General features: G+C 35.4%; 4 protein-coding genes and 2 long non-coding RNA genes across 8 annotated transcripts; 1 reads left to right on the plus strand and 5 right to left on the minus strand.

The window, feature by feature from the left end:
• Positions 1-4,366: 4,366 nt before the first annotated feature.
• LOC127845568 (uncharacterized) lies at positions 4,367-14,948 on the minus strand. The gene is made up of 5 exons (XM_052376590.1): positions 14,384-14,948; positions 9,513-9,758; positions 7,430-7,621; positions 6,732-7,045; positions 4,367-5,816 (listed from the first exon to the last, which is right to left on the minus strand). The coding sequence occupies exons 1-5, from the start codon at positions 14,475-14,477 to the stop codon at positions 5,745-5,747; spliced, it is 918 nt and encodes a 305-aa protein (XP_052232550.1). The 5' UTR covers positions 14,478-14,948; the 3' UTR covers positions 4,367-5,744.
• A 5,926-nt stretch (positions 14,949-20,874) lies between these two features.
• LOC127844703 (AF4/FMR2 family member 1-like) lies at positions 20,875-34,658 on the minus strand. Its single transcript, XM_052375131.1, has 4 exons — positions 34,641-34,658; positions 34,408-34,508; positions 23,704-23,965; positions 20,875-22,977 (listed from the first exon to the last, which is right to left on the minus strand). The coding sequence occupies exons 1-4, from the start codon at positions 34,656-34,658 to the stop codon at positions 20,947-20,949; spliced, it is 2,412 nt and encodes an 803-aa protein (XP_052231091.1). The 3' UTR covers positions 20,875-20,946.
• Positions 34,659-48,134: 13,476 nt separating this feature from the next.
• On the minus strand, positions 48,135-95,353 carry LOC127845565 (uncharacterized). 2 transcript variants are annotated; one of them, XM_052376586.1, is made up of 12 exons: positions 95,008-95,353; positions 94,119-94,287; positions 90,049-90,201; positions 88,885-89,023; positions 88,071-88,269; positions 85,692-85,788; positions 83,856-83,933; positions 81,288-81,379; positions 57,297-57,396; positions 56,504-56,572; positions 53,278-53,372; positions 48,135-52,558 (listed from the first exon to the last, which is right to left on the minus strand). In XM_052376586.1, exons 1-12 carry the CDS (start codon positions 95,160-95,162, stop codon positions 52,474-52,476), a joined length of 1,431 nt encoding a protein of 476 aa, XP_052232546.1. In that variant the 5' UTR covers positions 95,163-95,353; the 3' UTR covers positions 48,135-52,473. The 2 variants fall into 2 exon arrangements, with proteins under 2 accessions (XP_052232546.1, XP_052232547.1); XM_052376587.1 differs by lacking the exons at positions 94,119-94,287; positions 95,008-95,353 and adding an exon at positions 91,752-92,674.
• On the minus strand, positions 60,430-62,330 carry LOC127845573 (uncharacterized). 2 transcript variants are annotated; one of them, XR_008033267.1, is made up of 4 exons: positions 61,909-62,330; positions 61,449-61,607; positions 61,114-61,288; positions 60,430-60,723 (listed from the first exon to the last, which is right to left on the minus strand). It is a non-coding gene; the product is annotated as an uncharacterized LOC127845573 (long non-coding RNA). The 2 variants fall into 2 exon arrangements; XR_008033265.1 differs by lacking the exon at positions 61,909-62,330 and having other exon boundaries at positions 61,449-61,674.
• LOC127845572 (uncharacterized) lies at positions 73,169-77,617 on the plus strand. The gene is made up of 3 exons (XR_008033264.1): positions 73,169-73,286; positions 75,828-75,945; positions 76,879-77,617. It is a non-coding gene; the product is annotated as an uncharacterized LOC127845572 (long non-coding RNA).
• A 3,179-nt stretch (positions 95,354-98,532) lies between the features above and the next one.
• On the minus strand, positions 98,533-101,454 carry LOC127845387 (cilia- and flagella-associated protein 20). The gene is made up of 5 exons (XM_052376266.1): positions 101,231-101,454; positions 100,277-100,356; positions 99,685-99,796; positions 99,021-99,209; positions 98,533-98,773 (listed from the first exon to the last, which is right to left on the minus strand). Exons 1-5 carry the CDS (start codon positions 101,312-101,314, stop codon positions 98,663-98,665), a joined length of 576 nt encoding a protein of 191 aa, XP_052232226.1. The 5' UTR covers positions 101,315-101,454; the 3' UTR covers positions 98,533-98,662.
• Between the last annotated feature and the right edge of the window lie 333 nt (positions 101,455-101,787).

Raw genomic sequence — 101,787 nt, forward strand, 5'->3', positions numbered from 1 at the left:
CACCTACAACTTTGAAACTTCATATGTAGATGCACCTTGATGAACATTTGCTCTGAAATCAAAGTGCTTCCACCTACAACTTTGAAACTTCATATGTAGATGCACCTTGATGAGTTGACACGCAACACCCATTTTTGGGTGGCTAGGTCAAAGGTCACTGTTACCTCTAATATAAAACTTTTTACATAGGCTCTAAAATCAAAATGCTTCCATTTACATCTCTGAATCTTCATTTGTAGATGCACCTTGATGAGTTCTACACGTCACTCCCATTTTTGGGTCACTAGGTCAAAGGTCAAGGTCACTGTTACCTCTAATATAAAACTTTAGTATAGGCTCTAAAATCAATGTACTTCCACCTACAACTTTGAAACTTCATATGTAGATGTACCTTAATGAGTTCTTCACGTCACACCCATTTTTGGGTCACTAGGTCAAAGATGAAGGTCACAGTGACCTAAAAAAAAAAATCTGACAAACTTTCATTTATTCTAAACAGCACCTGCAGCCGAGCGTTGGCGCCTGTTATTCGGTGCTCTTGTTCAAAACTGCACCAGCAGCAGAGCGTTGGCACCCGCTATGCGGTGCTCTTGTTACACAATGTCACAACTGTTTCATAGGTCATTTAGTTTCATGTTAGCCAATAACCACTTACTGTTAAACCTCAAAAATGTGAACAGTTTATTAATGATAATTATTGTTAATCAAAGCGTTCTCCAAATGAAACACAGGTTTATGTTACAAGATCCTATGCTAGACAGGCTATTTAGCTTTGCTTTAATTACATGCAGAGTTTAATGAATGTCTGGTCCTCATGTGGTCTTCCTCTCAGTTTATTGGTCTTCATTACCATTGAGCTCTGTGGTATGGGGGTTTATGCATGTGTATAAAGTGTCATCCCAGATTAGCCTGTGCAGTCTGCCCAGGCTAATTAGAGACAACACTTCCCAGAAGAGACTTTCTTTAAACGAAAACTATCATGAAAGCTTAAAGTGTGATCACTAATTAGCCTGTAAGGACTACACAGGCTAAACTGGGACGACACTTTACGCACATGCATTTAACCCCTTTTCACAGAGCACAGTCCTTTTTTTTCTCAGCTGACTTAACCATGGATGACTCACTGTTTCCTCTCCATCTGTGTATTGAACATTGCTATTTTGTAAAGATATTAATGAGAAAAATTGCCATGTTTAAGAACCATAACCCAGCACTTTCTTAAATGAAAGTTATTGTCCTTTTTTGTATGATGTAACCTCTCAAGGCTTTATCTCAGATACTTCATGTATACAATGTACAATTTTTCAACATTAACCTTCATGGGTATATAGATGTCAATGTGGAGAAGTGTCATGCAGAAGAACCATAACCCTTCACTTTCTGAAGTAATAGTTATTTCCCTTTGTTAGGATTCTACCATACATCAAAGAATTTGAACCCATCTATAAAAAAAATATTTTGGCAGGTTGTATCAATTCAATGAATGTTTATGTTTACTACATGTGGTATATAGTAAACATTAACATTCATCGAATTGATACAACCTGCCAAAATAATTTTTTTATAGATGGGTTCAAATTCTTCAGCAAAAAAAGGTTGAAGCATACAAAATAAAGTTGTTAAAATTTAAAATCAAATCATTGTAATTTGTAATCTAATGGTTATGAACAAAATACAACATGTAATAAGGCGAGAGAGTAGGTAACAGTATTTTGGAATGTAACTTAAATAAAGTGCTTGAAGTACTTTACTTTTAAATCTCTGTTATATCTCAGAAGAGCTGGAAAATGTACAAGTTAAGTTACAGATGTACAGGTTAATGGAAAAACCAGACTTATTACATAACATGCAGAAAATATCTTTTGCGATTTAAGGAAATCAATTAAGACAGGATTATGGATTAAACAAAACAGTAGATAGCTATTTTTTTATAAAAAAATTAATTTACTAAATTAATGAAAGTACTTCATTTGTACAAATAATAGCCCAGTAAACACCGTTGAAAGACTTTACAATACCGGTACATGTACCCTATAGAAAAACTAAATCCACAGTGAGTACCAGAATCAATGATACAAATTCAAAATATTAACAACATGTCTTTAGTTTAAAGTGATTAGTAAATAAAAATGTCAACATTAAACTTCAAATTAATGCAGTATGACAACGTCCATAAAAACACATGATTCCATATAAATCATTAATAAGGTAATCACTGAGGGTGAAAATTGTCTTGTGCTTGCACAACTGCATTTCATGATGAGGACAATGCCAATGTTGATTTTTTTGCCAATCCATAAGAAATTTCATCATACATCAATTCGCTATCGGCAATACATAGATTCTTCTGGCACAGTTATATTGATTGATGTCTTTTAACCCTTAAAGCGCTGGAGCTGAATTTTAAAGGCCTTTGCAAACAGTTTGGATCCAGATGAGACGCCACAGAACGTGGCGTCTCATCTGGATCCAAACTGTTTGCTATTCTGATAGTATTCTTTGAAAAAAAATGAAGAAAATGCTTATTTTACAAATTCAGCAGACGACATTTTATCAGACGACAAATTTCCCAGCATGCAAAAGGTTAATATGATCATGTGATAATCCAGCTATACCTTAAAACACTTTGAAATTGGCCCCAACTTGGCAATCACATCAAAAGACTTGACGTTTGATGGGAACTATTGCTATGGGCAACTTATGACTTCAGAATTTTAGGTGTGGGTTAATTAAAGACTTCTTGATTTACTTACCTGAAATGTTACGGTTGTCTTTGGCAATAAATGTGCATTTCAGTGCATGGTTCTATTGTTATATGTTTTATTTGAATATCCTAACTGCACAAGGTATATCAAATGTTTGATTAAAAATGGTCTATTCAGGATTGTCCCAATTCAATTATTTGACTATCTTTTAAAATATTCAGAGGTAAATGTAACTTATAAAAGTTTTAGTGGATTGTGTTTGGTAAGAGTATAGTTTGAAGATTTTGAAACAAAGAGTTCAATACATTGAGAAAATTCCAATTCTGTCTTGCATTTCTTCATATTCAGTGTTTCAAAGGCTGATTTGGTATTTGTTAGTAAAAAGGGGAGACCAATTTTAGAATCACCATGAATATATAGACCTATGTATATATATAAGAATGCATTCTTTGATTCGTTGGCATTGGCTACAACATATTGCCTCAACATAATACTAATAAATCCCGCCTGTGTACGTGATTTGCTTCTAATTGAGATTTGAAACTTTAAACATTACCAATTTGTATCACCGACTCATTTACAATTATATACGGCATTGAATAAACTTCGAAGTCCAGTGCGTAGGGAGGTTAAGGGGTTCCATAATAAACCTTGTTCATTGTAGTCAAAAAATTTACTCAAATATACACGAATACAAAACATAAAGATTGCACAGCATTCGAAGTTCACACAATTCATCGTGACAAAACCGTAAGTTTTGAACACACAAAACTTAGTTTGAAACCTAGGGCGGTTCTATACAAAAAAAACAATGAACAATGAACGTTCTGTACAATCATTGTCCTCCAAAATTTGTAAATTAATATAATAAAGTGTAAAATAAAAATCGTGTTTACAATGATTGACAAACATAAAATCAAGCATAACATTTTACATTAAAGTAAACAATACTGAAATGACAAGCGATGACGAATGAGTCGCAAAAAGCACTTTGAACATCTCAACCAATACACACACAACTCCGCCTTAATGTACGTACTGGAAGCTCGATTGGTCATTGTCGGCTCGGGTACTACTAACATTTACCCCGGGTACTCTTTAAGTATACTTACATGTACCCCAGGTACGGTAAATATACTAAAAAGTACCCGTGAAATTTAACGCTAAATATGTCGTTGGCTAATTTTTTTTAGCTCACCTGTCAGGAAGTGACACAGTGGGCATATGTGATCGTGTGATGTCCGTTGTGCGTGCGTGTATGCGTCTGTCAACAATTTGTTTGCGTAGACAGTAGAGGTCACAGTTTTCATCCAATCTTTATGAAATTTTGTCAGAATGTTTATCTTGAAATCTGGGTTGGGATTGTATTTGGGTCATCTGGGATCAAAAACTAGGTCACTTGGTCAAATAATAGAAAAAACTTTTTTAGACAATAGAGGTCACAGTTTTCATGCAATCATTATGAAATTTGGTCAGAATGTTTATCTTGATGAAATCTGGGATGGGATTGTATTTGGGTCATCTGGGGTCAAAAACTAGGTCATTTGGTCAAATAATAGAAAAACCTTGTGTAGACAAGAGAGGTCACAGTTTTCATCCAATCTTTATGAGAATCGTTCAGAATGTTTATCTTGATGGAATCTGGATTGGGATTGTATTTGGGTCATCGTGGGTCAGAAACTAGGCCACTAGGTCAAATCATAGAAAAACCTTGTGTTGACAAGAGGTCACAGTTTTCATCAGATCTTAATGAAATATGTTAAGAATAATTGTCTTGTTAAAATCTGGGTTGGAATCGAATTTGGGTCTAGGGTCAAAAACTAGGTCACTAGGTCAAAGTTTAAAAAAACCTTGTGCAGACCGTTGAGGTCACAGTTTTCATCCAATCTTCATAAAATTTTGTCAGAATGTTTATCTTGACGAAATCTGGGTTGGGATTGTATTTGGGTCATCTGGGGTCAAAATAGGTAACTAGGTAAAAAAATAGAAAAACCTTGTGTAGACAATAGAGGTCACAGTTTCCATCAGATCTTTATGAAATTTTGTCAGAATGTTTATCTTGATGAAATCTGGATTTGGATTGTATTTGGGTCATCTGGGGTCAGAAACTAAATCACTAGGTCAAATCATAGAAAAACCTTGTGTGGACAATAGAGGTCATAGTTTTCATCTGATCTTAATGAGTCAGTTGAGCGATTCAGGGCAATCATGGCCCTCTTGTTTTAATTAATTATGATCACATTTGTGTCAATTTTCTGTAAAATGGCCTCTATATTATTGAAACTCATGCTCAAAAAGCATGTTGATACGGTTGCTTTTTTAAAGAGAAGTTTGTTTAAGGTAATCGGTATTGCGTTTTACGACATCGGAATTGTGGCGGGAATACAACTCGGGTACAGTTAAATATCGACCGGCTGCGATAAGGTATATTTACCGTACCCGGGGTACATATTAGTATACGAGTACCCGGGGTACATGTTAGTAGTACCCGAGCCGACAATGACCAATCGAGCCTAAATTGGTTCATGCATATATAAAACGGGATTTCTTGATCAGTAACAACGTATGCTATCCTAAGCATTCAATGTTGCTGTATTTTTCGTACGGATAAACGGGTCATTATGTAGATTACCCAATCGCCTTTTTAAATGGAAGCCTTTATTTGCAAACGCACTTAGGTTTTGAGTTGCATGATTAACGGTGTGCTTACTTCAATGTCGAAAAAATGTATGCATTTAATATAAAAGACCCGATCCGTTTCCATCTTTTCGTCCATTAAGTCTCTCCCAATAACAATATGAAGCAATATTAAAGGAATATGACGTGTAAGTTTTAAATGATCGACTTTTGGACTCGAAAAGGCAAGAACGAAATTATGGAGATATACTACTTGAAAATCAATGAGAGAAAATTCACAAACATTATGCACCTATATTTAGGTTTGAATCATGCATTAGATATTGATGTTTTGAACTAACACGTTCATGACTCGCATAAATCACTGAAGAATGAGCATATTATGTGTGGATTTCTGTTATCTCAAGTCTCTATGAATACCACTTGCTCTTCTTCTATCGGCGACGTTTGGTTGGTGGCGGACTTCTGCGGGATCTGGAAGTTACACCATATGAATCAATAACCATAGCTTTGCTCAGCAAATATCTGTATTTGTTTCTATATTAATTTATACAACTTAATGCGCTCCAAATTGTATGTGCATTGTGCGTTTAATTATAACATTATGTAAGTACATTGTATCGTCTATGAATATGTTGTTTACATCATAACCACAACAAAACGGTGTAATATGTGATTTATATGTCTATACCAGATACTGTTACGTGTAGTGTTGATTGATTATAAACAGTATTTATACTTCTTACATGCAGACAATTAATTTTAAATACACTTAGTTTGCACCAGAATAATTGATAACATTTAATCTCGTTCTGAGAAAACCGGACTAAATGTATGTGCGTAAAGTATCATCCCAGATAAGCCTGTGCAGTCCACTTAAGCTTATCATTGACAGGGCCCTCGTTTGGCCGTTTTTGGGGCCGAAATTCGGCCCCATTCCCCCCTTAAAATAGTATACTTTTTTCCCCTATTTCAGCTAAAAATTCCCCCCTTTTTTTACTTTTATACCTATGTTGCCAGCTGGTATTGTGCTATTAACATTTGATTAAATGTATATTTATGTAAATTACATTTAAATATAGCAATTTTAAGTGTTGAATGGTTGGTGAAAATATCTTCTAAAATTCCCCTTTTTCCCCAAAACGACGCGAAATTCCCCCTTCTAAGGGCCAAGGCCCCAATCCCTCAAAGTGTATCAAGGGCCCTGAATCAAGTGCGACACTTTGTGCCTGAACTGTATTTTTACTATGAAGAGACTTTCTTCAAACGAAAAATACCATAAAAGCGTAAAGGGTCGCGGAGTTAACAAGTTATTCTGGGACGGCACTTAAAGCACACGCATTAAGCCTAGTTTTTAACGACCGAGGCTCATTTTACAAAGAAACGTACGAATTCTCCGACTAAGCCACCCTTGTTGTGAATCCAGCCGTTCTTCGAGGACTTCTTTCTGAGAATTAGCGCGATCTGCAGTAGAGCGAACAGCCCGAACACGACCCCCACCACGATTAAGGTCACGGTCAGGAAGCTGGCCCCTGACCTCTCCTCCTTGCCCGCCAGGTTGCTCGGCTCGCCCGAGGAGTCGCCGCAGTCGCCGAAGTCCCCGCACGGGTTGAGGTCATGACACACGAGCGACTCGTGCACGCACCGGCCTGACTTGCATGTCATCATGCCGGTGTCTACTTCCTGGGAACTGCAGCCGGTTCCTGTTTTTGGAAAATTTTCTTGGTAGAAATGGTAAAACTCAATTATGCGAACAGGGCAGACGTTTACAGCATGTGTCTATTCGAAATACGAAAGCAATGACGTCACACCTCTAACCATATTATGACCAAAGAAGTTACCTACATTAGATTTCTGTAATCACCTTTAGTAAGAAATACGACATAGCATCAAAAAGAGCATCACATTTTATAAAAGGAACTTGAGTACATGTAATATTTATCAAAATGCATATGAATTTAAAAATATAAACTGCACATGGACATACATGTAACATTTGCATTACCAGTGTGCGTATGTTGTACATGAGTTAAAAACTCATATAAAAAAGCCGATATAATAAAATGTTACAATTATGCTAATCGTACTTCTAATGACAAATGTGGACAGCTTCATTTGAAACACAATGCGACTGGTGTCCGGCTGATCGTACTGGCGATAGGTTCCCTGCCGACCCGGTGAAACGGGTGTGAATACGACCTGAATGCGGTTACCCAGCGTTGTGAACATCGTGTTGCCGTCAAGTCGGTTGTCATGGGAACAGAAAGTTGCGTACAGACCTGGAATGGAAGATTTTGGTCCATAATGCTAAACTGACAACGGTTTAGAATGCTGATCATTTGTTACATTTCAAGTGATGCATTCGTGCGTGATTCAGATATTGTTGCTTGTTTTACATTTGAACAATATTATCAATTAAATTCGTCATTGTATATATGGTGCACACTTAAAAACTTGCGTTTTAGCTTAATAGTACCTGCACCATTTTTAACTTGATTTAATATTAAATAAGTGTTTGATTGAAACACAAACGATGGTTTTGTAACCGCCCTTAGTCATACATAACATTATATTTTTGTAAACTAAATTTACAGGAGAAAACATAACGTTTTGCTTTGTGTTGCAATTTCAAGGGTTATTTGCTGTAAATTGCTATTGACCTACATACAATAAAGGCTGGTCAACCATGAAACAGTCCGGAACATCGGTCAACGTTCATAGATAAAACTGAGCTGCGTTTTCTCCTATTTCTTTTACCGCATGCTTACATCCTGTTATTTATGCAGACGACACATGTTGTTGAATGTTGAAAATTACAAAGAACGTTTGCTCGCTAGACCATACCATTTTTCATCCCGTTCAAATTTAAGATAATTTGATTTTCAAATGTGCGATAATAGGTTTGGTAAATAACGAAACAATTTAATATTTTGGTTTAAATGGTTAATCTTTTTTATGGATCTGTTTCTTGCAAACAGATAATAATTTAAAAAAACGGCTAAACATCTTACAGCGCGGATTGTTCATACAAAGACCATGATTATATACAAGCAAACATCACTGTATACAACGTTCCGGCATATGCCGCGCTATGCGAAAATAGAGCTTATGCCAAATGCGGCGAGTGCAGCTCCAGATCAGACTGTGCATCCGCGAAGTCTGGACAGGCGCTACCCTGTTAGCTAAATCGTAACGTTTAGCGACTTTTTAGCGGACAGTGTAGCTCCTTACCGGACTGTGATTGTCGTATGATGCATTAGACCCTTTTTCGCATGACGCGGCTATCACAATATATATATATTGAAGATTTCTGGTCAATATTTGACAAAGTGTATATATATATATATATACATATACACTTTGTCAAATATTGACCAGAAATCTTCAATCAAACACTAATATTCGTGTAAATAAAATGTTTCAAAATCGCTGTCGATTAAAACTTTCTGACTTGGTAATGACAAGCACCTATCATTTGTACGTGTATTGATGGCAATTACGGCAATTGCACACATAACATCATATGAGCAAACGCGCATCCACTATATGTTAATATTTTCTTTCTTTACATTTTACTGTAACAAATATTTTGATTGTTAAAACAGTCCCAGATTGCGGCGTGCAGAGCCCGTATTCAACGACCAATTCTTAGAATTAAGAATAAAGAATAGACATAAAACGAAAACAAAAATACCTTCATGTTTTGAATATATGTTACAACAGATGTTGCTTATGTCATATATAAATTGTTCTAAATGACGAATTGTATAGCTAAATGTGTAAAATTGCATGTCCAGATTGAACTGTTTGATACACTGAGAACATAACAATTTTAAGAACATCCTTATTTTTATACTTTTTTACGGGTCAATAGCCCATATTCACGGCACAATTCTCAGACTTAAGACTTGGATTAAAGGATATTCTGTAAATTTTAATATTCAAGATTTACCGTTACTTTAATTTTGAGTATGACTTGATATTAACCTACGGTAATAACATCATTTTTCTTTTAGAACATTTGTTATTGACATAAGCACAAAAAGTAACCTTTATGAATGCTAACCGTGAAGATCTATTTTTCGTTATAAGTCTAATCTTTATTCTTAAGTTTAAGAAAAGTTAGTTGAAAACGGGGCCTGACCGTTATAAGACGACGGTAACGGTCACCTGTTTTGACGCCGAAGATCACCGGGCCTGCCCCCGGCTCCTTTATGGTGACGTTGGCCCTGCAGCCGGTGCCCTGTACTCCCGATACCTCGAACGTCTGGAAGTAGAGGGACCACATGGTGTCCGTCGGCCCGACCCCCACCAGTTCTACCTCGCACGGCTGACCCCCGGGGGCGAGGTCAGAATCGAAGCTCAGCTCGCCGCCAAACGTGGAGATCCGCTGGCTGCAGACGTCCGACAGACGATCTTGAAACCAATCAGCCCAAAATGACTATCAATTCGTCTTTTTTCGGCTCAGGTATTACTTAAACGTACTCCGGGTACTTTAAAGTTTACTACAGTACATCCCGGTTACGGGAAATACGCTTTTAAGACACCTGTACATACTCCTGTGTACATTCTAGTATATTTTCCGTACCCCGTGTACTTTGTAGTTACCTTAAGATAACCCGGAGTACTTTAAGGTAGTACCCGAGGAGACGATAACCGACTGAGCCAAAGTGACCGTAGCTACATCGAGTTGAAATCGATTTACAATAAAATCAGAAGTATATTTTGTTTTCGTTTATACCGTTTGCAAAATAATTATTGTAGTGACCTTTTCACAGATTGTGGCATGCATTGAAGTTTTTCATTAAATGCTTTATATTGATAAATGTAAACATTTAATCTAAAAAGTTCCAGTAAAAAAAAAACAATAATAAATTAAAGAAAGAAAAAAGTAACCCTCAACTGGGCTCGAACCACTGACCCCTGGAGTTAAAGTCTATCGCTAAGACCACTCGGCCCTCCGTGCTTATACAATGAGTGATGTATTTTATACTTACTATAAGCAATCCTCGTAGTTGCACACAATATAACTACAACAACAGACTTCTTTGAATTATTAAATCGTCGCGCGTTGCAACGCGTTATAATTTTTCGTTTTTTAAAATCGTCCAAAGATGCATTTAATGGACATTTTACAGCATTGTAAATGTTCAGTATTACTGTTTCCTCACAAATAGCATAGCTACAACGGAACTTTGCGAACATTTTTTTTCTCTCTAATTTTGTCAATTTACCAAAACGTGAAAAGGCCCATTTAAGAGTCAGATGAACCTATCAGATTTCTTAGCACATATGCTGATAGACTTTCGATGCACGTGTTATTATCATCGAGACTAGGATTCTTTTTTCGGATATTGCCTGTTCTTTCATTAATTTATATGTACTAAAATCGACTGATAATCATGATATTTGCAGTTGATAGCGAAAAAAACAACAACATTCGTTTACTTGATAGATAAAGTGAGATCATATTGTGTTATTTTTTTACGCATTGGTCGTAAATGCGTCACACTCGGACACAGTGTGAAAACTGAGACGAGAAAACTGGGCTTAATTCATATGCGTAAAGTGTCATCCCAGATTAGCCTGTGCAGTCCGCACAGGCTAATCAGGGATGACACTTTCCGCCTCAATTGGATTTTTGCTAAGAAGATACTTCATTTCAAAGAAACATGTCATAATAGCGGAAAGTGTCGTCCCATATTAGCCTGTGCGGATTGCACAAGCTAATATGGGACAACACTTTACGCACATGCATTATGTCCAGTTTTCTCAGAACACGACTCAAATAGTAATGAAATGGAAAAGTCCCTTTAAAGTGAATCTTATTAACAACAACGTTTCATGTGTTATTTTGAAACCCCGTATTTTATTCAAAGGTTTAACCGCAACATCCGCCCTATTCAAAAACTAGGCAACCGTTTTCTAATCAGTTGAGTAAATATTGAGTCTCTCAAGCCGTGTACCACTAGATAACATTCAAACAAAAATTGTTAAAAAAAGGCAAAAATCGAATATACATTTATACCATGAAATACAAATATTCTATGCAAATAAAACCCAATGCATTGTTAAGTCTATATAACTATGTACAACGATATTATAAAAATTGCATGTCACAAAGACTCTCGTCTTAATCTGTAAATTATAGAAAGCATCGTTGTCAAACTTTTTTGAATTACAGTAAAATTAAGTGTTTTTTTTATAAAGTTGACCCTGCTATTACCGTTAGCTGCCGTAAGTGACCCGGTTATTTCAGTGGGGTTTGCTTTGTCCGATTCGATTTCATTACACAAATAAAGTTAACAAAACGACCCTGCGGACAACTTAATCTTTCAAAATATTTGAAGGCTTTAAAGTAATCTTTGAAAGCAGTGTAAAAGTCTGTAAAGCCGCGATAGTAAATGGCTTTCCGATAACATCGATTTTTCAATGGTATCAGCACAATATGTAGTACGGTTGTATTCGTTTTAACCCAAGACCTTTGTTTACGAAAAGTTCAGTTAATCATACGAACAATATTTGCTAAGTGAATCATAGAATTCGAAAAGTCGATCACATGTGATTGGATCAAATTGGGCGTGTACAAAACATCTGTTTGTTGCCAGTGGTGCATTTTTTGTATATTTAAAGGGGCCTTTTCACAGATTTTGGCAAATATTGAAGTTTGTCATTAAATACTTTAGTGATAAATGTAAACATTGAATCTAAAAGTCCAGTCAAAAATAGAATAAAATAAAAGAAAGAAAAAAAAAACATCAACTGGGCTCGAACCACTAACCCCTGTAGTAAATGTCCAACACTTAGCCCACTCGGCCATCCGTGATCATACGATGAATGATGAATGATGAATTTCATACTTTATATAGCAATCCTCGTAGTGTATCAAAATATAACGACAACAACAGAACTCTCCAAATTATTCCATCGCTTCGCGTTGCAACGCTTTATAATTTGCAGCTTGTTAATCGACAAAAGATGCATTGCATATAATGGATATTTTAGATCATGGTAAATGTTCAGTATAACTATTTCCTCACAAATATCATACATACAACGAAAATTTGCGAACCTACAACCATTTTTTTATTTTGTCAATATACCAAAACGTGAAAAGGCCCCTTTAAATATCTATTATTGTATGTTATATCTGTATTTTCTATTAAAAATAATAAATCAAAGTCGTTAGATCTTCTGAAAATTGCCATAATTGGAGAAGTTATTTTTCCTTTAAAAAACATCGTGTACTTATTTCACTACATGTTGATGGACTCTTCATCAAAAGCAAACATTCCGTGTACAAACTATCAAAAGCCCGGGGGTTTACTTAACAATATAATTATTTATTTTTGTAACTCGCCAAGCATGAGAGACATGTAGTTGCCGATTAAGATGCAATAACAATTCTCGATACATACATGTAATATAGTTTTAATTCTCAATAACAATTTAAATGAATGTTCATTTATAATTTTTTAAACTATGCAATGAATCGTTACAAAATTAACTTAAATACGGTTAATGCACGATTATTTAATTCCGTTTTTGTAATTTTTCACGAGCACCTAATCTTCCCAGCTAGTTACATTGATACGTGAAACGGTTAACTAACCGCTGAGACAAAGATCTATAATATAGATAATCTTTGAGACAATTAGTGTTTGTATAGCATTTCCTTACGAAATTAAAACAATACAACTTCAATGCGATTGCGACTGGGTAAATACAATATTAAATTTCACTACACATAAACACCAAATCAATAGTATACGACTTAATGGTTAAAACCTCCATTTGTTCGTTAGCCAACAGCCCAACAGCAATAGTTCTCATTGGCGGGTCCAAGGTTTTCGGTTGGGCGTCGGGGAGGGGACGTGAACTTTGATCATTTTCAATCGGCTATTTATCTTAGATGATTTTATCCCGGTGGCAATATAACAGGTTTAGAAATGAGAAAAGAATATATTGTGCTACTGAGTTCGTTTAGCCCCAGTTTAATAAACCCGCTTTCACCGATTTCACAAACAGTGGGTAGAGTTTATTTGTGTTATCGGTCAGTGGTACAATTAATGTTGAAATTATTGTGTCAGTGTTCTTAAACCAATTTAGCACGTGTGGCTTGAAAATATATATTTATCGTATTTCGACGTAAATTTAAACCTATTTTTTTATAAGCTCGAAACCCTAAGGCTTCTTAAGACGCTATTCGGTTCGCTTCCTGGTTAGATCCAGTAATTCTTGTCTTGGCTAAAACTGAAAAGAAACGCCTCCATAAAGGGGTCGAACCCGTGACCTCCGGTTTCTAGGAATACCATATCCACAACGCTTCGGCGACCATTTTCAAAGCTTCAAAATTTGGATGCCGATCTCGGATTGTTCTACAAATTATCAGCAAACATCGACACGTTATCGAACATATCGATTCTCACTCTGTAACTTCGAACCCCTTTATGCCAAGAAACTTGATGTTTTATCCACCAAGCCGATCGTGCAGTGTGTACATTGACATTAGGCATCTCTAAGGAATACACTGGAACCCGTCGCTAATGACTTGGGATCTTGCGCAAAGGCTACTACCGGGCTTGTTTACATAGCCCTGAACGGAACACAAATCCACCTCTATTCGTTCTCATTGAGCTTTCTACTATCATTCTTCATCATGCAGGATTCGCTCATGGTGGATAAAACACAAGGAGAAGACTGTACGGAATACCATGGCGCTATCGACAGCTTTCATGATATTTCGAACTGTTTCCGTTTTTTCCAAACGTTCCTAACATAAAATGGTATTAAATACGAATAAATGGATCTGCAAGAAGAACATGTACGCGGATGTAATTAATTTTTTGCTAACTATAAGATGCGCGTGAAATCGTTGAAAGCTTTAAGAAGAAACGTAGTTATGAAAACATTATGTGAATGTAAATGTTTGCTTAATGAGTAATCAATAAATGGTTTCATGTATATTAAAAGAATATGAATAATAGTTCATATGATAGTCCATATGTAATTATTATCACATGGGTAACCGCAATACTTACATTGGTCGAAAGCAGCCACAACAAAACATTGGATGAAAATGACAGCCACACCGAATAGACAGCCCGTGTGCATGCTGCTTGCTGCGTTAGCCATACGTAAAATCACCTCTTAGTTACATAAATGGACTAAATAAAACAACACACTCCAAGGCGAATTGAACTCCTCCAGTAATCAAACAACAACGGAAAGTTGGATTTGAATCTTGCAGTTATTTCTCTTCATTAAAAAAATCCCACAGCAGTACCACTAACGAATTCCGACTGGTATATGGCTGTAATGATTTCATCTGTTGTTCAACACACGTAGTATTTACCACCTTTTATTTTTATACTTATTATAAATAAACACAGACACAAACTTTGTTAAATAGAAAAACATTTACTTCTACTATTACTATTACTTCCATACATATTGTGGTTCTTGTTATTACAAGTTAGTGAGGTAAAGTCTTAATTAATTTTCAGTGTCGGTTCTAATCCGTTTAAAACTTATACTGACGCAGGTCTATAATAGCGTAACCCAAACATTTTGGTAGCAATCGCAAACTACACAAATGAACTCAGTGGTTTAAGAAAACTATCGAGGGTAGGCTATTAAAGGTTGCATTACAGCTCTGTACAAATAGTTTAAACCGTATCGGTAGTGGGTTTGTACCAGCTATGCATGTTCAGGCCGATTTCTTTCCTGGATTATTTTACAAATTTAGTCAATTATGTAAATTTATGCGAAAAAGACCTTAGTCGTAAAACAACAAACTTGTTTCTGTTATATGAACTTGTGTCAAATTAATAATCGCATATATACAACAGATTTGAGACCACTCTAGTTTGAATGATATAAGTTAACCCAGCGCATTTAGCTTGAAGTTGAATTCGTTACTAAGATAAATTAGCAGAACAACCCTGTTGCCTGAGTCCCGAATTACAAGCATTGTTAGGAGTTAAGTTTGCACAGTTTCGATTATTAAAAACATTTTTTATACTTGATATTAGGATAAATACGAATGTATTATGTACGGTTAGCAAGATTTATTTTTTAATTAGTTATTGTGCTAACCTCATGACATACATAACATACGTACGGATATACCGGTTATTAACAATCGTTTATGGCATTATAACCTTGATGTTTTGTTTTAGTTTTCATTGGTTTAACATTACACAGTTATTATAAAATTATATTGTTAGTACTGGAGTGTAAAAAAGGTATTGATATATGCATATTTTTTACGTACATAATCATTATTATTTTTTATAAAAACTTCTATTTGAACTCCACGCTGGTAATGCGGATACTTCGATAACAGATGGCACTTCGATAACAGAGAACAACAAAAGCCTCGCGCGAGAGATAAGTTCCTCAGTTTTTACAAATGTCATACAGATTAGTTTTTTGGGATAATCCACATGGACGAGTTGATAAATGGTGTATCCCTTTGTATTGGGAAGAAAAAAAATCACGATAAAATGGTAGATTTTGCCCCAATAATAGTAAGTACGGTCGAAAAACAGCAAAGACGGGGTGAACAGTAAACATTTCAACACAATTAAACTACTTAGAAATATTGCAAGAAATTGTTTGCTATTCCAGCATGTGGAGTAATCAATGTGCTTCAAATACTGAAATTTTGATAGTATTCAATGAAATATAAACGAAGATAGAGCATTTTTAATAGGTGATATTCATGAAGTTGCGGATACTTTGATTCCCGATATAGGACACTTCGGATAACAGAGACTTTCAACAAATTAGGCACTCTGAAAACCGAGTTTTATCTTCTACCTGAAATGCATTTATGTATATTATGGCTATTCTTACTAAACATTTTGAAGTACAAATCATTTTGAATTGTCAACCGCGATACATTGGGAATCTATGCATAACGTAATTACATACATATGTGAAATATAACCAATGGCGATGTTTGTTTTAAAAAATCTCATTACTATTAATTTATACAATTTTTAGTATAAGTGCAATTTTTAAATAAGATTCAAATGCTTATTTCTGAAGTAATATATTTCAAGTGACAACCGGAAATAATTGTCTACATAATGAACTTGTTTTTTGGTGGTTACTTGAGATTCAGTGAGATGAAAATACAACGGATCATGTGGATTAACACAATTGTGTTTAATTTTAATTATAGCAGGCCTCTAGATAACGGGAGCAAAGGGATCCTATGGCGGCAAATACACATCTGTTCTTCATAAAATCCTATTTAAACTAACACTATACTTGGTGAATAAGATGCCAATACAAAACTGTCGCTACTTGCATAAAAACTGCGCATGAATTAATAAAGTAGACTAACAAGTATATACTTGTAAACACTGATGAGAAAAGCGATTGAGAGTTTATAATGCGCTATACATGTGTCTTTATGATTGTCACATCTTGTTTTGAAAATAAAAAACAACATGAAAAAAGCAGAAACAATGCAAACAATCATGCTTAATTCCGTTTCAACCTTATCTCAGTTAAATCGTATTGAACTGACAAAGTGAAACATTAAAAAAAAGTTATTCAAGGGGCCTTTCCACGTTTTGGTTTATTGACAACATTTTAAAAAAATTGTTCAAATTCGCATATTTTCGTTGTAGTTATGATATTTTTTAGGAAACAGTAATACTGAACAGTTACAATGCTCTAAAATATCCATTATATGTATTTTTTTACGATTAAAAAACGCTTAAGATTAAAAAGCGTTGCAACGCGAAACGATTGAATAATTTGGAGAGTTCTGTTGTTGTCGTTATATTTTGTGATACTACGAGGATTGATTAATATAAAGTATACAATACATTACTCATTGTATATGCACGGATGGCCGAGTTGTCTAATCGATAGACTTTTGCTTCAGGGATCAGTTGTTCGAGCCTAGTCGAGGGTAACTTTTTTCTTTCTTTAATTTCATTTGTGTTTTGTTTTTAATGGAGTTTTTAAGATCTATTGTTTACATTTATCAATATAAAGCGGTTAATGACAAACTTCAATACATTGCAAAATCTGTGAAAAGGCCCCTTTAACAAAATTATCAAATATGCAAAACTTTGATACCCCTTTCGTGTGATTTAATCGACCGCCTGTTCCATTATTGCTATTTTTTTGTAATTTACTTACATTGAGCCAAAAAGTTCCACTAGAATTTCGGACCTGCATCGCTGCTGATATTTATCTTAAAGTTGAAGTTTTAGCAGAGTGATGTTTCATGAGATGCTTTCTAGTATATGATAAGTAAATGGCCTTAGTACCTTCATTAGGATATAATTATACATGCTTTAGATCAGCCGTTTCGGTACAAAGAATGTAATTTAAAATTGTTTAAGCTCGTGTACTACGCGAACATCCATCTGTTTGGGGACTCGAAAACTGGAAAATGTATTGTCATATAGACTGTACTCATCAGACATATCAATTATTTTCACATTTATCTTTCCCATTTATACAATAACATAATCATATTCCAAAGGGATAAAAATATTTCGGTAATTCGTTTTTAATTTACGCCAGTACATACATTTTTAGTTATCGCCTGCTCACTATAACAGTATTCCACAGCGAATTCCGCATTTCTGATTGACTAAATAGAGTGTGTTATATCTGGTAAAAAGTGTCGAGTAATCTGGAATAGAAGTGCCATTGTCATTGAGATGATCGGTTAAAGAAGTGTCCATGAAAATTTGGCACCCGACTCTTCAAACATTTGAATTTTCTCAAATACGTTAGTAAACTAAAATGTAACATCTTGTAACATAAATGGACACATTGATCTTTTATTTGGAAAAGTTGGCACGTTCTTGATTTATTTCAAAGTATTTTTATTTTGTTGAAATACGTACTGATCATCTAATGCAAGATGATCATCGATGGAATTTTATCATTTTTGTATTAAAACCACCGTTTTTCCACAATTTCTGTCGTTGCAATTTGATGTACTATACCATTAATTGACCAAACAAAGTTTCGTGTCTGAAAACCAAAGGAACAGAACATAAATGCAAAAAAACTGAAGAACTCGCCGCTCGCGCGTGGCTTTTGTTGTTCTTTGTTATCGAAGTGTCATCTGTTATCAAAGTATCCGCATACCCGGCGTGAACTCACATGGAGGTTTAGCAAAATGGAATTTATCAGAACGTTTACAAGTGAACTACATATTTTTGTTACGGTAAAGTCCAATGGCTTAGCTGCTTTCTTCGATCACGCTGTTCATGGTATATATTGGAAAACGCTCGTAAATGTATTTAACTTTTGTGCAAACTCACAGTGTTAATTGAAAAATACATCGTCATAACGCCCCTTTAAACAGAGAGGAATCTAGCATGGATGTGTTTGAAATCTGACCCTTTCTTTAAAATTTGTACAATACTCACGGTGTATACTGTTTATTTTTGCAAGTATCTGATGAATATCTTTGATGAATATCATCAAAGGTAGACGTCGGTATTGTTTGAAATGTAAACGTCCGCGACACAAGATCGCGAAGTTTAAACCTTAACAATACATAGTTTAACTCCGATGTTCAGATTTCGTAAACCATGAGATCGTTGCATTTAAAAAATATTAAAGTTTCTATTTGCATAATTAATTGGTAATTGATCATTCGCTAATCAATCATTTGACGTTGTCAATCGAGGTTTACAATCGTGAAACGTTTGTGTCTATTTGTCTTTGTGACACATTACAATGTTTTGGCATCTCTCATCAGGGGAATGTTTTTCATGAAAGTATTATTGCAAACGCATCTAAAAACTAGAGTTGCAACCTACCTACTTTATCTCGATACAATATTCGTCCAATGAAAGCAAACGTGCTATCAGCTCTATGTGCCACGGTGGATAAGCCCTTCCGGTTCTTCAGTGAGGACATGTGCTAGTTGTATATCAATAACTCGTATATATAATCGTATATGTGATGGCACATTTTCACTCAAGGTGACCAAACTTGCCAAGTATTAAATTCGAAATCAGTGTTAATATTTACAGAGACGTAGATAACATCTACGTCTCTGATATGTTTTCAAACCTAAACGGATTATCAAACGTGCGTAATGTTATAACGTTATAATAATGATATCTGTGTTGCATTTTTTTTATACCTTATGCGTGTTATTCTAGACGTACATTTCCTGTTAAAATCGAAAATTAAAATTCAATGGTAAAGACAAACAAGTGTTTGGTTTCCGCTTATCCCCCACCACCGAAACACGACTTCGTATTTTGCCTACTTCTTTTCACAGTCCTCGCCCCTCCATATCTCTTATTCGTCGTTACCTGTTTGCATTTAGTTTTCTATACCTTTTAGGAATTAACACGGAGATATAGGAACTTGTATCACTATCTTTTGTTTGCAAGTCTTAAATGGAAGGAAATTGTGCACTTTCAATGCATTTTGCACGAATTTCGTCAATTCAGGGCGCTTATAAACGCACGTCAATTGGTACTATCAACCGACCCCACCTCTTCCGATTTGGGGGCGAAAGAGAGAAAAACGAGGGCTATTTGTGTTCTGATCTGTTGTAAAATTCAAAGCTTAATTGATCAAAATAATTTAATTATAAATAGCGGAGCAACCTTTTCTTATTGAAATAATTACCGCCTGTCTTGTTGGTTTATGTAATTTGAATGTATAATTAATAGTGTATTTGTGTTACATGCTGGTATAAAGTGTACCGTTACGTTTCTGTATTTCATGGCTGAACTTATTGAATCTTGTCTATTATTTCATAGAAAATCTTTCTTTAACACATTTATGCCTAGTGGACTCTCCCATCCTTCTAAATTGGATCAATTTATTTCCAAGATTAGGGATGTCTAGCATATTTTTTATATATTTAGAATACTTATTACAGAAATTCCTTTAAGCAAACAGCGCAGACCCTGATGAGACGCCGCATCATGCGGCGTCTCATCTGAGTCTACGCTTTTTGCCAAGGCTTTTTTTTCTATATGATAGGCATAAATGGGTTAATTGATGCCAATTTTAGACCTCAGACATTAGATCATTATGTTTGTGGTTGATAACCTTTGTTCGATTGAAAACCTTTTCCAAAATAGTTTAACCACTGAACACTTACTGACACTATTTACAATAACAAATGATGATAAATCCAACTCTAGTAAAATACTGTCACAATTAATATGTGCATCTCAATACAAAAAAGTAGTCAAATGTCACGATGAAGAGCATGCCAACAGTGATAATGATGATGTAACAATGTTAACAATCAATAAATACACGACCTACGGCTAATTGTGCATATTTTTTTGTTTCTAAAATATATGCATTTACGTGTTTCCCTCTGTTTACAAATATGTTAAATTAATATGTTAAAATACGTTGCCTGTTTTATTGACGTTATTCAATGTCGTGTTTATTGGAGAGCAATAAACTTATAATAATTAAAGAGCATAAATGCGTGTCATTGACAACTAATTAATACAATGGAGAATTTTCTAAAAATGATATTACAATTTATTTGGTTATATAATATATATACACTACGCGGCCGAATACAAGAGAAATACATTAAAAGAAACGTGCAAGGAACAAAACCCACATATTAAAGGCGAACTGCGTCTGGAGAGAGGCGGACAGGCGGTCCTTCCAGTCGAGGGTTAAAGGTCGGATCGCGCAGCCCCTCGCTATGTTCTCTAGATGCGGACCTTTCTGCATGTGAATTTCTGGTACTGAACGCTCGTGGGTCCCTTAAACGTTCTATCGGGTCGGTTATCCTGTCGGGAGCTGGGTCAAAAAAGACCTCACTAGGACTAGAAAGCGTTGGCGAATGATTGACAGACACGCGTGAATCCGAATCGAGTCTAGATCCCCGGGAATCAAACACCGGATTCATTGTATTTCTGGAAGACGAACTGCGAATTCCCATGGTATCCGTCGCTTGATCTACTGGACCAAGTGGGTCTCGAGGATCAATAGGGCCGCGTATATCACGTGAATCAATGGAAGCTCTAGGATCACGTGTGTCCATAGTACCTCTAAGGTCACGTGAGTCTATAGGAACTCTAGTATCGCGCGGATCAATAGGAACTCTAGAATCACGTGGGTCAATATTTGCTCTGGGACCACGTGAGTCTATAGGAGCTCTCGGATCACGGGGATCAATAGTAGCCCTATGATCACGTGCGACAAAAGAAGATCTAGGGTCACGTGAGTCTATAGAAGCTATAGGATCACGGGAATCAATAGATGCTCTAGTATCACCTGAGCCTATAGGAGCTCTTGGATCACGTGTGCCAATAAGATCTCTTTGATCACGGGGATCAAAAGAAGCTCGAGGATCACGTGTGTCAATAAGAGCTCTAGGATCCCGGGGATCAATAGTGGCTCTTGGATCACGGGGACCCATGGGAGCTCTAGGATTACGTGGATCAATAAGAGGTCTAGGATCACGTGCCGCAATACTTGCTCTAGGATCACGTGTATCAATACTTGCTCTGGGACCACGTGAATCTATAGGAGCTCTAGGACCACGTATATCAAAAGAAGCTCGAGGATCACGTGGGTCAATAGGAGATCTAGAATCACGTGGATCAATAGGAGCTCTAGAATCACGTGGATCAATAGGAGCTCTAGAATCACGTGGATCAATAGGAGCTCTAGAATCACGTGGATCAATAGGAGATCTAGAATCACGTGGGTCTATAGGAGCACTAGAATCACGTGGATCAATAGGAGCTCTAGAATCACGTGGATCAATAGGAGCTCTAGATTCACGTGGGTCAAAATGAGATCTAGAATCACGTGGGTCAATAGGAGCTCTAGAATCACGTGGGTCAATAGGAGCTCTAAAATCACGTGATTCAATTGGAGCTCCAGAATCACGTGGATCACTAGGAGCTCTACGATCGCGTGGATCGATCGCACCTGTGGTATCACGAGAGGTAGCTTGGGCTCTTTGATCACGTGTATCAGAAGGTGATCTATCATTAGACCGACCTTGTTCGCTTGACCGTCGGACTGACTCATACGCATCGGCAATGGCAGTCTGCAATGTCCTTGAATCACTTGGAGGCGCCGGAAACTCCTGACCGCGGTTTCTCGGAGTGGGCTGAAATGTAAGGGTCTCAATTTCTCGAGGATCTAGCTGAGCTTGCGCGATGATATCTTTGATTCGAGTACTCTCACTCCGAGGTCCGAACACGAAATTTCTCCTGGAACGCGCGACGCAGACGTCTCGTCTTCTGTCACACGTGATGGGCGGAGGGAAGCTGCAGCCATCGCAACAGTTTGGACAAGATGGTGGAGACTCATAGTTATACCAATTGTCGATCCAATCGTTCTGCAACCCGTCACTGTTCTTGAACCATTCAAACCCCACCATCGGCGACTCGGCGGCGTGACTGTTCCCTAGAGGAACTTCCGGGTAGTCCTGTGATGGATCCACGCCACACCGCCTGGACTGTCGGCGCCGGAAGACCTCCCATATGTAGTCTACGAAGGCGTGGTGCATATAAAAGACTGGATCAAAGGCGGCGGTCGCGGGGTGCGCCATGTCGCCGCCTACCCAGGTGTGAGGGCCGCCGTGATGGTACTCGAGATCGTTACGGCGACGGGCGAATGGCTGAGAGATGTCCTAAAACAGTAGATGGGTAGTGTACAGTGAAAAAAAAACTTGTCCAATGTATAGATTTTCATATCGGGATATGTTTATCTGTATAAATTTAATGTTTTGGTTTACTCAGCAATCTTTTGACTCGTTCTGTTATTTCTACCAAGTAAGTCAAGCGGACCAACGTGTTAAATTCTTTTTTAACACGGGAAAAGAATGGAAATCATGATCAAACAGAAACATGACTGAGCTGTCGTAATGCTCATTGCTCGCTCTTGCGGTAGCAACTTATGATATGACATTGAACCTAAAATTATACCTCCGTATAATGCAAGTATCACAAACACATTACATCCCCACACAATATCCCGTATCACACGCACACTTACCCGTAAATTACAACCAGCAGAATGTTCTAAATTTAGCCTGCATTTACCCTACAACAAATCCGCTGCAGAATTTATCGTATAACACACAACACACTAATATTTACCCTTAAATAATGCACCGGCAAAATGGTCTATATCATATATGCTAATTCTCAAATTACGCCCATGCAGAATGGTCCATAATACACACACTTAAATTACACCTCCTCAGAATTTTCTATATCACGCATAGTTAACCCGCATAATTGTCTGTATATTACCTTTACTTACCCTTAATTAACACTTCAGCAGAATATTACGAATCACCTACACACCCTTAAAAAAAATCCCGCAGAATATTCTAAATATAATCTTCACCTACCCTTAAATTACACCTCTGCAGTATGTTAGGAATTACTTCCTTGGAGATGAGGCGACCCTGCCGCCCGTAGTTTCGCTCGAGATTGCCCTGGCTGGTCACCCAGCCGGCGGCCGGTCCGTCCATCACCTCGCCGGTGCCAGCGCCGAAGTACTCGGGCGTCCAGAGCACCGAGTTGACTGGGTTATCCATGTCTTGGTCGATGGTGACGTCCCAGTACGGCAGCGAGACGCTGGGGTCGTGACGTCGTAGAGCCTCCTCGAACCTGTCAAACACACGTTGACGGGCTTTGATTGTAACTTCAATTAGATATTGTTTTAATGGTCGAGGACACACAGGTTTAGGCATCACCCACCCCCCCCCCCCCTTACATACTCCAAAGGGCTCTCTAGCAATGTCCCGTTAAAAGCTTGCCCAATAATGTACAACCCCAGACAAAAGTTCTGCATCAACTTAAACCCATGCAGAGAAACTAAACTATATATTAGTATGTTTAGACCTCAACAAAAAACTGACCCGGACAGAAGCTCATGCATCGATGTTTTATGTAAGGAATCGCAAAAGTTCTGGTCGGGAACATTGTACACAGCATGTATAACAACCATGTTTGTTAAGTCATCCAGAACATGAGCCGCTCCGGCCCCTGTCAAGTAAACAACGGTGTGTGGCAAGGCTGCGCACTTCCCCGTTGATTTTCCCAGTTGCCATTCGTTGCCATTCGTTAGGCGTTGAGAACCACAATTGACCACAGGTGGTTAGCGTGTGGCTTTGATATTAATTAGTGAAAACATCATTTTGAATGATACATTATCATATCATAAAGAAAAATCAACTTTTCCGAAAAAAACAATATTTCACTATCACTATATATATATATATATATATATATATATATATATATATATATATATATATATATATATATATATGTGTGTGTGTGTGTGTGTGTTTATGATAGTGAATGTTTTTTTTTGGAAAAGTTGATTTTTCGTTATAATATGATAATTTATCATTCATAATGATGTTTTCACTAATTAATAGCATAGCCACACGCTAACTACCTGTGCAATTGACAAGCCAACGAGGATTCAATGGACCTCCTCACAGCGACTGGAGGACCTCGACTTTGCCGATGACATTGGACTCTTGTCCCATACTAACCAAACTACAGACAGAAGACAGATCTTCTACAAATAATTGCAAGACACAAATAGTTAGAAATTCATGTTCAGAAGATACAAATACAAATATACTCAGAATTAACGCGACACAGGATACACCAATATCTCTATATGGGGTGATTATTGCACATGTATTTAAGTTAACTACTGTACGGAATAATGGGGCGGATTCCGGGCGTAAACGGGGCGGAATTGGCACGTAATGTTGGAATTACGCCCGTACAACTGGCGGAATGAGTTTTACACCCGAAACTAAAATTATTTCTGAGCGTAATTCAACTTTTTTGTCCGGTCGTAAAACAAATCGGGGCGTATTTGTATACATTGAACTTGCGTGGAGAAGACTTTTGGACGAGATTTCGCACTTTTTTACTTTCGCGGGGCGGAAGTTTATACTTATAAATATGTGTGGAGCCACAATACGGAATTTTGAACTGTCATCCGCAATGAGTGTGTTGATTTTATTCGTATTACTCGACAGTAAGACGATGCTGTTAGTGTAACCATCAACATAGAAAGGCGACAGTAGGTCAAATGAAGTTAAATAAATGATCACATGTACATGTTTAAATCACGATTTTTACCCCTGACTGAGATATTCAAGTTTGAAAAGTGTTGCGTTAGAAAAGTCTCCTAATTTGTTTTGGATTAAATCGTCTACAACGACATGTGGAACTAAACATTGTGACGTGAAAAAAACACTTTATATTCCATGACGAATCTTTCTTTTTTTGCCAACTGGTGTTGTTTTTTGCAAAGTGTCCATAATTATGGTTTTGTTAAATGCATTATTATACTAAAGAGCACACATTTACATGCTGAAAGGGGCCTTTTAAGTATCATCCCTCTAGCAAAATTACTTGTTGAGTTCCGTGTTAGACAGTTTCACAGTCCTTAAATGTGTGCCATAACTGTGCATATGTATATATAAATTAACCAAATATCCAGACGAGCAAGTGTACATGCTGGTAAATATATGTTTATACAGTTTCATGGCTCTAGCAGCATTACGTATCGTAATTACGACCGACATAAGTCCAAATTGTTTTTTAACTGAAAATGGGAGGCGGAAACTACAACGGGCGAGGCATGGTCAGGGGTGATAACCCCAATAAAGGGTTAGGGTAAGGGTTAGGGTTAGGGGTCGGGTTAGGGTTAGGGTTGGGTTTAGGCTAATCCAAACCCTAATCCGACCCCTAACACTAACCCAAACCCTAACCCTAACCCTCTAACCCTTGCGCAATACCATACCATGCCTCGCCCGTTGTAGTTTTCCGCCTTCTCTGGTTATGTTGAACAAAAAAAACCTTTAAAAAAGATAGTTTGCGTATTTGATTCCAAAAATTAGAGTTTAAACTGTACGTTTCTAAATAATAAAATTGATTACAAAGATTTAATTGTTGATAAACTGTAAACGGACAAATGTAAACAATCCTGATATGGCTATTGCCTATGAACGGGTTGATCTTAAACGCAATTCTCGATATTACTGCGATGCAAACGCCCAATCACAATAATGGTAGCTCCATTGCCATAACGAAAACGCAAAACTACGACGGAACGATCACGATAATGCGATATAACTTCGTGTTGTCACCATCGTACTGTCGCATTTTCACCATCATAATGTCGTACGCATTTCATTAAATGTACTGTCGTGTTATTATCATCGTATTGCCGTGATATTGCGCTTTCATTATCGTACTTTCGCGTTATTATCATCATTCTGACGTGTAATCGACATCGTACTGTCGCCTTCCGGTGTGGATGGTAACAATAATAACATCGTCACACTATCTAGTATTCCGTATAAAACCAATCCATTCATAGGGGATGAAAATAAGAGGATTCCGTACGAATGTCGGTTGCCTATTCTTGCTTAGACGATTTCCAGAAAGACTGAAATTATCTTTACAAATCCAATAAACTCAAATGTACACATAACGCCGTGGTTTGAATGTCTTCAAAGAAGCCATCACTTTATATAGTACGCACGGCGTATTACGCTGTTTTATGGTTTGTACGCCTTTGAAAATGGCGTGATTACGCCTTTATAACGTGTGTATGTCTTTTTTAGCGTTAGTTCGCCTTGAAGTTTTAAGCGTTTGTACGCCTTTTTTTCTGTGTTATAACGCCTTTAATGGCGTTTCCACGCCTTTTTGTTTGCGTTATAACGCCTTTGTAAGCGTTTGTACGCCTTTTAGTTTGTCGTTATAACACTTTTTTTGTTTGCGTTATGACGTGTTTACTTGCGTAGTAACGCCTTTTTTTTTCGCGTTATTACGACTTCGAACTATTTTTAAAAAATCTATTTTAAGTGGTACTAATAGGCTTTCGTATGAAACTGAGTAATAACTTTAATTTAAAATAAAGTACAGAACAAAATATTACCAGCCACTGATAACTTAATATACGTTTCTATTTTAAAAATATTTAATTGTATTTATAAATGTGTACATTCAATGAACATTCATTATAAACACAACTATTTTGTCACAGTTTCATTTATTTAGCCCAAAGGTTTGAAATAATAGTGTTCATGTTCAGATTCTAAAACATATTTGGGAGTATTTTTAAACTTAATTTGTGAGATGCTGAAAAGGAGACAGACATGTGCACTTAGCATTATCAAGAATTACGCTCTAAGATTGCTTAAAAAATCAAAATTTAGGAGATAACAATAACATATTTTAATTTTAAATATTAATTATCTATTGCTGTCTTTTACACTTACGACTTACTTACTTCCTTTGTCTGATAGCTCTTTTTTGTATGAAAGATTGTGACATAAATTAATTTTTACATACTAGGAAATTAACATTTTACATAATGTAATGTCTCAGGGATGACAAATTGCATTACAAATCTGTTTACATTTGGTGTTTTTTTATTCAGTCCTTTAATGCATCTTATTTTTTGCAAAATTTGCTCCTTTTTATGAGTATTTCATTATCACATTAATGGCTATAAGGTTTGATTAATAACAATTTGGTTGTTCCATCATTTTAAAGGTTACCTTTAATATTACTCATCGCACTATTTAAATATTTTTATTATCAATATGAATCAAGTTTCTCTGCATGCTTAACTTAAATAATAAAGTAATAGCAATTGCCATTTCTGAAACACATATCCCATGAATCAACATCTCAATGAACTTTTACAAGCCAATGTTAAATTTAATTAACCTGATAAACCCTAACTGACCACCGGCTGACCTAATTTTGAGAACAGAACAGAACAGAACAGACAGTTTATTAGACTTATACATAAGTACATCGTCTTTAATGCATATAATCATAAATAAAGTAATGTCACGTGTCATTATACTATAGTAAGTAACTAAATTAATAATACATTATATATTTATAAATATGACAATTCAATGAAATTTCGACACAAAATAAGAACAGAGAACAACAACGATTTCGCAAAGAAAAAACATAATAATTTTAAAGGTAGTAAGGACAAACTACATTTCATTTACTATGGTACACATATATATGATACAAAGGAAAAATAAAGAACAAAACAATAATACACATACTATCATGACTGCAAAGTGATACATAAACTTCGCGCATGCGAAGTAGAGAACATTATTAATTTCAATTAGTGGTATTTAAAATAGTATTTCGTACAATTAGGGCTTCCTTAACATATTTACATACATTAAGTATTTCAATTTTACATGTTGATATTAATAAATTATGAAACTTGACAACAGATGGGTGCATGTAATAAAAACGTTTAATATATTTTTGTCGTAGTAAACGGTAACATGAACAGACACAAATAAAATGGAACTCATCCTCTATGTCCCGTTGATTACAACAAAGGCAATAACGTTCTTCACGGGGAATATTGTTGCGTGTATATCTCCCGGTCTGTATTCTCAAGGGATGGGCAGAAGCCCTTAATTTTACAAAGTATAAACGTAGACTCTTCGGCAATAAATCTAAGTAATGTTCATATTCAAAAGTAGTTTTAAACATTCTATACATATCTAAAATTGAAATTCCGTTCATATTACCAAACCATTCTTGCTTAAAGGTGTCAATAATTCTGCATTTAAGTTCACATACAAAAGCATGGCTATTAGTTATATTCGCAGACTCAAAACAATAGGAAAAACCGTAATCGTTTAACAATTGTTTAACATTTGCAACCCAATTTTTGCATCCTTTATTACAATCATTTAATGCTTGAATATACACAGTTCGTATAATAATATTATTACTGTTAATAATTTTTAACCAATACTTAACAATTCGTACATATCTATTTACATATAAAGGGTATCTGCCTAGCTCACCATAAACTGTAGCATTACATGTGTTTATTTTCACATTTAACAATCTTTTGCAAAATTTTAAATGAATGCGTTCGATCTCTTTTGATTTATTAAAACCCCATATTTCAGAGGCATAGCAACAAATAGACCCAACAAAAGAATCAAACAACTGACAAAATAATTTCGGCTTAAGATCATACTGCTTACATTTATAAAGTAAAATATTCATAGCCTTAAGGGCTTTTCCAACAAGGTGTTCTTGATTAAGGTTGAAACTACCAGTGTAATTAAAAACAGTGCCGAGATAATTAAAATTGTCGACGATTTCTATAGTTTGGCCATTATATGTCCATTTTTCATCTTGTCGAATTTTACCCCTTTTGCGAAAAACCATTATTTTTGTTTTTGAAGTGTTCACATTTAGCCCCCAAGAATTACAATACAGATAAAGGTTATTTAAATGGTTCTGTAGTTCTTCTGGTGATTTACCTACAATAGCCATGTCATCCGCAAATAACAATAAAATTAAAGTTATGTCGTTTATATTTAAGCCAGACAAGGTGCTATCTTGTAAAAAAAGTTCCAAATCTTCTACAAACAGTGAAAAAAGAATCGGGGACATTACCTCCCCTTGTCTGAGACCGACAGCATAACTAAAGTAGTCAGAATATGATGTACACGACTTAACACAAGACTTAACATTTTCATACATATTTTTAATTATTCTCAATAATTTGCCTTTTACACCAGATTTATACATTTTTAACCATAATGCGTTACGATATATACTATCAAAACATTTAAGCAAATCAACGTATACAACATACAAACGTTTGTTTTCATTTAAAAAATTCTGCACAACAGACATCAATATATACATAGCATCAACAGTTGAACATCTTTTTCTAAAACCAAATTGAGCATCTGAAATTTTAGCATTATCTTCACAAAACAATTCGATACGTTTGTTTAAAATGGTAGTAAACAACTTAGAAAAACAACTAACGAGTGTTATCCCTCTATAATTACTAATATCATCAACAGAGCCTTTTTTATGCAGAGGAATGATAATTCCTTCCGTCCACTGGTCGGGAAAATAGCCAGAAACTAAAATGTTATTAAACATAACACACAAATGATTGGATAAAATATCCATGCTTTCAAGAAAATATTCATTCAAAATAAAATCGCTACCAGGCGCTTTATTACATTTTAAGCGTTTAACTGCATTCCTAACTTCATCTACCGTTATCGGCTGATCTAGTTCTGGAAATGTACAATTTTCTTCGTTAAAATCATTATTTAAACAAAATTCTTCAGCTACTGGATTATTACTATTAGAAGTAGTATTACTCAAATTTTCAAAATAATCCTTAAATGCATTTATTGAAATTGTATTTCCATTTAATTTGTTTTTAGATTTAAAATATTTCCAAAATTCCTTAGGTTTTTTACTCTTTAAACTTTCAATTTCTATCATTTTTTGTTTAAATGCATCCCTTTTCTTTTTGTTAATCAACTGCTTATACTGACTTTTCTTTCCACACAGCGTTATTCTATTTAAATCAGACTTAATCAAATTAAAACATCGTAAAGCGTCATGGTATTGATTTCGAGCAATTACACAGTCGTTATCAAACCACTCAGCGTGTTTTATACAACTGTCAACATAGAACGTGGGTTTATTACTGTAAACACGAGATTTTGAGAACAATGGGTCCGCAACGTTTCGGATTGTATTAGTGAATTTTTCTACCGCCACGTTAATGGACAGTTTATTAGAACAATCAATGTTGTCAACAATATCCGTCAATACGGGAAGTCGAGAAATAAGTCCTGAACGAAATTCATCTCGAAACGAGTGGTCCCATTTATATTTAACATCAGTGAAAGAATCGTAGCTAGGCGAAAAATTATTACAATACAATGAAAACTGCAACGGTGCGTGATCGCTCCATTCATTAAAATTACAAACAGTAAAGTTAGATAATAATTGGAAATTGCTTTCTTTAGTCAACAGGTAATCAATTACGGAAGAACCGTTATTTGAGAAAAATGTGTGTTTACAGCTATCGCCTATTCTACCATTGGTAATGCGTAATGTAGAGGATTTACACAGATCAAGCAATTTTATACCATGGCTATTGTGTATTTTGTCGATTGAGGCCCTGACAAAGGTTTGATCTGGTGAATAATCGACATCATCATTTTCGGAATTAATTGTATCATGTACGATAAATCAAATTTATTACTGGTTCTACTATTTAAATCCCCGGTTATAAAAACACTTCCAATTTCGGAAAAATATGTTATGTCATTTTCTAAAATATCAAAAAGATCCACATTAATTGTATTGTAAACTGGTGAGTCCTCTCCCCATATATAGCTTCCACATATGTAAATATCACGGGTCGTATTAAAAAACGCATGATTTAATTTTATCCAAATAATAGTGTCATGATGATTTCGTACAATTTCAATTCCATTTTTTAGATGATCTTTTATATAAATAGCAATACCACCACTGCATCTTCGGGCGTTTCTATGCTGAAATTTTCTAAAGAAATTAAAACATTGATAACCGTCAATCGAAATATTACTAGATACTTTTGTCCATGTTTCAAACAAAAAACAGATATCAAATGAACTTAAAATATTAGTAAACTCGGTACTAGACCTTTTCACATCAGTTAAACCATGAACGTTCCACGATAATATCGACACCTCACCACCATCGTGCCCCTATGCTTTAACTGCGGTTCCATCGATGTACAGAGTACATTGAGGTATTCTATAGCAACATCCCTTCATCATGATCATCATGATCATCATGATCATCATGATCATCATGATCATCATCTTCATCATCATCATCATCATCATCATCACCGCCATCATATCAGAAATTTATTTACAGGTCGTCGCTGTGTCTTCACGACATCTTTATGTACCGACTTGGTGGCAACATCCTTGGGAATGTACCTTATAAACCATCTGCGTATCAGACTTTCAATTGGTAAATGCAAAGGAAGTTATCTGTTCGAAAACAAGCGGCTTTAGGCAACTGATTCTGAGCTAAATTTTAGGCATAATTGAGCAACATGAGAACTTGAAATATTGACATCATGAAGTATTGTGTGATGAAAATGATTTGTATTTACTATAATGTGGAAATCACAAATTTGTAACTATAAAAAACAATTTTAAACAAGGGCTGTTTGTAAAACATGCATGCCTCCCATATGGGCTGTCAGTTGTAGTGGCAGCCATTGTGTGAATACGTTTTTTGTTACTGTGACCTTGACCTTTGACCTAGTGACCTGAAAATTAATAGGGGTCATCTGCCAGTCATGATCAATGTACATATAAAGTTTTATGATCCTAGGCTTAATTATTCTTGAGTTATTATCCGGAAACCATTTTACTATTTCGAGTCACTGTGACATTGACCTTTGACCTAGTGACATGAAAATCAATAGGGGTCATCTGCCAGTCATGATCAATGTTCTTATGAAGTTTCATGATCCTAGGCGTAAGCATTCTTGAGTTATCATCCTGAAACCATTTTACTATTTCGAGTCACTGTAACCTTGACCTTTGACCTAGTGACCTGACAATCAATAGGGGTCATCTGCCAGTCATGATCAATGTACCTATGAAGTTTCATGATCCTAGGCCAAAGCGTTTTTGAGTTATCATCCGGAAACCATCTGGTGGACGGACCGACCGACCGACCGACGGACCGACCGACATGTGCAAAACAATATACCCCCTCTTCTTCGAAGGGGGGCATCATGAAAATACGTATTATATGAAATATAAACATATGTAACACGTTATTTTGAAAAACATGCCACAGTTCTAATATCACAACACGTACAAAAGGCCCGTGTGAAAAAAAAAGAGCACCCTGTCCTTTTTAAAGGGGCCGGCCAACAGATTTTGGCATGTATTGAAGCTTGTCATTAAATGCGTTATATTGATAAATGAATTTTGAAATTCCGCCTGTATTCTGAATTCCGCCCATAAACTGTTTTCCGCCCGTAATTTAAAAATTCCGTCCCACCTCATTTACATATTTCGCCTTTGTTTTCCGCCTGGATTGCGCCCGAAATCCGCTTCTTTTCTTAAATTTATTTATAGAAAAATAAGCATGGAAATATTTTTTTTACGCCCGGAATTTAGTTTGCGATTCCGTGCCAATGCCGGGCGTAACAGTTCGTACAAGTTAACTTGGCAGCTTCTTAAGTAGGAAATGAGAAGCCAAAGAGAGCATTCAAGCCCGATTCGACATAGCCAAACACGCTTTTGCTATGCTGAATTTCGATTTGGAACAGCAGGACCATCCGGCTTCAACCTTATATCTATCTATTTTTATGCAAAAGTAAAGGCCATTCTTTTGTGTGGATCTGAAACCTGGCGGCATACAAAGAACCTAGATAGAAATCTACAGGCCTTCATCAACACCTGCTTAACACATATATTTAAGATGGCACAAAACACACAAAACAAGCACAAATCACAATTGCAATAAGGTAGAGGAAATTGAAGTGGATTGGACATACGCTGAGAAGAAAACGGCCCAATATTGCGTGGAATGCCCTGGATTCGAACCCTCAATGAACACGGTCAAGAGGTCTTCCGGTTCTCACGTGGAGACGAAACTTCCACGCAGAACTCAAAAGGCTAGAATGTTATAAGGAGAAGCCAACCATGTGGCCCAAGATCGGGACCGATGGTTGCTGTTTTGGAGGCCCTATGGTGGGGTGAAAAAGGTTGAGTAAGTAACTAACTATCGTCGGGAACCAACTTTTAAAAAAGGAATATAGGTTAATTATGGTTCTTAATTCTTAAAATAATCATTTATGTAATGTACCGGTAATTGATTTTGAACAAATCAGAACGCTTCTGAACAGCATGTGAGGCTTCATTCGCACCTAATTTTATAGAGCGTTAATGTCCGGATGAGCTTTGGTCCAGATCTGAATACTGATTGGTGAGGTTTTGTCAGAGGTTATACATTAACGAGAGAAATTTTGAATTATGTATAACTGGTAAGATACTTTTTGTCGCCCAAACCCAATAAAAAGTAATTGTTGAGATTTAGCGTTTGAAACTCGCCCATGATGACGGATGTTTTATGTTCAAAATGTTTAATTCACGTGTAAGATAAAAAAAAAGCAAATGTAGCAAATCTGCCCTCCCCTGGTGAAACTAGATTAAAGGACTCACATTACAAGCATGACCCTGTTCCACGGCAGGAAGGACGCGCCGCCAAGGTGACTCTCCGATGCACGTGCGTAGAGGCGCGCAAACGCCGCGATGGCGCCGTCCTAACAATGATATAATGTGTATGCATTTATTATTTGCTCTAGCGTTTTAGAGATACTGTTTTAAAGTTATATTTCTATAAAAAGCATACATCATATCAAATAGAAGTTGGTTTGCCTTTATGAAATGCAAACGTTTGGTAAATAATACATTCCGATATTTTCTTTACAGCTAAACGCACTTCTTGTACCTCGTATAATTTATTGAGCGCCGCGTGGAACCTCTGTCGCTCCGGCACACTAAGGAGGCGGTACTCTTTCCTTTCACGGCGTCCGCTAGGTGGCAGGCCGATGAGGGACCCGCCGGGGCCTCCCGCCGCCATCGCGCTAGCTTGGTTACCTAGCAACGAGTGGAAGTACGTCAGCTCGGACCTAGTGAGGGAATTATCTGGCGTGACGTTCCATAAAAGTTTCTAAAAGGAAGTAAATAATTTCGTTTGTATTTCGTTTCAGTAATGCGGTACTTATTAATTAGTAAATGTTTAAAAAAAGAAGCAAATCAACGTTTCTCTTGAAGTGTTGTCTTAACGATTCAGTTTTCAAGTTGCATAACTGATTAAGTATTTAAGACAGAGTGTGTATTTAATTTCTATTCAAGTAATGAAAAAAATGTATGTATAGAGATAAAAGAAACGACACCAAAAGAAACGATATTGCTATATGATGTATATTCCACTTTTTAGCTTTAGATCCGCTTATGTCGCGCAGTTCGATAATATGAAAAAGCTCATTTACAAACTATGAAATCCGAAACAATTATACTAGACAAGGACTCTATATATAAACTAAAAATAAGAAGACCGTTTTTGCTTGAAGCATACATTTTGTAAACAGCAACATTAATTTTTTTTAATGCACAAGATATGATTCGTACCTGCAAACAATTGACCTGTGCCGCTTTCTCACCGAGTTGCTTCCCGTGAAAGTTTCGGTAGCATTGCTCAACTTCCGGTGGGACAATCAAGCACACCTGGTTATTTCCCGGATACGAATCGGTTCCATTTTGTGCTTGGATTAACAAAACAAGCGGCGCCAGGAGGCAGACGGCTTTTATGATCTGCATAATAGAAAATTAAAAAGTATTTTCTTGATATTTTACATTTCATGTCAAAATTATAACTTTATTAGAAATAGGAGTATTAGAAGTAGGAGTTGTAAAAGTAGTAGTGTTGTTGTTGTTGGTGGTGGTGTTGGTGGTGGTAGTTATAGTAGCAGTAGAAGTAGTAGTAGTGGTGGTAGTGGTGGTAGTAGTAGTAGTAGTAGAAGTAGTAGTAGTAGAAGTAGTAGTAGTAGTAGTAGAAGTAGAAGTAGTAGTAGTAGAAGTAGTAGTTGTTGTTGTAGTTGTAGTAGCAGTAGTAGTAGCAGTACTAGTAGTAGTAGTTGATGTAGTAGTAGTAGTAGTAGTAGTAGTGGTAGTAGTAGTAGTAGTAGTAGTAGTAGTAGTAGTAGAAGTAGTAGTAGTAGTAGTAGTAGTAGTAGTAGTAGTAGTAGTAGTAGTAGTTGTTGTAGAAGTAGCAGTAGTAGTAGTCGTCGTCGTAGCAGTAACAGCAGCAGTAGTAGACGTAGTAGTAGTGGTAGTGGTAGTGGTAGTAGTAGTAGTAGAAGTAGTAGTAGTAGTAGTAATAGTAGTAGAAGAAGTAGAAGTTGTTTTTGTTGTAGTAGTTGTAGCAGTTGTAGAAGTAATAGTGGTAGTAGTAGTAGTAGTTGTAGTAGAGGTAGTAGTAGTAGTAGTAGTAGTAGTAGTAGTAGTAGTAGTAGTGGTGGTGGTGGTAGTAGTAGTTTTAGTAGATGGTGTTGTTTTATTTTTAAACTTAAGTTTAAATCTGACAACGGAATGAATAATGCTAAGTTCAATGAGTTTAAATTACAAACTTACCTTACTAAACTTTAATAAATAGGCTGTCTACATCACATGCCCATCAATCATATATTACTATTAAGCGGTTTGACAGTTTTAGCTAATGACGCGCAAAAATAGCTCTTTGAAGTGCTGAGCGTCATTGAATATGTAAAGGTCTTACATTTATAATTTATGTACTTCGGTTCCGTTAACAGTACGTGACTCGTTTTTAGTCAAATTGTTTTGTATTATGTATTTCAGAGTCGTGGAAAAGTGCGCGCAATGTTCTGCTTTCATTAGTAATATGAATAGATAAATGAGCAAATGCTAAGTACTTTCGACATGGCGTTAAGGACCGATTTTTTTAATGTCACGGATAATTCTACCGATTAAGTAGTTTTTTTTTAATGTTTTGTCCAACATCTTTCGCATTGTTTTTAAAATCGGGCAATTGTGTGCGATTCAGCGAAGATTTATTCATCCACACATGTACAGAAACATATAATAACAACTTATTTAGAAACGTCATAACCTTTATATGTTCTAACATGGGAAAGTTTTTAACAGAAAATCGATGTATTTTTCCTGTGTGACGAGCAACTTTTTTACCCATTGAAATCGCTAATGCACAATTTTAGCTATTTTAATTTTCGGTGTTGACTATACATTTTGTTGTCGTATTCCAGGGTGAGTGTTCTATGTCTTGTTCTTAATTCGATCATAATGAAATATAATAACATAGTAAAGTCTACATACTCATGAAGTAACATGTGCTGCAAAGAGATTGTGAAGATTTATGTCATTGAATGTACTTCACAACTCGAAAGAAAATTAACCATAATAAGTATAAAATGTTCACGATTAAAGCCGGATTAAAGCCGTTATCCTTATATTTGCGGATGTTAGTATGAACAAACGACATATTTTAGCCTAATTAAGATGCGTTGACCTTTGTCTTTGAGTGAATTAAGCGATTGGAATTGGGGACAACACTAATCGTTTCAAGCAGACGTAACATATTTTAATTATTTCGTGAATTATGTTCCTGTATAAACACACGTGTTGTTGAAAACATAATTTAATACGGTTTATAATTCAGTTATTTGATTTATTGAATATAATATATTTTTGGTTTATATCGTACAGTATGTTTTAGGTTATTGACATAAGTGAGTAGGTTATTTATATATTAACATATTTACATCTTGTTAGTTTTTAAGAATGTGTATATTTTCTGTAAAGATTTCGTTTGAAGTATTTACGTTGAACAATAAAAGTAAATATTAAAAAGGAACATTATCTATCAATTGTAAGTCATGTGAGGATACATATATCGTGCATTAGCTCAACCATATATCCCCAGCGTCACCTCCTTTGCATTGGCTTTAGTCCAACTTGTTGACGCTCTCAAATATTAAGCTACTTTTTATATTGGTAATATTAAGAATTTAGCCCATAAAAAAGTATCTCTAAATTCTTTGCGCGTCTTATAAATGAGACTACATTGGCTCCATCTCTCTTTTAAAAATGAAAGATGAATTGTCTAATAGATTTGCCATAAGCTTATGCGTTTTTGCATGCAACATCTTGTTTATGTCGAAAACAATCGTATGATGTCGTTCGCGAATTAATCGGGTGGGAATTTACTCGTCACACAGGCCAAAAACTCCACCATGCCACAACTTATAAAGGTCCTAATTTTGCCAAACGGGTTGTGATTTTATGTTTATGTAGATTTGTGGATTAATTAATCTTTGCTGAATCGCACCACATTTCACAATTGTTAAAACAATGCGAATTATGTTAGAAAACGATATAAAACGTATTTCCCCTGAAGAATTATCCGCGACATTTCAAACTTCATGTGGTAAGCGCCATTTCGGAAGTAGCATTGGCTCATTTATAAATGCATCGCAAAGAAGAGGTGGCGCTCGTTATGATGCCAAACAAGATATATGCTCGTCAGAAACACAATGCCCCTACTGCGCTGCTTTGAAATAAAGTTTCTATTTATCATTTGGCAGGTATAGAAATCATATCCCTTTAAAGCTTATTATTTCCCTTGGATTTTGTCCAATCCAACCGGGGGGGGGGGGGGGGGGGGGGTCTGTAGACAGTCAAAAATGACCACGTCAGACATCACTGACAACCGAGGCCTGTGGTTTATCAAAGAGATCAAAGCCACAGTTCATCATGTATCTATGGACATAAGTCCTCAGGTATGTAATGAACCCTACCATTCACAAGTTAGTACAGGAAAGAAATGATAATTGTATCATAAAAAAAACTTTGACAAATTAATCATTTAAGTTATAAATAATCAAAATAAAAAAATCTGTACAGTAACTGTGAAAAGAACTTAATTTCTTGGTAAGGAAAAATATAATCTAAGATTTATAATTATATAAATTACTCCCTTGAAAATAAGTGTCTCTAACAAATCTCTATTTTAGTAGCAAATTATTAAAAGTCACTACCGTGACTGTAGATTCACCACTCAAAATGTGCAGCTCCATGAGATACACATGCAAGCCAAATATCAAGTTGCTATGTTCAATATTGAATAATTATCTCCCTTTAAAGCTTATGACTTCCCTTGGATTTGTATTTTTTACCTTAGACCCTGAAGGATGACCTTGACCTTTTACCACGATGTGTTTGTCAGAAACACAATGCCGCCTACTGCGCCGCTTTGATTTATTTAACAAACAAGGGCTGTTTGTAAAACATGCATGCCCCCCATATGGGCTGTCCGTTGTAGTGGCAGCCATTGTGTGAATACGATTTTTGTCACTGTGACCTTGACCTTTGACCTAGTGACCTGAAAATCAATAGGGGTCATCTGCGGGTCACGATCAATGTACCTATGAAGTGTCATGATCCTAGGCAAAAGCGTTCTTGAGTTATCATCCGAAAATCATTTTACTATTTCGGGTCACCGTGACCTTGACCTTTGACTTTGTGACCTCAAAATCAATAGGGGTCATCTGCAAGTCATGATCAATCTACCCATGAAGTTTCATGATCCTAGGCGTATGCGTTCTTGAGTTATCATCCAAAAAACCATTTTACTATTTCGGGTCACCGTGACCTTGACCTTTGACCTAGTGACCTCAAAATCAATAGGGGTCATCTGCGAGTCATGATCAATCTACCCATGAAGTTTTATGATCCTGGGCGAATGCGTTCTTGAGTTATCATCCGGAAACCATTTTACTATTTCGGGTCACCGTGACCTTGACCTTTGACCTAGTGACCTCAAAATCAATAGGAGTCATCTGCAAGTCATGATCAATCTACCCATGAAGTTTCATGATCCTAGGCGTATGCCTTCTTGAGTTATCATCCGGAAACCATTTTACTATTTCTGGTCACCGTGACCTTGACCTTTGACCTAGTGACCTCAAAATCTATAGGGGTCATCTTCAAGTCATGATCAATGTACCTATGAAGTTTCATGATCCTAGACCCAAGCGTTCTTGAGTTATCGTCTGACAACCACCTGGTGACGGACCGACAGACCGACCGACATGAGCAAAGCAATATACCCCCTCTTCTTCGAAGGGGGGCATAAAAATAGAATTTGGTAGGTCAGATAATTATGTCCATTTAAAGCTTATTACTTCCCTTGGATTTATTTTTCCGACCCCGTGACCTAGTTTTTGACCCGGCATGACCCATATTCGAACTTGACCTAGATATTGTCTAGATACAATTTCTGACCAAGTTTCGTAAAGATCGGATGAAAAGTATTTGAATTAGAGAGCGGACACGAAAAGTGGGACAGACAGACTGACAGACAGACGGACAGTGCGATAACTATATACCCCCTTTTCTTCGAAAGGGGGCATAAAAACCTAAGATCACGCCAGTACGACGACCATGTCTTAACAGTACGATGGTGATAACAAGAAATAATGTCGCATTATCATCATTGTATTGTTGCAGTATAGTGTCCTCGTAGTCGTGTCTGTGTCGCCGTTCTTTTACGTTAACGTAATAGGACTTACGTGATCTCGCGTTATAACTTCACTCTCGAGAATCGACTTTAATGTCAATCCATGCATAGGCGACGGAATAATTGTAACTCCGTAGTTTGGACGTAATAAAATTGTTTTTTAAAGTTTGAAGAATATTCTACAATATATCAATCATGCATATATTCACAAACTCTTATTCAAAACGTTCGTTTGTAGATTAATTTCTTAACGACGTTAGGACGTGTGTTCGACATGTTACGCAGAGTGAACGCGGTAACAGTGATAAAATGTAATAAAAGATTGTACAAAGAATGCATTTTTACATTACATTTTAAGTTAATGAAATTAACTTAAAATCAACACAAAAATGCAAAATTATAGTCTTGGCTCATCTCGGTCCAGCCCAATAAATACATATATGCCTTAAATGAACTTCTTTCTGACGGCAAACATCTAAACATTTAATTTAGTTTACCACGTGTGCTTAGATCGCCACAAATTATTACTTCTTTTTCATTCTTTATTAAATGAATGGTATTAAAACATTTTGTATAAATAAAATGTTAAATTGCAAACCGCCCCATTTACCACTGTACGTACCATTGTATTACTATATATCTTCTCCGTTCCCTTTGTATACACGAAATAAAACAACATATTTATTCAAATCGCGGAAGCGTACGTTATAATTATCACACTGTTTTGATGGATTACCATAACGCTTGACGCATTATTAACGTCTGATGTTTTAACCAGTGGAATAAGTTATTTATATGTGTCATCATTAAAACAAGAGGGCCTGAAAGGCCCTAGGTCGCTCACCTGAGATAAAAAGATATTATTGGGACAAATCTACTGACCAAGTTTCACGAAGATCGGAAAATAAATGTGGCCTCTAGAGTGTTAACAAGGTTTTACTATAGCCATATAAGGAAAAATGCCCCGCCCCCTGGCAGCCATGTTTTTCAACCAACCAGTATCATCCAAGATATTATCGGGATGAATTTTCTGACCAAGTTTCATGGAGATCGGACAGCAAATGTGGCCTCTAGAGTGTTAACAAGATTTTTCTACAGCCATATAAGGAAAAATGCCCCGCCCCTTAGAAGCCATTTTTTCAAGCAAACATAATTATTTTCGAACTCATCCAAGATATCATTGAGACAAATCTTCTGACCAAATTTCATGAAGACAATAAATGTGCCCTCTAGAGTGTTAACAAGGTTTTACTATAGCCATATATAGCCATACAAGGAAAAATGCCCCGCCCCTGGTGGCCATGTTTTTAAAGCAACCAAAACCATTTTCGAACTAATCCAAGATATCATTGGGAAAAATCTTCTGACCAAGTTTCATGATGATCGGAAAATAAATGTGACCTCTAGAGTGTTAACAAGGTTTTACTATAGCCATATAAGAAAAATAGCCCCGCCCCTGTGGTGGCCATGTTTTTCAACCAACCGGCATCATTTTTGAACTCGTCCAAGATATTATTGAGATGAATTTTCTGACCGAGTTTCATGAAGATCGGACTATAAATGTGGCCTCTAGAGTATTAACAAGATTTTACTATAGCCTTATATAGCCATATAAGGAAAAATGCCCCGCCCCTTGGCGGCCATGTTATTAAAGCAAACGTAACCATTTTCGAACTCGTCCAAGATATAGTTAAGACAAGTCTTCTGACCATATTTCATCAAGATTGGCAATACATGTGGCCTCTAGAGTGTTAACAAGGTTTTACTATAGCCATATAAGGAAAAATGCCCCGCCCCCTGGCGGCCATGTTTTTCAACCAACCGGCATCATTTTCGAACTCGTCCAAGATATGACCAAATTTCATCAAGATTGGACAATACATGTGGCCTCTAGAGTGTTAACAAGGTTTTACTATAACCATATTAGGAAAAATTCCCCGCCCCCTGGCGGCCATGTTTTTCAACCAACCGGCATAATTTTCTAACTCGCCCAAGATATTATTGGGATGAATCTTCTGACCAAGTTTCAGAAAGACCAGACAATAAATGTGGCCTCTAGAGTGTTAACAAGATTTTACAATAGCAATATATAGCCATATAAGGACAAATGCCCCGCCCTTTGGCAGCAATATTTTTTAAGCAAACGTAACCATTTTCGAACTCATCCAAGATATCATTGAATTCAAACTTCTGACCAAATTTCATGAAGATTGGACAATAAATGTGGCCTCTAGAGAGTGAACAAGGCAAATGTTGACGTCGCACAACGGATAACGCACGACGGACAAAAGCCGATCAGAAAAGCTCACCATGAGCACGTTGTGCTCAGGTGAGCTAAAATCACGTCGGCAATCACAGAAGTCAAAGTGACAAAAAGAATTTAAACAAGAGGGTCATGGGCCCTATGGCGCTCACCTGAGACCCAAAGAAACACAACTATTCTGGGAAGGTGGAGTTCAAAATAATAAAAGTACTTCACAACAATAAATATTATCATTATCATAAGGTTCAGAATAAGAAATTCGCTCGCCCCTAGAAACCATGCTATTCAGAGCACCAGAGCCATTTTCAAAGTAAATCAATATATTAAAGGAACATATGTTCTAAGCATGTTTCCTTTAGATTGAACAAAATGTGACTTATACAGAGTTCACAATGTTTCACTATAGCAATAAAAAGAAATCTGCCATCCAACCCAGGGCCTTGCTGTTAAACAATCTGGACTATTTTATGACTCACCTTGCAATGATATGTCCAATTAAAACAACAATCAACCCGATTTAAAACACAAATCTTTGATAATCACACCAAAACTACCGACCCCATCCATAAACTGTGTGCCACAATTTGTGTTCCACTCTTATCAGTCTGAAGGTCTGTGATTTGAGTCCCCAGCTCATCGATTAGCTGGGGCCTATTTTTAGGGACTAATGGGCATTTAAGCTGCAAGCCTGTTACATCACGTTACCATTTCACAAGGCATCAATGAATACTACAGTACCAGAACAATTTAGGCACAGTCAATAGAGAATTAATTAGTTGCTGATTAACAGGTGGATGAATGGGATGGGGATCATTGGAGAAATAAGAGTGCATTCCTGACAAGCCATGCATTAATGATTGGAGGTTAAACATAATTCAAGTTATATACAGTTGTTTCTCCCCTAATTAATTTTTGTGCACTCAGTATTACTACTTGAAATTTTGAGAATATTTAATTAAGGGTTTTCATGTGGAATAAATATGTTTGTTGCACTTCATCCCAAACCAATCATCATCATAATAATCCTCTTCAGAAAGGAACAAAAATTAAAAAAAAAAAATTGGCAATTTAACTGTATATCTAATCGGCAGAATTAATATTCAGATGACTGCATGGAGATCACGATTATCATCATATGCATAAATTTCAGTCAACGTATACATTGGTAATTTCTTAGCAGAGTGTAAACAAGGTTAAGTTATAAAGCCATTTAAAGCAATGTTTTTCAACAGACCGCAACCATAAACGAACTCGGCCTAGATATATTAACATGATATCCACAAAACCAATGTTTTGACCAAGTTTCATGATGATTTGACTTAAAATGTGACTTCTAGAGTGTTCGCAAGCATTTTTACTATTTAAATGTAAGGAAAATGACACCCCCCGGCGGCCATGTTTTTTTACCGATTCGAACCATTTTCGAACTCTTCACATGTTTTCACTATATACACCAATCTCCACGCAGAGTTGTCGTTCCTTGCTCTCACATACAACTCTGCATAAGGCTCAGCACGCCATTTTGTCTACCAAATAGCTAAAACCGAACAAACGCATACAATGTATATTTGAGTGGATATTTAAGATCGCATGCATTTAATTAAGAAATATGACTTTTAAATGTACGATAAATCGTGCAAAAACTTGTGAGTTTTAATGCAACTCTTTGGAACTATTTTATTGCCCATTTACACAGATGTAATCATTCCACGCACTTCACAAATGTAAACAATTGTATTTTTTATTGAGTGACGTTAGGCATTGCTTCGACGTATTTATGTACGTCGGTTTCTTAACATAAAAAAAAACATATCAATTTTATAATAATTAATTAAGACTGATATAAGATATCATGGTATGAGATGGTTTTCTTTAATGCAGTTAATGCAATGTAACCGTCGTGCAAGAGATTGTTTAGTATACTGTAACCTCACTGATGAACGCTTGGAATGATCATGACATGAATGAGACGCTTTCATAACAATAGTCCGTTCTGAACCCAACACAGAGGTGAATGTAATGTGACCGTCGTGCAAGAGATTGTATATACGTATAGAGAAAACTGCCCTACCCCGGCCCTGGCGGCAATGTTTTTCCACTGATAACGACCATTTTTGCTTCGTCTGAGATATTCACATAACCAATCTTTAAGCCAAATTTCATTATGATTAGGCACAAATGTGACTTCTAGAGTGTTCACAACCTTTTTTACTATATAAATATAAGGGAAAAGCCCGCCCCCCCCCCTGGCGGCCATGTATTTTTTACCGATCCGAACCATTTTCGAACTTAACCGTTGTATCCAGGAAACAAATTTTCTGACCAAAGTTAATGAAGATTGGGCAAAAAATGTGTCTTCTAGACTTTTCACATGTTTTCACTATATACATATAGAGAAAACTGCCCCACCACCTGCCGGTCATGTTTTTCAAATGATCACGACCATTTTCGAACTCGTCCGAGATATCCACAAAACCAATGTTTTGAACAAATTTCATGATGATTAGACAAAACATGTGACTTCTAGAGTGTTCACAAGCTTTTTTTACTATGTAAATATAAGGAAAATGACCCCCTCCTCCATGACGGCCATGTTTTTTTACGAACGCGAACCATTTTCGAACTCAACCATCGTATGCAGAGAACAAATGTTCTGACCAAATTTCATGAAGATTGGTAAAAAAATGTGTCATCTAAACTGTTCACATGTTTTCACTATATACATATAAAGATAAATGCCCCACCCCCTGGCGGCCATGTTTTTCCACCGATCATGACCATTTTCGTACTCGTCCGAAATATCTTTAAAATCGATGTTAAAACAATATTTCAAGATGATTCGGCAAAATATGCGACTTCTAGTGTTCACAAGCTGTTTTTTACTGTTTAAATATAAGGAAAATGACACCCTCCCCCGGATTTTACCAATCCTAACCATTTTTAAACTCAACCGTCGTATTCACGCAACAAATATTCTGACCAAATTTCATGAAGATTGGACCAATTATTTCACTTCTAGAGCGTTCACATGTTTTCACTATAAACATATTGAGAAAACTGCCCCGCTCCCTGGCGGCCAGTTTTTTTAACGATCTGGACCATTTTCGGACTCCTCAGAGATATCAATGAAACCAATGTTTTTACCAAGTTTCACGATGATTGGGCAAAAAGTGACTTCTAGAGTGTATACAAGGTTTCTTTATAGTGATATAAGGAATACCGCCCGCCCCCAGGCGGCCATGTTTTTCAACGGACTGGAACCATTTTTGAACTCAACCAACATTATCATTAAGACGAACATTTTGACAAAGTTAAATGAAGATTGGGAATGAAATGTGACTTCAACGGTGTTCAAAATGTCTTTCTTTTTTGACATTGTGACCTAGTTTTTGACCCAGCATGACCCAGTTTCGAACTCGACCAAGATATCATTGGGACAAATCTTCTGGACAAGTTTCATGCAGATCAGACAATAAATGTGGCCACTTGAGTGTTCACAAGGCAAAATGTTGACGAGACGACGGACAAAAGGTGATCCCAAAAGCTCACCATGAGCACGTTGTGCTCATGTGAGCTAAAAATGCGTTGTTAATATCTATTTCACTCTGTATATCAGGTATCAAAATCGGTTCCACCTTTCAGTAAGAATTACATGTTTCACTACTTTGTTTTTAAGCGTGCTGGATATGTCTTCATAGGGCACGGATGTCCTACATTCTATTTCTTTCTGAAGTTTCCTAAAATGTTAAAAAATGCCCTTTAATAGCCAGTTACATTACTCACTTTATGACCAATCACAAAAATTGTATCACAGTAATATGCATATACATGTATTTGCAGTTTCAGCGTGCGGCACATGCAAGTGGAAGTATACGAATGTTATCGATGTTCTTTTGAAGATGATCTATTAACCTCCTTTGTTGTAATATTGGTAAGGTTGCATTTATACTTTGGGTCCGCAAAAAGCCAAATCAATTCGTTTAGTTCATGATCACCAGTTCAAAACACACTGTGTTAAACATGAATTTCACAGCATACTTTAACGTTTGGCATGAAAATTTACAAAACAGCAAGTATCTCTTGCATTAAAAACAACGTACATGCATTCTCTTCGTGGAGACTAAATCAGCGTTCACATTGACATAAAATCAAGAGATAGTATAGGCATTCCAAACACAACCGAAATAGTGGGCAATCCTGAACATTCTAGCCAGTGACATAAAAGAAGTCCATCTGTCAATGACCGGAGAAGTGCTTGGGACAGCTTGGAAAAAGAGCACGCCATTGGTGACAACCAAGATCGCGGGCCCCTGTGTCAAAAGATGAGAGCTTAGGTACGAGAAGCAGACCAGCCAAGACTCTGATATAATACCACAAAGCATACAGGCAGTGAGGGCTAAAGAGACCAAGAGGGGTGGATTGCGGAGCCATCTAACAAAATTGACCAGGATGTGACCACGGCCAGCAGTACAAAGTCCTACAAGTGTTCTAGCAAACGCTAACAGAACCTCCTGACAGAGAGTACCTCGTCCTGCACAGGTGGAATGAATACTACAACAAACTTTACAACTACCCGCCTCGACTAGACGACAAAGACCTTCAGAACAATCACAAACCAGAAGCGAGCGACGAAAGTTCGTTCACACATGACTTCAAAAGGCAGATGTGGATGATGCAGTCCCTTCACAGCTGTTCGGGCACGGAAGAGAGGCAACAACTGCAGCGATGACCGCACTATGCCAAAAGATTTGGGGGAAGAAGTGGCACAAGGAGTGGACCTGATCTAAAGTTATTCCCTACCTAAAAATGGCAACCTCAAGCCGTGCCAGAGTTACCGCTACACATGATCCTCAACCGATTGAAAAGAATATTCCATTTTATGCAAAGAAAATTACAAAAGCGCACAGTCACAATTTTGGTTATGTCGAGATGACTTTCGTGTATCAGTCATTGTAACATGTTATCTACGTCTCTGGTAGTGCAATAAGGTTAAAAATGTACAAATCTGGTATACATGGCAAATTATTAAGAATAATAAAGAATATGTATGAAAATGTTAAATCTTGTGCATGGTCGTGTTCATCATCTTCTAAATACTTTAGTTATGCTGTCCCCTTTTTTTTCACCGTTTGTAGAAGTAGATTTGGATACGGTCTTCAGTGGTTTTATCTGTCGGATTGCAAAGGTGGTAATAAACCGTATTAAATCTATTGTTCAAGATAATTGACAGTGCTATGACGTTAAATTTTATTTACACTTATATGTATCATGAATATCTCTGGGCCAAGTGTGCGGTTGAGCGCTCTAAAACCGGTTTAAACCCACAATGCTTTGCATTGACCGTTCCAAGGCGGTGACCCCAGCTTTATTCTTATATGTATTTATGTTGTTTTGTATTGTGCTGTAATGTACTGTTTTGGCAATTGGTCACTTGCCTTAAATAAAGGACAAACTTATTTTATATAATGAGAATGCAATACTACTCCAGCAGCTGGAGTTTCTTTATATGCTATTCGCAGTGCAGAGTCTCGCAATTAAGACGAAGGAGACAAGCCGACGTGCTTTACCTTCAAATAGCAAATAATTGTATTAGCTTTATCCATATATCAAATCAATGATTTCTTAACAGAATTTCGTTAATTAACCAATAAATTAAATGTGTTTGCCATAAGGTATAATTTTATTTTATTTAGGCTCGAGTGTTCATTTCAAACAATCTATCCTCTAAAATTTAAGTTCTTTCCAATATGAGGTAAAAGAAATTAAAAGTGTCACTTCCTCGTGTTTAAAATTCTTTCACGCGATCAAGACGAAGGACACGTGCAATTTAGTACTGAATGAGGGTTACTGATTAAAAGTTTACCGGAAATAACTTATAACATCCGAAAATACAATTTGTTAAAACAGATGACGAACATTATACTGTTCAATTAAATTTTTCAAAAATGATTACAAGTTTTAAATAAGATGCCTATAAGATTTGTTTCGGAAGGTCTTAAGTTCGGACATTTGAATCTAAGGTTTGAAGTTACAATACCGGTATATTTGAATAACGGAAAACGAACATTTTTATATAATTTCAGTAACCGCTCCAATCCTCAATTAATGCAAATAAAGAAAATATATTTTGAAAGTTTTTACAAATGCATCAATATATTTGTATAAAACTTTAACAGTGCATTACAATTTTTCTACAAAAATTGATTTGCTCATAAAACTAAGATATACATTCTTACAAATAATTGCACAATATACATATGCAGAACGTTATTAAAGAACCGGTACATGTACCATAAATAACAACAATAGAAAGTGATTACCAGCATCCATGATACAGAAGAAATATATATATAAATTCAACAGTAAATACATGTCAATGATGTTTATAATCTTAACATGTTCACTTATAATTCATAATGATGACAGATTTCAGTTTCAGTTTTATTGTTTGAGAAATGTATACTTAGTTTGCTTCAAACATTTATTTTCCATAGCACCCATGGCAAAATTCAAGGAACATAACTAGAAAATAAGTGGGTCACTGAAAATTTAAAGTTTTGATTTAATTGACGAAGAAATGTGCAATAAGTTATCACGACATAATAAGTACATTGTATGCTTCTTCAATAAAAATTGCTAAAACAAGGGGCATAGCACTCATGATTTATTGGTTGACAGCACAGAAATATATTGTATTGCACATCTACACTTGACGGTGATCATTTGAGAAAAGACAAGCATTTTACACCCCCAAAAAAACACCGCCAAATTATATCATTTTGTGCCAACAAACACCAATCAGGCCCCCCTACAAAAATTGTTTGCAGGGTTACAATTACATTCATAGATAACAAGAACAAGAGGGCCAAGATGGCCCTAGTTCGCTCACCTGAGAGGTGTCAGTTCCTTCAATCTTTACCACACGTCAAACTTGAGCTAGATATTGTCCAGACAAACATCCTGGTAAAGTTTCATCATTATTGAACCAAAACTCTGGCATATTGAGTGATTTTGTTTTTGTAAGATTTGACCTGGTGACCTATATTTTGAGTTGACCCCCCCTTACCAAACATCAAACTTTGCTTACAAAAATAAATATTATGACCAAGATTCTTAAAGTCTGAAACAAAATTGTGACCTCTAGAGTGTGTTTACAAAGATTTTGTATAATATAATGAAAATTTGGACAATCTAAAGGCAATAATTATGGCATTAATTATGTGATATATATAAAACCAATCTTTTCACCAAGTTTCATGATGATTGGGCAAAAAATGTGACTTCTAAAGTGTTCACAAGCTTTTTTTACTATATAAATATGAGAAAACTGCCCCCCCAGCAGCCATGTTATTCAACTGACTGGAACCATTTTCAAACTCAACTCTCATATCAAGGAAACAAATGTTCTGACCAAATTTCATGAAAATTGGGCCAAACATGTGACTTTTAGAGTGTTCACATGTTTTCACTAAATACATATAGAGAAAAATGCCCCGCTACTGGCGGCCATGTTTTTTCACCGATCTGGACCATTTTCGAACTCGTCCGAGATATCAATAAAACCAATGTTTTGACAAACTTTCATGATGATTGGGCAAATATTGTGACTTCTAGAGTGTTTACAAGGTTTGTCTATAGCCAAATAAGGAAAACTGTCCCGCCCACTGGCGGCCATGTTTTTCAACGGACCGGAACCACTTTTGAACTCAACCAACATATCATTAAGACAAACATTTTGACAAAGTTACACGAAGATTGGGCATGAAATGTGAATTCTACAGTGTTTACAAGTTTTTTCTGTTTTTTAACCTAGTGACCTAGTTTTTGACCCGGCACGACCCAGTTTTAATCTCGACCGAGATTTCATTGGGACAAAGCTTCTGACCAAGTTTCATGAAGATCGGACAATAAATGTTGCCTCTAGAGTGTTTACGAACAAATAGGGACGGACGACCGACGGACAGACAACGAACAAAGACCGGTCACAAAAGCTCACCTGAGCAATCAGGTGAGCTAAAAAACTTGAAGAATCAAATGCATGTTTAATAACCTGCTAATATATTAAGAGCTTTGTCACAGACGTGACAAAAACCCCCACATGCCGCATTGACACATAATATTTTGCATGTCGACTTCACAGAAAACAGAGGACACCATGCTCAATTTTTAAAACGCACTAAGTGACCCCTTGACCTAGTTTTTGACACAGAAAGGCCCATGTTCTAACTTGGCCTTAAGATCATCTCCATAAAACTTCTGACCAAGTTTGGTGAAGATCGGATGTAAACTACTTGAATTAGAGAGCGGACACCATGCTGAATGTAAAAAAAAGCACTAAGATACCCAGTGACCTAGTTTTAGGCCCGGAATGGCCCATGTTCAAACTTGTCCTAGAGATCATTCAGATAAAACTTTTGACCAAGTTTGGGTGACCAAGTTTGGTGAGGATTGGATGAAAACTACTTGAATTAGAGAGGGGACAACATGGTGAGGTTTAAAACGCACTAAGATACCCCATGACCTAGTTTTTGACCCGGCATGACCCATATTCACACTTGACCTAGACATCATCTAGATACAACTTCTGACCAAGTTTGGTGAAGATTGGATAAAAACTACTTGAATTAGAGAGCGGACAACATTGTGATGTTTAAAACACACTAAGTGACCCCGTGACCTTGTTTTTGACCCGGCATGACACATTCAAACTTGCCCTAGACATTATCAAGATGCATTTCTGACCAATTTTGGTGAAGATTGGATAAAAACTACTTGAATTAGAGAGCGGACAACATGGTGAGGTTTAAAACACACTAAGTGACCCCGTGACCTAGTTTTTTACCTGGCATGGCCCATGTTCGAAGTTGACCTACACATCATCTAGTTACAACTTCTGACCAAGTGTGGTGAAGATGGGATTTAAACTACTTGAAATAGAGAGCGGACACCCTGCTCAATGTGTAAAACGTACTAAGTGACCCTGTGACCTAGATTTTGATCTGGCATGGCCCATGTTTGAACTTGGCCTTCAGATCATCTAGATAAAACTTCTGACCAAGTTTGGTGAAGATTGGATGAAAACTACTTAAATTAGAGAGTGGACAACATGCTGAATGTTTAAAACGCACTAAGTGATCCCGTGACCTAGTTTTTGACCCGGCAAGGCCCATGTTCTAACTTGGCCTAGACATCATGTAGATACAACTTTACCATCTGCAGTGCTTTGAAGTATACTTGATGTAACTAAAGTCTAATAAACAGTATATTCAACTTTTATGTATAGTCACTGTTACATGAACTATAGTCTAAGAAACAGTATTATCAAGTTTTGTATAGTCGATGTAACTATAGTGTAATAAACAGTAATATCAACTTTTAAGTATGTAGTTGAGGTAACTATAGTCTAAGAAACAGTAGTATCAACTTTTAATGACAGTCGATGTAACTATAGTATAATAAAAAGTAAACAAATAAACATTTGATAAGTATAATTGATTTAACTAAAGACTAATAACCAGTATTATAGTCATATGTTTAGTATAATTGATCTAACTAAGGTCTAATAAAGCTCATTGGGGCATTGTTGACCTGAAATGATTCTTTTCCCCCCGGGGTGACTAGAAGCCGATTCTTGTCACCCTAGGGTGACTTCAAGCCGACTCATATCACCCTAGGGTGACTTCAAGCCGATTCATGTCACCCTTGGGTGACTTCAGGCCGATTCTTGTCACCCTAGGGTGACTTCAATCCGATTCATGTCACCCTAGGGTGACTTCAAGCCGATTCATGTCACCCTGGGGTGACTTCAAGCCGACCGGGTGACTAGAATCGGCTAATAGTCACCTCCGGGTCACTTCAAGCCATTTCACGTCGAAAACGACCCAATGAGCTCTAATAAACAGTATTATCAACTTTTGCAGGCACCAACGTCTGTTGAGTTGTCTGTAACATTGACCTTGTCAGAGTTTCCTGTTTCACTTAAAAACCGGTTCCTGAAAAGAACAAGAATAATACTCTCAAAAACATTTGCCAGAGTCTGTTAGCAGTGAACTCATTATATTATATATATATTATATTTACGTATTTCACCTTCCTGAAAAAAGCAATTGTTAAGGTTTACTTGTTATGTAATTCAAGGGCACTGTAAAGTATCAACCGACAAATTTATTGTTGATATCATTTTTAAGAAGACAACACAAGATAAAAGTATGAAGATGTTCTAGATAAGCAGGATTCAAGAGTTTGCAGGTGATCTAGATTAAAATCTCAATGATCCTTTTTAATAACAATCCTCATTTCTTTTGGTACAACCTTGGGTGGTATAGGTTGAGGTTTGGGAACAATATAGAAGGGCCTCAGTAGAAGTTTAGGTAAAACATATGGTGATGTAGGTAGATGTCTGGGACTGTATTATTGAGGATACAACATAGGGCCATATCTATTTGAGCCTTGTTCTGAGAAAACTGGGCTTAATGCATGTGTGTAAAGTGTCGTCCCAGATTAGCCTGTGCAGTCCTAATCAGGGACAACACTTTCCGCTTTTATGGTATTTTTAATTTCAAAGAAGTCTCTTCTTACCAAAAATCAAGTTAAAGTGGAAAGTGTCGTCCTGATTAGCCTGTGCAGACTGCACAGGCTAATCTGGGACGATACTTTACGCACATGCATTAAGCCCAGTTTTCCCAGAACACGACTCATTTTATCATCATACCAGTAGACTGGGAACAAGTCTGCCACTTCCTCCTTGGTCAGTGTTCCTTGCTCCACTTCATGTATCACCCACTTGACACATGCACTGCCTAGTCTCTGTAATAAATGAAGCATGGACACATGATTGTTCGATGCCTAACCATGCATACTCAGTTTGATCACTAGTCAGAATGGAATTTAACCTCTAATAGTATAACAACACACCACAACTTTCTACAAATATGCTTTTTTTATGAAAAACACGAAGCAATTACCAAAATTATTTTCATGTGAGCTTTTGTTTCATACAAACTATTATCAAAAAAAGAACAATTTTGAAACCATTCTGTGCAATACAAATGTACTTTACAAGAAGATCAAACTTTATATCAAACATTCGTATAAAAATATGGAGATCTAGAAGTATTTGACAAACAAAGCCTAAAATCCTCTGGTGTTATGGCTGTGGAATTATTTTCAAACACACCGAGTTGTTACTTGCGGCAAGATTTTGAAAGTGTTCAAATCAACTGGATCATAATCAACCATTTGAGCAACTCTGTAAGTAATCCATGCAAGGAACACTTTTGTGAAATAATTTTAAAAGCCACCCAATCATTTTCAGATTAACAATATTAGAAAATTGTCTGATAATTTAATGAACGTTCCAGAAAACATATTTTGAGAAATGGCGGGACATTTATCATTGTAAACAAAAGTGCATTAGGCCCGTGTGGGGTAGTGGATATGGTGTGGCAACCGGGAGGCAATTTGTTTGATTTGCTTTGTGGGATCATTCTAATCTTAAATGTCACCAAAAGACAATGTACTTTTTCTATCCAAGAAACAAAATAAATTGCATTCTATCCAAGAAACAAAATAGAGTGCGTTTTAATGAGCCTTCGGCTTTTCATATAATCAAGCTAAAATAAGTAGTTGTATAGACAATCCCAGAAATTGATAACTCCCGGATGACCGCCTCTGAATACTTGCGAGCGCCTCAAAAACGGTACTGAAGAAAAAACAGGGACATATATGTTTGTATAGGTCCCTGAACAAAACAGGAAGGCGAAACAATTTTATCAAATATATTTGAAGATTTAAATAGATTCTGTTATAGATCTGATAATCAAATAATAGTTCGTGTTTTTTTAAGATAAGTTATTACGTAACTTATAGTAGAAATAAGGTTCATATCTGCATTCATTTAAGAGTAATAAAACTCAGCATGAAAAGGGACCTATTTGTAAAGGTCCCTGGCAAGAATACGGTCTTGATTGTCATTTAACATGTTATTTAAGGCGACACGTGATATGTTTTCTTAATTACAGTATCTACAAGTGTGCAGACATGTGGTGCCACGGGCATACCCATAAACGGTTTTAATCTACACTTGGGACATCGCCTCCCATTGAACGGATTCGTTCGCTCCTTTATCGCTGATGTTATTATTTCAAGACCTTTCGCAAATAAATATTTCCGGACCTATTTTAGAATCACAAACTTCATTTCGGCTAAAGATTTTTATATAATCTGTAAAATGACACTTACAAAGGAAATATTAATAATGAAATGGAAAATGTTAAGACAAACAAAAATATGTACTATTCAACAAAGAAAGTCGGCCTCGGTCTTTAATCTTACACGGTTTCTTATTGAGTATCTCCGGAATTATAGAAGTACGGCATTTTATAAGAAATAATACAGGCTTAAACAAAGGCAGATATTTACTTTTCAATAAATTCTTCTACCTCGGTCTGAAATCTTTCAAAGTTTCGCCAAATAATATTTTCGGCACTATTTACGCTTATATCACAATGTTAACTTCAGACTTTAAATATTTCTATAAACTTTATAATTGTCATTGAATAATTTTATTCCATAAAGAAATCATTAATTGTTAAACAAAGGCATTACTGAAAGGTATGCTTAAACCTTAAACATTACGTGTTGTCTCTGAACATTGTTGCATAGACACATATATTATAAATCTATCGTGTATATTTCTTATTTAACTTATATTGATTAATGATGTTTAACAAATCGACACTTGGTTTCAATTGTTCATCCTATTGTGCAAAGTCATTAAGTACTGTTTATTGGAATAAAGCGGGTGTACACTATGATTACGCTGTAATTTGCCAAATTCTTCAGTACCATCAGGATCAGCGGGTCACATGATAGCCAATATGGCGGCGGTCAATTTATCGATTCTGAGATTGTCTATTGTAATGGAGCAACCCAATTTGAACTTTGAAAAAGGACTAAGATTTTTCTTTCTTGTGCAGCAACATCAGTACAGGTGATTATCATTTACATATATTTATTTATTATAGCTTTGAAGCACATAACCATTGAGCAACTTGACCCTTTGCATGCTGGGAAATTTGTCGTCTGCTAAAATGTCGTCTGCTGAATTTGTAAAATAAGCATTTTCTTCATTTTTTTCAAAGAATACTATCAGAATAGCAAACAGTTTGGATCCAGATGAGACGCCACGTTTTGTGGCGTCTCATCTGGATCCAAACTGTTTGCAAAGGCCTTTAAAATTCGGTTCCCGCACTGAGAGGGTTAAATACAGTACAAGCCAACCTAATTGTTTCAAAAAAGATCTTGTTAAAGGAAAGTTTAATCATGCTTGCTTGCACAACAGTCAAACTGCTATGACACAAAGTTTTCTTTTAATTGTGTCTTGTTATGAGAAAACTGGGCTTGATTCATGTGCGTAAAGTGTCGTCCCAGATTAGCCTGTGCAGTCCACATAGGCTTATCAGGGACGACACTTTCCGCTTTAATGGTATTTTTAGTTTCAAGGAAGTCCCTCCTTACCGAAAATCAAGTTTAGGCGGAAAGTGTCGTCCCTGATTAGCCTGTGTGGACTGCACAGGCTAATCTGGGACGACACTTTACGCACATGCATCATGACCAGCTTTCTCAGAACAAGACACAATTTGAAAAATTTGAGCTATAAATGAGGCACACTCTGGAAAAACAGGACTTAATGCATGTGCATATGGTATTGCCCCAGAATAGCCTAAAGAGGTTTGGTCAATATTATCTTCTTTTATGGAAATTTAGATTTAAAGGAAAACTCATCTAAATTAAAGTCTACTCAAAGCGAAAAGTCTCATCTCAGATTTGCTTATTCGGACTGCACAGGCTAATTTTGGACCATACTAAACTAACAATGCATTATGACTGGTTTTCCCAGAATGCAGCTCAAGTCTAGTGTAATCTATCGAGTGTACCATCCACTCCCTGGTTGTGGGATCATCAAGACCCAGCCACTGCTGTATCTCTTTAATCCTCTTCTCAGCCTGCAGAAAAAACAAACACACTAAACACCGCTGTTTAAGAGTTATTTTATCTGTTACAACTTTAGTTCACAACAAAGAGAAAAAGAGTGTTCTGTTTTTATAGTATTTACATGTGTAAAACATAAAAAAACAAGAGCTGCGTTCGTGAAACACAATGCCCACTACTGCGACGCTTTGAAGCGATATATTTGAATTTTGACCTTGAAGGATGACCTTGACCTTTCACCACTCAAAATGTGCAGCCCCATGAGATACATGTACACATGCATGCCAAATATCAAGTTGCTATCTTCAATATTGCAAAAGTTATGACCAAGGTTAAAGTTTTGGGACAGACACATACAATGACAAACAGTCCAAAAACAATATACCCCCAATCATTCGATCAGGGGGCATAACAATCTTGTAAAATCTAGGACTTTTAAATATAACAGTCACTGCATTCTGATGTTATCAATAGAGCTCTTTAGGGGAAAAGTTGAGGTTGTTTTTTTTTAATGTATTTTTCAAAGTTAAATCAAATTATTTAATTGTATAAAAATAGGAAAACAAGGGCTAACCAAATTTTATGAACTGAATCGGTTTACTTCAAAGTTATATTTGGACCCTTTTTTACTATAGGTTAAAGGCCTGTGATTGAACACAAAAAGAACACATTTGATGTTTAAGATCTGAGAAAACATCCTTATTTTCACAAGATCGATATTTACATGCAGTACCTCACCTGGTTCAGAGACCGTGATATAGAAAATGTATTAGGATTTCTCTGCATTGAGGACACCGCATTTTTCACTTTCTCTCTTATAGCCCGGCATATAATGTACCTGAAAGATATGGATCACGATGTACAAATATAAATCTACAAACAATTTAACGACACGTCTCTCAAAGAATTTGCTCGTACATAACCATAAATAGTAGGGATGCAAGAGGTTACAGAAATCATTAACCGGTTAACCTAATTTTGCCGTAACCAGTTATTAACTGGTTAACCGAAACACCGTAGGTAGTAAAAAGGTTTAAGTATTTGTTAAAAATATCATACTGTTTGTACATGTACTCTCTATAGAAACAAAAGTAATTTGAGATTGCTTGCGTTGATAACATATAAGTTTCTTAATAAAAATGTATTACAACATTTATTTAAATAAGTTTGTAAATGTATGCTTCATATTGATTTTTCCTGTGTAAAAGCATATGAGTAAAAAAGAACTATACGATGTTCATTTTCACATGTCATGAACTTTTTTTTGGTTGGGCCGCTTATATTATGTTCGTGTCGTACCGCTCACAAAAAAGGTGTGTTTCTTTGTTTTCCCTTTCAGTTCGACGTAAAGAGGGTCATATGTGTCCAACAAAACTGCATCACTTTTTATTCGATAGTTACATATTTTATTGTTTGCATTATAGCATCTTTAGCCTAATTATTATCGATGCAAGTACGACGTTAGTTAACTCAACAAGATTTTAACTATGAATGCACTTCTTCATAAAATTTTTACTTATAAACACTTTATTTTTGCGAGCAATCAGTATTGGAACAGAACAGAACAGAATATTCAGTATTGGATATTATTAACAAAACATCAAAATAAGCCGTCCAATGTCTCATCTGAATTTTATCGCGAATTCGATGAAAGTGTAAATTACGTCTTCGCTAATAGCCCCCACTCCCCGCAGTTCACTAGTTAAATTTTCCCCGAGTTAAACAAAACAACAGTGCCAAGTTTTAGGAACTGATTTATTGTTTTATTACTTTGTTTGTTTACACTTTATTTATTACCGGCGATGAAGCGGCATGTTGTTCTAACTAGTTGCCAGTGCATGTTGGCAGTATGTCGTGCGAAAAACGTAAAAAGTACGAATTTTTCCATGAAAAAACATCATCAATTTTTTTCAGGTTAACCTTTTCCCGAAAATGAAAATTATTTGGTTGTTTCTGTAGGTTCCCTTGTCAAAAAAGTGGGCAAAACCCGGTTTTAATCCGTGTTAAAACCGTGTTAAACCCTGCGGTATTGGCACCGGGTTAAAGCGTGTCTTTTAAACACACTTTTTGCTTACCGACTTGGTTTTTTGTAGGTAAAACCTGGATTTCACTCACATAAACCAACACGCTTATACCTTCTTATACCAACTTAAACCAACTAAAACTAACTTAAACCCACTTAAGTGGGTTAAAAGTGAGTGTGTTTTCCTTCTCTATGTTGGCTTTTAAACCCGCTTCTACACATCAAGTCGGTTTTTCCTGTTCTTAAGCGAGTTAAAAGTGGGTTTTTGTTTGAGTGTTAAGTGAGCTAAATGTGTGCTTAACTCAGATTAAACGCAGTTAAAACACGCTTTAAAACCGAGTTTTACCAACTTAAGTTGGTTAAAAGTTAGTGTGTTCTCCTTCTTTATGTTGGCTTTTACACCCGCTTCTACACATCAAGTCGGTTTTTCCTGTTCTTAAGCGAGTTAAAAGTGGGTTTTTATTTGAGCATTAAGTGAGCTAAATGTGTGCTTTTCACAGATTAAACGCAGTTAAAACTAGCTTTAAAACCTGTTAAATGCTCAGTAAAAACCCACTTTTCACCTACTTGAAAACTGAAAAACTTTTTTATGATAAGAACAAAAATATCATAAATTAAATTCTAATTACTTTTTTTTAAACGATAAAACATAAAACTTTACATATATATCCATAAACACAGCATGATAAAACTATTTTGACAGACATGGCATTGTTATAATAAAATATAATAGTGTTATAACTAGGGCTGTCACGATACGCCGTGAGCGTACCGCGGTATATCGTGGTACGGCAACACTGTATCGCGGTACGTACCGCGATATTTTACAGAATATGTATCTGTGAAGAAAACAGCAGAATAGCAAGTTTTACAAACTTTATTAAACTCAATAACCAGAAAACACTGGTATCATAGTATGACTAGAAACTGTAAAAGAAAATGTAATAAACTTGATAGAAGTAGTCATTGTTATTGTTCGCGTCTTTTTCTAAAATGTCCGCCATGTTGTTTACAATAGCTGTGACTACGATCTGTGAAACATCGAACGCTTCAAGGGCATGTTCAATATGCGGAGTCAGCGGGCCCAGTATTAAAAATCCGTAGCGTTCTGACTCTTCCTCGACTTATTCAGAATCTTAAGATAACATGATTCGGAAGTGCCATGCTTTGAACGATCGATATACTAAAGAAAGAAAATAAGAAATAGAATAAACATCTTTTGGATAATTATGAACTTATTTGCAAAGGAAATCTGTCCCTTATTCCAAAAAAGGTACGGACCCATACATTGCCGTATTTTAAACGTGAAAGTTAAACATCTACAAGTGGAAGCGCTTGCTTGACCTGGATATTAACGGATTATTTATTTAGCCCTTTTGAACCGCTTCTACATTTTTCAAAACGATATCTATATCAAAATAATTATGTAATGTATTTATATCTGTGCAAATATAATAATATTAAAAAAAACGGTGCGGCAACGCCGTACCGCGGTGCGATTTTTTTCACGACATGCACCGCGATATACCGGTATACCGGTGAATCGTGACAGCCCTAGTTATAACATAACATTGAACACAAAGAAAGAACTGAAAAAAGTAAGATTGTATGGAACAAATACAAACAAGAGATGTGGATGTGTTCGTCAGAAACACAATGCCCCCTACTGCACCGCTTTGAAATAGAATTTCTATTTATCATTTGGCAGGTATAGAAATTATCTCTCTTTGCTTATTTCTTCCATTGGATTTTGATCTCTGACCTTGAAGGATGACCTTGACCATGCACCACTCAAAATGTGCAGCTCAATGAGATACACATGCATAATAAATATCAAGTTGCTTTCTTCAATATTGCAAAAGTTATGACCAATGCTAAAGTTTTCGGACGGATAGACAGACAGACGGACAGTTCAACTGCTATATGAGACCCTACTGGGAGCATAAAAATAAGTTAATGTTGTTGAAACAGGTGCAAATCTATATAACAAAGTGAAAACAATGGTTAAATAATCATTTTAACAGCACATTTTATTTACAAAGACTTCAGTCTACTTGTGCATCAGCCGCAGATGCCTTAAACAACCTCTCATCTTTTCTTCAACATCAACCGAAGGCTTGTCAAAGGTTTTGGCTATGACATCTGAAAAAATATGATAGACTATTCATTTTAAAAACATGCAAAAAAACAACAAAATCTGTTCTTAAATAGAAAATACTCTCGCCAGAAAAAGAGGTTAAATATTTGCATATTAAGGAAGTCAACACAAATGAGTTTATTACTGATTGTCCTGGAGACAGTGACTAAAGACACAGACAAAGTTTTTCAATCCCTCTCTTCATGAATGAAAAAAACAACTATTGTTAACTGTCACTTGGATTATAAAAACTCCCCCTTTTCACAAATGATGTAATAAAATGATCATTTATGTGACTGTAAACAGTAAGTGATCTGAAAAATATTTGTAGAATGTGTATTGAATTTCTATATGGATAATTGGTACTTCAAATTTTTATGATGAAGAAAAAGTACCAATGATTGCATTTCTCTCAGCAGCGGGGAGGCTTGGTCTTGGTGACCCCTTTGTAGTTGTTGCTCCCTTCATGGAGCAAGTCACAAGCTGGTGGAAAGTGAATATTCGGCACATGGCCTGTGCGATGGCCATCACCTCTCTGGTTTCATGCTGGATTTCAGCTTAAATGATACTCTGGAACCAAAAAATGAAAAGGAGTTTTGACAAAATATTTACAATTGGTAATTTTCCAAAGCTTGTAATTTACTTTCATCACATTTCACACTCTAAAAATCTTTGTCACATTGGTCAGAATTGTGACGCTTTTAAAATGCAATAACCTGTATAGTTTTACCTCTCAACAAATCCAGCTTTCTTGTTCAACGACAGGGCGAGGTTTGCCCACTTCAGTTCCCCTCAAGTTGGCCAGCTCGTGCAGGGTAAAAGCCTGGTGTAAAAGTCCATACATCAGGTAGTATGATTACCCCTTTTGCTCTTGGGGCAAGAGTTTAACCTTCAAAATTAAAATATGAGGGAAAGAAATCTGTTCAGTAGTAACCAGAAATATCTATAAATAACAATAAAGAGGACAATAATCATAAAACACAACCATAATAATTCACTGTACCCAACATTTACACTTTGTCATGTGTATGTTCATCTATTTTTGCTTCAAATTGTGTTGTTTTTCCTTTAAGTTGCAATACATTAACTTATCAATTTACATTTCCCAGTGACAATACATAAATATAATAATGATCATAATTAATTCAGTAAACTAAATAAAAAAAGGATGAAGAAATGACAATACAAACCTGTTAAAACTGTTCTTCAGTATTCCAAAAAAAAAACAGTTGAACTTCTTTTCCAACAAACTTCTTGTTGATTTCCAAATTGTAGTAAAATACACATTGTTTTCATCACACAATACTTCATGCTGACAGTATTTCAATACATTTTACAGAACAATTATAAGTCTTAATGTTAATTTAATTTAGCTCAATTCAATTGCTGAAACCAGCTTGTTTTTCAAAAGTTGTTGTTTTCAAATAATTTCCTGTGCAAAAAATTGAACCAATCAAAAGTCTTATACCTCATTCCAGCCTTATGTCTGGGCAAACCCTATCAGTAGCCTTATCTGCCCCTGATAATCAGTACCCTGTTAAGCTCTGAATGCCTGACAGATTGTTATCTGTTTATTGTTAGTGGTGTGAAAAGGGGTGTTTTTAGGTATTGTCTTGTTATTTTGTTGACTGTTTATGTAACACAGGTCATGTTTGGCATCTTATTATTTTATTGCAAATTAAGAAAATGGATACAATGGTATCATGTGAAAATATCAAAATCTTGCATAACTTATGTTCACAAATTAATAGATTATTTCCCAAATAATGTTTACAATACCATAATTATTTAAATATGCAGATTTAACAAGTAAATACTGTTTTAAACAAATATAAACAATCATATAAGATTGTTTTAAAATAAAAAAAATAAAAATTATAAGACATAAAACAATCATAAGATATTGTTTATAATAAAAACAAATATAAAGAAAAAAAATCAAAGCGAAACACAAACTCTTTCATTTTCAGGTATAAAACTAAGTTTTATCATTTTTATAGTTTTGGGCAGTGATACTTGTTGTCCATCTGTGAACCTGTGATGTTCTGAAAGAGCCATTTTCATCCAATATTCACTAAAAAATTATGGGGAGCACACACATTTACAATAGGGACAATGGCAAACAAGCTGTAAAAAAGCCCCTTTACAATTGACTTGTATTATATAATGGCTATAAACATGAAACAAAGACCTATTTGAAGAATTCTTGTTTTATTGATGAGTATTATTTATAAACAAAAGACCAACTTATTGAAAAGTGTGTTTAAGTGAGTCTTTTAGCCTGGTTTCAGCTCTCAAATTATTTACAAAAAGACCAATTTAAACTCGCTTAAACCCACTTCTGTTTAAAAAGGATCAACTTCTGTTGTAAAAGACTCGCTTATAAAACAAAAAGACACACTTAAACACACATACACCAACTCATAAATAAAAAGGCTCACTTTTGACACAAAAAAAACTGACTCCTTACAGAAAAAAAACTCGCTTAAACACACATCTTCTTAAAATAACAAACTTTAAACTCAGTTAAGCACAGTTTAGCGCACATAAAACTCGCTTTTAATAGCAAAAACCAACTTCCGCTGAGAAAAACTCAGAAAAAACACAGTTTTATGTTGGTTTAAGTGTGTTTTGGTATGAAAGTGGGTTATTATTTTGACAAGGGTTAGCCGGTTAATCTCTTGCATCCCTAATAAATAGTAAGCATAATTAACTAGAAATGGCGCGGCAGAGGCCGATGCGTATCCCCACGCCGCATGTTTGACCCAGGGTAGCCCCAGGGTTGGTAACGGGGCCATGCATAGTTGAGATTTACTGTATTGTCATAAGAGAAGTTCAGTATCAATTAGAAGTGAATCGGTGTAGAAATTAAGAAATTATAGTAAAGGCAATTTTGGGTGGGTGTGGCCTATGAGGGCGGGGCACCCCAGGGTTGGTAATGGGGCCATGCATAGTTGACATTGACTGTATTGTCATAAGAGAAGTTCAGTATCAATTTGAATTGAATCGGTGTAGAAATGAAGAAATAACAGTAAAAGGCAATTTTGAGTGGGTGTGGTCTATGTGGGCAGGGCACCCCAGGGTGGAAATGGGGCCATGCATAGTTGAGATTGACCGTATTGTCATAAGAGAGGTTCAGTAGCAATTTAAAGTGAATCGATGTAGAAATGAAGAAATTATAGTAAAAGGCAATTTTGGGTGGGTGTGGTCTATGTGGGCGGGGCGCCCCACGGTGGTAATGGGGCCATGCATAGATGAGATTGACTGTATTGTCACAAGATAGGTTCAGTATCAATTTGAAGTAAATTGGTGTAGAAATGAAGAAGTTAATGTAAAATAACCTAAAAAAATGAGTGAAAATCTCTGACCCGACCCCACCCCAACCCCCATAACTTTTGACCCAGGAGTCAGATCAAAATTCGAAATAGTGCAGGGTCGCACATATGCTCATAGCTTCTATGTGTGTAAGTTTCAAGGTTCTAGTGCTAATAGTGTAGGAGGAGATAGTGGCCAGGACGGACGGACGGACAGACAGACGGACGGCAGAGATAGCCACAATATCCCCACGCTTTTCAAAAAGCGTGGGGATAAGGACTATTAAGACATAAATAGTTCATAAAGTTTGATCAACCAGAGGTTGCAGTCTACAGACACCATTTGGATTTTTTAAATATTTTATTTCAAATAGGGTAACCTGCTCTTGATTTGATTTGTCCTTAAGTCGGACATTTTTGTCGTTGCAGTTGGTCAAGATAAGTGATGTATGACATGATTTGAGACTTTGTAATAAAACACTTAATCCTTGGTACTCAAAATTAATCAAATTTCTTAATCAAATGGTATCAAATATTTTCTCATGATAAAATTTATTTTCATATGTAACCATATTAATAGCGTCTGTGAGAGTAATTAAAAAAGTTTCATTTTCCTGTTAGCTCATACCGTTGGCATTCAGGTATGATGCATTTAATAGCATTCAACAATCACTTGATATTGGAAACATTACCTTTTTTATTTAGAAATGGATGGCTTTTTTCAGTGGTTTGTTTTATTTTACAGATTTCACAGTAAAATACGTGATACATCTCAATTAGCCCATGAGACGAACGCAATATCACACAAGTTAACCTTTTGGCACAGCCATACAAATGAGAATTACCAAGAGACAACAAACTTATATACAAAATATCTTTAGATGATATGGCTTAATTTAATGCATTAATAAAATTTGAAAATACAGTATTAAGAAATGTAAGACAATTATCACACTTCTTTTATTCCTTTGTACTAATTATATATTTATAAAGTGATTTACCTTAATTTATGATAAAATTTTGACTTATTAATCTTATAAAAAATCTTATATGGTGATCTGTGATTAAATTTAGATTGAGCCCACATGAATGTTGTGTTTTATTTAAAAACTTGAGAATTCAGTAATTTTTATAACACATTAAAAATATATGATTGTTATGCATAGTTCTTGTGCCACTACATAATGATGCATTCATAAATTGACCATCTTAATTTTCATTGTGACTGCGCCTCCACAAATAAATAATTGTATGGACTAGATCAATTGATTTTGTAATAACATTACCAAATTTACAAATAATAATTCATATTATTTATCTAGCTCCATAAGTATAGTTTTGCATGTTGGCATTAAATTATGAATGAACTCCCCACTTAAAGTAATTGAAACTAAAAATATAAATACAATTATAAACCATGCAGTTTACTTGATTTTTGTGTATTCAAATGTATATTCATCATCATACTGCAAAATGTTAAGCCTGAGTTGCAAATGAAGTTATGTTCTGTCAAATAAAACAATCTCAATGGAAAACTTTTGATCCTCGTATTTGTAAATTAAAGCCCATATTAAACTGTTAAAACTGTTTTGTTAATACATTTGTTTTTATTGTAAATACATAATTTCATAATTTAAGGAATTTTTAAAGCTGTTATACAATGTAACTAGTAATATTGTAGAAAACAAACTTAACATTTACAAAAAATATATATTTTTGCTAAATATTTTATTACTAAAACTGAAACTATTTCTTACAACAATGTCAAACTTTGTAACACCAGATAAATGGTTACAATTATGATGTTTTCACGCTTATAGATATAATAGTAATCATTTATGCCAATTTATGTTTGATCTTGATAATGACATCATCTTTTTAACAATACATTCTCTAAAACACAGTAGATCCACACTTAGGTGCTTTAACTAACACACAAACAAGTAAATTAATCAATTTTAATTATATTTAATTACAGTGTTTGAACATGTTTTGTGCAGTAAACAAATTGAGAAAGCCAAACTAAAATCCCATTGGTTAAAAAAACATATTTAGTCAAAATATATGTCCACTTCAAAATTGCTGCCCAGCATCTCAATTTTAATTAAAAACTTAATAATACTGTATTTCAAACAGCATTACATAGAAGCAAGAATGAACAAGACTGACTTAGAAAGACTTTTCTGTGACTGTGAAACCCTGCTGAAGGAAATGAACACGTATCAAAGAACAGTGGAAAATATGACGGCACTGGGTAAGAACTTAATATTATAACAATGTCATTTTTTATATTTGAAAAATATATCATACAGAAAAACAAGCATTAATTACTTTTATTTGATTATCATTAATTACAGAATTAATATTTTTTTGTTACTTTAAGCATTATTAAAATTACCTGTTTATTTTATTTTAAATTACGTTAATTATGGACATATTTAAAGATTGTGGCAAGTCACAAGTTTTAGTTTCCTTAAGAAACTAAGGCAACACAAAATAAATAAGTTTTGACTGATTTTGAGATCTAAACAATTGGAGAGAGCATAAGTGACATAAAATAAAAATACATGTTTTTTATTTTGGTTTTCATTATAACATTTGGCAAGCCAAAGCCTCAGAATGTAAATACTTATTTTATGGATATTAATTTAACCTTTGCAACCAAAAACATCCAAAGCTTTATTGAAAGAACAACAAATTCTTCATAAAGTCATCTGTTCCAGTGACTGTGTTTTTCCTTGAATTTTGTCTATGATTTTTACAATTATTAAATTATGTAATGGTACTAACTAATTGCATTTGTTGCAGTTGACTTATCCACAGTACTAATCCATAAAACAATACATACATATTGTTTGTGACGTAAATTAACATTTATTTCAGTACATGTTCTCATCTAATTATTTATCCATATGTGACTGCCATGGCAATGACCTATTTTTACTGATGTTGTTGACTACAGTCATAAGCCCCAGAACAAAGATCAAACAAATAGAAGTCTTTTATTTTCACTTGTTATCATTTTTTATTACAGTCAGGGCATGTTATGGTCATGCGTTACGGGCCCACAACAACGATAGCAGATCCAGCATCAGCAGCACGTTTATACATGCAGGAGTTTATGAAATGTTCTACTGGTACAGGTGGCAGAAAAAGGAGGATGTATTAGACATTGCAGCAGCCATAGATTGGATGATCGATGAACTTCAACTGCCTATTGCTTTCGACTACGAGTCCATCTATCAGCAAATGAATGTTGACTTTGAACGTATTGACAATGTCTCCATGAGTTTAGTTTACAGCTCCATGCTAGAGGATGACCTAACAGCTTCGAGAAGTCAGTGACATCGTCCTTTATAAACGAGTCCCTTATGGTGCTGCACACTTGTATGGCTGTTTGAATACAAACAATTAGTAACTGTGTTGCAAAACTGGAGTGTTTTTTTTTTTAAAAACAGTTTTTTATTGTGCTACTGAATTGGAGTTTTGAATTCAAAACCTGTTCAATCATTGTGCTGTTCATTTTTTTTGTTATTTGCATTTAAAACACATACCTACTGATATCATTATGTTGATGTTCTTGAGAAAATGTTAATTTTGTACTATGACAGAATTGGTAACAACATTATGAGCTTCAAATCTATTTTGTTAAGTAATCATTAATAGTTTGCTCAGTGTCTGAATAGTTTTATTTGTCAACTAAAACATTCATTTTGTTTCATGATCGAATTGCACCTGTTTGAATAGTAGAAATTTATTATGCATGTACACATATCAGAGCTATTTTATTATGCCTTTCTCAATAAACCATTAAATGTTGTTGCCTAATTATTACACAATATTTTTTGTATAAGCAAATAGAATGCATCTATGTTTGAAGTTTCATGACAATACCTAAATTCATTATGGAGTTATGAAGTGGAATCCATTTCACCTTTATAAGCAACAATTACGTGGACCTTGACCTCCTGTATGCCTCATGCAACCTGCAGCAAGGACTGGGTCAAAGTATCCATTTAAAATATTTTATTAAAATATCTCTATTTGTTCTATTTGTTGCAGAGTTATTGAGCAGGAAATGAAGATTTTCTATATTTATTGAACATAACCTTGACCTTGTACCCACCCACCCAAAAAACATGCCAAATTAGGTCTGGATATATTATGTGGTCTAAGTTTCATTACAATAAAATATGCAAGTTTGAGCAGCTTTAATCTAGCTATCTATATATATTATATGAAAAAAAGTTTTAATATTCCAGTGGTCAGGGGGGGGGGGGTAACTATTAAAGTCTGTTAAAGATGAGTCTAAAAAAAGTATCATACTCAGACAAGAAACCCATGTCCTTAGCTCTTCTTATCTTTGTTTACCTTAAAGTACAAAAGATTTTAAATTAAATATTAGATTACCAAACTTGGCCGATTTCAAAACAGGGAATGATTATTTGAAAATTTGAATTGAAAATTCTAGCTTAGAAACTAGCTCACCATTACAACTTTAAACTAAATATATTGTTTATAAGCAAGTTTGTTTGTGTATGTGAACAACACCCGTGTTTGTTAAACACAATGCACCCTACTGAGCTTTGAAGCCACACAGCAGCTATTTTAGAGAAAATTGTCCAAGACCAATAACTTAACCACAAATCAATGGACCAGAACAAAACTCACACTTTATCTGTAAGTCATGTAGATAGACTCACATACCAAAAATAAGCTCAATATTTGAAAGTGTAATGTAAAAAAACTGAACACATTAATTAAAGAGAAAATGTCTAAGTCAAAGGCCCATAACTTCGCCAAAAATCAATGGACCGGAAAAAACTCACACTTCATCTGTAGGTAACGTATGTCCACTCACATACAAAAATTAAGCTAAATATCTAAAAGAGTTGCGTAAAAAACATATGGAAACAAGAGATGTGTTCGTCAGAAACACAATGTCCCCTATTGCGCCGCTTTGAAATAAAAAAGATAATTGACCTTTGACCTTGAGGGAAGACCTTGACCTTGAACTTCCACCACTCAAAATGTGCAGCTTCATGAGAACGCCGCTTTGAATTTTTTATCCCCACGCTTTTTGATATTGTGGTTATCTCTGCCGTCCGTCCGTCCGTCTGTCTGTCCTTCTGTCCTGGCCACTATCTCCTCCTACACTAAAAGCACTAGAACCTTGAAACTTACACACATGGTAGCTATGAGCATATGTGCGACCCTGCACTATTTGGAATTTAGATCTGACCCCTGGGTCAAAAGTTATAGCGGTTGGGGTGGGGCCGCGTCAGAAATTATCACTCATTTTTTTAGGTTATTTTACATTTACTTCTTTATTTCTACACCGATTCACTTCAAATTGATACTGGACCTCTCTTATGACAATACGGTCAATCTCAACCATGCATGGCCCCATTCCCAACCCTGGGGCGCCCCGCCCACATAGGCCACACCCACCAAAAATTTCCATTTACTATAATTTTTTCATTTCTACACGGATTCACTTCAAATTGATACTGAACTTTTGTTATGACATTAGGGTCAATCTCAACTATGCATGGCCCCAATCCCAACCCTGGGGCGCCCGCCCACATAGGCCACACCCACCAAAAAATTCCATTTACTATAATTTTTTCATTTCTACACGGATTCACTTCAAAATGATACTGAACTTCTCTTATGACATTAGGGTCAATCTCAACTATGCATGGCCCCATAACCAACCCTGGGGCCCCGCCCACATAGACCACACCCACCCAAAATTGCCTTTACTATAATTTCTTCATTTCTACACCGATTCACTTCAAATTGATATTGAACTTCTCTTATGACAATACGGTCAATCTCAACTATGCATGGCCCCATTACCAACCCTGGGGCCCCGCCCACATAGACCACACCCACCCAAAATTGCCTTTTACTATAATTTCTTCATTTCTACACCGATTTACTTCAAATTGATACTGAACTTCTCTTATGACAATACGGTCAATCTCAACTATGCATGGCACAATTACCAACCCTGGGGCGCCCTGCCCACATATGTCACACCCACCCAAAATTGCCTTTTACTATAACTTCTTCATTTCTACACCAATTCACTTCTAATTGATGATGAACTTCTCTTATGACAATACGGTCAATCTCAGCTATGCATGGCCCCATTACTAACCCTGGGGCACACCTAGGTCAAACATTCGGCGTGGGGATACGCGTCGGCCTCTGCCGCGCCATTTCTAGTTATATATTTTTTTACCTTTGACCTTGAAGGATGACCTTGACCTTGAACTTCTACCACTCAAAATGTGCAGCTTCATGAGATACACATGCATGCCGAATATCAAGTTGCTTTCTTCAATATTGAAAAAGTTATGGCCAATGATAAAGTTTTCGGACAGACAGACACCATATATTTGACATTTGACCTTGAAGGATGACCTTGACCTTCACCTTTCACCACTCAAAATGTTCAGCTCCATGAGATACACATGCATGCCAAATATCAAGTTGCTATCTTAAAAAGTGAAAAAGTTATGGCCAATGTTAAAGTTTTTTTCGAATGGACAGACAGACTGACTGACATACTGACGGACAGTTCAACTCCTTTATGCCACCCTACCAGGGGCATAAAAATTATTCTTTTGGGGTGGGGGTGGGGGGGATATAGTGTGAGGGTGTGGTGTGGTCATTTATTAGATGATCTTTAATAATAATAAAAAAATAATGGGGGGAGGATTGAGGAGAGATTCTGAGGGGGGGGGGGGGGGGATTCGGCGGGGGTGGGGGGGGGGCCTGGTGAATGGTTTGGACGGAGTCAATTGTGGTATGTCAGGTAAGAGTTGTTTTGTCAAAGTAACAATCGAATCTAATCATAAATAAAGAAGTTGTGGCAATTTTAGCAAAATTTAATAATTAAACCTTGAGAATCAAGGTCATTCAAAGGTCAAGGTAAAATTCAACTTGCCAGGTACAGTACCCTCATGATAGCATGAAAGTATTGAAAGTTTAAAAACAATAGTCTTGATACTTTAGAAGTAAAGTGGATCTAAACACATAATGTAACCATATATTCAAAGTTACTAAGTCAAAAATGGGCCATAATTCCGCAAAAATGACAACCAGAGTTATGCAACTTGTACTTTACTGTCCCCTTATGATAGTTTGCGAGTGTTCCAAGTATGAAAGCAATATCTATGATACTTTAGGGGTAAAATGGACCAAAACACAAAACTTAACAAAATTTTCAAGTATAAATGCCCATAATTCCGTCAAAATACCAGTCAGAGTTACATAACTTTGCCTGCACAGTCCCCTTACGATAGTTAGTAAGTGTTGCAAGTGTGAAAGCAATAGCTTTGATACTTTAGGAAAAAAGTGGACCTAAACGCAAAACTTAACCAAATTTTTTATTTTCTAAGTATAAGAAGGGCACATAATTCTGTCAAAATGCCAGTCAGATTTACATAACTTTGCATGCACAGTCCCCTTATGATACTTAGTAAGTGTTGCAAGTATGAAAGCAATAGCTTTGATACTTACGGAATAAAATGGACCTAAACACAAAACTTATCCAAATTTTTTATTTTCTAAGTATAAGAAGGGCACATAATTCTGTCAAAATGCCAGTCAGATTTACATAACTTTGCATGCACAGTCCCCTTATGATAGTTAGTAAGTGTTGCAAGTATGAAAGCAATAGCTTTGATACTTACGGAATAAAATGGACCTAAACACAAAACTTATCCAAATTTTTCAATTTTCTAAGTATAAAAAGGGCACATAATTCTGTCAAAATGCAAGCCAGAGTTATCTAACTGTGCCTTCCCAGTCCCCTCATGATAGTAAGTAAGTGTACCAAGTTTGAATGCAATAGCATTGATACATTATGAGAAAAGTGTACCTTAACGCAAAACTTAACCGGACGCCGACGCTGACGCCAAGGTGATGACAATAGCTCATAATTTAAAAAAAAAAAATAGATGAGCTAAAAATCAATGTACTGGCACGAAACTCACACTCCATCCCTAGGTCATGTATGTAGACTCACATACCAATAATCAGCTCAATATCTTAAACAGTTGTGTAAAAAAACTCCAGAAATAGGGTTATTATAGAGAACATTTCTTAGGCAGAGGTGCATAACCTCCACAAAATCCACTGACTGCAACAAAATTCACACTTCATCTGTAGGTTATGTAGGTAGACTCACATACCAACAATCAACTCAAATATCTGAAAGTGTTGCTTAAAATACCTCTTGAAAAAAGTTATTATAGAGAACATTTCTAAGTCCAAGGCAAATTACTTCCCCAAAAAACAATTGACTGGAACAAAACTCACACTTCATCTGTTGGACATGAAGGTAGACTCACATACCAATAATCAGCACAAGATCTGAGAGCCTTTGGTAAAATACTGTTACGACCCGGATTAATGTGTGGAGAAGTGCTACTCTGACTCACCAAAGTAGATTGTCCTTTTGATATCTTATCCTTGTCTAGGGTTATGTATAGGTTATTATTATATGATTTAGCAAATGACAGCACAATTTTCATATAGCAATACCTGATTTAGCTAAAATTCAAATAACTGTTCGAGTTTCCGGATACAGTGACAGTGTCCATCCTAATATAACTGTCACTTGTAACATTTATTTATGCTTAGTTATTAACTGCTTCTAATCTACTTCATACTTGTGGTTTCATAGTTTTTAACTGGATTGTTTGTAAGTCCATTTTTCCTTAGAAATTCCATTTTTTGGGGTAAATAACGCTTTTAAAGATGTTGCATTTATTTACAGTCATTGTAGCAATGTTTTCTTTGTAAAGAGTTATAAGGGGAGGTAACTAAAGCAAGTACCTGTCTTGTGATGTCATAACTAATATGATGTCATAGTGCTGATTAAACAATTTTTGCTTGTTGAGGTTCCAAAAAGGGAAAGTTTCAGTAATAAATTAATAATGTTTTATCATTTAAACATCTTTAACTTCATGTTTTGAATGCTTTATTCTTGATAGGGGTTATGTATTAATAATAAAACACAATATTAATATGCTTTGACTTTCTGTTGTTGTTAATATTAAAAGTGAACAATTAATTGAAGTTTTGTTGGTTCCTCACAGATTTTGTTGGAAACCCTATTCTGTACCTTTGTGAGACTTGTATTTGTGAGAGAAATTTTAAAAGGTATAAAAATTGATGCATTATATGGGAAAGTCACTCTCGTTTTAGTTTCCCTTAAAGCAACACCAGGTACTGAGGTAATCACTATAATTATAAGAAAATTTAATGGCATTGGTGTATTTTTTATTTATTTGAAAGTTGATAATTTTACTAAAAACATAGAGAGCTCTACATTCCAATTTAAAACTGTAGTGTATGTTGTGTGAATATATTATTTTATGATGTAACTTCAATGTTCATGGATTTTATTTGGTGTTAACATTGAATAAACTTGCTGGAAGTTATCTGGATTTTTTCTTTATATCTTACTGGAATTAAGTTTCAATTTCTAAGTCTTTCAATTGAATGAGAGTCATTTGTGGGTCAAGAGAATATCGATGAATGACGAACTGACCAGTGACGTGCGCAAAACAATACTTATGGAAAATAAAATGCAGGACAAACCTGAGACAGACAGATTGACAGTGCGACTGCTATATGCCACCCTACAGTGGTCATAAAAATGGCCCCTTATTTTGCCATTTCAAGCTTGAGTTACCTGAAATGGCCTAAGGGCCTTTCAATATGGGAAATATAAGTTGAGAGTTTGAATCAAAATCCCTCTAACCATTCCTCAGAAACTTGCTTACCAAAAGACCTAAACTTAGCTTGAGAGCGGATGCCCAGTTGAGTTGAATAGCTTGCCTTGGGAAATACAAGTTGAGAGTTTGAATCAAAATCCTTCAAACCATTCCTCAGAAACTTGCTTTCCAAAAGACCTAAACTTAGCTCGAGAGCAAAAGCCCCATTGCGTTGAATAGCTTGCCTTTAAAACAAAGCAAATAATCCATCTATGCTGGACCAAATTAAAGTTACTAAGTTAGTATGTTTTATTTCTAGGAATTTTTGTCCTTGAATTGTTGTTCCATCCATGCTGGAAAATAATATGCTCTGCAAAAGTATTTCCTGATGTCAAATGCTTTGCTGCTCACTGAGGTGTTCCCCCATAATACGTCTGGGGCATATAACAACAACAGATGTGTTTGTCAGAAACACAATGCCCCTAGTGCGCCGCTTTGAAGCCATATATTTTACCTTTGACCTTGAAGGATGACCTTAACCTTACACCACTCAAAATGTGCAGCTCCATGAGATACTTATGCATGCCAAATATCAAGTTGCTATCTTCAATATAATTATTGCAAATGTTATGACCAAGGCTAAAGTTTTGGAACACACACATACAATAAGTGACTGACTGACAGACCGACCGACTGACAGAAAGACAGGCCAAAAACAATATACCACACATCATTCGATCCGGGGGCATACAAATACAAATAATGTCCCTAAAGTTCTGTATTTTAATTCTGCAGCCACTAAAGAATTTAATATTGTAATACATGTCCTTGAAGTACAAGAAACAAGAACAGTTTTCAAGTATAAGACATGAAACAATAACTCTTTCAAATAAAATATGTTGAAGAATTATATTTGTTTACTAGTATTCTGGAAAACTGCGTGAGGATCACATCGCCACCCATGATTTTCGAAAACATAACATCTCAACTCATGAAATTAAGTAATCATGAAAATACATGTGTAAGAAATGTAAGATACGTACTTCTTGGATCACTATGCACTTGTTGTATATTAATACATCTGTTCAAATCAATTTGAGTTGATTTTCAGTGTTAAAAATCTGAAACAGTGATTATTGAATAAATTTTGATTGTGCTACCATGAAAATTGTGTTGATGTTGATTAAGTTACTTTGATAAGCCATTGTTAAGAAATATAGAATAGTTAGGTATACAATGTATTGCTTATGCCACTACATTATGATACATTCACAATTCAAATGTAAGTATCCTGTGCACCTGTGCATGATGGCATTAAAATTGTGATTGTACTCCCCCCTTATAATTATGCATACCGGTACTTTAAATATAAACAATGTAAAGCTTGTTCAATTATCATCAGTTTCCATGTTTTTGTGTCTTCAAATGTATATTCATCATCATACTGAAAACTTGTATGCCTGAGTGCAAAGTTAAGTTCTGTTTATAATTGAAAAAATGTCAGTGGAAAACTTGTAATCCTTGTATTTGGGAATTGAAGCTAATATTAAACTCTGTAAAACTGTATTGTTAATACATTTGTTTTTATTTAAGGAATTATTAAGGCTGTTATACAAGGTCATTACTTAACTAGTTATATTGTAGCAAAAACAAAAAGCTTTTTTTTAAATATTATATGACAAAAATTGTTACTATATCTTACAATCAATCTAAAAAAAATTAGCTCCAGATTAATGGCACAATTATGATGTTTTCACACCAATTGGAACATTTATGACAATTAATGTTTGATCAACTTTTGAACAACACATTCTTCCTTACACAATAGATCAACACTTAAAAGCTTAAACTCAAACACCAACAAACAAATAAATCTATTTTAATTATATTTAATTAAAGTCTTTGAAACTGTTTTGTGCAGTAAACAAGTTGAGGAAGTCAAACTGAAACCCCATTGGTTAAAAAACATATTTAGTCAAAATAAATGTCCACTTGCATAGAGCTGGCTAACATCTCAATTCTAATGTATTAAACACTTGAAAACTTTATTTCATACAGCATTACAAAGTAACAAGAATGAACAACACTAAGCAAAACAGACTTTTATGGCTAAGTAATGCCCTACTGAAGGACATGAACAGGCATCAAAGAACAGTGGAAACTATGACGGCATTGGGTAAGAACTTCCTATTATTACGATGTCATTTTTTATATTTTAAAAAAGGAAGATACAGAAAACAGCATTTTTTACAAGTAATTGATGAATTGTGAATTATTGAAATAATATTTTTTTGTCATTTCAAAAATTATTGAAATATCATTTTATGATATTTTTAAATACATAATTATATTATGGTAATATTTTAAGAGCGTAGCAGGTCAATTAATTTTCACAAACCAGTTTATGTCAAAATTCAAATCCAAAGTTTGGCAAAGAACCTTGAGCTACACAAAAATGTGTCTTGTTCTGTGAACATTGGGCATAATGCATGTGCGTAAAGTGTCGTCCCAGTCTGCACAGGCTAATCAGGGGCGACACTTTACGCACACGCATCATGCCCAGTTTTCTCAGAACAAGACACAAATAATCAATTGATTGACAGATTTTTACCTGAAATAATTGAAGCAAGAATGTGAAATTAAATTACAATATTGTATTCCATTCTTAGTATAATAAGAGGCTAGCCAAAAGCACAGATTAAAAATACATAGTTTGTCCATATTAATGGAACATTTTTTTCCAAAAAACATGCCAATATTGTACTCTTAATAAAATCATTGGGTCAAGTGTTTGTACTTGAATTTTGTTAGTGATTTTTAAAAAGGATTTTATTTTCATAATACTGACACTGCAAAATCAACAAACATCTATTTATTTATGCACAAAGACATTTGTATGCATATTAAAAATTGTTAATAAACATTAATTTCAGTATACTAGTATATGTTCATCTTATTACTTATCCAGATGTGAACTGGCACAGAACCATTTGAATTCATGTTGATTGTTCAACAATTATAAGCCCCATTTCAAAGATCAAACAAATGCAAGTTGTCCATTTTCACGAGTTCTTTTTTCTATTTCACGAGTTCATTTTTAAAATTACAGCCCAAGTATGTTCTGATGAAGCATTACGGGTCGCAAACAACGGTAGGAAATCCAGCCTTCACAGCATGTTCATACATGCAGGAGTTTTTGGAATGTTCTGGTTGTACAGATGGCATACAAAGGAGTGCATTCTAGACCGTGCAGCAGAAATAGAATGAATAATCGACAAACTTCAACTGCCGACTGCTTTCAATTATGATTCAATCTATGAGCAAATGAGTGTTGAAGTTACTGGTATGGGCGATGCCTCTATGGAAGTGGCTTACAGATTGATGTTAGGGGACGACCATAGAGTTTTCAGAAGTCAGTGATATCTTGTGTCTTGACAAGTTCTATCTCGGCTGCAAACTGTTTGGATGAAACAAGCTAGTTTTTGTGTGGAAAAATTTGAGCAGTGTTTGAATTAAAAGAGCTTTTTAACGTGCTTCAAATATTGAGGTTTTAATTTAAAATGTTTGTGTTTGTGTTGCAAAATCAGTTTGCTATTCATTTTTGTTGCGATTTGCATATAAAATCAAAACCAAATAAGTTAGATAAACTCTAGAAATATGATTATTTTGCATTTTATTGCATAATTATCATGCATAATTTGCTCAGTATCTGAAAAAGCTTTTTTATATCAATTAAATAATTCATAATATTGCATGATACAATTGCACCTTTCTGTACAGATTAAAATTTTCTATAGTTGTAAATACGAGCTCTATATTCTAATTGATCAAATATTTACCAAAAAGCATTTTTTTTAACTTGATTTTAGAAATTTCTTCAATAAAAATTAATAGAAAGCATCTGTGTGTTTTTTGTTTTTTTTTTACAATATTTCAATTCACTAAGAATCTATCAAATGGAATCAATGTATCTATATTAAGAAACATTGATACACTGCAACTCCAATATATCACCTTCCGTTATATCGCGTTGTCCAATATATCGCGTATCGGCTATGGCTCCCAAAAATCTGACGAGCATAATCCCCAAATAAAATGTTTTAATCTGAGAATTTGATGAATTAAAATCCGTTTCAAGCTAGTATTTTTCCCTTTTTTACCAACTTTTTTTCATAATCCAGTTTTGACCAGATTGTTTGCTTACAATGTACATCACTTTAACACCTGTGTACTGCGATAAACAATAGCCCCTCTTGTCAAACATCACAGGTCATTTCGGGTGTTACCATTCTGTATTGAATTTGCTTTGAACTGCCGAAACGCACCAGTGCACACATGAAGGTGTACACAATTATAATTGTAAATGTCACAAGTCAATACTGACCTATCTCAACAATCTGTGTGCGTTAGATACAGTGTAAACTACTTGCTTTTAATTAAGAAGTAAAGATCCCTCAGTTTGTCAAAATGCACTACTATTTAAACCCATGCTTTCCATGCTTTTCATGAGAATGAATGACTTCATTTTGTACATGGGTCTAATTTGTGCATGCTTACTTGAACAATACAACAGCAATGTTTTTCGGATTACAAATTTCATTATATGCATTTAAAAATACTCACAAGGAATAATGTTTTGTGTTATACCAATGAATAACATATGGATAAAACACATAATTGAATAAGGTAGGTAAATAGTGTGTTTGAGATTGCAGAACGATGCTAATGCATACATATACATGCATACATAACCTTACAATTTATATCGCGCGCTGGATATATCACGGAAGCGATCTTTGGACCCCTTTAACCTCGATATATTGGAGTTGCAGTGTATTGACCTTGAACTCGTGTATGCCTCATGCTACTCTATGGAGGTCTGGACATTATGTTTCCATAGTATATAATGTTACATTAGAATAGCTCTTTTTTGTTCTAAATTCATTGAGCAGAAACAAAGTTATTTGTTAAACATAACTATGAAGAAAAGTGTTTCTTTATTTGTTTAGTACAACCATGACCTTGAACAAACCCACACTGAAACAAGGGACAAAATTGTCACAAAACCAGGTTTTCATTGTGAAAAAAAAATCTGATAAAGGGAGAAAACTCAAACTGAACTTTTGAAATGAACAAAAAAAATTAACCCCCTTTGTAAGTTTTTTTTTTTTTTAAATCTATTTTTAGTCGTGGCGACCTTGACATTGGAGACATTGACGTGATTCTTTCGTGGGACACACCGTCCCATGATGGTGAACAAATGTGCCAAATGATTTTAAAATCTCACAATGAATGACATAGTTATGGCCAGGACAAGCTCATTTATGGCCATTTTTGACCTTTGAACTCAAAGTGTGACCTTGACCTTGGAGATATCGACGTAATTATTTCGCGCGACACACCGTCCAATGATGGTGAACAAATGTGCCAAATGATTTTAAAATCTGACGATGAACGACATAGTTATGGCTCGGACAAGCTCATTTATGGCCATTTTTGACCTTTGAACTCAAAGTGTGACCTTGACCTTGGAGATATCGACGTAATTATTTCGCGCGACACACCATCCAATGATGGTGAACAAATGTGCCAAATGATTTTAAAATCTGACAATGAACGACATAGTTATGGCCCGGACAAGCTTATTCCGCCAGCCCGCCAGCCAGCCAGCCAGCCCGCCAGCCAGCCCGCCCGCATTCGCCAATCTAATAACCAGTTTTTTCCTTCGGAAAACCTGGTTAAATATATGTCTGGATATAAGGTATCTTAGTTTTATTTCAAAAACTCGTATTTGTTTCAGAAAAATAAATATAAAACAAGAGATGTCTCCATCAGAAGACATATGGCCACGAAAAACGCTTTTTTCGAAACCTAAGCACAGATTCGAAACTTTAATGACTCTTAAGTTCAAGGTCAAGGTCAAAGGGATCAAAATTTGTATGCGTATGAAAAGGCCTTGTCCATATACACATGCATACCAAATATGAAGGTTACATCTGAAGCGACATAGAAGTTATGAGCATTTTTGGAAACCTAAACGCAAAAGTGTGACGGAAGGACAGACAGACTAACAGTGGGATCACTATATGCCCTCCTTGAGGGGCATAAAAACAACTTTTTATTGTTTTATTTACAGTGAGTGATCATAACCTTGACTTTAACCTTAACCTATCACATTCACAACCCAAAGAAATGTCTTGATAAAATATGCAAGTTTGAACAGCTTTAATCTACCTGTCTATACTGGAAGACCACTGTAGACGACGGCAAAAGAACCACAAAGACGACAACGGCCCATTTAAATATTGAGAAATATAATGCTATTCAACCCATGCTCCTGATCATATAAACGCTTCTTCGATGAAGAGTGCATAATTAAACTTTCCAAAGACTCGGATTTATTGATTGCACAATATAAAAATGGCGGCCATTTCTAATCTGATTTTTAGGTTTTTTGGTCTTAAATACTTTTGTCTCCATTTTGGCATTAAAAAATCATATGCGCGTTATACATGTAAATTTATATGTCAAATTATTTAGTGCAAATAGGCCCACAATTATGACAAATTTCAAACAACTGATTGTCATTTATTTTGAATGAAATCCATCAAGCCATTCTTGTGAAACTAGTTGAACGCACAACTTTATGCTGTCTATATAAACACATGCACATTTCTAAGTATAAAAGATTTCTAGATGTGGTCTGGTAACATTAATTGAACGCAATACAAAATGCTTGTTTTTATTTTTTGTGTCACAAAGCCAGTCTCCCGTTCACTGGTAAATGTTCGGATATCATGGCGGGACATTAACAGGGAATATATTGTCCCACATAAAATAAAAACGAGCACTTTGTATCTCGTTAAATCTATATTACCAGACAACATTAAGCATTGAAATTTAGGCTTTTGCTAAAAGGAACACTGATTTTTTATCGATTAATTTTATTTTATGAAATACTTTGCGAAATATTCGTTGATCTTGAGTATTCACGTAACTTAAAGTTTGAGCTGTTCCTACATTTTTCAGTTGAGAATGACAATCATATGGAATGTTTTGAGTTTTTAGTGTGACTAAACCCTAAATTTGAGAAAGACTATGTGAGTATTCTGATAGCTTAGATTTGTGATTGTTTGTGAGCTGACATTCTCTGTACTCAGATGGTGTAAAATCTTATCTTCTGAGTTGAGCTAAAAAATAGAGAATATCAGTAGTGTTCTGAGAAAACTGGGCTTAATGCATGTGCGTAAAGTGTTGTCCCAGAATAGCCTGTGCAGTCCACACAGGCTAATCAGGGACGACACTTTCCGCTTTTATGACATTTTTTGTTTAAGTGAAGTCTTTCTTAGCAAAAATCCAATTTAGGTGGAAAGTGTCATCCCTGATAAGCCGATGCAGATTTTACAGGCTAATCTGGGATGACACTTTACGCACATGCATTATGCCCAGTTTACTCAGAACGCGACACATATGTATAATACTGGGCCCTGATTTGAAACAATAACAACTATTTCTTACCATGTTGACTTCTTCTTGAGAAGACCTATCACTTGACCCTTGTTGTCATGGAAATAGAGAACTGCTCCCTCTGTGTTGAACCCTTGACGGATCTACAGCGTACAAAAAAGGGCTTTAATGCATGTGCAGGAAGCGTTGTCCCAGTTAAGCCTGTGCAGTCAAGTTAAGGCAGAAAATATCCTCCCTGATTAGCAAGTATCATATATTAATAAAGCAGTAAGAAGGAATATTTGAAAGCAATGTACTGAAGGAAATTACTTTGCATTATGTTTGATAAGTCAATAGAACATTCAGTTTCCACATTATTACAAAGTTCAAGGTTATGTACAGGTATATTATTCATACGGGAACACTTTCAATTTACTTTAACATAATATTTGCTTGAACATGATGAAAAATGTAATTAGATATGCCAGCATAAAGCTGAAAAATAAATTTGCAATCCAAAGTAGGCAAAATAAGCCATTAGCTTTTTAAGAAATAATATTTTTTCTAAGGTAATTTGTTGTTGAACAACCTATGCATCAATATTCCTTAACATGAGTTATTTTAAAACATATAATCATACAAAAAAAAATACTTGGATTCTTTGAAACGTGTATATTTTGTGTTAATGCTAATATAAAATGTTTGATTTACAATAAGTTTTGGTTTCAAAACAATATACCAAAACAATAGTTTAGATTATTTTTAGTGCAAATTTTAAGAATGAGCCTTTAATTAAACCTACAGTTAGCAAGAATTCTCAAGGACTTCTTGCAAAGCAATAACCATAACTTCAAAGCCTTCTTTGTTTATAATAAACAAACTGCATGTCATCTTAGAATACATGTAATAAATAATTCTGAATGGCCCCAACACTTACAGGCATTATTTAAAAATTGAGATTTGTTGTTAAGTTTTACACAAAAATATTTACAGATAGCAGAAATCAAAAGTAGAGCTTTGTCACAGACGTGACGAATACCCCCACATGCCGCATTTACACATAATATTTTGCATGTCGTCTTCACAAAAAACAGCGGACACCATGCTCAATTTTTAAAACGCACTTAGTGACCCCTTGACCTAGTTTTTAACCCAGAAAGGCCCATGTTCTAACTTGGCCTTAAGATCATCTCCATAAAACTTCTGACCAAGTTTGGTGAAGATGGATTGTAAACTACTTGAATTAGAGAGTGGACACCATGCTGAATGTTAAAAAACGCACTAAGTGACGCCGTGACCTTGTTTAAGGCCCGGAATTGCCCATGTGCAAAATTTTCTTAGAGATCATTTAGATAAAACTTGTGACCAAGTTTGGTGAGGATTGGATGAAAACTACTTGAATTAGAGAGCGGACAACATGGTGAGGTTTAAAACGCACTAAGATACCCCATGACCTAGTTTTTGACCCGGAATGACCCATATTCAAACTTGACCTAGTCATCATCTCGATACAACTTCTGACCAAGTTTGGTGAAGATTGGATTAAAACTACTTGAATTAGAGAGTGGACAAAATTGTGATTTTTAAACCCACTAAGTGCCCACTTGTTTTTGACCCGGCATGACCCATATTCAAACTTGCCCTAAACATTATCAAGATACAACTTCTGACCAATTTTGGTGAAGATTGGATAAAAACTACTTGAATTAGAGAGCAGACAACATGGTGAGGTTTAAAACACACTAAGTGACCCCATGACCTAGTTTTTGACCGGGCATGGCCCATGTTCGAACTTGACCTACACATCATCTAGTTACAACTTCTGACCAAGTGTGGTGAAGATCGGATTTAAACTACTTGAAATAGAGAGCGGACACCACGCTCAATGTGTAAAACGTACTAAGTGACCCTGTGACCTAGTTTTTGATCTGGCATGGCCCATGTTCGAACTTGGCCTTCAGATCATCTAGATAAAACTTCTGACCAAGTTTGGTGAAGATCGATGAAAACTACTTGAATAAGAGAGAGGACACCACGCTGAATGTTAAAAAACGCACTAAGTGACCCCGTGACCTAGTTTTTGACCCGGCAAGGCCCATGTTTGAACTTGGCCTTAAGATCATCAAGATACAACTTCTGACCAAGTTTGGTGAAGATCGGATGAAAACTACTTGAATTAGAGAGCGGACAACATGCTGAATGTTTAAAACGTACTTAGTGAACCCGTGACCTAGTTTTTGACCCGGCAAGGCCCATGTTCGAACTTGCCCTAGACATTATCTAGATACAACTTCTGACCAAGTTTGGTGAAGATCGGATGAAAACCACATGAAATAGAGAGCGGACAACATGCTGAATGTTTAAAACGCACTAAGTGACCCCGTGACCTTGTTTTTGACCTGGCAAGGCCCATGTTCAAACTTGGCCTAGACATCATGTAGATACAACTTCTGACCAAGTTTGGTGAAGATCGATGAAAACTAATTGAATTAGAGAGAGGACACCGACCGACCAACCGACCGACAAGTTCACTCCTATATACCCCCCTAAACTTCGTTTGTGGGGGTATAATTAAATCAAAATGCTTTGCCTCCGATTCCCACTTGTTAGTGCCAACCAAGGAATATAAAGACCGGCTACCTGTTTGATGTGAGGTTCCAAGTCTTTCATCTCCATGATCTCATAGTCCACTGGATCAAGTCCTAGACATCGTGCTATCTGAATACACAATAAATGAATCTAAGTAGACTTTCATAAACAAATCCCAATGGGTCTGTGTAATGTGCCTAGATTGCTACATTTTCATCGCTATACGATCATGGAAACACACAGAGTAGTAGTTCACACTGTAGCATAAGTGCCATGTATTTACTGTACAGATAAAAGTCAGAAATTATCTTTGTTTGAAAGTTAAATTTGACACGAAAAAGTGCAATTGTTGTTTTGCATTAAATAAAAGATTTTAAGTTATTTAAACTCCCTTTCTTACTTACAGCATAATACATGTATTACATACATTGAAAATCAATAAAACATCAAGCGTGGATACTGGACTGCCTGGCTAGTGGTTTATACAACAAGAGGGCCAAGATGGCCCTAGTTCGCTCACCTGAGAGGAGTTGGTTCATTCAATCTTTACCAAATGTTAAACATGACTTAGATATTGTCCAGACAAAACATCCTGGTCAAGTTTCATCATTATTGAACCAAAACTCTGGTGTATGGAGTGTTTTTTGTTTTTGTAGGATTTGACCTGGTTAACTATATTTTGAGTTGACCCCCCCTTACCAAACATCAAACTTTGCTTACAAAATAAATATAATGATCAAGATTCATAAAATCTGAAAAAAAATTGTGACCTCTAGAGTGTTTACCAGGATTTTGTATAATATAATGAAAACTTTGACAATCCAAGGGCAATCAGGTGAGCTAAAAGTGTGTTGCACCGATCTGAGCCATTTTCCAACTTGTTTGAGAAATCAATAAAACCAATGTATTGACTGATTTTCACGATGATAAGGCAAAAAATGTGACTTCTATAGTGTTCGATCACAAGGTTTCTCTCTAGTCACATAAGAACAATTGCCCCCCCCCCGGCAGCCATGTTTTTTGACCGATCGGGACGGGACCATTTGCAAACTCATCTGACTTATATATAAAACCAATCTTTTAACCAAGTTTCATGATGATTGGGCAAATAATTTGACTTCTAGAGTGTTCATTTGCTTTTTTTTCTATATAAATATAAGAAAACTGCCCCCCCCCCCGGCAGCCATGTTTTTCAACTGACCGGAACCTTTTTGGAACTCAACTCTCGTATCGAGGAAACAAATGTTCTGACCAAATTTCATGAAAATTGGGCCAAAAATGTGACTTCTAGAGTGTCACATGTCTTCACTATATACATTTAGAGTAAAATGCCTCTCCCACTGCCCACCTGGCGGCCATGTTTTTCAACGGACCGGAACCATTTTGGAACTCAACTCTCGTATTAAGAAAACAAATGTTCTGACCAAATTTCATGAAAATTGGGCCAAAAATGTGACTGCTTGAGTGGTCACATGTTTTCACTATATACAAATAGAGAAAAATGCCCCACCCACTGGCAGCCATGTTTTTTCACTGATCTGGACCATTTTTGAACTCGTCCGAGATATCATTGGGACAAATGTTCTGACCGAATTTCATTAAGATCGGACAAAAAATGTGGCCTCTAGAGTGTCAACGAACAAATGTGAACGGATGGACAGACGACGGACAAAGACCGGTCACCAAAGCTCACCTGAGCAATCAGGTGAGCTAAAAAGGTAAGTTAACATGTTAGGTAAATGATGTCTGACTGATGAATCACTTGTTAGGTAGCAATCAATTGATCTATCTTATAACATGAAGACTGAGTACTGGTTGTACCCTAGAAACAGACTCAACAGTGTCAACTAAGTTCCAATGTTCCAACTCATATAACAGCTGACAAACCTCAATTCCAACATGTGGTGGGACCACATTCAGGTGTTGCAGTTTCTCTGAAGCCTCCAATTCACACTTGGTCCACGTGATAAACTTCAGTTGTGGACTAAAAAAATGGAAATATTGGGATAATGATTATAGCATTTGAGTTTGTTTCATTTGTAGATAATTATTTAACACGAAAATAAAAATCAAATATGGATTTCTTTTGGATGATTTTCACAAATGTCCGAATTCAACAGTATAATATCATTATAAGCATCCCTTCAAGCATTTCTTAAAATGTACCAGTAATCAAAACAATTAATACTTGAGTGGCCTGGAATGGGGTTCATAAAACTAAGCATTTTTCATGTTGACAGTAGTAACTTCACTGTCATAAAAAAGCTAATTCAAATTTACGAAAACCAATAACATTGAATTATTAAATGCATTTTTTTTGTATTTAACTAGGATAAAAAGCAGATACAAAAAACTAATAGTTAACAAGGGCTGTTTGTAAAACATGCATGCCCCCCATATGGGCTGTCAGTTGTGGTGGCAGCCATTGAGTGAATACGTTTTTTGGCACTGTGACCTTGACCTTTGACCTAGTGACCTGAAAATCAATAGGGGTCCATCTGTGAGTCATGATTAATGTACCTATGAAGTTTCATGATCCTAGGCGTAAGCTTTCTTTTGTTATCATCCGGAAACCATTTTATTGTGTGAAGTCACCCTGACCTTGACCTTTGACCTAGTGACCTGAAAGTCAATAGGGGTCATCTGCGAGTCATGATAAATGTACCTAAGAAGTTTCATGATCCTAGGCGTAAGCGTTCTTGAGTTATAATCCGGAAACCATTTTTCTAAGTTGAGTCACCGTGACCTTTGACCTAGTGACCTGAAAATCAATAGGGGTCATCTGCGAGTCATGATCCATGTACCTATGAAGTTTCATGATCCTAGGAATAAGCGTTCTTGAGTTATTATCCAGAAAACATTTTACTATTTCGGGTAACAGTGACCTTGACCTTTCACCTGAGAATCAATAGGGGTCATCTGCGAATCATGATCAATGCACCTATGAAGTTTCATGATCCTAGGCATAAAACGTTCTTGAGTTATCATCCGGAAACCATTTTGCCATTTCCGGTCACCGTGACCTTGACCTTTGACCTAGTGACCTGGAAATCAATAGGGGTCATCTGTGAGTCATGGTCAATCAACCTATCAAGTTTCATGATCCTAGGCATAAGCGTTCTTGAGCTATCATCCGGAAACCATTTAACTATTTCGGGTCATCGTGACCTTGACCTTTGACCTAGTGACCTCAAAATCAATAGGGGTCATCTGCGAGTCATGATCAATCTTCCTATCAAGTTTCATGATCCTAGGCATAAGCGTTCTTGAGTTATCATCCGGAAACCATTTTACTATTTCGGGTCACCGTGACCTTGACCTTTGACCTAGTGACCTCAAAATCAATAGGGGTCATCTGCGAGTCATGATCAATCTTCCTATCAAGTTTCATGATCCTAGGCATAAGCGTTCTTGAGTTATCATCCTGAAACCATTTTACTATTTCGGGTCACCGTGACCTTGACCTTTGACCTAGTGACCTGAAAATCAATAGGGGTCATCTGCGAGTCATGATCAATCTACCCATCAAGTTTCATGATCCTAGGCATAAGCGTTCTTGAATTATCATCCGGAAACCATTTTACTATTTTGGGTCACAGTGACCTTGACCTTTGACCTAGTGACCTCAAAATCAATAGGGGTCATCTGCGAGTCATGATCAATGTACCAATGAAGTTTCATGATCCTAGGCCTAAGCGTTCTTGAGTTATAATCCGGAAACCACCTGGTGGACCGACCGACAGACCGACCGACATGTGCAAAGCAATATACCCCCTCTTTTTCGAAGGGGGGCATAAAAACATTCAGAAACTACTTGCCGACCAGTATTTTATTACTGTAAACGCAAATAGCAATCGCAAATAGATTGGCAGTGTCTAAAAAAACAACTGCCTTTTACAATACTTTGATACAAAACCTTTAATCAGAGCTTTTTACTATACTACAGAAAATGTACACAACAGTGCTGGTTTCCTCTTGTGACGGCTTTAATGTCCACTATTTAAACCTTAATTTTCCTTACTTAATTTTTTTTTAAATAAATGTACCGGTACCTGGATATGAAAATCTATATTCGGTGTATTTTGTGGGATCTGGAGCAACATTTCATATTTCTCAACTTATTTTTGTACTTGTTTGTATTTGAGAGCATTTTTACAGCAAAGAAAAACGGTTGGATGATAACAAAACAAGTTCATGACAAAAACAGGATTTTTAACTATTCTAAAGAAAATGTATTCTGAAAGTCAAAGCATTTTTAAGCTGAACCTTTTTAAATGTGTGAGATCTACAACATGTTGATGTAGTGGTGACAGGATTTCAAATACAGCAGTGTATCGACTTGCTACTAGGAATGCCAACAGTTCTGTCCTCTGCATGCTCTCCAGCCTATCTAGAAACTCCATCACAGTGTGACATATCTCTGTGGCGATTCTGTACCGAGATTCCACATAGTTGTCTATATCAGCTGAAAATAGGTGCACAATTGTTATAAGCTCGACTGTTTTCGGAGAAAACCAGAGGTATTGTCAAAGCCAGCTCCTCGTCCTCCTTCCACCATCTGTGTAGTGCTAAAACCTTAACATTTTGTAAAGGTTTTGAACATTGGCTCTTAAATCAAAGTGCTTCAACCTACAACTTTGAAACTTCATATGTAGCTGCACCTTGATGAGTTCTACATGCCACACCCATTTTTGGGTCACTACGTCAAAGGTCACTGTGACCTCTAAAAAAGAAAAAAAGAAAAAACATCAGACAAGCTTTCATTTATTCTGCACCCGCAGCCAAGCGTGGCACCCGTTATGCGGTGCTTGTCTCTATATATTGAAATAGCCCCTAATGCATAATAAGTTTAAGTATAAATGGGCAAGTTATGAAAACTGATCATAACATAATTATTTATATACCAGTTACAGAACATTAACTTTAAATTATTGTTCTCTTTTAGTATAAAACACAAAACAAAGTATATATTTGAGCATTGGTGATAACTTACGTATTTTGCCAATAACAACACTCTGTAGAATTAAATTAGAAGCAGTTTGTATTTATCACATATTCACGAATGTTCAATGCCAAGTACCTTTGTTTTTGAAGAGCAGGTGTACGTTCTTGGATCCCCCACACAGGACATATTCCCCATCCACCTCAATGCAGCTGAGATGGGCTGCCTCCCCATTAGCCTTGCATGTAGACACCACAAAGTCAGTCTCTTCAATGGGCTGCAATGTTGAATAATGAACGGGGCTGAGTGCTTGTGCATAAAGTGTCATCCCAGATTAGACTGTGAAATGCTTGAGGGGCGACACTTTCCCCATAATGAATTTTTTTTGTTAAAACGAAAAATCTAGTTAACAAAAATCGTCTCTAGATGGAAATTGTCATCCCTGATTAATCTGTGTGGGCTGCACAGGCTCATCTGGGATGACACTTAACGCACATGCATTAAACACCATTTTACCACAGCTTGGCTCATTTGTATTTCCATGTCTCTGCAAGTTTTTTTTTCCACTTTTGGGGAAGATAGCCCATGGCTTTGGAATTGGGAATTTTATCGGCATTTTCATGAAATTGGAAAAATAAATTCATTAGCCTTTTTTCCACACAAAAAGTCCACTGATTAGGGAAATACTAAATTTGATATAACTCTTTAAAATCATTCAAATTAAAAGAAAAAAATCATATAATACTTTGTTAGATGTAATTGAATTAAAATTGAGATAAAATACACATAAGACTTCTTTCTAAAAAAAAAAAAAAAATTTTTTTGGGGGGGGGGGGGAAATTGGGAATTTTTTGCCACATTTTGGGAAAAAAGTATACTTTTTGGGATTGGGAACATAGCCGAATTTCGGCTATAAAATCGGGCAAAAAAAACCCTGGTCTGAATTACTTATTTACTTTTGTTTTGAGATTAAATTGACACATGAACTATTTTACATAAATTAATAACAGTTCCAGTAAATTACCATTACCAATGCAGTCCACAAACAACTGTCGTAATTTCTCAGGGTTGTGATTTAAGAACCACCACAAGGGAGGAAAATGCCCTATCCCCCTTACACATTTCAACTAAACTCTTAATTTCTATATAGATCCCGCAAAGTTTATTACTTTTTGTAAAATTATTTTGACATTAAAAGTGAGGAAATCAGACGAAAAGAGGAGAAATAACACCCATAGCTGTTTCTCTATTAGATAAACTACCAAAATTTCTATCTTTGCTCAATGACATTCATGTATCCACCTTAGTGAAGTATTTCTGCCAGACCATCATGTCCCCTGTCTCCCTGTCATCGTCATCTCCCAAGCCTCCAGTGAATTTCTTCATGGCTTGAAGTACACAGAATGTCCGTGGGCTTTTGTTGGTCAGCTGAAGAATCGCGTTCCCTCTGGCAACCTAAACATCACTTCACATGCGAGAATAGGCCACACAATGGTGTTAATAGATTGAACTACTATCAGCCTCCTTAAATTAGAAGCATCAAGAGCGTAATCTGCCACATAGGCTCATATTTCTCAGAGCCAATAAGATATTTTTCTTTGTCCATTATTATTTTGACTTATTCATGGAAAAACAAAATAATAGGTGTTAAAAATCCTATTTTTCAAAATCCAAGAATCAAAGGGTATACAAAGTTAAGTCAAAGGAAAGACTTTTTAAAGCAATAATTTCATATGAAATGAATACGTCCATGACTGTTTAAAGTATCACTTTTACAGTCCCACATCACAACAATTATCATAACATCTTACATACTATACTGTCTAGTATAACATACCGGTACTTAACTTAGTTATTTATGGTACAGTAGATTCCACTTAATTGAATATCGGATAATCGAATAATTTGGTTAATTGAATAAAAATTGAAAACACCAAACCATTTGCATCTCTTCTTGTTGAAAAAACTCCAAATATTCTGATAGCAAATATAATGTATTTCGGTTAATTGAATAGCCAATTTTTTATTGCACACTATAATCCACACTATAATCCAGCAAAGAATGTCACAAATCTCCAAGGATACGCATGGTATTGACGATTTTGACAGACACGCTCAATTGACTGCCTTTGTTTTCATTTCACACCATGCATGTATGCAGCGTCTGTCGAGCGTCACTAGACTAACAGGTGTAGTATGCGAGCAAGTACAATGCAAACACTGGAGTTTCCGGTGTGAAGTCAGGTGCAAACTTTCGAATGCAAACTGTCGAGTAATACACTTCAACAATTTGTTGTCGCTTAGAAACAATTAAAGAGTGTGTTGCTGTTTAGAAACAAACTGTTGACGTATCTTGCTCGACAGTTTACAATAGGTGATGGAATCTTACACTATATTCTCAGTTTGTGTTTATAAACCAACACAACTGCGTCACAGTAAATCATATCTTAACATGATGTCGAACAATCGCAAACGCGCACATTTGTCAAAACATCGCAGTCTTAACACTGCTGATCATGTTTTCACAATAACCAAAATTAAATCCAGTATTGACCAGATTTTCCGGTAAATCAGTACACAGTACATTATCTGTTTCAATACTAAACTACCTGAAAGAGCGTAACGTCAAAGATACAGCATTCTCCTCGCTACAAAGTTTTCCTTCGACAGTGTATATACACCCACGCTAATTTTAGCAAGCTTTTTACCAGGACAATACATGAGTAATGGATGTTGCTAGCGTAAGCGTTGGGTAAGCAATAAAATGAAAATGGGAAAAAATCATTACACGCACCGTATGGCATGACAATGTACATTGCTGCATAGTTTTCGCTACCTTTTTGGTGGGGGCAAAGGAAAAACATGTGGACGTTTTATTTAAAGCTAGAAAGTGTGTTTTGGATTACACAATTTGTATTCTCATTTGGGAATTCAACAAAACATTTATATTTTATCCCATCATCAGACGTGCATTGTCGAAATAAACCACTGTGAAATAAATTTACCTTTATTTCAGCAGTGCTGAAATATAGCTGTCACGCGCGGCGAAGAATGTTCATATTACTCGGAATCAACTATAAAGTAATCATTTTTAGTAAAATCAAATCAGATTAGGGCTGTCACGATACGCCGTGAGCGTACCGCGGTATATCGTGGTACGGCAACACTGTATCGCGGTACGTACCGCGATATTTTACAGAATATGTATCTGTGAAGAAAACAGCAGAATAACAAGTTTTACAAACTTTATTAAACTCAATAATCAGAAAACACTGGTATCATAGTATGACTACAAACTGTAAAAGAAACTGTAATAAACTTGATAGAAGTAGTCATTGTTATAATGTTATTGTTCGCGTCTTTTTCTAAAATGTCCGCCATGTTGTTTACAATAGCTGTGACTACGATCTGTGTAAATCGAACGCTTCAAGAGCATGTTCAAAATGCGGAGTCAGCGGGCCCAGTATTGAAAATCCGTAGCGTTCTGACTCTTCCTCGACTTATTCAGAATCTTAAGATAACATGATTCGGAAGTGCCATGCTTTGAACGATCGATATACTAAAGAAAGAAAATAAGAAATAGAATAAACATCTTTTGGATAATTATGAACTTATTTGCAAAGGAAATCTGTCCCTAATTCCAAAAAAGGTACGGACCCATACATCGCCGTATTTTAAACGTGAAAGTTAAACATCTACAAGTGGAAGCGCTTGCTTGACCTGGATATTAACGGATTATTTATTTAGCCCTTTTGAACCGCTTCTACATTTTTTAAAACGATATCTATATCAAAATAAATATGTAATGTATTTATATCTGTGCTAATATAATAATATTTTAAAAAAAACCGGTGCGGCAACGCCGTACCGCGGTGCGATTTTTTTCACGACATGCACCGCGATATACCGGTATACCGGTGAATCGTGACAGCCCTAAATCAGATTCAACAAAACAAACAATTTGATACCAAGATGTAATATAGTTTTTACACATAATGCAACTCAAAAAGCAAATAAACATTATTTACAAATATTAAGTGCGCGTACTCGTGACGTCATTATTAATACGTCATACGACACAATGCATGTTGTTTCACGCTAAAGATGCAGTTGTTTAGTGTCTTTTTTTCCATTATTTCTTAAACATCGGGGACGTAGAGGTATGATAAACGAAAAACAGGTTGGTTACTGATCTTTTTGTAATGTATTAGGCTCGACACGATTAAAATAATGAAACGATGTTTGCTTAAAATATCTTTGGGATTTTCCGTCTAGTTCGATTTTCCTATTCTATGTTTAAAGAAATAATTTACGTCTAAGAAAATTGATGGGATAAATCGAATACTAGGTCGGTGCCGAATAAAGCAAAGTTTATCTTGCTCGGCACGAAAATCTGAACCACTCGCCAAGGCTCGTGGTTCAGATTTTCTAAGCCTCGCAAAATAAACTTTGCTTTATTCGGCACCGACCTAGTATTCTCTATATATTTATAATGGATTCCATATTTAATTCCAATATTAACTTTTTTTAAACGCTTTATGTGTTGAAACGATGTTTTGATTATGCATGAAAAGCACAATTTCCAGGAGGATTACACCCAGTTAGTGATAACATTGGAAATATAGCGGATTCCGTATAATTCAATACTCCGGATAATTGAATATTCGGACGTGACAAATGGGCTATTCAGTTAAGCGAAATCTACTGTAATAGCTTTTTATATGCTCAAAAGTGCATATTAAAGCCACACACCTTGAATCGAAGTACATGTTAATCAATACATATAGATGCAATTTGTAAGTGTGCAAAATTGTCATTAAAACTAAAGCCTAGTTAACAAGATTTTTTGATTTCAAAACCGAAAGTAGGATTTCTTTACGTCAATTTCGACAAACGCGATTATTGTTAAGATTACAAGTGCAAAAAAGACGGATTTCCACCTTGTAACCACCAAATATATTCTAATTGAGATAAAAAAAATAAATCTATAGCCTAGTTAGCATGTTATTTACTATTTTTCAAACAGTACAGCATATTAAACCGAAAGTAGAATTTCTAGACCTATACATCCATTTCAACAAACGCGATTATTTTATAAGTTTTAAAGCGCAAAAGAGACGGATTTCTACCTTGATATATTCTAATTGGCATAGATAAAATATGTTTCTTATTTATACTTAAATTTACTATGCCATGTATTTCATTTCAATGTGTGTGGCTATAACAGATTTTCGAATAATTTACTTGTTAATCATACATATAACTTAAAAATAACTTCGTAAGTTTACTATTCATTTCAGGTAAACATTGCAATTATTATTATATGTCACAATTGAGGTAAAGATTACAAACATGAATAAACATTAATTTACCCTTTCTCTTATATTTTTATTGCTGTCATACACCTTGTCATCTGGTCCATATTTAACGAATACTTTAACATCATGCACAATGCCTGTGCGATCATTTGGTAAAACACGAGAAGGCACATCAGCTGACACTATCTTCAGATTTTTCTCTACTCTTGCCCATGATAGAAACCTGCAAAAAAACACAATATGAGCGCGCTTTTTTAATATCTCTAAGTTTTCAGACACTTTCACAGCTTATCTAACTGAACTCTTGCCTGAAATGATAAAAAACAAAAAAGTAAAAAATATATCATTCTGCTTTCATTATAGCACGAAACTGTTTCAAATGCTGATGGGTGAATCCTTTGATTTCTACCAGTATGCATGGTTATTAACCCTATTACGCAAATGCAATGGTTCATTGCCCTCAGGCATGCATCTGTCAGGTTTTATGACCTTAATCTGGTTGTAAACATTCATAATCGAAGTTTCACAAGATAAGCGAAAACAGCGCGGAAGTCTGTAGAATAGCGCTATAAAATATACTGTCCAAAAATTAAGAGATATTCATTATGCATGAAAACCCGTACGTCCGAAAATTAAGTTACGAAAAATAATTATTTTTGCTTAAAAGGAGGGTGTCCGAAAATGGTGGAAAAAAACCACTGGTGGGGATCTGGGATAAAAATGACAAAATTCTATATTTTTTTTGCTTAAAATGTATGATAATATTTAAACTGGATCACAATATGGATCCAACGTTACTTTTTCCCTTATTTATATACTGGGTATTGCCATAAAGCTTTCGCAATTGACAAAATGATGTTCATTCAAAACAAGGCCTATTGCACAACATTGACAACATAACAACAATAACGCGAAAACGTATTGCACTTCTAAAATAATTTACCTTTCAGCAATAGTTTCTTTGTCAATCTCGTTCTCATTAACAGCAATATTGTATAGGTGATCTTCAACTTGTTTCTTGATCTTGCTTTCCGTTAATCTACTTATAATCGAGTCAATGACAGGAGAAACAAGTTTTGCTTGTGTTCCGTCAGCCATCTTGAATCTTGAATCTGTATCAAACGTCGATTCGGTCACTAAATAGAAAAGTGACTGTATATCTTAACGTACGATACAAACGGTGTTTGCGTGTTGCTATGATGTATTAATTATTGAAAAGTCATTCAACTATTAATGAAGTTGCGTGTGTCTTTCTCCGATTATTGAAAATTGTGTGTTCAATTAACCATCAAAGAAGACAATGATTGAAGATCTACGCCCAAACCATTCGCTCTCACGTGCAGCAACGTGCGCATCGCGCTGGACTCATAGAACATGATCTCGTACATGTATACACACAGTAGTAAAGACGTGAAGTTTTTTTTTTATTTCATCACTGGCAATATCATGTAATAAAAGAAGATAAAAACCCAGTGCCGCATTTTCTTTTCAATAATGATTTCCAAAATCTGCTCATTTAATGATATTAAAGGGATCTTTTCACGGTTTGGTAAATTGACAAATTTGAAAAAAGTTGTTTCAGATTCGCAAATTTTCGGGTTAGTTTTGATATTGATGAGGAAACAGTTTTACTGAACATTTGCCATGGTCTAATAAAGCCATTATATGCATCTTTTGACGATTTATAAACCTTAAAATTATAAAGCGTTGCAATGCGAAACGATTAAATAATTTCTGTTAATCCAATATTCTTATTTATAAGATGCGCAAAGAATTTAGAGATACTTTTTATATGGGCTAAATTCTTTGGAACCAAATATTACCAATTTAAAAAGTAGCTTAATATTTGAGAGCGTAAACAAGTTGGATTAGTGTTATATACAGCACAGTAGTTCAAGAATAAAGTCTATGAAGCCCGTACACAACGGTGTTTCATCTTAAGTTGTGCGCTAAATGTATAACTTACTCAGCACTGTAAAAACACGTGCGTTTAGACTATTAGTAATCCGTCAGATTTTTTTTTAAATTTGCGCGCCAATTAATTTTTGACTTTTGGGGAAATTGTGAATATAGTTATCTACGTCTCTGTGAATATTAATACGACAAAGGGGAATATAAAAGCAGAGACGTAGATAACATGTTATCTACGTCTCTGATAAAAGTAAACAGTTGATTCTATCGATTGATTAGTTGATTTCCGAATAATATCAAGTGCAATTCTGCACGATGCTGTTGACGATCATAAAGCCACGTGTCGCCACGTTGCCATGGATTACGGTATATGTTTCCAGGGTACACAGCTCGTCATAGCAACCAATGGCATGTATAATATCATCGCGTGCTTGTTATTAGTGAGATTATATGAGCCTTGTTCTGAGAACACTGGGCTTAATGCATGTGCGTAAAGTGTAATCCCAGATTAGTCTGTGCAGTACACACAGGCTTATCAGGGACGACACTCCGCCTAAATTGGATTTTTGCTAAGAAGAGACTTCATTTAAACGAAAAATGTCATAAAAGCGGAAAATCTCGTCCCTGATTAATGTGATTAATCGGGAACGACTCTTCAAGCACAAGCATTAAGCCCAGTTCTCAGAACGCGACTCATTTCCTACTCACTTTCGTAATCGGTTGAATTTTGAACTGTTCATTAATCATGTTAACTGTCGAGCTAATTGACCGTTACTGGATCGTTTGTTACACGACCCGTCACCTGATGCGCTATAAGTTCACGTGAATTTGCTCTGCAATTTTAGTTATTTGAACAAAGAACAAAAAAAATGGCTAATCGCATCGAGTGCTCTTTAAAATCCTTATCATTCTACAGCTTTTTTTAAGTTGAACATTTTCAGCAATGCCCGGTAATGTAGCGAACGTTGACCAATTACACTAAAAATAATGCCCAATGCCGTAAGGTATATACTAGTAAATAAACTGTTATCACGTGAAACGTGATCTATGTAACCCAGATCAAAGATCTATCAAGAAACATTTATTACACGTGCATTTAAAGATTTTTGCCCAGATAGGCAGTTTAACGAAATACATTTTACACTGACAACCATACTGTTCGAGTTGTGTGTCAGCGTTTGATGTTTGCATCTTTTATTCACCACCACAGGGAAGTGGGCAAATGTCTGTGTTGGGTACGTTAAAGGTAGACACGTCCGTTTAGTTTCACCATTGCCAAGTTACATTTGCTTCATAAAAGTGTTCAGGCTACTGTCTTGAGAATAGCCAGCATTGTATAGAAGTAGCATCTTAACACATGCATAGTCAAATGTTGGATGCAAAGGACTGCATCAATTAAACTCTGACCTAATGTTATGCACGTTGTATAGTCAGTATCCTTGGACACTTCTTATATATTTTCTTAAATTTAACCAAAGTCCGTTGGTCAAAAGTATTAAGTATTTACACCCTGAAAGATGTACCAGATCAAGAAGAATTACCAAAATATGTTATTATTGTATATTTTTAAGATGATATGTTTATTCTATTTAGCCGTTTTAAACTTGTATCAATCTTTTTATCCCTACATCCATATGAAATTGCATTTGAAATTCAAAGAAATATTATAGTAAATCAAAAGCAGTCCTCTAGTTTTTGTAATTATTATTTTATTTTTTTCTACTATGGCGAATATATACAAAGAATAATAAAATGCGAATCGTAACTGTATGAAATTACAAAACAATTTACAGATAAATTAATTTTTGAACTGTTTAATATGTAACTTAAGTAAAGACTTAACAAAAAAAGTAACAATTTTTTTATGCTATTGCAGAAGCAAGTAATATCTTGTAGTACATAAACATTGCCAAATAAATGCTATTTCGTACAATATCAATTATTTTCGTTAAAATATTCTTTAATTTATACAGACAGTTATGCATTATAATTTAAAACTGATTTCAATAGCTAAATTCTTTGAAGGTCTAAACACAAAACACTAACAAATATTAAGAACATGAAAATTTTAAATTGCAAATCCCTTCAAAGAATAAAGCTATTCAAGTTTTACTTTAGTTCACAGGGTTTGAAATAACATACTAATGTTGTAAATGGCATGGCATGGCATGTTTTAACTGTGGACCTCGATGCAATAATAAAATATTGAATAGGGTCAAAATAAATGTCCTAACTAGATTCAACACATAAACCTTTGCCGAACAGAAAACATCAAAGACCCGAGAATTAAACAAAAAGTATTTAAATCAGATCATTTGACTTATCACAACTAACAATGCAAAATTTTTGCACAACATGCAGTAACTTTGTCTACATTGAAATGCTTCAACATTCATCACTCTTTCGTTCAATAGCATTCATGAATCAATCGTTTGCTGAACACTTAGCACATCAGTAATTTTAAATTAACCAAAATCTTGTAACATGACTCGGTAGTAAATAATGTAAAATACACTTCTCTGCTTATTCTTCAAAACATAAAAATAATGACAGAAACTGACATTAGAAAGTATTTATTTTCATTTAAAATTGTTTGCTTGTTAATTTAAATATTTTCTACATTTTCCTTGAGTAGAGATTTCCAAAAGTATGTACAATGTTTATAATGATATCTGTCAATGATGTGGTTATTTCTTGTTTTGTACTGGTAAATAAAGCTTGAATTCTGCAGGTAATTCGTCTTCTGAATATAGTCTGTCTGAGAAATACACTCGGCGGATACGGCAGTTTGCATGAATCTGAAAAAATATATTTTATTTTATTTTTTAATTCAGACAATTGCTTAAATAAGAAGGAAAATGAATGAGAAGAAAACAATGCTATGCCAAGTCTGAAGAAATTAAAAACACACAATTAGATTATAATACCAGTCATCATATATATATTTATAAAGAGGAATGTAATGGTTTTGTGAAAATATCAAGGTCAAAAATAAGAATGAAAACAGCAGGTGGTATTGTTGGTAATTCAAATGTGATTATTTACCTGTACTCTAAGAGTCTCAATGTAGTTTGTTCCGTACGCTCTTCTGGTGAAATCTGACAAGTTGAACTGAATCTGGTTCCAGCCATCGTCCAATCTCATGGGCATAGTACAGATGAACGGTTTCACTCTGGTTGTACTCTGGTAGTTGCTAGCTCGGAATCGTCGTCGAACATTCTTGTCATCTAATACCTAAAACAAAAGTTCCAACAATGAAAGCAAGATCAATAAAAAAAAAAATTATTTTACATGTAATTAAAGAGTCTATATCTCTAATCAAAGTGAATGTTTCTAAAAGCTTTTTTATATACTTAGTCTGTGAACATGTACTCAAAGCATTACTTGTCCATGAAGGTTCATTGCCCAAATCATTTGTCTTCAAGCAACATTTACATACATGATTTTTTTTGTTTGAACCAATCTGTTTAATTTATAACTTAAACACTATTGGTAATTCAAATGTTATGAAGTTTAGTATTTGATTACATTATGAACATTTATTTGAGCTTTTACATCATTTCCAAACTCAGTAATTGTACATGCTGATCAATAATGAACATGCAATATTTACAAATATGACACAATTATCAGCATTGTAAATGTCAGAAAATGAGACATAGGAATTTAAACTGTCAAAACCAGAAACACATGACTGCACATTATTTACCTGAACTTCAAATGTGAAGTATTTTTTCAAGTTCTTGATGATCATCACTAAGAATGGCAACTTGATGCCAAGAGTTTTCTTTGGATCTGCAGGGCACGTTATATATGTTGTGCTAAAATGGAAAATTATAATTATTTTATCAATGTAGTTAGAATCTTATGGTAAGATTCAATATCATGCATTTACCGCAGCTTAGTTAAAAATTTACACCTAAAAAGACGACTGATTGAGCTTAATTTTAAAAATTCAACTTTTCAAAAGCAACATTTTATGCTAGTTAAAATACAATACTAAATATAAATTAACCCTTTCCCCATAAGAAGCAAAGTGAAAATGGCTTTTGCAACCACCAAAAAAACCAGAACAGCCTGCGAGTAACTCTCAGTCTGTCCAGGTTTTATGCTGTTTGCTGCTCATCAGAAACTTAGGGTTGGAAAGCCTGTTAAACATGAATGTATTAAGAATGGTATTTGATAAAATCTTACATTCTAAGGGACTACAAATGCGTCAAAATAAGAATCTAAGTGGTAAAGGATTAAAACAATATGAATCATTACGTACAATAATAAATTAACATCACAATTACACTTACCTAACATTTGTTCCAACAATTTCTAACACTAGTGACTGAATATCATTATCTGTGATACGTTTGATGTGGCCATTTCGAACCTGAAATACGAAGTAGGTAAATATTAATAAATTTATTCATTTGATTAACAGCCATTATAAGCAGCAGCTCAACCAAGAAAGCCTGAATAATTATCTTAAAATTTAAGACCAAGGAAACTTTACTTACCCATTATCCATATATACAAAATGTAAGATCAATAAAGTGCTACAAGCACAACTTCATGAAATTGAGAATCTGAGCAAACCTAGGTCCAAATATTTACCAGTAGATCTACAGCCTGTACTACAGTACAGGGCTTGCAGACTTAGATCAGTGGGTAAAACCTACTTACGAGTGATTTTAATAAAGGTCTTAAATAACAAACATGTTTGATATTTAACCGCATAGCAACCACTAAATGTTAATGAATTACAATACTAATACAGCATTAAAAGAGAAGAGGCTGGACACCAGCTTAAGATGGGAAGTTTGCATAGTAACCAAGAAAATAAACATTTGATAAGAGTGCAATTATAACTTATTTAACAAAGAAATAATAAGCATAAACAAAATTCACATATTTTGAATATCTTATTCAAAATGTTCAATTTCACTAAATATCTTAAGAATAGAACAACCCCGAAGCTTGATGAAAACAAACACATACACAAAGAATACAGCACTTCCGCTTATCACGCCTTGCATGTTTCACATGTTTTACACGTAACTACGCTTTATCATTCAAAAACAAAACTGTTTGTATGTAACCTAAATACGAATTGACAAAACGGCTAAATGTTGCTTCGCTAAGGCATTTATTAACATAACTATCAATGTCTGATGGTGATGCATCGGATTCATCATGGTTGCCAGCCAGGTCACTATGGCGATCCATTGATAACTGTAAGAAAATCATAAGTTAAAAGTACGCACCTTTTTATCCCATATCTGCAGCGGTTTGCTTCCAATACTGTAGAGTATTGACAAAAAGCCACTTTGAAATGTGTTTTTAAACATTGTTGTCAGTTAATTGTCACTACAACACATACAATATTGTAATTTTTAACACCGACTAACACACGTCCTCCTCGTCTCGTTTCAAGTTGTCAAGTGAATGCAAAGACTCTCTTGAGGTTGTCAAGGGATAGTTATCCGGCCTGCGCATGAACACGAGTTGCCATGAGTAATATTGGAACTATATCGCAAATAACGAATCAATTATTAATTTAATTATTGCATATTTTTGATTGAATTGCAACATAAATATTTTTATGTTCATTATTTAAAAATATTAAACGTATAGATATAATATTCAACATATGTTAAAACTATTTCGCGCGCATGCATATCCGGCGAATTATATCCCACGCTAAATAAGAGTTGTCTCTCTTGACAAACACACATGTTTTGTTTACAATGGGTAGTATTATTGACAAATCAGACAAGGTGTATATGACAATCATAAGTTGTTGTCGAGGGTTATATGGCAT

Source organism: Dreissena polymorpha, chromosome 9 (assembly GCF_020536995.1).
Source record: "Dreissena polymorpha isolate Duluth1 chromosome 9, UMN_Dpol_1.0, whole genome shotgun sequence".
Taxonomy (NCBI): domain Eukaryota; kingdom Metazoa; phylum Mollusca; class Bivalvia; order Myida; family Dreissenidae; genus Dreissena; species Dreissena polymorpha.

Bases quoted from the DNA above. Each gene is read 5' to 3' on its own strand.
- LOC127845568 (XM_052376590.1), bottom strand. From the start codon at position 14,477: ATGGCTAACGCAGCAAGCAGCATGCACACGGGCTGTCTATTCGGTGTG. The intron at 7,622-9,512 runs GTGACCGTTACC...CTTCCATTCCAG, and splicing joins GATCTTCGGCGTCAAAACAG to GTCTGTACGCAACTTTCTGT. The intron at 5,817-6,731 runs GTACGTTTCTTT...TGTAACTTCCAG, and splicing joins GTGGCTTAGTCGGAGAATTC to ATCCCGCAGAAGTCCGCCAC.
- LOC127844703 (XM_052375131.1), bottom strand. The intron at 23,966-34,407 runs GTGAGTCCTTTA...TGTGTTTGACAG, and splicing joins AACAGGGTCATGCTTGTAAT to GTTCGAGGAGGCTCTACGAC. The intron at 22,978-23,703 runs GTAGGTGAAGAT...CTACTGTTTTAG, and splicing joins TGCAGAGGTGTAATTTAAGG to GACATCTCTCAGCCATTCGC.
- LOC127845565 (XM_052376586.1), bottom strand. From the start codon at position 95,162: ATGGCTGACGGAACACAAGCAAAACTTGTTTCTCCTGTCATTGACTCG. The intron at 94,288-95,007 runs GTAAATTATTTT...GTTTTTTTGCAG, and splicing joins AAAGAAACTATTGCTGAAAG to GTTTCTATCATGGGCAAGAG. The intron at 89,024-90,048 runs GTGGATACATGA...TCAACATTGCAG, and splicing joins GGCAGAAATACTTCACTAAG to CCCATTGAAGAGACTGACTT.
- LOC127845387 (XM_052376266.1), bottom strand. From the start codon at position 101,314: ATGTTTAAAAACACATTTCAAAGTGGCTTTTTGTCAATACTCTACAGT. The intron at 99,797-100,276 runs GTAAGTGTAATT...TTTCCATTTTAG, and splicing joins ATTGTTGGAACAAATGTTAG to CACAACATATATAACGTGCC. The intron at 99,210-99,684 runs GTAAATAATGTG...CTTTTGTTTTAG, and splicing joins ACTTCACATTTGAAGTTCAG to GTATTAGATGACAAGAATGT.